Raw genomic sequence first — 144179 nt, forward strand, 5'->3', positions numbered from 1 at the left:
CAGCTTTTCTATCATAGTCCAATTTATTCAGACTCAAATGAGAGAGAATATTGTTAAAACACTAACTTAAAAGAGCATTCATTTCCAAATTCTTTGGGTGGCCAACAGTGGAGAAAGTAACTATGTTTACTAGATTTTATTCCACAATCTCACTGAACGAAAATTCCTAATAAACTTAGTTTTGACAATCTAACATCTTCTTGCAAGTATTAGTCCTGTACTTTTTTAAAAAATTAATTTCTGAGATCATGTCAGGAGTCAACCATTCATGCAATTATTCAGCTTTTAACTTCCTTCCATATTCTATGAAAGACAGGCAGATAAAAAACAATCAAATTTTCAGAAACAATCTTGTGAATGGCTGCTGAGTAAATGTTTTTAAGAAAGTGGAGTAATAAGGGTTACTTAAGGGATTCTAAGATATTGTATTATGCCTTTGCACATTGTGCTTTCAAAACTAGAATGTTTATGCTTACAAATCCTATAATTTTAGGAGTTATGCTCAAATTCTTGTACAAAGTGTTTTTGAGGAGGCTTTAAAACTTGATGGCAAATTTATGTAAGCTGACATTTGGAAAGTGAGAAATATTTTGTTTATGGATTCAATTTCTCTATAGAGGCAGACATTTAAGACAAGACTAATTTGCCAATAAGCCTTTTTAGAACGGTAGCAGATTAAGTTATTACTAATGCTACTGAGATCAAATATAGAATGAAACTGTATAGACTTGCCCTCCTAAAAAAAGTGGATGTAAACAAAATTAAACAAAAAAAAAATTGGTCTGACAAAAGAAAATGTACAAATACTATGATTATATTTCTAACAGAGTTCATTAGGTACAAATGAAAGAAATAAAAAAAATAACAATGAAACCTCACAGTGACAGTCTGCAAAGGTCCGAAAAAAGTGAAAGCAAAAATATTACCTGTTAGATTTTTAAAGAATAAGCATAGACAATTTTCACTAAGAATATTACTTAACGGTGTTCTTTCTATGAAACTATTTTTTCCCCTCGGAACTTGAAAATACAAATTTGTTTGTGGCTATAACAGAGTTGTAGAAATTAAAAAATATGTAGAAGTAAAAAAAACTAGCATAAAATGAGGATAATGAATAGTATATATGCACAAATCTTTAAACTGTTTGAGTAAAACACTGTGTGAAGATACACAAGAAAATGCCAGACAAGTATAGACATCCACATCTGATTCAAAAACAGCTGCCAGTTTTCATTTCTGAACGTTAAATATTCCCTTCATTTACAGTCTCGGTATTTACTATAAAACTTTCCCTTCAAAGAGTAAGGACAACAATATATAAACCATCAACTAGTGAAATCATGGGACTTCAAAGGTATGTCACATTCTCTACAGCTTATTTTAAAACTAATGGATTAATCCAGGGCATCTAAGGGTCACAAACAAGTGATTGCAACATGTATATATTGCAATTTTATTTTAATCGCACAAACGAAAAGTTAGCATGTAGGAAATTTAAATGACACAGTATGGTAAAAATAGCAGAGAACAAACTGAAAAATAAAATCTAAAAAGGAGGTACACCTAAAGCATGAAAATTCAACATTCATTAGTGTTTCATCTTCAGTTTTGATTGACACTTTATGAGGAAAAAACATTTTTTTAAACAACTTTTAAATCATGATGACTCTTCTGAAGAGATTTCAGCACCAGCACTAAGATTTGTACATTCAGTTTGTTTGCGATTGACTTGTTAGCCATTTACAGAGTGTAGAGTACAGAGTTGTCACAGATCAGATCACAGTGTTGAGAAAGCAGTACCTTCCTGGAATTAGAAAGGATCCCCTAAACTGTACTCAGCTTAAGACATCCAATTTACAAAAGCACAAAAACGGTAATATTCTGGTAAGGACGTTAGTTTTTAACAATAAAGGAAAATAACCTTAGCTTCTATTTATCACTTTAATTACTGAAATCTCTGGCAATGACATAATTGTCAGTTTGACAGCAAATGTTTACAGTAGACCTTAATTCAATCAATTTCTTTAAAGAACAAATTCAGCAATCTGGGATAACATAAAATATAGATGAAGACTAGCATGAAAAAACATTGGGGTGTTTTTTGTTCCTTTTATACAGAAATCATGTTAATTTTTGACCAAGGCACAAAACGTTTAGTGCATAAACCAGTTTCTTTCAAGATTCAGTATTTTAGTCTCTTGGACCACTTGTACCCCATATACTATTCCACCAGGCTATTGAACTTTTCAAACAAAATCAAACATGATTTCTGACCAGATTGGTGGGGATGTAAACAATCTTAATGATAAAATGTGTGCTTTAAAAAAAAAAAAAAGTACGTGAACAAAGATGAAAATGCCTCCTATTACTTTTTATAGAGAACAGCACTTTAAAAGCTTGCTTTTTGTCTTTAATGCCTTCACTATCACATGCAGAACAATGAATAGTCACTGGAAAGAAGAACTGTATACTATTATGATAAGTTCCATCATAGTCTAATCTGTAAAATGGAGTCTCTACAGAAGCGAGAAACATTTTAAAGGGGTTAGGGGAAAAGGGTGAATGTCCCTTATCAACCTTCCTTGAAGTGGTTAAGTGCTATGAATTTGCTTTGGTTAACCATAGGGGAATATGCTATTTAAAAGCTTTCTAGCCTATAAATTGAGACTGAAAGAACCTAAAAGGCAAATTAAAATGTGAGTATTTTTCCAAATTCTAGTAAAATTTCTGATCCCTACAGACTTGAAAACAAATATGGCACTAAAATTACATAGCATAAATCAAGATATGGCATGGGGAAATGGGCCGGAATGGGGGATGGGGCACATGGTAGAATTTGACTTACTAAAACTTCCCAAGAATTATATTGGTAACAATTCACAGGAATCTTTTCCCCATTTAATCTTACCAGCTTCAAATAAAAAAGTCAAGAGAGAGAGGGTGGGTTTTCTTTAAATTTACACACACACACACACACACACACACACACACACACACACACACACACACACACACACACACACAGTTTCTTCTTTCCACCATCAAAATCTCATTCCCTTCCCTAAAGAAAATGATGTGAAATTCTTTATTATCTTCTCTATTATCAGTGTTTTTGTGAACCTAATAATATTATCACAATTCTTTTCCTTGTTAAATTATCAAAGCAAATTTAAAAAGTAGCTTCAAATAGAGACAACCAGGAATATGTACCTGGACATTTGTATTCTATATTACTGCAGGGACATGGATGGAATGATTCCCAAATTCAGTGATCAAACTTTTTGAGTTTCACAGGGATAGATAGATGATGTGAAACCCAGACCCATGAAGTTACCTAAGATACAAGTAACTATAAAGAAAGATTAAGTACCCGGTTCTATTAACATGGTTACCGTCACAAAATATTCCTCATTATTATTCATGCACAAAATGTCTGAGAAAAAAATATACTGCAGAAAAATAATTAATTTTAAATGAAAAATAATTCCCCCCTTTCCTCCCACAAATAAAAATTCTTCCCCCTGGGGCTGGGCCTGGAGAGGCTTGTGATGTGCATTGATTTGTGTAATAAAAAAACAAAAAAAATTTTTGCGGTGGTTGCTACATGTCCACATGCATAAATCTAAAAAAAAAAAGCTTGGAAACCAACTGTAAATCTATAACATACTATTTTTAACATTTGACCACTGATTGTATCATGTTGATTTGGTAAAGCATTGGAACAATTTAGGAAGGCATCTACATTTTAAAATTTTGGACTGTACCCTTTTGTTTTTAATCTACAAAACTGCATGAAGGCTAACTAGAGAGGCTTCCTATCATTCTAGAATTCCCCAAACTGGACAAGTCATGTTTTAGGTCACGTTCTTACAAATAACCACTTTTCATGAACACATACATTTCCATTTGTTCCATGTTTTATGATCTGAACCTATACATGTAATGATTCATGGAATATCAAATATGATAGGAAGACAAAACCTGAGAAACATTTGCAGTACAACAAAATAACTTGCTAAATCCTTCATTAACACTGAAAACCTCTCTGAAAAGCCTTCTTGAACTTTCTCCTCTTTGTTTTAACAATGAATTCTGAAAAATGTGCAATTTTATCTTGACATGAGAATAATTCAATGCACTGTGATCTTGCCTGACAGGTATAGGATTTTCTGCATAATCATTACAGTAATTCTTAGACTCTTTTCCATCCTGTTGTAAAGGTCAGAAAAAAGCAGCAAACTGGGAGGGAAATAGCAGGTCATCGTAGATGTGTGACAGCTTTTATAAATACGTTGATTTTCCCTCGTTCCAAGTGTTTGTTTCCATTTTCTTCTAACAGCCCACAAAATGTAGTTACTTTATGTTTTCCGGTCGAAGTCTTATCTCCTTAGCTTTACTTTTTTTTTTTTTATGCAGTATTTGATTTGCTGAGTTCCTGTCTGATTGCTGATTAGAAAAGGGGGAAAAAGAATCCATTAGTGAATATCTCAAATAACATGATTATTTTCACAACTATTGACAATGATTGATTCATCAAGCCATCAAGAAGAGAAAATGAAAAGATGATGCTTTTTTCCTGAAAACTAAGTATCTAGGCAGAGAATATACATTTCATTTCAAACTAAAAATGCTACTATTAATTTAATTTTTGTGTAAAAATGCAGAGAAAAAATTCACATGAAGGCTTAATTTGAAAGGAATAAGAATGAAGAACAGCATCATCTTTGAGAAGCTCTTACTCATCTGATTTTCTACTATGTATGAGATCCTGTAAGCATGTATATTTCTAATTATATAAATCTCCCACACTTTCAAAGTAGAAGGTTCCACTCTTTGGGACAATAAGCCTCTGCCTCCAAGCTAAGCCTAAGTCTAGAGATGAATGAGGATCCAAGTTTTATTCAAAAGCAATTGTAGTTCTCAAGTATTATTTAAATAGTTATACATTTATTCATTTATTTTTTAAAAATTGTTTTCTAGGGGGCAGCTAGGTGGCACAGTGGATAGAGCACCAGCCCTGGATTCAGGAGAACCCGAGTTCAAATCCAGCCTCAGACACGTAACACTTACTAGGTGTGTGACCCTGGGCAAGTCACTAAAAGTTTTCTTTTAACTTAAGTAGCATACATAATTTAGAAACTTACCATCAATGAGCTCTTCTTTTAGTTTTGTTAATTCTTTTCTCATTTCATCTAAAATATCCTAAAATAAGGAGAGAAAAAAGAAAAAGAGGAAAATAAATCACAGCTACAACTACTTTGATAAATAATTAACATAAACAGAATCTTTCCTTATTGGAACGTAGCAAGACGTGGAAGAGATTACATTTTGGGGGGGGGGTGAGGCAACTGGGGTTAAGTGACTTGCCTAGGGTCACACAGCTAGTAAGTGTTAAGTGGCTGAGGCCGAATTTGAACTCAGGTCCTCCTGACTTCAGGGCCGGTGCCCTATCCACTGAGCCACCTAACTCCCCCAAGAGCTTACATTTTAAACTAAAAAAATTACTTCCTTGCCCCAAGAAAGGTATGAATCAGATGATTTCTGGAAAGAGTCCAGCTCTTCCTTTACATTAATTCATTGCATTAATTTAAAAAAGCAATGGGAAGGAGAAAATGGCCAAATAGAGAAATAAGGTGGAATAAGTGAACAGCTGGATCTTAAGAATATTATTTAGTTGGATTTCTCATTTATTATTTTTTATTTATTCTTTTTCCACAGCATGAAAGCTGGAAGGGGCCTTTATGAACATTCAGTTCAACCTTCCTTTTACAAGAAGGTGAGGCCCAGGGAGGTTATAGTTTTATGTAAACAGAAGACAACCAATAACAAAGGCAGTTTCTTCAGAACCAAGTAGAAAAGTCTGAACTACTGACTCCACGCCATCATTAACCAATAATTAAGAGATTACTATATTGGGTGTCACAAAAGTCAGAGTGCCATTTCTAGAGTTTGGAGAGGCCCTATATTTTGAAATTTAAAAAAATCTAAGATGTCAGACTTGAATTTATATATACTATGGAAAACAGGGAATGATTATTACCACAAAATGATCCTCTTTACAAAATGATTCACTACCAGGTTGTCTCAAATTATAACTTCCTTAGGATATTTAAATAACTAAATTTATTATAAGGTATGAAAATAGGAAAGTAAAGAAGTACATAGTTAAATTTTCTTTAAAATTCTAGATCCAAGGGGGCCCAGTGGATAAAGCACTGGTCCTGGATTCAGGAGGGCCTGAGTTCAAATCTGACTTCAAACACTTGACACTTACTAGCTGTGTGACCCTGGGCAAGTCTCTTAACCCTCATTGTCCCACAAAAAATAACTAAATTCTAGATCCAAAATAAATGAGCAAATAAAAATCGTCTCAGAATTAAGGTAATTTAAATTAAGTGGGAAAATAAAATTCAATCAGAAAAAAATCCTACATTTACAAAACTTTCACAAGCAAATATACTGTGAAAAAATTTAAATAACCTATACTAAACAATCTATACTTCTAAATCTGATAACTCTATAATGTTTGCTATTAAAACCACATTATGGCTGCATTTTAAAAAACCTGATTTCTCTGTTTAACTTAATATGGATGTTGATTCTTCCCGTGGAGATTCATAAATTGAATGAATTAAATTTTATTGTTGGCTTCACTAAATAGAAAACTTTTTGATAATTAAAAAAGCAAAAAAACATTTCACTTGTTCAAAATGGATACTTCAACTATTTAAACATTTATGCAATACCATTAAACAATAGTAAAAGAAGTGGTGACAACCCATTTTCTGTTCATCATATGAAAATGAATTTGCAAAAAAGAAAGTTATTTCATTGGTTAATCAAATACAACTTTTAACATATATATTGCCATGGAAGCTACTCTAGAAAAAAGTACAACTGACATTAGAAGTAGAAACAGATGCAAATTATGAATAACTTCCAGTAAATACATTATACCTGCTTCAACCTGTCATAGTCTAGCCCTTCTGACTGCACTCCATTGGCACTGGGTTGCGCAGATGGCGTAGATTTTGGTCTATAGAAAGGAAATTTTGGGAAAAAACAAAGGTGAACTTTGCTTAAATTTTAAATGGTTAAGAATTGAATTATTTAAAACCAAACACTAAATTTAAATTCACAGTTTAAGAAAAAAATAATATGGTTAAAAAAGCTAGTCACCAAAAAAAAAAAAAAAAGAAAATGGATTTTTAAAAGTTTTTCCATTTTTTTCCTCTCAGGAATATCTGTTATTTGCTAATGGCCTAGAAAATAATGACAAACAGAGTGGAGAAAGAAGAGTGGAGAGCAGGTCTTTCAGAATACAGTAAGGAAAAGAATGTACAGCATGCCAACAAGACAAACATCCCTAACAGAGCCATTTAAATCAATAGAGCAGCCCATTTGGCAGCTTTCTCACACAGACTCTTGTTTTCTTCTCTACCAGGTCTATGGCAAAGTGACAGAATGGACAGCAAGACTTTGACTTGAAGCCTAACATTTTTCTTCCAACAAGTAATTCACAAAATCTATGTCCCATAAAAAGGGAGCATCAAAAGAGTTTTCAAAATAAATGCTTATTAATTGATTCAAAAAAGTACTTTGACAATACTAGAAAGCTGGATTTTGAGAAGCAAAGACAGACACTTAGGTTCAGGTGGCATTATGGATAATTATCCAACTTCTTCCACACAAATTTTTGAGAAAACTCACCTGATAAAATAGTTTAATACTTCACAATATATACGATATCAATGATGTAGGTATTTGCTACATCGATGCTGATCACCATCCCTCACTACTTTTGTAGACAGGTTCCGATGTGACTCAGTGTTCATCACCTAGTAGGGATTGTTTCAGTGACGAGATTTTTTTTTTCTACTTGACTAGTCTGATCTCTGGATAACTGCCCACCCGTCACCTGACAATAGCACATACCTGAAGACTCTCCACTTTGGCAGACTCTACAGAACTTGTGATTCATTGGCACAGTCTGAAAAACTAGGGTCACTGCTATGCCACAGTGAAACACCAGATTAGGACTTAGCAGAGAACTAACAAAATAAACTTATGAAATCCTGCATTTCTGTTATAATAAACTGCACTTGTAAATTAAAATGTCATTTTTATAACAAAGAATATTGGTAAATACCTTTGTGCATGGTGAAAATATTACTTGAATTGCACATAACTCTGAGACATGGAAAAAAGCTTAGAAAACACTTCCTTTAGCTTTTGTTTTTTAAGGCTATCCAGTCTACAAGTATTCACTTAAAAAAAATATTGACTTTAAAATATTTTGGTTATTAAAGAAAGATAAGGCAATCATTTCTTAATATATTAACACCTTACTTTGTTTAAAATACAAAATCCATTGACAAATATATGGACACATATATAACTTCTGGTGATTAGGTACATTTTAAGCCAAACTATTCTAAAAACAAATTACTTTGTCTCTCTTTCCAAATGTGGCAAGAAGCTAAAACCTTCAATACAAAATTCAACTGTAGTTGATAACATCTATTTTAAAAGTTAAAATAGTAAGTATTTAAACGAAGAGTTCCACATATAAAAAACAAATTGAAATAAAAAAGATAAGCCATACAATTTCAATTTAACAAGGCATTAAAATGTTAAAAACTATACGAGCCATATGGTCTATTCAGTAAAGTAACTTTTATAGAATGTTATGCAGGAAAAGAAAGAAATCTCATTCTTTTATATGAGAAAACATGTTTTTGTTCTTTCTGATGAGAGGCTTTATCCTGCTATTTCCAATGTTTGTGCCACAGGCACATAGGCTCAGAGATCTAAAATCTGAGATCTGGAAGGATATCTAATCCAAACCCCTTATTTTATAGCTGAAGAAATGGAGGAAGGTCCAGCATAGTAATGTGACTTACCAAGGTCAAAGAGGTAAGAAGTGGCAGAGCTGGGATTTGAACCCAGGGGCTCCAACTCCAAATTCAGTACCCTGTTCATCATACCACTAAATATTTACTGGACTGTTGTTGGTATATAGAGTACTGTAATGTGCATGTATATATGGGCATTTGTTCACCTCTGCTATCCCTGTTATCTACAATTAGTACAAAATAACTAAGCACTGACTGTATTTTTTTTAAAAGTCTTATTTGTGTCTGTAGCATATCTCTGTCAACTAGGGTCAGGTCATTTCTCACCTAACTTCCAAAATTAATATCTGAATTAACGTCACCAAACAGACAACATCCTGGTGTAATGAGGAGTATAAAACAGGCCACAGATTTATCTATTGAACAACAGATCAATTATATTGTTACACAGTAAACTATGGTTGAAACATGCAGTTTTAAAAGACTTAACTCATGCTAACATGCAATCCACCACCAGCACCACCAGGATAATTAGCTAAAGGGGGGAACTTTTCATACTGAAGGAAAGAAATAATCACCACTTTTTGGAAAAAATGTTTGACCCAAAGTATCAATTTTTTTTAGAAATGAGCTAATGAAGAATGCAGTTAACATTTATTTACTTAAAAATGACTAAATGTTATGTCACCTTTTGAAGCTAGCAAATTAGATTTAATCAGAACTAAATTCAGAAATTATAAATTAAAGGATATTGCTTAATAAGAAAAAAACCATATTGGTCTTTATTACAAAAAAACTATTGGAAAATCATTTTAACAGTATCAAAAAATGTGTGAATTTGATTACAGAACATCGTAATTGCCACCTAATGCCACAAAACGTTTTCAAGTATCTGTTCTCAACAGCTTTGGTCAATATTTTAAACGACAGAAAAAAATGTCCCATAATGTGACTAGATTAGCAGTTCTCAGCTGCTAGGTTCTTACCTTCACTAGCACAGGGACAAAGGAAAAAATAATTATTAGGCTTCAGGGTTGTTCTCATTTGATGGGAAAGGAAGAGGTGTGCCAGGGTAGTTTCCCTATAAGCTACTACACCTAGGAGGAGTGCAATCTTTCAAAGTTCAATGATATTTGTGAGTCATTATAAGCATCATAATTCATGATCAAAAGGTAAAACCTAAGATAAATATTAATCTCTATTACTTTAAATGGGTCAAATGAAATTAGCCAATTCAGAATTTAGTGTATCATGTTAATTGCTAAATTAAGACACTGTATTTACCACTTGACATTCTCATCAAAAAGTAAATATAGGGGCAGCTAGGTGGCGCAGTGGATAGAGCACCAGCCCTGCATTCAGAAGGACCTGAGTTCAAATATGGACTTAGACACTTAACACTTAGTAGCTGTGTGACCCTGGGCAAGTCACTTAATCCCCAATTGCCTCACTTAAAAAAAGAAAGTAAATATATCAAATATTGGCCTGCATTCAAGTTCTGAAATGTATTCCTCATTAATGCAACAAAGTTTATTTAATCTTGATATCCCTTTTAGGATTTCCAGTTTTATTTCTCATGTAAATGATGTCCATTATAAAAAGAATAGCTTTAGATATGTATTATTAGTGACAATACTTCACGGAAGGCAGTTTTTTGGTTTTGTTTTGCAGGGCAATGGGGGTTAAGTGACTTGCCCGGGGTCACACAGCTAGTAAGTGTCAAGTGTCTGAGGCCAGATTTGAACTCAGGAATTCCTGAATCCAAGGCCGGTGCTTTATCCACTGCGCCACCTAGCTGCCCCCATGGAAGGCAGTTTTAAGGGATACCTCATCATTGCTAAAAGAAGGGCTAGGAATGGTGCAGTGGATAAAGCACTGGCCCTGGAGTCAGGAGTACCTAAGTTCAAATCCGGCCTCAGACACTTGACACTTACTAGCTGTGTGACCCCGGGCAAGTCACTTAACCCCCATTGCCCCGCCCCCGAAAAAACAAAAAAAAAAGAAAAGCTAAGAGGACTGAGTCATCTGAGTCATAAAGCTTTAGGTTTCCTAAGTTCCCATTGAGCTATTCTCAAACTAGGGTCTTGGCTGTAAATGGAAAGATAATGGACCAAAACATACACTTCTAAATAATTCTCCCAGAACTATAAGTAGTTTGAAGTATGAATACAGATGACCACTGGTACTCAAATTACTATCACAACACAGTAGGCATCAGCTTATTCACCAGCTAAGTGACAACAGGGGAAGAAATACCATTAAACGTTTTTAATTAAAATTTTAAGCTCTACCACTTAAAAATGAATTTTTTAAAAAGCTTAAAATAGTCACACTTCATAAATTTTTTTTTGTGGTGATTACCAATCCATGTAAAAAAAAGTTCAGCCCTATCCTGAATACATGTTATTAATGGGTCTCAAATCACAAAGTCACAGCAGGATGATACCTGTGTAATGAATCATAGGACCTGTTGTCAAAAACAATCTGATTTTTCCTTGGAGAATCCCGTCTATGAAGGGGAAAAACCATTTAAAAGGGTATACAATAGTATGTTTTGAAATTTTTTGTTATGGTACTGTTTTACAGGTCTTGCTTTTTGCAAGTTATAGCAAATAAAGTAAGGAGTAACAGAAGGCAATCACTTTAATACAGCCTTTCAACAAAAATCAGAACTTTAAAAAATTTTATAAACATTGAAAAAATTCTACTTACTTGTCAATTTTGATTATCTTTATGGCACACTGCCAATAAGAAAGCAGCCTAACACCACCATAGATCAACCAAAATAAAACTTGTTTATGGACATACCTTTCCAAATAAATATTAAGCTCTAAAGTACCAGTCAAAAATCTTTTAAATATGAATTCAATGAGGCAAAATGATCTTTAACAAAAGGTTACAGGTCCCATTTTCATCACATTTTGAACACACCACTAAATAAAACACTTGATAAAAATCAAGTGAATTACTATTCATCAAACAATCTATAAATTCTTTTAGGGACCTTAAACTCAAATCAACAAAGTAAAAGTCCTTTTATTCTAAAGCATTTTCCCCTTCAATTTTTAATGTTATTGACTGACATTCTGGCTTTAAGTATGTGAGAAGTAGAGGCTTAGGTAGCACTTCTCTCTCTTTCTCTCTCTCTCTCTCTCTCTCTCTCTCTCTCTCTCTCTCTCACACACACACACACACACACATTCACTTTTTCCCTGGACTTCAGAAAGATTAAATGCAATTATATAAGTAATAGCTGACACTCATATGGTTCTTTCAGGAGTATACAACACTTTACCTAATTATCTCATTTGATCTTCAGAAATTAAGTATAATCGAACAGCATCATGTATGCATGAACTACTTGGGTGAAGGAGTGGGAAGGGGAAGATGAATGGAATAGGGGAAGAGGGGAAAAGGAAAAGAAGTAGAGAGAGGGAGGTGGGAGAGGGAAGGGAGAGTGATGAGAGAGAGAGAGAGAGAAAACAGCAACAATAGTCCAGGGAATCAATTGACTCAATGACTACATGCTTCAAAGTGAATGTGAAATTCATGTCTGTTGAACCTTCAGTCAGTCTCAGTTTACTTGTTTGCTGCCACTGTACTCTGCTATGTGGGATATGACTCTAGAACCCTCTTTTCATCATGGAAAGTCCTTTCAGACTAGTGGTGCTACTGAGAAGAGAAGAAAGGAGAAGAAAGAGCTGGCCTTCCTAATGACTCTGGCCTGCTAGAAAGCCTCTGCTGTGCTCCTGAAGAAGAAATAATTATGAGGCAGTGTTAGCATCCTTGAATAGAATCAAATTTATGTATGAAGCCATTCCTCACAGCTAAGTCTTTTTAGCTGTTTTTTGTTTTCATCTATGAGTAGAAGTGCTGGTTCTAGCTTGTTGCCTGATCATTTAGCAAGAAAGACATATGTAATTATTTCCATAGTAATGACCTTGGATCCCCCTACTTTCTGAGACAGAGTGACTTCTTTAAAAAAAGATACTGGGGGCAGTTAGATGGTACAGTGGATAGAGCACCGGCCCTGGAGTCAGGAGGACCTGAGTTCAAATCCGGTCTCAGACACTTAACACTTATTAGGTGTGTGACCCTGGGCAAGTCACTTAACCCCAACTGCCTCACCAAAAAAAAAAAAAAAAAAAGAAGAAGAAGAAGAAGAAGATACTAACCTCTTTCCTGCTGTAGCTTTAAAGATATGGTTCTGTACTTTAGGCCCCTTTGACTACCTTTATACCCTGATGTTAGAACTTGATGCCACTTTAAACTACTGTGTAAGGTATGTTACAGGTTAAGGAGGAAACCTAGGCTAGCAGACTGGCCTAAAAGTGACTATCGGCTAGCCAGAGACAGAACATGAACTTGGCCTTCTCCTGACTCCCAGATATAGCACATTTTTCCACTATACCAGTTAAAAGAAAATTCTGATTTTTCTAAAGGAAAATTTAAGAAGAAAAAAAGAAGGTCCAAAATCTATTAATAGCCTGAAACACCTTTTAAATAAATCTAGTATTTACTAGGACACCTCTAAAGTCAGTAGCACAATTAAACAAAAGAAGTCACAAGTCTGGCACTGTGATTCCAGTGGCAGGGGACCTTTCTTAGCCTCAGCTCCCTAATCTGTAAAATGAGGCTAATAGTAACTGAACAACCTATCTCAGAGGTTCTGTGAGAAAGCATAAGCTGTTATTACGTTAGTGGCCAGGAAACAACCAGCATTTTTTACACATGAATGAACACACAATTGAACATATTTATACACATAAGAAAAGGAGACAGGAATAAATAATCCAATTCAACACAACACATATTTGTGAAATGCCTATTACTTGCATGTTACACATCTACATTTCATTTCTGTATGTCTCACAGGTTAACATATCTAATAAAAAAACTATATAAGAACACTTCTCTAAATGATGAATCTTTGAAGTACCTATCAAGACTTTAAAAGAAAAAGTCTAAATACTCTCAGAAATGTATGAAAATACATTTTTCTTTTGCTTAATGAACCTTATTAGGCCACTCACTGAGATCAGGGGGCATCTTTCAATGCCACACCCTAAATTTTACTGGAATCAAATTATGCTCAATACCAAGCAAAATAACTATTCTAATAATGTCCTTTGAGTATATTTATCAATCCTAGCAATGCACAAAGAATTAGCCTCACAGGGAAAAAACTCATGTATACACACAAAGCTCTGTGTTACCTATGAAAATCAGAAAGATGGGCTGCATGGAAACCTCCAGTCCCAGGCATAGAGAGAGAAGACTTCACCCATATGAGATGAATCCTCAGAAGGTAGTCCTTTAATGACTTAGGACAGCCCATTCTCTGGCATGCAATCAGGCAACTAAGATCTCAAAAGTATAAAACCAATAATCTCTAAACCAATAATAAGGACATAGTCTGACAACTGATAGCTTTTTGGCATTGTCTTTTAAAACATCACTTCATTTTTTCTGAAATCAAGATAATCCCACTGGACTCATACATTATCACAAAAAGCATGTAAATTACATGGAAGGTCACTTCAATAAGACACCTAGAAAACAAGGTGAACAGTTTTTAGCACTAGGTAGGAGTATTATAACACCTGATCTTTTAGTTACTATAATTAAGCACAAGCACCTTATAATAACTCAGAAAACATAAAAGTACTAAAAGATTGCGTATACAGCAATATGTGTTACGTGATATGAAACAAGATCTTGATAGTCTAAATGAGGATACCATCTGACAGTCATACAAATACAATGAGTATGCTAATTAATTATGATGCAGAGACTTAAAACAACAAAAAAATCTGGGCAAAAGCATTTTACTCATAATCCAAAAAAAAAATAAGGTTTATGGAACTTCAACAATTGTGTCAGATAATAATATCAACCTGCTTCTTGCAAATGAAACCACTCACAAAGCCAAATAAAAATATGGGTTTAGATTTAACACGTACCAGATTCATGAAGATTTCAGGATATCAATCAGTCTTGTACTTTCCTATCTGCTTTTAGATTACTAAATTTAGAAGTCAAGTGTGTCTAACCTGGAGTAAAATTAGGCGGGAAGCTTAAAAGTTTACTTATAGAAAGGCCACAGCAAAGTATTTTATGAAAGAACAATATCTTTCAAGAAATTCTGTTTTCTAACAGAGATAACAGAACTAGAATTCTTATACATTCAAGGGAATTTAATTTTTTTCAGGATGAAAGCTGCAACATGCTACTAGCTAGAATTCCACAGAAAAAGACTGTTAATGGGGACGGAAGGAATGATGAAAATAAGCATTGTGCAGCATATATTATGAAGTAACACACTAGCTTCTGATGATGGTATCAATTGATTGCTTTCCTCTCATTATCCACATCACTAAAATCTACTTAATATAAAAGGTTTTCATGTTTTAAACAAGTTTTTACAAAACTACTTTTAAAATTTCTCATTTTTAAACTGTTACTTATATGGACAATGGTACCTGGAGATAACAGGTGACTTGCTGCCATTCATTGTATTAGTTCTTTCCCAAGGTTTTCTTGTTGGTTCTTTAAAAAGGAGAGACACACACAACCAAAACATGAAACATTTCAGAACCATTTTAAAATACAAATGACTTACCACATTTATGCGAAAATTAAAACAATCATGTTTTAATTTGACAAGTTAAAAGGCAAAATTTCCATTCTGATTAAGACTTGTAATAACATTTTCCTATCTGTAAAATCAAGGAGTTTGAGATCCTTTCTAAAGGTCCCTCTAGTTTTAAATCCTATAGATATAAACTAGATATAAAAAATACTTGTTAAAATTGTAAAAGTCATTTTACAGGTTTTTTTAAACAGCATTTTTACAGGTAGTTAGAATTTTCTTGAATATTTTCCATTATACAGATGGTTCTAATTACTTTTATCAGAACACTATTTAAATAGAATACAATAGGGGGCAGCTGGGTGGCACAGTGGATAAAGCACTGGCCCTGGATTCAGGAGTATGTGAGCACAAATCCGGCCTCAGACACCTGACACTTGCTAGCTGTGTAACCCTGGGCAAGTCACTTAACCACCATTGCCAGCCAAAACAAAACAAAAACCAAATAAATAGAATACAATAAAAGGGGCTGTAATCCCACTAAAGATGGAGAATAGACAACACCTGCTGTAATATTATTCCCCTGCTGATATAGATATCAAAGTAATTATGCCTTACTTTACTCAAATGAAAAACTGATACTTCAATTTAAAATATTTTATACTACCAATGACTTAACCGACCCAAAACATACATTTGCCAAAGAGTAACACCAAAAAAATTAATCTAAATGATGTAAGGTGAGCAAAAAAAATCAGAGAGTAGGAGGGGTTCTTAATTTTTGAGTGAAGGATCCCTTCTCAAAATAAGCATAAAAATGTGTATATAAAATAAATTACAAAGGAATATTGAATACAGTTAATAAAAATGTCTTTGTCTAGTACAGTAGCTTGGTGTCAGCCCTAAAAATGAACAAACAAGGCTTCCTGAAAACTAGGGATTACAAATATCCATGAAAATGCCCTGCTGATTCTTAAACATGCAGTTAAGGGATTATAAACAGAAGATTGTCTACCTTAAAATCAATTCTAAGCTCTTCACTAAAGAAATGCAATTTCCAAGGAAAAATAATAACTAATCATTTTCACTATGGTATAAGGAGGAAGTTTCTAAAATAAGGAAAAGGGTAGGGGGAAATGACATATAGGGAAGCCAAGTACCAAATAGAGTATGAAGTACAACATAGAAATTAGAATAGAAAAAGGGCTTATAATAATATAGGGACAATAATATCCAAACAAGTATCCAGTAATGGAATCCATAGCATCATCTAGCAATATAAAAATACACAAAGTATAGGCAAAAAACAGTGTGAATTCAAAAAACTATTATAAGAAGGCAAATGTGATCTGACAGGTTATCACTGAGACTTGGTTCTGCAAGAGTAATGCCTTATTCCAATGAAAGGGAAAGGATAAAATGAGGATGGGGGTTGAGTGGCTTTAAAAGATACATTCAAAGGACAGAACTCTAAGCAGAGAGACAAGGTGGAAAGCACTTGGTAATAAAAGCAATATTATTATAAGGTTATATACTACAGACTAGACAGAAAGAGGAACTGGATGAGGTGTTTGGGAAATAGATCACAAAGCATGTGTTGAGAGGACTTCAATAATCTGGTAATCTTATTAGACACCTTTCTCTCACAAAAGAAGAGCAGCTAGGGGCAGCTAGATGGCGCAGTGGATAGAGCACCAGCCCTGGAGTCAGGAGGACCTGAGTTCAAATCCTACCTCAGACACTTAACACTTACTAGCTGTGTGACCCTGGGCAAGTCACTTAACCCCAAATGCCTCACTTAAAAAAAAAAAAAGAGCAGCTAACATTTGTATAATTTGCTTTAACAATAATTTTATCCTTCAAAAAAAGGCAGAGAAAGTGACCAAGGAGACTATGGTCGGATGGACTGGACCTGGCCAATATGGACCAATCAATTAATTATGCTTATTAAGTCCTTGGTTGGTTGGTTCTAAATACTGTGTTAAAAGCTGAAGAAACAAAGAAATGCAAAAACTGTCACTGCCCCCTAGAAGCTTGTATACTAATGGGGAAGACAACATGCAAATATATAAACTGATGCACTAAAGATAGAGTAGATGAAAGGTAAGACTCAAGTGGATGAAGGGATAGGGAAAATATTCCCATAGCAAGTGTTATTTGAACTGAGTCTTGAAAGAGCAATGCAGGTCTGAGTTATGATCAGGGCAAAGGTGAAGAGACAGGAAACAGTGTGTAAGGAAAAGCAACTAGGAGAGAATCATCGTATCAAGAGAGTAGACGGAATTAGAGTGTGAGAATACTAGGAGAATACTAGAAAAGGAGGAAAGGGTAAGGTTGTAAAGATCTTAAATGTTAACAAAAAAATTTGTATTTGATTCCAGAGGTAGTTAGGGAGGCAGTTTACTGAGCTGGGGTGGGGTGTGGTTTAGGTGTGAGTAAAGGGGAGAGCACAGTCAGATCAACACTTTGGCAGTGTGAAGGATAGACTGAAGTGGGGAGAGATGAGACAAGGAGACCAATCAAGAGGCTATTTATTGGAATAGTCCAGGTAAGAGGTTATGAGGACACAAACTGGAGTAATGGGAGAGAAGAAAATGTAAGTGAGGGTTGTTGTAGAGAAAGAAAACTTAGAACTAAACAGATTTAAGCAATATATTAAGAGATTATAATTGAATCCCTGGAAGTTAATTAGATCACCAAGAGAGAAAATATGAAGAGGAAAGCAAAACAAAATTAAAAACCCAGAACATCTAGGCCCAAGCCTTGGGAGACATCTTTATTCAGGAATTGTGACAAGGATGAAGATCAAGAAAAGGAGACTGACAAGCAGCAAGATGATCCAGGAAGAGAAGGTGATCAACAGTGTCAAATGCTATGAAGAGGTTTTGAAGGATAAGGATTAAGAAAAGTCTTAGGTTTAGCAATTAAGAGATAATTAGTCAGGGCAGCTAGCTGGCGCAGTGGATAGAGCACTGGCCCTGGATTCAGGAGGACCTGAGTTCAAATCCAGCCCCAGACACTTATCAATTACTAGCTGTGTGACCCTATGCAAGTCACTTAACCCCAATTGTCTGTCTGTCTGTCTGTCTCACACACACACACACACACACACACACACACACACACACACACACACACACACACACACACACACACAAGAAAACATACTGGGGCAGCTAGGTGGAGCAGTGGATAAAGCACTGGCCCCCAGATTAAGAAGTACCTGACTTCAAATTTGGCCTCAGACACTTGACACTTACTAGCTGTGTGACCCTGGGCAAGTCACTTAACCCCCATTGCCCCCCACACACAAAAAAGAGATAATTAGTCATATTGGAGAGAGCAGTTCAAGTTGGATATAAGCAAAGGAGTTTTTTCAAAAAAGTTAGCAAAAAAGGCAAGGAAAGACAGAACAATAGCTGCCAAGCATGTTAGAATTAAGTGTCAATTTTTTTTGAGGCTGGGAGAGCCACAGGCATGTTTGTTGACAGCAGGGAAAGAAAGAGCCACTATGATGGAAAGCAACTGAAGATCAGAAGAGAATGGACATGGTGGTGGACACAATCTGATAAAGCCAAGAAGGAATAAGACAAAGGATGTATGCAGATGACTTTTTTATTAGAGAATGGAGGGAAGGATGAATAATGGGCAATGATGTCAAAAGGATGTGAGATAAGGAATCAGTCTGTCAATAAGTATTTATTAAGTACCTCAAACAAAGCGTGGTGCTAAGTTTGGGGGATACAAAAAGAAACAACCTACCCTCAAGGAGCTCACAATCTAAAGCGGGAGAAAACAAATATGTACAAACAAAAAGAATAATAGAAAATAATTAAAAGAGGGAAGACAAGTGGAAAAAAAGGATAGCTTCCATTTTTCCCCCGTGGTGAAGTACGAAGTAAGGCCCTGAGTTGAGAAGGTGGGAGAGTAAGGAGTGCTATGAGAGGATTGAGAGATGAGAAGGGGTGGAACAGACACAATGCAAAGTGAGACAAAAAAACAACTAACTTAATCAGCACAATTTTGTGACTTCCATCTCCATTTAGTAGCATGTATATAGAAGTAAATGAAGTAGATGTTGAGAGTAATTCAGGGCTGACATTTAATAAAGTATGATTGGATTAGGGGGCTTGGTGGGGGGAGATTTGAAAGCAGGGAATAGTACAAAGTTGAACTTGTTCACTAAGGGCTTAAAATGGGAAGGGAGAAGAAAATAACCCGATAGGGTTAGGGGTTGTCCAGGCATAAGGCAAGATGGAATGGTAAAAGATTATTATGAGACAAAGGAATTTCAGAATTCATGAACACAGAAGTAGAACATTTGTAAGTGATGGCAAGATCAAGGTTATGATCATTTTTGTGTGTAGTTGATGTGGAAACGAAGAGGAACTAATGGAATTTCAGCAGAACTAGGAAGTAAGGTATTTGAGGGAAAACGAATATGTATGTTGAAGAACTCTAATATGAAGGCAAGAGTCAGAGTGGAGAGAAAGACAGGAACCTAGCAAATGTATTCAATGAGAAAAGGAAGAATGACTGGGGGCATGTTAGATATGGCTACCACGGTCTAGCTATTTAGACATTCTCAAATAAAAGGAAGTTGCTAAGAGTTGATGGGACAGTCTGGAAGCATCAACTGGGAGCAAGGAAAACTGATTTCCCCAATATGGCCAGTGAAGCTAGTGTAAGAGAGGTGAGAATGAGAGGAAATGAAGCTTGTGCTGGAAAGGGAAATAACACTGTCAGGAGGAGGGAAGGTCTCAGTGAGTCCCAGAAGCTGGGAAAAATGAGAAAGGCAAAGGTTTAAGATGAAGGAAAGGAAAGTTTGTGTTTTTTAACTATGGAGCAGGCATTCATTCCACAGGACATTGTGGAAGTGATGGACAGATATGGAATATGCTGGAGAAGTAGGGTTGAGGGGGTTAGAAATAAGGGAACCCATAAATGGAATGAGAATTGAGCTAAGGGTCTTGATGGAAGCAAGGTGGGGGTGGGTTAAAGACCTCTTTACCTCAAGTAATGAGTTAGAGGAATTAGGTGTTTAGAAATGTCAGGAACCTTAGTGGGTAAGTAATGTCTGTATCATAAAATGTGTGATAGAAGAAAGAAAAGCTGGACATAATCTGAAGTGTCTTAGATTTGTAAGAGAACATTTCATGGGGGGAATCAGTTAAAAAGAAAGCAAAAATAAAAGCAAAGAAGCTCAAGAATAAAATTCTGAAGAAACAACAATACATTATTATAACGAAGAGAAAATGGGGGAACTGCTAATATGGCTGTATAGGAAATTCATCAGGCAAATCAGATTTTTAAAAAATGATATTAATGGAAGGAAGGACAATTAATGAGGATAAAGACAAAAAGATAAGAGATTCTGCAAAGTATTATACCAGAAGTACTAAGAGCTAGAATGAAGTGAGATTGGCAATACATGGTAGGATAAACCTAAACTGAATAAATGAATGAATAAAATAATGGATAGATAAATTGCTTTTACTATGTATATGGGGGTTGGCAAGAGGAGAATCAAAGAAAGGACAAAAATAATGCTGAACAGGAGGCATGGTAATGAATGAGAATGGCAACCCTGGCTCAACAATTATATTGTTTCTGTTTTCTAAGGAAAATGTTCTGTGGACTAGGAAGAATAGATCACAAAATGGGTTAGCAGGGAATGGAAACTGAAGATAAGTGAGGAGACTGTATCTTCTTGTCCTCAATAAACTCAAGTCATTATAGATGTGATTAGAGAGTCACTGTTGACAATTTTCAAATGACCTTGAGAATAACCCAATTTTCTAAAAAGGGAAAAAGGTGGAGTTTTCTAAGTATAAGCCAGTTTACCCTGGCAAAATTCTAGAACGTAAGTGTTAAAGGGATGCTTTGTGAGCAATTAAAAAGGGAGGTAATTATTAAAAGCCAGCATAGGGGCAGCTAGGTGGCGCGGTGGATAGAGCACCGGCCCTGGAGTCAGGAGTACCTGAGTTCCAATCCAGCCTCAGACACTTAACATTTACTAGCTGTGTGACCCTGGGCAAGTCACTTAACCCCAATTGCCTCACTTAAAAAAAAAAAGTTAAAAAAAAAAAAAAGCCAGCATGACTTCATTAAATACAAGTAATGCCACAACCTCATTTCACAGCATCATATATTTAGAGATAAAAAGAAAAGAGATTATTTTAACATACACTCCCATGTATAATTCTGTTTTTAACTAATTTGTGACTTTAGTTCCATATCTTGTGCTTAAAAGAATGTTTATATATCCTTCATTTTATGGGAGTGGGAGGTAGACATGATTTGACCAAAGCCACAAAGGTAGCAAGTAGCAGTGGAAGAATTTGAATTCAGGTTCTCTGACTCTAAACCCCGTGCTCTCATCCTCACAAGAAAATTTCCCTTTTTTGGTAGGGTAAGATAACTGGGAAATTAAGAGACATAGTATACTATGGCCAGGAGTAGAGATCTAAAACCAAGATATCACTGTGAAGACATCTTTGCAAGGAACTTCTTGAGATTTTATGCGGGAAAGATTTAGATAGTATAAATGGATAAGTGTTTAAACTTAAAATAGGCAACTGTGAATTTGAGACCACTGAGCTAGGATATTTGGAGAATGTTTCATAGGAGGTGAAGAAGTGGAAAGAAGGAGTGCTGCACTGGAAGAATGTTAAAGGTCAGTCTTCGATCCAAACCTAAATATTCAGACTAATATTTACCTGCATAGTCAATTCTTTATTAACCACTTTTCTGATAACTAGGGGAGATGAAAAGGAAATGAAAACCCCTCCTAAGGTGAATTTTTAGTCTCAAGTTCAAACGTTTATATCTATATAGTTTCTATTTGCAGTCAAATGAAGATAGAAATGACAACTACCTTCCCCTTTTGAGGAGGTTTTTATTTGGAAATCTTTGTTACCTTGTCCCATCCCCAACCAGTCAACATGTTGGCTGTATACGGTTTCAAAGATTTAAATATCAAGATATTTAACAGGCACTTACCAGGTGTGCTTGTTGAAGAGGTCTTAGAAGCTGAAGGTTCTGTATCTTCCTGAATAAAATGGAAAGTGTATATCACTTATCAAATCGACTGAAAACAGCCTTTTAAAATCCTCTGATTACACTTTACTCTCTTCTCACTTGTCTCTCTTCATCTCATCTTTCTTTATTTCTGTTCAGTCTTATTATCTCTTAGTCCCATGTCTACATTCTTTCTTTTCTCTTCCTATGTGTTCTCATAACTTTTGTTTGGATCTAACTTTCTGAGTCTGATGGTGGCAAAGTCAAAAACAACGAGCAGAACTAAGGTAGTTTTAGCATTTATGTTCCCACAGTCACAAAATATTAGGGCTGAAAGCAATCTTTAATGTCATCTAAGTTCATCTCATCTCATTTTATAGATGAAACCAAAACAGAGGAAGGTTAAATTACTTTCTTTACCATTGCTAAACAGTGGCACAACTCAAGTTTTTTTTGAGGCTCTCAATCTTGTGTTTTTATGTCATACTGCCAATTAACACCAGACACCCAGCAATTCACTTCATTACAAATTTAACAAAAAATGAGAAATAATACCCATATATTAAACAGCATCAAAATCCATTTCTAATTGTCTCATACTTAAATTATCTTTAATATGATACCTTTAACTATAATATTTTCTTGAGTTCAGATATTAAGACAGGTTTACCAACTTACAGTTTTATCCTCTTTTGGTTCTGTTTCTATTGTTGATCCCTTTTCAGCAATTCGTCTTCTAGAATGAACCAAAACCAAACAAAATCATCCATCTCTTAATATAAAAAATATTCTCTCTCAAATAAAGGAGATTCTAGCTTGTAAAAAAATAGTAATTATAATCAATCTCATTTTCAAATTTTCTATTCTCGGCATTGGTATTAAATAATCAAGCTTATGGCTTACCTCCTGGCCAGCAGGGCACTCATTTCTTCCATTAAGCCACTACCACCTAAAGGAAGTGGCCCATTTCCACGACCTGTGTCTGTTTTAGCTGAAGTCGAGTTCACTCCAGTGGAACTTCCTCCGCTTGGACTAGAGGAGTCCTCAATCTTAACAGGGGAAAAAAAAATGTGTGGAAACACACACAAATTTCTACATGTTATATTTGTTCATAATCTAGTTTCAAAACATAACAAGTGAAAACATTTAACATCAGCATATCAGAATCAAGTATACTATGGACACTGTTTAGCAAGTAGAGTGAGGCATCAGTGACTTATTGACAATTGCTGGAATCATTCCTTTACACAACAAATTCAATGATTTGACATAATTGTTTATGAGTAACAGCCTCTGATAAAGAAAAAAAAAACTTGGAGATGCATTTACCCGTGAAACTTTCCTAAGTTTGGCTCCAGCAATTGCAGCTGCAAGTCCAGTTAAAGGGCGATTGTCTTCTGATACGTATGCCACAGAAAATCCAGAGGCAGGAAGTGGAGGGGCAGGAGGCGGTAGAGGAACAGGAAGGGGCACTTGATTAGGAAGGGGTGGTGGAGGTGGTGGAGGAGGTGGCCCAGAAGATGGAAGTGGAGGGGGTGGGGGTGGACCTGGGGGAGGTGGGAGTGCTGCTGAAGTCTGGGCTGGACCAGATGGAAGTGGTGGAGGGGGGAGGAGGTGCAGGTGGTCCCAGGACAACACCTAATAAACAGAAATATTACAAAAGAGGTTAAGTAAGAAGGTTAATAAGAAACATTATTTTAAAGTGTTTACAGAGTAATAAAAAATGAAATGACAAATTAAATTGTTATCATACATATATGTATGGGGCAGCTAGGTGGTGCAGTGGATAGAGCACCGGCCCTGGAGTCAAGAGTACCTGAGTTCAAATCCGGCCTCAGACACTTAACACTTACTGGCTGTGTGACCTTGGGCAAGTCACTTAACCCCAATTGCCTCACTAAAAACAAATATGTACAATGTTATAATTAGGGAAAGCCTTTATTAATGGTCAAAAATTTCTATTACATAAAGCAAAGTCTTAATAATACTAATACAAAAGAATAAGTTATGCAAAAAAATTCTATGAATGGGCATTATGAAAGACATGTCTCATGTCAAAAAGAAAAACTACCATTCAGTTGTGGACAGTACTTTCTTTTTTGTTTGTTTGTTTTTTTGGTGAGGCAATTGGGGTTAAGTGACTTGCCCAGGGACAAACAGCTAGTAAGTGTCAAGTGTCTGAGTCTGAATTTGAACTCATATAGCTTTAACCAGGTCATTTTGTGACTGTCGGTGTAACTTGAAAGAACCCTTCCCTTTAGTATGAAAACTGGCTAGAAAAATTCGTTTTGGATGTTTCTGCAGATAATTTGAGTTAAGAAAGTACTGCCGGGCTGGCTAGGTGGCGCAGTGGATAAAGCACTGGCCCTGGATTCAGGAGTACCTGAGTTCAAATCCGGCCTCAGACACTTGACCCTTACTTGCTGTGTGACCCTGGGCAAGTCACTTAACCCCCATTGCCCCCCCCCAAAAGCTATATGGCTTGTCATGTCATTACTTTGGAAGTATTCTTACAACAATGTCATCAAGAGGATTTAGGCTCAAACCTTGGGAGTGAATTCATGACTGAGACCAGTGGCCTTATGGGTAGCAAAGGACCCTTTATATGATTCTGACCAAACTCGCTACAGCTATTTATTTACTTCAATGTAGGTCAATGAGGATTTACAGGGGATGTAATAAGATGCATAGTGCTTTAATGGCCAATTGTTACAACATCACTGTTGCAGAAACAACAAAGACTGCTACTTGAAGTCTTGTTCTTAAAGACATAAACTTCCCCACCTTCCTTCCAGTCTAACTATATGCACATCTAGGGTGAAAATCATGGTGAACACCTAAAACACAATATGGAATGCCCTAGCAACTAATTTTTGACTACCCACAGTTACCATCTAGCCTCAGATACTTCCTCTTTCTTTTCACTGCTCCATAAGAAAACCAACTAAAAGCAGAGTAAACAAAACACAAAACTTTGGAACCAAATTAAATATTATGGTTGTCTTATGTAGTCACAATCTAAATGTCTGAAATGAGCAACAAGAATCATCTGAATCTGAAAATAAATCTGCTAATAGTTATTTAACACCAATATAAAAAACAACAAAGAAATTAGACAAAGGGATGAGTGTAAAGATTAACTTTTTAAAAAAGACTTCTGTCTGAAAGAATACAGTGGAAGTGACATTTTAAGTTTATGAAATCATGAAGTTTATTGAAAGGGCATGCAGACAAAATCCTAGAAGATTGTAATAATGCCCCTTCAGATCTAAAGAGATATATTTTAAGATAACTGAGAAGTTATGCTTTATACAATGAATGATAAATTTGTGGATTTCGTTGCCTCCAAGAAGTTATCAATTTGTGGGGTCAGTACATAACATATTATGGAAATTAGTTGCCTGGGATAGAGCCCTACATTTTTGAGGCTGACATAGAGAGCAAATATAACCTTATTCAAAAGCATGCTTTTGGTGACAGGAAAAATATTCTTGTCCATAAGATACAGGGTTGATTAGATGATATACATGCCACAAAAGATATAGTAATGTAACTACATTGCTTGTTTTTCATAGGCATTTTCAAATTCAGGCTATGAAGCCAAATTTTGAAAACTAAAATTTTACTGTAAGCATCTTCAGTGCAAACCTACTAAAAGAATTTAGTGTCAACAAACATTTTGAATTTACTTAATATACTTTACAGGGACAGAGATAGACAATGGATCTGTGATTTCACTGTTAGAGGGAAACTGCTAATGAGGAAACACCCTCTACACTTATTTCAGCACCATCCTTACAGCTTGTAGTCAGGGTGGGGAGAGGTGAAGTAACTTGTCCAAGGCCAAATAACCAGGATAAGTCAGAGGCAGAATGTGAACTCAGTTATCTTGGCTCTTAAGTTAGCTCCTGAACAACTATGTCATGCTACCTTTTCAATATACTTCATAACTAAAAATATTATAATCTATGAAAGCTTTATTTTTATACCTAATGGATATATTCCATATTTTTCTTATAAAAACTAAGAGGAGCAAGTGTTATAGTTTATAACTTTATACAGTACTTTAAAATATTTGTATATATGTACACATACATATATACACATATACATACACATACATACATGCATACATACATATACACGGGGACAGTGGCACTTCACTGGAATAACTAAAGTCTGGATTTACTCAGTCACAGAAGCCTACAAAAGCTTGCCTTCCTGTTCACATTACAGATTATTTTCTTATTTTTATAATATAAAACCTCCAATATGTATTTTAGCGTGCATAGACAAGTTGGGAATTAAGTGCTAAAATTAATTTTTAAAAGTTAACAAATGGCCTGCAGAATAACCTGATATTTCAACATTCAGGTATGAGTACCACATTCCCAACATAAAACACACATCTCCTAATTCACATCTTATATTTAAATAAAATTATTACGACTGCTACCATGTCATTGTAGTAGATTTCCATAGTGTGGCATAGTGGAAATAACATGGGGATGGGAATCAAAATATCTGTGTAGCAGACCTGCCACTTATTTGCTTGTGTCTTGGGGCAAGCCAAGCTTGCTCATCTGTAAACTGTTGGGCTAAGGTAGGATGGCAGTGACAGAAGTTGACTAGATAATCTAACATTCCTCCAAACGGTAACATTTTAAGAAAGCATTTTCCTCATCCTTCTAGGCAATTATTAAAGTTGTTGTTAATTAGCAGCAAAACCAGAAAGCCTTACCCTGCTGGGTCGGAGTTTCAATCGGCTGAGAGGCTGCCTGCAAGGCTGGCTCAGAAGCAGAGGAGTCTCCCAGCACAGAGTTTAGAGAAGTCTCAACAGAGGCAGGGGCAGCTGCAGAGGGAGAAGGGAGAACACTAGGCTTGGATGAGGGAGTTGAGGCAATAGGGGTGCTTGGAGGAGGAGAAGCTTGAGGTCCAGAGTGGGACAGTGACGGAAGGGAAGGCAGTGGAGGTGCTGGAGGTGGTGGTGGCGGAGGTGGAGCTGCTGGACCTGAGGTAGACGGTGAAGGTGCTGGATATGTTACAGAATCAGGAAGCCCATTGGGTGCAGTAGGTGACGGAGGCATTTGGGGCAACGGATTAGAAACACAAACAGGGAGAACAGGCCTTGGCCCGGTAGCTTTGCCTGGAGGGCTGCTAATCATAACTGGAGGCGACGGAGGGAGGGGTGCAAAGTTTGAAGCAGACCAGGCAAAAGGCTTCGTAGCTGGAGGCTGAGAAGGGGGTGCATTCACAGGAGAAGAAGGCCGAGAGTTTTTGTTCAGAGGACGAGGAGCTGTAGCATAATGGGGCAGAACAGGGTGGAAGGCTGAGCCTAAAGAGGCTGCAAACCGTGTCGCTGAGTGTCGTAGTGGTGGTGTAGGGGGTGTGGAAGTAGGTGGGACAGAGGTCACTACAGCATAATCAGGAGTGGCGTCTGACACTGGAGCTGAGATGACTTTAGCATATGATGGAGGAGGTGCTGAAGGAGGCTGGCAACTGGAATATTCAGGAAGTGGAGCACTATACAGGGAGTTGTCGAAAGATGGAGCTGGACAGAAGATGGAAAGCGGCAGCAAAAGACAGGATAAAAAAGGAGAGAGAGAAAGAGAAAAAGGGAGCTAATGAAGCAACAAAACCAGCATTCAAACAAAATGTATAAATGTAGACTCTAGTTAGTACCAGAGGATTAGGCATATGTGAAAATTATTATTAGAAAAGTTTGTCAATAGCTACTTTTACTTTTTAGCAACTCCAGTATTTGAATCTGCAAACAAATTTTGAAATGGAGAGTAGAACAAACCTTTTATTTTATGTCTCTCAATAAGGAAGTTAAATGGTAATATATATTAATTCACCTGGTCCTTCTATAAGACCTTTTTCTCTTTTTTAATGAGCTAAATTCTGAACTTAATTGTCATTATGAAGTCAAAAGGATAGAAAAATGATAGAAGTAAAAATACCAAACCAAATCCCCCCAAAAAACAAAAAAATCCCAGAGTAAATTAGCAAATTTGCACAACAAACTTCCTATTTGTTTATGCCTAACTCCTTAGTTTTCTAAGCTATTCATTGTTGATAGTAGCAAACCTGACAGCAGCAAGAAACAAAAATCTCAGAATACAATTTGTATAATTAATTCTGTGAAACCTTATTATATCTATAATCCAACTGTTCCAAAATGCAATACATTCTGAATTTAGAATGATTGCAACACATTACTACTCTCAATTAGTAAGTACTGAGCAGTGTGATGAATTCTAAGAATTTTTATTACATATGTATGGGAGCCCCCACAAGTCTTCAACAGTTTAAAAACTATACTAAGACTTTTGGGATACCCAGTATTTACCTATATCTATTTTAAACTTGAGTTAGCTGCCACAACCCTAGATAAATGACAAGCTTATTTTTACTAAAAACACAATCCTGGAAAATATTTAGGGAGTTATATGCATAATTATTAACATCATAAATATATTCATTACTCATAAATTAAGGCAACTTTCAGAGATACTATAGTACAATCTAGTAAATTACATTCTCCACCACACTTAACTCTGATATCATGGTGTCCAAAGAAATTTCACAGCAATTTCACAGGCTGGGAATTTATGACCAAGTTAACTAATCCAAAATATTCTTTTATAAAACAATAACATCTTATATCCAAATCAGGAATCTGAATGGGGACAACACTGGACTAAAATTTTCTACATGGCTTATGCCAGTCTCTTAACAATATAAAAAGAATATGGGAAAAAAAAATGATGCTCCAGCTAATAATTAATGTTTTACAAAGCAACCTCGTGCTATTTATTCCCAAATTAATTTGAAGTGAGAAGCCAAATACTCCAAAAAAAACTTAAGTCCCAAAGAACAGACTAGTGTATAAACTTCTTACCAGCATTTGATATTCTTCTCTCTCTTTCCCATTCCAACTGTTCCCTTTCTAACTGTTCTTGCCGCTCTCTTTCTTGTCTTTCCCGTTCAAGCCTCTCCCGATCTTGCCTTTCTCGTTCTAGGCGTTCTTGCCGCTCTCTTTCAAGCTGTTCTTGCTCCATTCTCTCCCTTTCAAGTCTTTCCCTTTCTAACCTCTCTCTCTCCAGCCTCTCTCGCTCGATTCTTTCACGCTCCAGCCTTTCCCGTTCCATCTCTTTCTGACGCTGCTGTTCTTGAAGTTGCCTGGAAAGTAAAAAGAAAAAAAGTGAAGACAGGAATCCACCAAATAAAGCTGATGATTCGTTATAAGGTATTGAAGCTAGACAACCTGATGACAGATTTGAGAGGGAGAATATGGAAGAAAAGACTTGAGGACTATAGTCAAATAAATGTACTTCATTAGAAATACAAGATTTTCCACCATTCTGACTAGGCAATTATTCTTTGAACTAATTCCAGACAGCCAGACAGAGGAGGGAGGAGGGAAGGAAAAGAATGGATGGAAGGATGAACGGAAACACTTCACAAATATTTTGTAAAGTGATCCTTACAATACCCTTTGAGGCAGGTGTTATTATTATCCACATTTTACAGCAGAGGAAAATGAGGCAGAAACAGGTTAAACAACCTGCCCAGGATCATACAGCTAGTATCTGAAAACACATTTGAATTCAGGTCTTAAAAATCTCTATCAAGATCATGATTTTGAAGAACTTCAGTTTACTTCATATCATGCATATGATGTATTATTCACAAAGATATCCCCCTCCAAAAAAAAAAACTGTACTGATTTCTTCCCCCACCCCCAGCCCTGTCCAAATCAGCAAGAAGATACCTATGAAGTAGATTTTTCAATCATTCATCCAGACTGGATTTTGCTTTATAGGATAAGGGTCAGGGGCTAGACCTGTGATTTTAAAAGTACCTCCCCCTTCCACATCTCCTTGGTGAAGAAGCTCCTTCTAATAATGAAAGTTAGCAACTTCTCTGAAATTTAGTCTTACAGGGTTGCTTAGAGCATTGAAGGACTAAGTTACTTGCCTGGTATTACACAGTCAATATGTATATATCATAAGTTAGACTTTCAATTTACCAGAAAAGTAAACTAGTATAAAACTCAACATCATGTTTTTTCACTTGACCAATTTTTGAAAAATCCCCTCATGATGGAATTAAAATGGAGAATAAGACATATATCTGGAAATGTGTTTTGCTATATTATACATATTGTGGGGCCTTTTACATTCTTATTGTTCAGTTAAAGATGTGAGTGGGAGAAAAATGTTTGAATGAATAAATAGATGATAAACAAATAAAGAGAAGGAAAGATGGAGAGATCTTTGCTGCTAAAGCTGTATTCATTTTTATCTTGTGTAGAGGATTTCTGAAAAGATTTTACTTAATATCATGAGAGAATATGAATGGTTCAAGACTGAGTTTTCACAAATTGAAAAGTAAACCCACAATATAGTAAAGTTTAAAAATTATTCTGGCTGTAATTGTTTGCAAAGTGAAAATACGGTAAATAATGCCATGTTATCAATACAATTATTAGTTAATTGTATATATCTATTAAAATAAAAATAAGTTATATTACTTCAGCAGAGTAGAGAAAAACAAAGATAACTGCTACTAGTCATCATTTTAGACTCAAAAGTAGGTTTTTGGATATACTTGATTTTGGCTCAGCACTTAGGCCTGAAATATGTTTCCTTAGATGATAAGCCAGTATTTGAGATTTTCCTGATATGTATCTTGCCACTTGACCCAGATGGCTCTGAAGTAGAATAAGGTTGGTGACCTTGGACAGTCCTCCCTCACTTAAATCCAATTCAGTGCAAGTCATGACATCACCCCAATGTCAAGATCCTCTTCTGGGTATGAAGGACAAACAACATCCAAACAGAAATTTACCACAAAGGGTATGGGGAGAATCAAATGTGCAAAAGGATATCCTTAATTCTCCCTTGATATGCAAGGGTACTAATGAAGCACTTTGGCTGCCACTGATCATCCTTTGCCCTAATCACATGAACAACCCATCTTTCTTCCTATCTGTTGACCTTCTCTCTGTTTATACTCTGCAATTCACCTCCCATCATTTACACCTGGAATACATACCCTTCACAATCACACAATCAATACAGTAATGGACCTGGAATTAGGAAAACTTAAGTTCAAACTAAACTTTGGACATACTTACTAGTTGTGTGAGCCTGAACAAGTAAGTTACTTAACCTTTCTTTTCATCAGTTCCCTGATTTGTAAAATGGCAATGATAACAATAGCATCCAATTCCCAGGGTTGTGGCAGATGAAATAAGGTATCTGTGAAGCACTTGATAGACCTTTATGATTTTTATTTTATAGAATTATACACTTCTTTCAACAAAGAACTCAAATCCTAATACTTTCTATGTGAAACCTTTCCTGATTCCCTCAAACTCTATGCCTTTTCGCACTAAATATATATTTCCTGTCTCCAATAAAATGTTAGTTTGAGAGAAGCTGCATAATTTTTGGTTTTCATATCCCCAGGAGAGTAACTGGATCATATTAGGCACTTTATAAATGCTTGTTGATTTATCACAATGTGAATTAGAATGAATACGGCATCTAGCAAGTAAAATTAATGAGTACATTTTAATCAGATGAAAATTTTAATGTGTATATTAATATGTATTTACATATGTATGTATTTACTATGTTTGTAAATTTGTACTTTTTAAGCTTTAAAATGTTAATTACTAGTATTAAACTTGTGACAGATTTTAACATCAAGTTACTTCTGAAATATATTTAATGTGATTGTATGTAATATAATCTATATCAGATTGCTTTCTGTCTTGAGCAGGGAGGAGGGAAAGGAGGAAGGGAGAAAAATTTGTAACTAAAAATCTTATGAAAACAAATGTTGAAAAATATCTTTACATGTAACTGGAAAATAATAAAATGATTAAAAAAGAAAAAAGTTCTGAAATACATTTCAATGCATTAATGCAAAATTAGCAGAATGTCTATGAAACACATATTAGTTATGTGAATTACATTTACAAACCCCTAACATACTAGTTTTGTTTTAAAAAACAAAACCGGGGCAGCTAGGCGGCGCAGTGGATAGAGCACCAGCCCTGGAGTCAGGAGTACCTGGGTTCAAATCCGGGATCAGACACTTAACACATACTAGCTGTGTGACCCTGGGCAAGTCACTTGACCCCAATTGCCTCACTAAAAAAATAAAAAATAAAAATTTAAGAAAATTTTAAAAAACAAAACAAACAAACAAACAAAAAAACCCCCAAAACCAAATTAACCCTCAAGCCTTTCCCATCTTGACAACAAACTCGGGTCTTTAATAAGTAAAAGAGAAAATCTGTTGGTAATACAATGAATGAGTTATTTAAAATGCCCCAGAAAATAACTATCTCTTAGTATATTCAATAAAACTTTATTTGTGTTTTAATTTATTTAATACAATTATATTTAATGATATTAAAGCCTGTGGATGTGATGAATCTGCCACAAAATGTGATTAAATTTAGCTTCAATAGATCAGAGAAAAAGGTGGTAATGGGGGAATGAGAACTGACAATACTCATTAGTGAAAGTATACAGAATTACATTATTTTTAGAGCTATAAAGGAGCTTAGATATCTAGTCCAATATCCTCATTTTATAGCATACATATAATCATTCTCCCATTAACCCAGATCTCTTTCTCCCTGTAGTCTGACATTGTTATTTAGATACTGTTCTGTTTATGTACCAGAGTGCTTAAACTCATTTTAAATCAGAAACAGAGAGAGAGAGAGAGAGAGAGAGAGAGAGAGAGAGAGGAAGAGGGAGAGATCAGAAACACTAGAATTTTTACTCCAAACCTAGGGTTTGTGTCCCATTAAAGGAGAAATGAGAGGGAAAAGGAAGGGGAAAAAATAAGCATTAGAGAGCACCTACTATGTACTATGGGCTATACAACCATTTTTGAGACAATGAAAAGTGTTAGTGTAGGTGACAGTAATGAGGACAAGACTAAGTAGAAGACAAATGGAGAACATGAAGGACTTCTTTGATAAGAGAAGGTATAATAAACATGAAGCTAATGATAATATACAACAAATCTCATTAACTCTAAAATTTCCAAGGTCAACTTTGACATTCTTGAAGAACTTTCAAAACTTTTTATGGAAAATGACTAATATAATATGGTTTTACATAATTGTACATGTATAACCTATACTGATTGCTTTTAACCTCCGGGAGGGGATATGGTAGGGGGGGAGGGAATGAGAGGGATAGAATTTGGAACTCAAAACTAAAATAAATAAATGGATGGATGGACGGATGGACAAACAAGTAAATGAATGAATGAACGAACATAAATGATTTTTTTTTTTTGAGAAAGGAGGGAGGAGAAAACAGGAAAGAGAAAAATCCACCAGGTGGAAAGTAAAGGGTATTGGTATCCAACTGGAACCAATTCTATCTCCATACAAATCACTTGGTTCAGGGACTAAGGACAATGAAAAATATATTTTCCAGTATGGGAAGAGACTGAGAAAGCTTTGAGGTACAGTCAACTCCTATGAACCCAATATCAAAGGGGAAGGAGTCAGAAAGTAAGTAATAGGGGGAAAGAAGGGTTAGAAATGGAAATTACCAAAGATTCAGAGAGAAAAAAAACTCAGTTAAAGAGCATAAGCAGATAAAGTAAGACAGAAATTTTATTAATATAAGGGAAGATGGCCTATAAACCATCTAAATGAGTCTAAATTAGCTGCTGCAGGGCAGCTAGGTGGCACAATGGATAAAGCACCAGCCCTGGCTTCAGGAAGACCTGAGTTCAGGTCCTGTCTCAGACACTTGATACTTGCTGGCTGTGTGGCCCTGGGCAGGTCACTTGACCCTCATTGCCCCACAAAAAATTAAATAATAATTAATAAATAATAACAAATTAGCTGGTATAATTTTAACTGGAGAATGACAAAAATACCATGGGAGGGGAGTGTGGGGGGAAGAAACCCCTAAACAATTAATGTTGTTTCTGTAAAGAATAAATGTTAAAAAAGAAGTGGCTTCAAAACTGCAGAGAAAAAAATACATGTAGTAAAGAATTAAATATTTTATACTTAAAAAAATACTGGGGGCGGCTAGGTGGCGCAGTGGATAAAGCACTGGCCTTGGATTCAGGAAGACCTGACTTCAAATCCAGCCTCAGACACTTGACACTAGCTGTGTGACCTTGGGCAAGTCACTTAACCCTCATTGCCCTACCAAAAAAAACAAAAACAAAACAAAAAATACTAAGCATTTTTTGTTATAGATGTGATGATTGTAAGAATAAGATGGACTCAAGGTCTGAGTATGTCAGTGTCCTTTTTGCTAATCTTTCACTAGTCTGTTAACATCTTTTAAAATGAGTATTCTCTACCAAGGACAGTTATTAGGCACTTGGTGGAGGTTATGTAAAGAAAAAGAAATTGAAAAGAATTCCATTGAAAAACTTACAATTTAGTAATAACATACATTTACTGTGACCCTGGGCAAGTCACTTAAATTCTCAGTTTTCTCTTCTGTAAAACGTGGAACAGCACTTAACCTCACAGGAATGTTATAAGGACCAAATAACATGTAAATCACTTTGCAAACCTTAAAAGTGCTAAGTATAGTTATTATAAACCCAAATCAAATGCTACCTCCCTTCTTCCCTGACTTCTCCCCAAACAGACACTACTTTACCCCTTTCAACACACACACACACACACACACACACACACACACACACACACACACACACACACACACGTCATTTAATAATGTCCTTAGTATAGAATGAATGGGTAGTGATATGAATGGCTGGCTTCAAACTATCATTTTACCGAAACTCTTTTCTCAAAGATTAAAAAACTTACAGCATCTGACACTAGAGAATACCTTATGTCTCCTATCTAACTCTTTTGTTTATTCTTCCCACCTGCTTCCCACTCAAAGTACTCTCCTCAGCCCTTCTCCCTTTCTTTATATTCATTCCTCAGAGCTCTTATCTACTTTACCTTTAACAATGATTTCTATAGAAATTACTTTCAAATTTTTACCTTTCTCACCAGTAATACTAACTAGCTATATAACAACAGGAAAGTCACAAGGTACCTGAGTCTCATTTTTTATCATAAAATGGGGATAATGCTTGTTCTATCCACAAAAACTTTGTGAGGAAAAGACTTTGCAAACCAGAATAAAAACTGCAGATGAGTCAAAGGAATCCTCATGGTGGGTGTTAAGTAGGCTGTAACACATTACCAATAATGATTTTGATTCAAGAAGCAGCATAAAAAAACAAGCAGTTCTCCAAGAAAGAAAATCCACATTATCTATATAAACATTCTTTAAAATGCTCCAAATGCCTAATATTTAAAGAAATTCAAGTTAAAGCCAACTCAGAGGTTCGATCCCAAAGCCATCACATTTACAAAGCTGACAAAAGAAGTGACAAATTTTGGAGGGGCTAAGAAAAAGGAGGTATATTTATCTATTAATGGTGGAGCTGTGAGTGTGACCCATCTATTTTGTTAAGCAATTTGGAACTATGACAAAAACATTACTAAACTGGGCATACCTTTTGACTGGGATGATGGTAGCACCATGGAGAGAAACAAAGAAGTTATGAAGAAGGGAGGCTAGGGGACAAAGGGTTCAGTTTTGGACATGTTAAGCTTGGCAAGTAGACATCTTAAGCTTGACAACTCCAACAGGCAAATGGCTGTTGGCCAGTATGGGAAGAAGACTGGGCCTGGATATATAGATCTGTGACTTATTTGTATAGAGCTGATGAAGTTAACAAGAGAGTGAGTATACAGGGAGAATGGAAGAAGGCCTAGAAAGTAAAACCCACTTTTTGTGAGTTTTTAATATGGATGATGAGATAGCTAAAGATACTGGTGTTCATATTCTCTAATGGTACAAGGAGTTTCAAACTCGTGGCAAAATCAGATTTTTAGAACATTTGCTAATTTAATTCATTTAGCTTCTCCAAAGAAATAAAATTTTGTCTAGAACAGTAACTACCTGCTTACTTCAAAGGGAAGCAGCAAAGATTAATATTTTTTATAACTCTTTTTGTAAAACTTTTAGTAAACTGAAACATTAGTTCATTGGTCCTACAGATAACTAACCTATTAGCAGAGGTTATCTCTATCTTCATCATTTCAGTCCTGTGGCAAAAGGGGCAGCTAAGGCGCACTGGGTGTGGAGTCAGGAACTCTTCCTGAGTTCAAATCCAGTCTCAGACATTTACTAGCTGTGTGAACCTGGGGCAAGTCCCTTAACCCTTTTTGTCTCCGTTTCCTCATCTGTAAAATGAGCTGGAGAAGGAAATGGCAAAACACACTAATATCTTTGCCAAGAAAACTTCAAGTGGGGTCACAAAAAGTCAGACACAAAAGGAAGAAAAATTAAGTACCAGTTTGTACAGGGTGGGCCAAAACTCATGATGTTTTAATAACTTTTTGAGAACTATTTTATTTTTTCCATTTATGAAATTTTATTTTTTGCATGCAATGTAAATTCATTTCCTATATGTACTGTATATGATTCTATGGTATTATCAATTTAAAAATAAAGGAGTTATTAAATATTGAAACCCTTTCATGACTTTTGGCCCACACTGTAGTTCCGCTCAAATAAACTTGAAGTTTATATTCTATTTTCCAGAGTACCTTTAAAAAAAAAAGAAAAGGAGGCTGGAATAAGTTATAATCTTCCATAAAAGTTTATACCTAGGGTTCCTGCCCTCCCACACTTTTTGGCTTTTTTTGTTTGTTTTTTTGGTGAGGCAACTGGGGTTAAGTGACTTGCCCGGGGTCACACAGCTAGTAAATGTCAAGTGTCTGAGGCTGGATTTGAACTCAGGTCCTCCTGAATCCAGGGCCAGTGCTTTATCCACTGCGCCACCTAGCTGCCCCTCTCCCACACTTTTTAATATCACTGTCAACTCAAGAATTGAAATCCTTTATGCTAAAAGTCTACCAGTCAGTCACCTAGAATTTATGAAGCACATCCTATGTGCCAAACACTATGCTAACAAAGATACAAAGAAAGACAAAAGATAATCCCTGCCCTCAAGGAGCTCACAATTTACTAGGCAGAGACATGTAAACAACAGATATGTACAAATGAGCTTTGTTTTGGATTAATTAGAAATAGCCAACAGAGAGAAAGCACTGGAATAAAAAGAGTGAGAAAGGATTCCTATAGAAGGTGAGATTTTATCTGGGTCTTAAAGGAAGCTAGGGAAACTAAGAGGCAGAGAAGAGGAGGGAGAGCAAGCCAAGTATGGGGGACTGTTAGTGAAAATGGACAAAGTCAGGAAATGGAGTGTCTTCTTTCAGGAACAGCAAGAAAGAAGGACAGTGCCAGTGGATCACAGAATACATGATTAAAGTAAGGTGTAAAAAGACTGGAAATGTAAGAAGGGACCAAGTAACGAAAGGCTTTGACCACTAACAGAATTTCATATTTGATCCTAAGGGCATTAGAAAGCCACTAGAGCTTACTAAATGGGGCCTTTGGGAGAGAAAGAGGGTGATGATATAGTCAGATGAGAAATTTAGCTACATCAATTTGACAGCAGCATAGAAGACAAAAAAGAACGGAGAGAGACCTGAGGCAAGGAGACAAGAAATTACACTATTACTATAGACTATTTCAATAGGCTTTAATTTGTATAAGTCTATGTAAGAAATGTTATAGAGGTAAAAATGACAGTAATTGACCAGTAATTGGATATGGAGGGTGAGAGTGAGGAGTCAAGGATAACCCACGGTTGCCCAAGTATTATTTATAAGAAACAAGTCTTTCAAGTGACTACTTGTGGTAAAGAAAGCATTTTGAAAAATTTCTAACACAATATAAATATGAATTCTATTTAAAAAAACAATGCCAACAACAAAAACTTTACAAAGAATCCTTGCTAGTGTTAGAGAAATATCCTTAAAAAGACAACTGCCTTATAAAAATCAAAGATGCCAAGATTTTAAAGAGATTAGTAATGAAAACAAAAATGTCACTTTAAGGCATAGAAATCAAACATATGGGGCTGAATCCTACAAAGTGCTTAAAGTAGGTACTAATGAATATTTAGTCTAGACCAATGATCTATATATATTATTGGTAAATAATATGTGAAAATAAAAACTACCTTTATTGCCTCTTAAATTAGGATTTGATGTATTTTCAAATATTAAAAAAGAAAGCAAGATATAAATTCTAAATCCTAAAGTAAATGGGGGATAAATATATCAGATCTTTAGCACTGAATACTTCCTCACCTGTAAGACTTCTTTTGGTCAAATTACTTAAGAATGCTAATTTTTTGTGTTAAGTGTCCTATCTCCTAGAAGTTAAACAAATTTGGCTAAAAACAAAAGCTGAAAAAGAATTGTGTATTCATTTGGAAAGCTATTATTGATGTTTTCTTTTAAATGCTCTGAAAATTAAAAGATGGCAGTTTATTCCATCAAATAAAAACAAATCTCTATTGTTCTTTTGTGGTATAATGCTAGTCTTCATACATTTAACATGAATACATATGAATCAATGTATAAAAATTATAAAAATGTTAAGTTTTAATACAGTAACATTTAGTGTTTCTCTATCAAGAGACAGTACTCACGAGAGAAGACGATCAATCCTTGGTCCATTGTGTCTTTGAAGGACAAGTGGAGGGCTATACACTTTCATTGTTCCAACTCTCCTTCTTAACTTTCTTCCTATGCTAAGTATTTCCCTTTTATAACTCTTGTACATAGTAGTGGTGATTTATAATCTATTTATAGATATTTACTAAGCTCTTTGCTCACACTGATATAATATCCCAGTTAATAAGAACTGACTCACATTTCTTAGGATACATCACAACTAGGAAAGGAAGCAAGATTAATAACATGAATAGAACACTAAAGAATGACATTAAATGTTATACTGAAAATACAAAACCAAAATCAGTCATTGTAAGAATTTATTACATGACTATCAATGTCAATAAATCATTACTTATCAATGTCAAAAAGATGCATTAAAAGGCATCAGACATTAAAAATTAGAGTAGTAAGACATCAATTGAAAATCAAAAAGGTTATAAAAATGAAAAATAAAACTAAACATCTGGTTCTTTGAAAAGACTAACAACCTGATTAAATAGAAGAGAAAAATCAAAAAACAAAATGGCAAGTGAACAAGGTGAAATCAATCTCTCTCTCTCTCTCTCTCTCTCACACACACACACACACACACACACACACACAGAGGAATACCTTCAAAAGTATAAACTAATAAGAAGAGAGCAAACAGAGATCACAATAAAAATCTAATCTCGGACTAAGAAACAGGACCAGGAACTTACCAAGCCTACCAAAGGTGGGGGAAAAATTAACTCCTAGTCCTAAATGACAGAATTGTATTAAAGTTCTAAAAAACAAATAGCATTAATGCCATACAAATTAGTTTGAAAAACTGAGAAAGAACATATGAACATTCTTTTTAGGAGATAAAATAGTACTAATAGCTAAAACAGGTAAGGATAAACCACAGGAGAACCAAAGACCAATATAAATTAATGTATTTCAACTTTAAAATGTTTAAATCTGGTCAATAGACTACAAAAATACATTCAAGTATCATTATGACTATAATGTATTTAGGCCAGGAAGACCAAAGACAGAAAAATAATTAGCATAATAAACCATATTAAACAAAATTTCTAAAACACCACAATTATGAATAGATGAAGAACCTTTGATAAAGTACAATCTTAAAGCCTACAAAATGTTAGTATCCCCATTACAGATAAGGCTTGCTGATAGTTTTAGATAAATATTCCTTATCATTTTAAGGTAAACTCTGTTTCTTCCTCTGCTCTTTAGAGTTTTTAATAGGAATGCCATCAAAGGCTTATTCAGCATCTACTGAGATAATCTTATGATTTCTGTTGGTTTTGTTATTGATATGGGGATTATACTTAAGAGTTTTTCAAATATTGGACCAGCCCTGCATTCGTGGTATAAATCCCACCTGGTCAGAGTGTATGATCCTTGTGATATATTGCTAGTGGGGGGGGGGGGGGAAGGAGGGGCCAAGGCCGCAATGAGAGTTAAGTGACTTGCCCAGGTCACACAACTACTAGGTATCAAGTATCTGGGATCAAATTTGAACTCAGGTCCTCCTGCATCCAGGGCCAGTGCTTTAACCACTGCGCCACCTAGCTGCCCTTTTACAATTTTGCATCAATATTCATTAGGGAGATTGGTCTATAACTTTCTTTCTCTGTTTTGGCTCTTCCAGGTATGGATATATCAGCACCATATTTGTCTCATAAAAGAAATCTGGTAGGACTCCACTTATTTTCCCAGTTTATGTACTATTGGGATTGTTCTTTAAATGAGTATAACCATTTTGGAAAGCAATTAAATTATGTAGCATTTTGAAACAAAGTGAATGCCAACTTATTGAGGAATGGCTAAACAACAAATAGCACATAAATGTGAAGCACTATTAATACGCTCTAAGAAATGAAGAATGGAAAGAGTTATACAATCTGATAAAGTAAACGAAGTAGATCAAGAAAGAATTGTGCATACTGTTAACAATGTAAATGGAAAAGTATTTCTAAATTTTATTTTGTTATTTTCCAGTTACATATTACATATAAGGATAGTTTTCAATATTTGTTTTCACTGGATTTTTAGTTCCAAATTTTTCTTTTCTTCCCCCTTCCCTTCCATCCCTCCTCCCCAAGATGGAAAGCAGTCTGATATAGGTTGTATATGTATAATCACATCAAACATATTTCTACATTAGTCATCTTGTGAAAAAAGAATCAGAACAAAAAGGAAAAACCTCAAACAAGAAGGAAAAAAACCCAAAAGTAGAAACAGTATGATTCAATCTGCATTCATAATTCACAGTTCTTTTTTCTGGATGTTGAGAACATTTTCTATCACGAGTTCTTTGAAACTATTCTGGATTGTTGCACTGCTGAGAAGAGCCAAGTCTATCCCCATTGTTCATCATACAATGTTGCTCCTCTCAGTCAGCATCAGTTCACGTAAGTCCTTCCAGGATTCTCTGAACTCCTCCTGCTCATCGTTTCTTACAGCACAATAGTATTCCATTACATTCACATACCACAATTTGTTTAGCCATTCCCCTATTGATGGACATTCCCTCGATTTCCAATTCTTTGCCTCCACAAAGAGAGCTGCTATAAATATTTTTGTACATGTGGGTCCTTTTCCCTTTTCTATGGTCTCTTTGGGATACAGACCTAGCAGTGGTACCACTGGGTCAAAGGATATGAACAGTCCCATAGCCCTTTGGGCATAGTTTCAAATTGCTCTCCAGAATGGTTGGATCGGTTCACAGCTCCACCAACAATGCTTCAGTGTTCCAATTTTTCCACAGCTTCTCCAACATTTATTATTTCCCTTTTTTGTCATATTAGCCAATCTAAGGTGGTACCCCAAAGTTGTTTTAATTTGCATTTCTCTGATCAATAGTGATTTAGGGCATTTTTTCATATGGCAATAGATAGCTTTGACTTCATCAGAAAACTGCTTGTTCATATCCTTTGACCATTTCTCAATTGGAGAATGATTTGAATTCTTATAAATTTGATTTAGTTCCCGATATATTTTAGAAAGGAGGCCTTTATCAGAAATGCTGGCTATAAAAATTGTTTCCCAGTTTTCTGCCTCCCTTCTAATTTTGCCTACATTGCTTCTGTTTGTACAAAAGCCTTTTAATTTAATGTAATTAAAGACCTTAATTTTCCTTTTCATAATATTCTCTATCTCTTGTTTGGACATAAATTGTTTTCCTCTCCATAGATCTGAGAGGTAAACTATTCAAAAACTATTCAATCCTCTCCTATTTTATCTATGGTATCACCCTTTATGTCTAATTTTTTAACCCATTTTGACCTTATTTTTGTATAAGGTGTAAGATGTTGGTCTATTCCTAGTTTCTGCCATACTATCTTAGTTTTCCCAGCAGTTTTTGTCAAATACTGAGTTCCTATCCCAGAAGCGGGAGTCTTTGGGTTTATCAAACAGTAGATTACTATAGTCATTTACTACTGTGTCTCCTGTGCCTAACCCATTCCATTGATCCACCACTCTATTTCTTAGCCAGTACCACATAGTTTTGATGACTGCCACTTTATAGTATAGCTTCAGATTTAGTATGGCTAGCTCACCTTCCTGTGCATTTTTTTTCATTAATTCCCTTGATATTCTTGCCTTTTTATTTTTCCAGATAAATTTTGTTATTATTTTTTCTAGCTCTATAAAGTAATTTTTGGTAGTCTGATTGGTATGGTACTGAATATATGAATTAACTTAGGTAGAATTGTCATTTTTATTAATATTAGCTTGGCCTATCCATGAGCAATTTATATTTTCCCAATTATTTAGATCTGATTTTATTTGTGTGAAAAGTGTTTTGTAATTATGTTCATAGAGTTCCTGGGTTTGTCTTGGCAGATAAACTCCCAAGTAATTTCTATTGTCTACTGTTACTTTAAATGAAATTTCTCTTTCTATCTCTTGCTGCTGAGCTTTGTTGGCCATGTATAGAAATGCTGGTGATTTTTATGGGTTTATTTTATATCCTGCAACTTTGCTAAAGTTGTTAATTGTTTCAAGCAGTTTTTTAGTTGATTCTTTACAATTCTCTAAGTATACCATCATATCATCTGCAAAGAGTGAAAGTTGTGTTTCCTCCTTATCTATTCTAATTCCTTTAATTCCTTTTTCTTCTCTTATTGCTATAGCTAACATTTCTAATACAATATTAAATAACAGAGGTGATAATGGACATCCCTGTTTCACCCCTGATCTTATTGGGAATGTCTCTAACTTATCCCCATTACATATAATGTTTCCTAATGGTTTTAGGTAGATACTGCTTATTATTTTAAGGAAAGCTCCACCTATTCCTATGCTCTCTAGTGTTTTTAATAGGAATGAGTGTTGTATTTTGTCAAATGCTTTCTCTACATCTATTGAGATAATCATATGATTTTGGTTAGTTTTGTTATTGATGTAGTTGATTATATTAATAGTTTTTCTAATGTTGAACCAGCCTTGCATGCCTGGTATAAATCCCACCTGGTCATAGTGTATTATCCTGGTGATCACTTGCTACAATCTTCTTGCTAATATTTTATTTAAGATTTTTGCTTCGATATTCATTAGGGAAATTGGTCTGTAACTTTCTCTCTCTGTTTTGGCATTAGGGGTTTTTTTTGTTTGGTTGGTTTTTTTTGCAGGGCAATGAGGGTTAAGTGACTTGCCCAGGGTCACACAGTTACTAAGTGTCAAGTGTCTGAGGCCAGATTTGAACTCAGGTACTCCTGAATCCAGGGCCAGTGCTTTACCACTGCGCCATCTAGCTGCCCCATTAGTTTATTTTTAAAGTTATACCAGTGAAACACAAGTTCTGGCAGGTCTTAACCAAATTTGGAAGGTTTTTAATACAGACCTGGTGATAATAAATAAAATAATTTAAGAGAGGTTGGTCAATGAGTGATAATTTTTGTTGAAGGCTGGAATCATCATTAATTAAGAGAGTATCCACAGGGATGAACTCATGAAATCCTGGAGTACTGAAAGATTCATACATACATACATACATACATATATAAAAACATTTTAATGTGTATATTCATAACATTTTATAAATGGTGGCACATGTAGCAAATTTGACATATTTATACCCCCCTATCTCAGATATCTAATACTTCCTCTCAATTCACATGGCTGCTACCTTAATTTAAGCCCTCATAACCTTTAGTCTAGATTATCACAACAGCCTCCTCACTGGTCTCTTTACCTCAAGTATCTCTCTATTTGAGTAGACCCTTAATCCAAGTGATTTTCCCTAAGCACAGATCTAACCATATAATTCCCTATTCATCCAACTCTACTATTTTCCTACAAGGCAATTAGGTGGCACAATGGATGGAGCATTGGACCTGAACTTGGGAGGCCCTGAGTACAAATTTGACCTTACTTAGTAGCTGTGTGACCCTGTGCAAGTCACTTAATCCCAATTGCCTTAAATGTTCAGAGCCATTTCCAGTTGTCCTGTTAATATATCTTGCTAATGGACTCAGATGACATCTGTCATGGTCCTCTTTGAGAACAAAGGACAAACAACAGTTTCCTATCACATAGGGATAGATTTCCTATCATACTCATCCTCATAGTCAATATTCATATAGTAGCAAGCCAAAAATGACTTTTACATTTTAAAATAAAATTTTGTTGTATTTAAAAATATAAAAATCATGCTTAGTTTCCAGAGCCTACAAAAAACATTGCAGTCTGATTTGGTCCTCAGGCCTCTGTTTGTCAAACATGGTATACTGCCTCTAAAGCAAACTCTTCTACTTAATTTTCAAAACCCTTTTCAACTTTTCTCCAACCTATCTTTCCAGGCCTTCTCTCTGTTTCTCACATACCAGCTCCCATTCATCATATCTGTAATTACTCTCTCTTCACCTCTACATCAAAGAATCCCAGTCTTCTTTCAAGTAACCACCTTGCTAGCTGTACCAAATCTGAAGCTATAGTAAAAAAAAAAGTGGCAGTCATCAAAACTATTTGGTACTGGCTAAGAAAGAGTGGTGGATCAATGGAATAGGTCAGGCACAGGAGACACAGTAGTAAATGAATATAGCAATCTACTCTTTGATAAACCCAAAGACTCCAGCTTCTAGGACAGGGAACTTAGTATGGCAGAAAGTAGGCATAGACCAGTATCTTACACCGTATACTAAAATAAGGTCAAAATGGGTATATAATTTAGACATAAAGAATAATACCATAGGTAAATTAGGAGAGGAAGGAATAGTTTCGACCTCATGACACAACTGCTCCAAAAAATAACCAAATAATGTCATAGGACAATTCCTGAAGCAGCAAAACCCACAGAAGTATGTGCTGAAATCATCTTCCAACCAAGGACGGCTTGGAAGGTCAGAAGGAGGGAGTTTCTGTGCTGAGACAGGAGTGGAACCCAACTCCATAGTCACCCTGACACAGATCCAGTCCCAAGAAGGCCTCGCCAGAGAAATACACCCCCAGAGCCTCTGAATCAGCTGAAGTGCCAGTGTCATCTGGAAATAAGCTCACAGTCCGGTGAGAGGGCTGAGCAAGGGGGAGGGAGGGAGGGAGGGAGGGAGGGAGGGAGGGAGGGAGGGAGGGAGGGAGGGAGGAGGGAGGGAGGGAGGAAGGAAGGAAGGAAGGAAGGAAGGAAGGAAGGAAGGAAGGAAGGAAGGAAGGAAGGAAGGAAGGAAGGAAGGAAGGAAGGAAGGAAGGAAGGAAGGAAGGAAGGAAGGAAGGAAGGAAGGAAGGAAGGAAGGAAGGAAGGAAGGAAGGAAGGAAGGAAAGAAAGAAAGAAAGAAAGAAAGAAAGAAAGAAAGAACAGAAAGAAAGAAAGAAAGAAAGAAGAAGAAAGAAAGAAAGAGCAGGCACATTTCAGAAAAGCCTAGAAAGACTTCAATGGAGTGATGCTGAGTGAAGTGAGCAGAACCAGGAGAACATTGTACACAGTAACAGCAACATTGTGTGATGATCAACTGTGATAGACTTAGCTCTTCTCAGCAAAGAACTCATGATGGAAAATATTCTCCACATCCAGAAAAAAAGAACTGTGGATTCTGAATGCAGATTGAACCATTAAAAAAAAAAAAGTAACCACCTTTTAATATGCAAGACTAAAGGGGGAAAAGCAAATAGGCATTTATTAAGTGCCTACAATAGACCAGCCATTATACTAATCCTATCAAAAATACCATTTAATTTGCATAAGGGCTTCCCTGATCCCTCAATAACTAATGTTCTCTCTTTTAAATTATCTTGTTTTTAGCCATTTTTTACTTATAGTTTTTTTTCTTAACATTGATTCTGAACATACTTCTATTCAGAGGGGATCCTGTTCAGTAATGTCTGACTCCTCTGTGATACTGTGGACCATAGCATGCCAATATTGTCCCATTGGGTTTTCTTGACAAAGATACTGGAGTTGTTTGCCATTTCCTTTTCCAGTGGCAAATGAGGTTGTGACTTGCCCACATTCACACAGCTAGTTTCGGGAGACCTAATCTGACCTCAAGTCTTCCTGACTCCAGCCCTGATACTCTATCCACTGATCTGGGTAGCTGCCAATTCAGAGGGGGTAGTGTGGCATAAAAGTTAGAGACCTTGGTTTGAGAGCCAAGCTTTAAGTGCTGCCATGATATATACTGAGTGTGTGACCTTGGACAAGGCATATAACCTCTGGGTGCACTAGGGAAATCTAAGAATATAAATTGCAGAGAAGGTGGAAACCAACAATGGTAGATGGAATTTCCTTTACAAGAGAGTTCTCTATACAAGAACAAAGTCTAACAGAACACTAATCCATTAGATTGCCTCACCCCCCCCCCCAAAAAAAAGTTTTAGTGAGGCAGTTGGGGTTAAGTGACTTGCCCAGGGTCACACAGCTAGTAAGTGTCAAGTGTCTGAGGCCAGATTTGAACTCAGATACTCCTGAATCCAGGGCCAGTGCTTTATCCACTGCACCATCTAGCCGCCCCCCACAAATAACATTTTTAATAAAAATAAGTTACAACCCGAAAGATGTTTAACATAACAATAATTATAGAGAAACTTGATTTCTATATTGGACTTTTTACTTAAAATAAAGGTTTGCAATATTTGGCTCAATACCAAACACAGTTTTAAATGTTTTCCCATCACATTTATTTCTGCATTTTTACTTAAAACAGGAATAAATTGTAAATATTCATTCATTCAAATGTGTGGTTGAAAATGGTAGAATATTACAAACTCATGCAAAGAGACTGAAATTTATTTTTAGCTACCTAACCAATCAACAAAAATGAATAGCATGTTATGATATAAAATATTTAATACTAGCTGATGACAGTACTGTATAAAATTATAAATGGACTTATGGAACAATTACATATATTGCTCAATTTTTATATATGTAAACCAATGTTTGTAAGGAAAGACTTCTTAGTTGTTAATTTCTGGCTTTCTTCTCTTACACCACTGATACACCAACTGGACTTTTGCAGAAACTCTACTGAATGCAACTGACCAGATACTAACAACTGGAAAATCATCCAGATAAAACAGTAACATAAAGCAGAACACAGGGTTAATATTCAGTGAGAGGCAATATAAGGTTTATTTCTCCAGAATGTTTGTGATGTACAGGATATGTGTCAAGATGACTTTTAATACATGTCATGAAGAAATCCATGGATCATGATTTTCAAATATCCTGACATTTGCAATACAAAAACAAAAATGTTCCTAATATCTTCATTATGTAATTCCCAGACCACAGAAAGAGAAGAGAATAACTACATTGGAGCAGTGTAAAGCACATAAATGTGCATGCATCTGACCATCTACTGGGAATCAGTTTGCACTTGAATGTTGATCCTTTGTGGTAGTTTGCAAATATATAGCCAGGCTGAGAAATTTCAGGAACGTATTTTGCTTAGTCAGAAGCAGAGTTTGATGAAATTGGTGCATGAACACTAAAAAAATCACTTTGTGCATGATCATGATAATTTTAGATAGCCACAGAAACAAACCTGGAATACTTCAAATATTCACCTTACTGTGAGAAGGAAATTTTATTTTTAACATAATTGGGCAATTATTTACTGCTTGAAGTATCATTAAAGAATTGCACCCAAATGGGAACCATTGACTCCAGACAAAGAAATCTATTCAATGCTAAAAGTCTCTGTTTATCACCTGAAACTATTAATACTGTCCTCAAATATTTTAATAACTGGTTGAGGGAGCAAGAATAACAAGCAAGAAGCAATTATAAAAAAAAAAATAAAAGTCAGTTCAAAATAAAGTATTAAAGTTGAATGACTTCTATTGAGTTAAGAAGAAAAGATGTTGCTAGAGAAGTTGGAAAAATAAAAACTCATGGAGAATGAGGGTGAGAATCAGTCTGAACTTCAAATAGGATGGATCCTTATGGATAGAAGGGCAGTGAGTAGAGAATTCTATAAAGGGGCAAAGGTTATAAAGTAGTAGTGTCAAACTCAATTATAAAAGGATTAATATGCCAGCTGCATACTGATTTTTAAAACTACAAATTAACATTATTCCAATAACGTTTTGATCTGGTTCAGGCATGGCCTGCCAGTTCATAAACCTGGTACTGCAATCTAACTGGGCTATTTGCTATATTCAAAGAAGTTCCTCAATGCCTAGAATGCTGAAGCTGTTTCCCCAAGGCAGAATTCCTTCCTCCCTCACCCAAAGCTTATTCTATCCAACTTTTACACAGTCTTTGGACTAATAGCTGGCCATTTATACAGTGCTTTAAGATTTACAAAGCATATTATGTTATAATTTTATTTGAGCCTTAGAGATAAGTACGATTGTTATCCCCACTTTATAGTTGAAGAAAATGAAATACAAAAAGGTTGAGTAACTTGACCAGTTAAGAGCTAGTAAATATATAAGGCCAAATTTGAACACAATCTCCCTGACTGAGCCCAGAGTTCTATTCACAGCACGACACACACCCCTCTACCCGGCTTTGATTCTGCACACTACCTCCTCCCTCCAAGTAATCACTTTCTCTTTCTTGCACTTTCATATTCTACTCTGCATTACAGTTAAGGCTGAAAAAGTCCCCTAGAGATTATTTACTCCTACTTCAATTTAGAGATGAGGATTCTGAGACCACCTATGGTTAAATGGCTTGGGTGAAGTTCACTGAGCTAATTATAATTAGTAGCAGAAGACTAGAATTTAGGTCTTTTGGCCAAGGTCACCCACAGCATCCTGGGCTATCACCAATCATCTTGACACCTTTGGCTTGCCAATGGACTCTGCTGGAGGGTAGAATGAGGCTGATGATTTTGCACAGGACTGCCCCACTCATATCCAATTCATGTCCAAAGCAAGGTATCAGTTTTGTGATGTCTACGATCCTTTTGAGAACAAAGGACAGATAACAACAACCCAACATTTTTAAAATGGAGATTCCTTTTCTTGCTAAATAAATGAACAAAATAAATCATATCACCAAAATAGAGGTATACACAGTTAAAAAAATATTATCCCTTAAAGTATCATTCCTTAATGGAGAAAACTGAAAATCGTCAATAATCCACACTGCAGAGAGGTTAAGTTTTTAGTCTTAAATCATATAGACATCAAGTGTCAGAGGTAGGGTTTGAACATAGAATACTACTCACAATGCCTCACTACCTCACAACTTGCAAAATGAAAATTTTAAAGACTATAAAAATCTTAGTATAATACCTAACATAAAAAGAACAAATTCTTTTGTAGTAGCAAAGAACTAGAAACAAAACAGCTGCCTACCAACTTAGGCATGCCTAAAAAGGTTATGGTAAATGAATAAAACAGAATGATATTATATTGCAAGAAATAGTGAAAATGATGAATCTGGAGAAGCAGTGAAAGACATGAACTGATTCATTGTGAAGTGAGCAGAAGGAAAAAGCAAAGACATGACTACAGCAATGTAAACAGAAAGAATAAAACAATTAAAACCAAATGCTGTGAGATTATAATGACCAACCAATATTGGCTGCAAGGAGAGAGAAGGTATCTCCCAATCTTGTTTGAAGAGGTACAGGACTATGGGTATAAAATACTGCATATAATGTCAGTTATTTTGATGAGTTAGTTAGTTTTGTTGAATTGTGTTTTTACCCTTCCTCTTTATTCTTTGTTATAGGGCTGCCTCTCTAGGAAGTAGTGAGGTAATGATATACTCAGAAATGTAGATGATATAAAAACAAAATACATCAACAGCTATTTTTTAAAAAACAACAATAATTTCTAAGCAAGTATCTGAGAGTGCTGAGTCTTTCCTTACTTCGTCATTAATATAGCTATAGAGTTTGCCTTTATATTTGGCTATATATTCAAATCCAAAATTCTTAGCATGATGCTGAAACTCTGCACAGTCTTGCACCAGGCTGCCTTTCCTGCCATACCTTCGGACTGATCTACAAATTATTATAAGGACTTAACCAATCACCTTCTAAAACGATGATCTTGCTCATACTAGTTTCCATACCTAAGATGCTCTTCTCCCTTGCTTGCTACCTAAAAGCTCCTCTAAACATAGGTCAAGCTCTATCTTTTCTTAATGAAATCTTTTCTGACCAGCTCAGCTTATTGTTATATTTCCTTTCTCTGAATTCTCATAACATTTACTATCTTTTAATACTAATTAATAGTAGTTAATTTTTCACATATATAAAACAGACAAATTCATTGATCATGCCATGTTTGTTTGTTTGTTTCGGGGCAATGAAGGTTAAGTGACTTGCCCAGGGTCACACAGCTTACTAGCTGTCAAATGTCTGAGGCTGGATTTAAACTCAGGTCCTCCTGAATCCAAGGCCAGTGCTTTATTCACTGTACCACTTAGCTGACCCTTATGGTTCTTTTTATAGCCCACCATAGTACCTTATAGATAATAGGGCTTAAAATATGTCATGATTACAGAAAAATTAATACCAAACTTTTTGGTAATAAAAACAATTTTTCAAAAAAAAACCTGACAAGACAAATTGTACCAACCACATTCAAAAAGTCAGCATTAGGATTTCTCTACATGGCAATTCTTCAATGGTAGTATGTAAGACAGTATATTACAAATTTCCCAATATGAATTTACCTTCTTTGAATTTCCAATTCCTCTTGTGATGGACCATTCTGCACTTGGGAAGGCAGTTGTGAATTCTGTCTAGGCAATGTAGGACCTATGAAAGGGAAAACCAATAATTTAAATGAGTATGACTTTTAGATTAAAGTTGATAAAATATATAAAATCAGGAAAATAATACAAAATCATCACAAATATTCACAAATGTATCTTCCTTTTGTAGCAAAACAAAACATAAGCTTCGCAACACACAGCAAATGAAAGAAGACTGCAACAAAATACTGTCATTATTTTCAGAAGACTTACTTGAAACAAATGGAAAAAATTTCAGGAACAAAGGAAAAATAAAAATTTATACATGAAGAGCATAAGATTAAAACAAGTACTCAATGAGAATCTGAAGAGGCACCTAAACTTGACATTCTTTAAGACAATGAAGAAACATTATCTTTGAAGTAATTATTCATGGTTGAGGAGGGTGGGGGGAGGGATGAGAAGGGTGTAAAGAGACTCAAAAGGAACAATTAGAATTGAAAACTCACCTAAATAGAACACTGGAAATGAAAAACAGGAGAGAAAGAGCATGAGAACCTTGTTACTATACTGGTTTATGATGTTACCGCAAATTTAAGGATGCATTATAAATTTGTTGGTCAATTGAAAAATTAATTTTGTTCAATGATTCAGCATTGGATACTAAATTTAACCATTATAATTAACCTGGTTATCTGCATTTTTAACATGGGTAATCCTCAAAGACTAGCACCTTCCAGGACTACCAATAAGCTTTTGGATAGGTCCACAGTTCTCACTATATATTCTATCTTTAATCAACCATTATGCCAGGAAATCATTGGGGCAATTTTTGCTGCAAACTAGAACTGCTCCCCAAGTAAGTGGCAATGATAATAGTAAGAGAAATCTAAAGTTTTTAAAGATGAAATCAATAAACATTGGAACTATTCCTACATACCATGTTTGGAGTTAAAACATTCAATCTTAAAACTGAGTCTAGTAAAAATAATTGGAGGGGCAGCTAGGTGTTGGAGTGGATAGAGCACTGGCCCTGGAGTCAGGAGGACCTGAGTTCAAATTCAGCCTCAGACACTTAACACTTACTAGCTGTGTGACCCTGGGCAAGTCACTTAACCCCAATTGCCTCATCCCCCCCCCAAATTGGGTTACCTTCTATCTTGAATATGAAAATATTTAAACTTGAATATGCCAAAACTTGTCAAAAGGTTAAGATATTCATTAATAAAAAATGTTAAGATATTTATCAATAAAGGCATTATTGAGGACTTCTGAAAAGCTACTAGATTACTAATATACAAAAAATAAATTTGAAATTTAAAAGGATTAAATGTCTAGGTAATACCCAAGGTTTGGATTTTATGCTTGGAAGGATCAAGTTCATTCAAATTCTGAGCTAACAGATCTATGTTTTCCCCCTCATACAATGTACTTTCAGTAATCATTTGCTATAAATAATCTGCATTTACTGTAAATTACAGAGTAATTATCTAACATAAATTTAGTGGTACATTTCTTTAAATTTCCAAAAGTTTTGAGCCTTCAACTAAAGGACATTTAAAATCTACTATTCTCTATTTTTTTTTTTTAAATTACTATTTTCAACTAAGTAGCACACTATGAATAGTTGAGCAACTTTGTAGGCTGGAGTGTATATCATTCAGACACAGTGGAAGTATCTTAAGATATACTGAACTACACATACACGTGTACACAAACATGCACACACTCATACGTGCACACACACACCTCTCCTAGGAAAACTACAAAAGTTATCTCACTTTGGGGGAAGAATGGGTACAACAGGTGGTTGTTTGACTTTCTTAGAAAAGCAGATTTAAGAAACAATGGGGGAAGGGGGGTGTCCTGCTTCTAAAGATGTTGCATATCCAGGTCACCCTTATCTAACTATTCCAAATAGGCAATTAGCTTTGGTAACTGACATCATCACTGTGATTAAGCTACTTCCAAGAGTGTCTAAAAACAATTTTTATCTACTGTAAATTAAATATAAAAATTCATACCGTTAGGAATTTTATACAGTGGTCATCTTTTATAGGTTAAATTGTTTGAGTAAGCATTTATTTACATCTGGTATATTTTAAATTTTAAATGCACAACCATCAGAAAGATTTTTTTTTTTAAGTAGCCAAGCTTTCTGATATATTGGCAGTGAGGTTCTTAAGAGCATATATAAGGAAGAAATTTTGCTCCAGTATTAATTCATGGCATGTACAAAATACAACAATAAAATGAATGCATATGAAATGTTTTTAAGTAATAGAAATTAAAATAGAAACAGTTAAAAGAAAAGAAAATTCAATTTTCAGGTAGAACATTGGGCTAGGGAATTAGGAGACCTGGGTCCTAGTCCTAACTCTCATTACTTAACTTATGATTCTGAGCTCAGGTTCCTCATCTGTGAAAAAAAAGAAATGTTCAGATGATCTCTAATTCTTTTTCCAGTTCCAAAATGCAATGATTTGATGGTTCCAGTAATAGCATTAATTCCTATTTCCATAGCACTCTAAAGTTTACACAGTGCTTTGTTTACTACATCCCTGTGAATTCAGCAGTGCCATAAGATGAGCCTTGTCCATGGGAGCACAGAAATCACACTGGAACCCATGTCTCCAGTCTAAGTTGAGTGTCTCACTATACCATATATCAAGGTACACGCTGAAAAACTAAAAAAGACTCAAAAAACTTTTTAAAAGTGAATACTAAACTCTGATTACAAATAAAAAATTCTTAAAGAGCATATTTTAAGGAAGCTAAAAACCATTTAAATAATCTGGGTAAACATTTTGGTAAACTAACTTAAGGTTGGTTGTGAACCAGTAAGGCCACTAAACCATGAATAATTTTTTTGGTCATTGTTTTTACAGACTACTTAAATGTGATAATGCAAAAACTTAATTATAGTCTATTAAAAATAGCTCGACTATAATAATCTGATAAACATAAAATTATGTACTTTTTCAATAAGAAATTTCTTATTACATTTGAAATAAACAGTTAAGAAAGACTGATATCATAATGCTAATGCTTTCTACCTAAAAACTTTAAAATATTACTGCTTTTTAGAAACCTAATTTCATAAGTTTAGGTTTTAGTGTTGAAAAATTCTAACCAGTCCTACGAATTTTAACAGCCTACAAAGTTTTCACATAACTCTTCCTATATTCACAAATATCTAATCTAATATCTAATATCTAATGAAAATTATCAATATCTCAAGTTTTTTAAAATAAAAATAGGTCTAGGGGGTAGTTAGGTGGTGCAGTGGATAAAGCACTGGCCCTGGATTCAGGAGGACCTGAGTTCAAATCCAGCCTCAGACACTTGACACTTATTAGCTGTGTGACACTGGGCAAGTCACTAAACCCTCATTGCCCAACAAAATAAAAAATAAAAAAGTCTATGACATCCTAATATACTTGAATTATTATTTTTGTCATGATTTGGGCTCTTAAACTAATAAATTCATAAGTACCAGGTCATTTGATATCAGAAAAAGTATTATCTGTAAAAAAAAAAAAAGAAAAGAAAAAGAAAAAAACTGAAAGATCTGTCACTTTACTTTTGTTTTCTTTCATCCATCCAACAGTTATTTAATTCTTTAATTCTTCAGTAATAGAACTATTTAAGTTATACAGAGTTCTTTTTTAAATGACCAAAAACTAAAATATGAATTTTAAAGACACTGTCTACAAAATGGTTGTGAACACTAAGGTCTGTCAATTGAGTACCACATAGTGAATGCAACCTGAAAAAAGAAAATATGAAATGTGGGAGTTTGTGACTTTATTTACCACACCATTCCAAAGAAACATGCTGCTCCTTCTATGTGTCCGCATCAAGAGTGTCCTAAACTTTTAAAGCTAACTTTTATGATTTATATATAGTTAATGTAAATTAATATATCATCAATTTACTGTGTTTGCTACTTTGTTATTAAAACAATCCATTTTAAGGCAAATGCAAAAAAACAAAACAGAGGTTGCAAAGGTTGGATTCAATCTTATAATTTTTACTCAAAACCTTTTTGTTGGGGGGAGGGGGTGGAAAAAGTTAAGTCTATCATACTTCAAGCATGACATTTTTTATTTTAAAAAGCAAAACAACCAAGTAAAAACCATAGGACAGAGTTTTAAGAAAAGTAAAGAAAAAGTGTATTTGAATTGAAGAAAATCAAAACAGACAAGAAAATTTATCTTTGGAAAAAATTAATAGAAGAAATAGCTTCTGATTCTACATAGAGTACAGCAGAACTTTGTGAATGATTTCACCTTTTATTAAAATCTAAGTTACTTTATTTTATATAAGAAACTTTGAAAAGACAGGAATCATTTTAAAGTTCTTTTAAAATGAAAAGACTGAAAAGCAAATAGCTCTCACGACTCTTTTCTAATCTGTTCTGGTAAGAGGCAGTCTTTTTTTTTTTTTCCATAAGTAGACTTCTATTTTTTAAAAAATCATTCAATGGCTTGTAGAGCTATAATGTAGATAATCTATCATAGTTATCTGAATGCTGTTCACTCTAAATCTTAGAATTCAGAAAAAAACCTACATTTAGTCTGTACTGTTTTTTAAGCTACAATGGTGGCTTGATGCCAAATTTTAAATACTAGGAGCATAAAGCATTTCGTATACAGTCTATTATAAAATAACATATTGTAATGTACTATTATAATATTCTGAAAGTATTAAATGAGCAGGATTGAAAAGGATGAACATACTTAAGAAAATATGATCAAAATGTGGTCACATAATTGTCTCTTTTTCTTTGAAGAGACTACCTATTGGTTTATTTGTTTGGGACTTTTTTTTTAAGTTAGTATTAGGGGCAGCTAGGTGGCGCAGTGGATAGAGCACCGGCCCTGGAGTCAGGAGTACCTGAGTTCAAATCCAGCCTCAGACACTTAACACTTACTAGCTGTGTGACCCTGGGCAAGTCACTTAACCCCAATTGCCTCACTGAAAAAAAAAATTTTTTAAATTAAAAATAAAATAAAGTTAGTATTAGGTTTCTGCTCAACTCAAAATAAAGCTGGGGACCTAAAATATGAGGTACCCACTGAGAATAGTTAAGGCTATGCATACTTAACCATCATTACTTTTCCTAAAATAGCATGGTCATTAAAGAATTCAAATATAGGAGAGAAAAGAGACTGTGGGGAAGTTAATTACATCTCAGAATATTTAAAATATTTAAAAATTTAAAAAGCAAAACAATGGCATCAAATCTCTTAACAGCAGGGAAACAATCTTTTGAACTCTGGCTTTGCCTATCAACATATTTTAAGGAGTTTAGCAATAACTATGATGTATCTAAAAACTTATCCTCTCATAATGAGATTTTTAAGTATAAGGGTAATTTTAAAGAAAAAAGTTCTTTATTAGTAGGATTTGACAAAGGGAATTAGTGAGGAAAAGAGATTAATGAAGGAGTGCTCTTTCTTCTTGCTATTTTATGAATTGTGTCTTGTTCTTTTATTTTTACCTTCTCACAGAATCCTGTTATGGACATGTTTAGCAGATGTTAAACTATTCTGGCTTATGATGGCTGAAGAAAATGCACAGTAGAAGGGGCATCCCAAATTCCTTACTATTCTTTATCAAAGCAACTGATTTTCCTGATTATTTCTTATTAAGTAGAGAATCTATTAATTGTACTAATATGGTATTCTTCCCACAATGCATTTTGGCCATATTAGGTCTCCTTCAGAAGGATGGCATTGTCAGTAATTTGAGTTCATTATAGAAAATCTCAAAATAGAAACGTTATGTCTTTTGTCAAGTTGCCAAAAATCATTTTCTTGTTGACATCACTTATCTATTCCCATTAATAATATTTTCATTCTCTACACAAATTACTTAACCATACAGTTAAGAGTATATTTTATTCACTTCAAAAGGCACAGTACTCCAAGTTTCTATGATTTCATTGCAGTAGGTACTCCTTCCACTTACGTATTTTGAAATTTTCTATAATTTGTCAGATTTTCTATGACTGAAAAAAGTGGCTGCCTAATATAGCCAAATACAGTGATAAACCTCTCTAAAATTAGCTGGGTTGGTCCTTAAATACATACAGGCACACAGTCCATCACTTGGGTTTGAAGCCATTCTAAACTTGATAGGCTCTGACAAGAAATTAGGGTAACTTCCATATCAGCATATGGTAATTAGATAGGACATTAGTGGAGAATTTCATACTATGCAAAAAATTAAGCTAATAAAATTTTCTTCAAAACAGACAACTGTCATTTCATCAGTGAGAGTACTTGCCTCACTAATGTTACAACTACTCTACAGCTCCTACAGCCAAAAAAGTTCATTACTCCTGGAAGCTAACTTACCTGGTCTGGCTATTGGACAAGAGACATAAAACTCATTACCAGGCTATCACTCAAACCTTTCTTTTCCTTTCTTCCCACTTCCCACTCAATTGGCAAACTCTTCAAAGAATCCAAGGTCATCTCTATTTCATAACTATTATACTTTTTACTCCCAATGGAAGCTCTAAACATTTATTTCAGGGCTTAATTCAGAGGAAACTCAAAAGAGTGGTTTTTATTTTAACCAACAACTGGTTTTGTTTCTTTTCCCCGTATTTCACTGTCAATGTTTTATAAAATTATTTTGATGAACTGGAGCTAAATTAGTTTCTCTGCAAATGGTCAAGTCCTTAATTTACAGAAGGGCTGACCAATTTGCAAGCACTATTTTCTGTTAATAGGTCAATATAAAAGAGAAATAGTAATGTATCAAAAATGCAAAGAAATTTGCAAAGGAAACAAGAATAGGGCATAAACATAGTGGTTTGTTAAAATAGAATATTCAGAAAAGGCTGCCTCAAAAGACAGCCAGGATGGCCTCTCTAGGGAAGAAAATGAGAAATATATGTACTACAGCACTAAAACTAAAAAGCATTAACTTTGTTCCAACTTGGTAAATAGTGATAATGGATAACCTCATTCAGTTATCGTATCTCAGTCATTGTATGAAAATCTGTTCAAAAGAATGCAAGTGACATGTGAATAGTACAACAATTAAATGTAACGGTCTATTTTAGTTTCTATTTTGGAAGAATACAACAAATATTTCCTTCCTTAATACAGACAAGAATACTCACAAATTTAAAATAATTTCCTTTTATCTTTAAACTCCATTTAGTAAATTAACAATATTAATATTTAAAGTGCTATGCTCTGATTGTCTTGGATACAAAGCAGCAAAAGTTGAAATATTCTGAAATAATAATAGTAATGAATACAACCTTAAGTGAATTTATACTGTTGGTATAAAATCTGTAATGCTTTTTTCTTATTAAATAACCAACTTTTTTCACATTATTCAGTAGTCTAAAAACTGTCAAATTAAAGCAGCTTGTTTTAGAGTTTAGAGTTTCAACACTATAGTACTTTAGAATAAAGGGAAATAAAAGGAAACCAAAATAAAAAAAGCCTAAGTAAAAACCAAAGATAGAATAACCAGTTTTTTGCTTGGATGGTTTTTTCCCATAATTTGACTTTTTAGGGCACCAAAATAAAATGGGCTCGTGTGTGTTCCCTAAAAGTCTAAGTTTATACCTAAGCCACAATTACTTGAGCTTTTTTTTTTTTTAAATAAGATGTACCCAGGACACCATCCTGTTATCTTGAAATGTAGCTTGTACTGCCTTCACAGCCATCCAGTAACTGGAGGTAATGCAATTTAGAGTAAAAAGTAGTAGAAGAGGAGACATTTTTAGGTCCCAATATACCTTGAGTTATAATCATTAAAATAATTTCTAATAAGAAAAGGCAGTTTTCTCCTAACCGTTAACTTTATAAAAAAATTTAAAAACATTATCTATGAGTACAAAGGAGTTGATCATGGTCAGGATTTCCCAAAGAGTGATTCTGTACCCCTCCTAATGAGCAGGCTCAAAAGCTATCAAAGTAATATACATTTGCAACAACATTGATCACAATATAAAAACAGTAGCTTATAATAAATTCTAATTACCCCAAATTAGACCATGGCCTAGGGTTAATAAGACTTATGAAAAGTGCAAGCAGTATGTACCACAGCTTGAAAAAAATAATGTAAATGTAATATTGCTTACCACAGAAAATACATCGCAAATTAGTGCTGTCCTGGGTAGCAGTAACCTTGCTCTGGGCTGCAACAGACACCTTGGTGTTAGAAGCTTCAAAGGACAAAGGGGCCATCTGTAAATGATTAGTCCAGGGACTTCATAGTAGACTAAAAGGTGGGTTTAGTGTGTATTTACACATACTTCTTGGTTATTCCTCTTTTTCCTATATGTTCTATTAAGAACTTGGTACTCAGTGTGATATATGAATGACCAAATATTTTCCCCTGCCTATGATCTCACCTACAGGAGGAAAAAAAGCTTATAATAAAACCTATAAGATGGAAAAATAACATTCACTTCACAAATAAGAGTATAACAAGCTTTTGGTTTCTAAGTTTAAATAGAAATATGAATCTAAGATAGTTCAGTTTATGATATGTGCCCTATAACTTGTGTCCTATTTTGTTTAAGATAATTTTTACTTAAAAATACTGGGGATGATTTCTATTTGTCAAAAAGATCCCATCAATGTGAAAGGAACCTATAGCAATTAAGAAGTTTTATATTATGATATAAAATCAACAATTCATTTGTATTGAAACAGAAAATGATAGTAACACATTGTCTCAGAGTGTACCATTCTGATGTTTCTTCCCTTCCCCTCAAAAGCATTTGTGAAAGTTAATCAACATATGTTTATATGTCAAATAGAAAAAGTGAAAAAATTAACTGGAACACTGAATATCCATGAAATAATCTTATGTACACCATGAAATACATTTAAATTATTACACAGAACTTTTAACAGACCAAGTCTCACTGATTATATCCCAAAGACTATGTGCAACACTCAAAATTAGGTATGGGGCAGAGGGGAGAATCTATCTATATGTACATATATCTTTATCTTCTACATCAAAATGATTTGTACAATTATCTAAAGTTCTGTTCTCTATTCTCATTTGTAGTAACCAAGAAACATTTAGTGAGTTAAAAATAAAGTGGTTTAAATATCGCCAAAAGAATAACTTTTAAAGCAATTACTACCAAAATCAACAGTTTTTTTTAAAGAAAAAAAGTGTGATAGAGTACAGCTTGTACTCCCTAAAAATGTTGCTTCCTAAAAACAACATGAAACCAACTTATATTTAGTAGAAGAGTACAAATCTAAAAGTGTTATAAACATAATATAATACAACAAATCTAGATCACTTTCAGAAGGCTTGAATGACAGAGAGCACTCAATTTTATACATGCCTTGCTTTTTAAAGCAGTAATATATGACATTCCTATATTTAAGGAGAGCCTATTAAACCAGTTTAACACTCAAAACAAATCATTCAAAAAAAATTTAAAATTTAAGAAAGAAAGCCAAGTGTGTCAATACGAGGCTCTCAAAATATGATTTAAATATATAGTGATAATATTTAAAATAGTGTTACAAATTATAATATGCATTATCTTACAAAAGGAAAAATCTGTTCAAACTAATTCTAAGATTACACTATCTGTAAAGAAACTTACAGAATAATTTTAATTAAAATTATAAATCTGAATTTATAGAACTACTACTTGACTTTTTTTTTTAAACTGCTCTTAATAGAATCTAGATTAAATTAAAATGGACTAAAGGCTGATGTTTTAGCCATTTTTTTAAAACAATCTGCATGTAAAAAAGCATAAGAAAAATAAACACTTACAAGAAAAACTTGAGAAATTATCCCGCTTCTGACAGCACAGAAACTGCCAAATCCTGTTACCAACCATACTGGCAAGGAGAGTTGCCAATTACCTCCTGAGAATTGTCAGAATGCAGGTAAGCCATGATTTCTCTTACGCAGTCTTACTGTTTTAAGACCAAAAAAAAAAATCTGGATCCATATTATAATTTAAACTGCCATACAATATTCCTGCAATGAATAGTTTCCTTTTCTGATAAGAATTTTCACTTCATAAGAACTTTCACTTTGCTGTCAAGCAAAATTTTGCTTACTACTCTGAAAAAGGTTGCTTGAATTTTTACTGCAGTTTGCATTTCCCGAAGATAATAAATTATTCATTCCATCATATGCATAAGGATAACAGCATTTCCTGCTTAACATCCTTGATGCTATTAACTCTTTCTTTGCTAGAAAAGATTAAAAATACAGAAGTACTAGGGGAAAGACACTAAAATATGACAAATTTCAATACAATTCATCTGATAGTATGTAACATCTAACCTGGGAGACAAGCTTCTAGTCATTTGATACCTTTTATGCCAAGCAATAATTCATTAAAAGAATGTCAAAGAAAAAATATTTGAAATTATTCCTTATAATACTAAGATTTGATGAATCTATGCAACAAAAACAAGCCAATAAATACTGAAATGCCATCAGAAGCAGATTAGAGTTCCTCTAGAAGGTGAGTACAAAATAATTATATCATATTTGTATGGCACTTTAATATTTTTGAATCTTTCTCATTTGTTATCTCATTTGATTCTCACAAGATGGCTGTCAGACAAGGAAATTATTTTACTCATTTTACAAATCAGGAAACGAAGTTTCAGAGTGGCTACAAGATTTGCCAAGTCACACAGGTTGAGACCAGACTAGAACCCTAGTTTTCTAATTGTTCTTTCAGAATATAAGGTGCTGGGGGCAGCTAGGTGGCACACTGGATAAACCACTGGCCCTGGATTCAGGAGTACCTGAGTTCAAATCTGGCCTCAGACACTTGACATTTACTAGCTCTGTGACCCTGGGCAAGTCACTTAACCCTCATTGCCTTGCACAAAAAAACCCAAAAAGAAGATAAGGTGCTGGTGTTAAAATGGTAATTTGGATCCCTACCCTCAATTTAGGGAGAAGCTTCAGCAATCTCTCCCTCACATTTTTGTGGTTAATATTCTTACTAGGGGGCAGCTAGATGGCGCAGTGGATAGAGCACCGGCCCTGGATTCAGGAGTATATGAATTCAAATCCGACCTCAGACACTTAACACTTACTAGCTGTGTGACCTTGGGCAAGTCCCTTAACCCCAATTACCTCACCAAAAAAAAAATTCTTGCTAGACCTTTTAAATCTTACTAGACAGAATAAGATCTGGTTCTACTATTCAAGGACATTTTACTTTTCCCTTAATGGCTTTTTCTTAGTCCTAATTCTTCCTAACCTATCTGTATCATCATCTCATACTGCAGACCATGTCCTCTCTACTTACACTCTTTCCTTCCTGGGTTTTTGTGACAAAGCTCTCTGGGTCTTCCTCCTACCTTCCAGGCTACTCCTACTCAATGCTCTGTTTGATCAACATCCATGTCTCACCCCCTACGCAAGGTGAATCCTGGGCTCTTTTCTCTTTTCACACGTTCTTTTTTTGACAGTATCATCAGCTTCCATGAGTTCAATTTATCATTTCTATGAAGGTAGACTCCCAAATCTATAAATCTAGCCCTCAGCTCTCTCAAGCCCCAGTTCCTGTTAGACATCTCCATCTGGATTTCCCACAGACACCTCAAACTCAATATGCTCATTTTAAGAAATGAATGTCCAAAACAGAATTCTATCTCTCCCCATAAGCCTACCATTCTTCCTAATTTCCCTATTCTGCTGAAGACATTACCATCTTTTTAATGACCCAGATTTACAATCTCAAAGTGAAACTCAATTCTTGACTTTCCTTCACATACCACATTTCTTCAGCTCTACCTCCACCCTTGCATTCCAACCCTTTTTCCTCACTGTATGTATCTCTCTAATTCAGCCTCCATCACTACTACAAGAACCCCCTAATCAACTAGAGGCTTCCCTCACCAACACATCCTTCATCCTTTAAGATATTTCTAAAACATGGGTCTAAATCTCCTCAAGAAGTTTCAGTGGCTCCCTCTTTCCTTCAGGATAAAATACAGGTGCCTGTGTTTGGGGGATTAAAGTCCTTCACAATCTCCCTCTCACACCTCTACAATTCTAGCCAAACTGGCTAACTTATAGTCAGTCCTTCATGTCTTTGATGTCCCACATTCCTGAAACATTCCCCACTCCCTCCTCTTGGAATTCCTAGCTCCCTTCAAGACTCAGCTAAATTGTCATCTTCTACACCAAGCTCTTCCTGACTCCTTCCCCACCCCTGAATAATTGGGTCTTCATGACATGTATGTTTTGCATTCACTTCTCTGTTCACATTTTATATACCATTCAGGAGAATGTAAACTCCATTGAGGCAGGGTCTGTTTTATTTTATCATTATACCCCAATGTCATACAACGTGCTTGGCATATAGTGGGCACTAAATGTTTATTGAACTGAATTAAATTCTTAAAGAAGCACACAGCAGGGGGCGGCTAGGTGGCGCAGTGGATAAAGCACCGGACCTGGATTCAGGAGTACCTGAGTTCAAATCCGGCTTCAGACACTTACTAGCTGTGTGACCCTGGGCAAGTCACTTAACCCCCATTGCCCCGCAAAAAAAAAAAAAAAAAAAAGGAAGAAGAAGCACACAGTAGGTCAATGTCACCATAACAATTAAGAAAACAGAAATTAAGAATTTCTGATGCAGTGTAAAAATTTCATTAAGATTCTAGATCTCAGAAACTGGTAGAAAAATACATATTTGTATATACCCATACACACAATACATTGTACAAATTTTACTAGAAAAGCACGCAATACTGTCAAAAGTTAATGTAGCATTATTATTATTATTAATGTAGCACAATATCATACAAAGGTTTTTCTCACCTATCTTCACAACCCAAACTCACTTCCTCTCCCAAATGCATACTGCTTTAAAATATTAACACTAGACAAGGAGCATAGGAAAATAGCTAGAAGCCTAGTTTTGCCACCTTAGGCAAATCCTGACTTAAAAGCGAATTTTAAGTAAGAAGGGATACCCCAGGAAAACTCGGATCCAGAAAACTACATGCTGCTGTTATGGAATCCCTTCTCCTCATTCCCATTTTCCTGTTGCAATTCATCATGTTGCCAAATTGGCCCACTACAGTTTCAACTCCCAACAATTTTATTTTATCCAACTCAGCAAACATTTACTCAGTGTCTACCATGTACAAAAATGAGATAAGTTGATAAAAGAGGCTAAGCGTGCACTGAAGAACTGAGCCTGGAGTCAGGATGACCTAGTTCAAATCCTGCCTCAGACACTGGGTATATGACCCTGGGTAAGACACCTAACCTTTGTCTGTCTCAGTTTCTTCATCTGCAAAATGGGGATAGCAGCACCTACCTTGCAAGGTTGCTGTGAGGATAAAATGAGCTATTTGTAAAGCACTTTGCAAACCTCAAAGTGTTATGTAAATGCTAGTTTTATAATAGTAACTATTATCATTAAGCACAAGATATACAATACTGAAATGGCCCAGTTTTCAAACATTAAAATCTAATAAGATTCCCCAATTGAGAAATGGTCAAAGGATATGAACAGGCAGTTTTCTGATGAAGAAACCAAAGCTATCTATTCCCATATGAAAAAATGCTCTAAATCTCTAATGATTAGAGAGATGCAAATTAAAACAACTCTGAGGTACCACCTGACACCTATCAGATTGGCTAAAATGACAAAAAAGGAAGATAATAAATGTTGGAGAGGCTGTGGGAAAATTGGAACACTAATGCATTGTTGGTGGAGCTGTGAGCTGATCCAACCATTCTGGAGAGCAATTTGGAATTATGCCCAAAGGGCGATAAAGCTGTGCATACCCTTTGACCCAGCAATCCCACTTTTAGGTCTTTTGCCCAAAGAAATCATGGAAGGGGGAAAGGGACCCACATGTACAAAAATATTTATAGCTGCTCTTTACGTGGTAGCAAGGAATTGGAAGTTGAGGGGGTGCCCATCAATTGGGGAATGACTGGACAAGTTGTGGTATATGAATACAATGGAATACTATTGTGCTGTAAGAAATGATGAGCAGGAAGAGTCAGAGAAACCTGGAGGGTCTTACGTGAGCTGATGATGAGTGAGATGAGCAGAACCAGAAGAACACTGTACACAGTATCATCAACATTGAGTGTTGACCTACTGTGATGGACTATATTCTTCTCACCAATGCAATGGTACAGAAGAGTTCCAGGGAACTCATGATAGAAGAGGATCTCCAAATCCAAGAAAAAAAAAGAAAGAAAGAACTGTGGAGTATAGATGCTGATTGAACCATATTATTTCTTTTGTTTTGGGTGCTGTTGTTTTTTTTTTTCTATTTTGAGGTTTGCATCACTGCTCTGATTCTTTCTCTTGTAACAGGATTAATGCAGAAATAGGATTAATGTTATTATGTGTATATATATGTGTGTGTATATATATATATCTATATGTATATGTATAGATATATATAGATATAACCTATATCAGATTACCTGCTGTCTAGGGGAGGGGGGAGAGAGGGGAGGGAGGGAGAAAATCTGAAATTGTAAAGCATGTATAAACAAAAGTTGAGAACTATCTTTACATGTAATGGAAAAAATAAAATATCTCAAAAAAAATAAACAATAAAAATTAAAAAAAAAATCTAATAAGAATAAGACACATACTTAAATCTGATATAAAGTAGAAAGTGACAAGCAAAACAAGAACAAAATAGCAATCTATAGATAAAGTTCTTTAAGAAATCTGGTGTGAGGTGTGGGAGAGAGATGACTTTCAAACGAGGGAAGTCAGAAGGTTTTGTGGAGGCAGTTTCATCTGAACTATACAATAAAGGACAAGAATTTTTATAGGCAGATGAGGAGATACTGTATTCTAGGTATGAAAAATACCTTACATGAATAGAAGGAGAGAGGCAAGAAAAAGCAAGAGGAGATGAACAATAGTTTCAGTCAGGCAATAAAGTATAGTGTGGCAGAGTAATAGGATCAGATAATGCTAGAAAGGTAAAATGGAGCTTGACTGTGAGTGCCTTAAATTCCACGCCGAGTTATCTCTTAGCCTAAAGACACTAAGGAACCATTGAAGCTATTCAATCAGGGGAATGATATAGTTAGAACTATACATTAGGAAATTAATTTCTGGCAGCTGTATGAAGGTCAAATTAGAGAAGTAAAAACTAGTAGCAGGGAATGAGGAGGCTAATACAAGTCCAAAGCAAAGATGATAAGGGCTTGAAATAGGGTGACTGAAGTGAAGGTGTCTTCCCTTCTACAGCCTCACAGCCTCCATTTAGCAGTATGGGAGAATGAGAGTAAAATTTTTATCCCCATTAGCAGAAAAGGGCTGTAAAAGGAACTAAGAGATTAGGGGGTAGGGAAAGGACTCATTCGGCTCCCATCATAGAATTCTAGTCTGTTTTCCCTCCCATTTCAAAGATTGCATCCAGAATACTGTTAGAAACAGGTGAAAGAGAAGCAGAGAAAAGAGAGAAATACCCCAATCTACTGCCAGTTCAGGACCTTAACTTCTGCTCCCCTTTTTTGCTAGTCTCCACCAAACCACTAAATTAGCAAAAGCAAAAATTAAGAAAGGAAAAGTGAAAGGAAATATACCTAGCCATCCTTTTACACCTCCCTAATTAACTCATTATCCCATTTTTCATCCCTTCTCAAATCTCCCATGGCTTCCCCTCCCCCAAATCAGCTGAGAACTGTATTTCCCTGAAAAAAAATTTAAGACAGTTCTGAGGACCTCTTTTTCTCTCCTCCATCTTCCCAATCTAACATGAAGAGATGAAATTCCTTCTTGCCAAAGCTAACCCCTATAATTGCACAAATGATCCCATTCAATATTGGCTTCTCTAGTAGATTTTCCCCTGTCCTCCCTACTTTCTCAAGTATCTTCAATCTCTCCTAGTGAACTGGCTATTTCCCTAACTGCTAACAAAAAGCCCGTATCTCCCACATCCTCACAAATTCCTCACTAGCTTTATTGTGCCATCTCTTCTCCCTTTTGTTGCTAACCTGTTTGAAAAGGCTATCTATAATCAATACTTCTACTTTCTTTCCTCTCATTCTTTTCTCAATTCTCTATAGCCAGGTTCTGACCAAAATCATTTAATAAAAACTGTTCTCCAAAGTTACCAAATCTAAAGGCCTTTTTGATCTTCTACAGCCCTTGAGACTATTGATCACCCTCTCCTCTCTGGGACTTCAAGTCTATTGGACATCTCAAACTGGATTCTGCATAAATATGTCCAATAGAAATCTTAAAGTCTACACGTTCAAAACACAATTCTTTAGCTTTCACTCTAACCTTCTCTTCCAAACTTTCCTATTACTGCAAAGGGTACTTACTGCCAATCTCATAGTCATGCAGGGTCACAATCCATGTGTCATTCTTGATTTCTCACTTACACATTCCCCATATCCAACCAGTTGCCAAGTCCTGTCATTTTGACCTTAGTAACATCTCTCATATACTCCTCCTTCAAATCCAGCCTCAGCCATTTACTAGTCAAGTCATTTACCCATTTGAGTCAATTTCCATGTGTAAAATTAGGATAATAATAGCATCTACTTTCCAGAGAGGATCAAATGAGATATTATAAAGTATTTACTTATCATGTAACAAACACTACATACATGTTAGCTATTATTATTCTACCTTGATATCCCACTGACACCTCACTCAACCTTCCACTCTTCCTGGCTTCTCTCTTCTGACTCCTAAAAATTCAACCTCTGAAAAGTCTCTTGAATCTATACCCCACAATGCCACTATCCTAACTTAAGTCTTCATTATCTATAGCTCCTCTTCCTTCATACTGTTCCATGTAACCTCCTTTATTTACCATCCTAATTTCATTGGTCTCTGGCTCAAACAAAATGTTTTGCCACTGCCTAGACTAAGACTTGCCTTTTAATATTTTAATGGACTCAATGGCATGACTATCAGAATGAAAGTTACACATGCCTTTCTTCTCAGCTGGTGGTATTCCCACTCCCTTGTGTTTCAATAAAGCCTACAAATAGTATTCTAAAAGACCTAGCATTAAGGCCCTTTTCAATAAAGCTCCAATGTAGTTTTCCAGATTTATTTCACATTATACTTCCTTTCATGTAATTTATATTTTAACTAAACTGCAGTGTCAAGCTCAAATAGAAACAGACTGTGCAAGCCTTTGGGGGAAGTGAATCATCAGTATCAACCTGAGCTCTCGGCCCCCAGGGACAACTGGTCAGAAAGAGATTACAAGAGACACTTTGCTGGTACTGGGTGCAAGACTCTGCCATATTGCCCAAACAGGGATCTGAATCACATCAGAGATAAGGAGGAACATTAGCACACTACAGTTTGCAGCCAAAAGAGAGAGGTTACCCTGGTCATCAACCCAGGGCAGAAAAGAATGTTCATGGTTACTCTGGCACAGGCCAGAAGAGTAGTGACCACATCTCTCCTTAGGTCATACCACCATGGAAGAAGTGAAAATTTACAAGTCCTCCAAATTAGCTCTGAAAACAACTGCATGAAAAACCTGTAGCCTGGGACTATGTCCCACCACACCCCCAACCCCAGGAGCAGAATCTAACTTTAACATAAAAATAAAAATCAAGAAATAGACTCAAGAAACGAGCAAGCAACAAAAAAAGAATCTGATCATAAAAAGTTACAATGTTGATAGGAAAGATCAAAACACAAACTCAGAAGAAGATAACATTGTCAAGAAAAAGCCATATTTGAAACTGAAAGAAAAATGTGAATCGGTGTCAGGCCCAAAAAGAACTCCTAGAAGGTCTCAAAAAGGATTTTAAAAATCAAATAAGAGAGATAAAATAAAAATTGGGAAAAGAAATGAGTGGGGGCAGCTAGGTGGCGCAATGTATAAAGCACCAGCCCTGGATTCAGGAGGACCTTAGTTCAAATCTAGCCTCAGACACTTGATACTTACTAGCTGTGTGACCCTGGCCAAGTCACTTAACCCTCATTGCCCCACCCAAAAAAGAAAAGAAAGAAAAAAAAAAGAAATGAGAGTGATGAAAGAGAACCACACACACACACACACACACACACACACACACACACAATCAACAGCTTGGTAAAAGCAACACCAAAAAATGGAAAAAGATAAAAAAATTGACAGAAGAAAACAATTCCTTAAAAAATAGAATTTGCCAAATGGAAAAGGAGGTACAAAAGATCACTAAAGAAAATAAATGCTTAAAAATTAGAAGTGGGGGGCAGCTAGGTGGCGCAGTAGATTGAGCACCAGCCCTGGAATCAGGAGGACTTGAGTTCAAATCCGGCCTCAGACACTTGACATTTACTAGCTGTGTGACCCTGGGCAAGTCACTTAACCCCAACTGCCTCACATACATACATACATAAATGAAATTAGAAGTGGGTTATGTGAAAGCTAATGACTGAGACATGAAGAAAAACCAAAATTAAAATAGAAAAAAAAAAGAAGAAAATATTATCTCATTGGAAAAACAACTGACCTGGAAAACAGATAAAGGAGAGAGAATTTAGAAATCATTGAACTACTTGAAAGCCTTTATCAAAAAAATAGCATAGACATCGCACTTCCAGAAATTATAAAGGCAAAAGGCTCTGATATCTTAGATCCAGAGGGCAAAACATAAATTGAAAGAGAATCTACCAATCACCTCATGAAAGAGATCCCAAAAATGAAAATCAGGAGGAATAATATTGTCAAATTCCAAAGCTCCCAGGCCAAGAAGAAAATACTGCAAGCAGCCAGAAAAAAAAAAACAACAATAACAACAATTCAAATATCATGGAGCCATAATCAAGCTATCATAAGACTTAGCAGCTTCTACATTAAAGAATCAGAGGGTTAGGAGTATATTTCAGAAGGCAAAGGAGCTAGTATTACAACCAAGAATCACCTACCCAGAGAAATTTCAGGGAGGGAGAAGAGATATGGGATAGCTAGTGGAGAGGGGAAAGATTATTTCCCAGACAGGATGAGATTATAATCAGCAGTAGAACTATTTATGGGGATTACATTATAACTCACTAAAGATAATGTCTTTTAAAGGTATGACTTTAAATTTTGATGGAATATCAAATTACACTGTGATTCAGTATGTCCTGTGACTCAGCTTTCTGATTAAAAGTCATTAAAATGGAGGCCTACTGGTCTAGTGTTGAAGAGGGTTTCACACTATTTTTAATTGATTTACATAAAACAAATTTTGGTGTGTGCAGCAATGTTTCTATTAATGAAAAAAAATTGTGTTCCCATGACAGGGTGTTCTTTGTCAGACGTTTCTTTGCCAAAGGTAAAATAGACTAGGATGACAAAAACATCTTTTTCAATTGCAGTATATTATAGCATGGGGCAGTTAGGTGGTAAGAGTGGATAAGAGTGGCAAACTTGGAGTCAGAAGCACTAACTAGCTGTGTAACCCTGAGCAAGTCACTTCACCCTGTTTGCTTCAGGATCCTCATCTGTAAACTGAGCTGAAGGAAATGGCCAATTGCTCCAGTGTCTTACTGCCCCCCCCCAAAAACCCAACACAAACAGGGTCACAAAGAGTTGGACACAACTGATCAGCACCCCACTACTGCCCAAATTAAAATACAAAAGTAGAATCAAACGTTAACCAGATTGATCAGACCTGTGTCTAAAATCAAAGCATGTAGCTCTTTGCTTGGGCAAAGGTTAAAAAGAAGAGATTGCATTATGGGATAAGAGTCCTTCTTCATGATGGCAGAAGAGGAAGTAGGGAGAATTAACTGAAGGAAAAGTGGATTACTGGCAGAACTCAGCAGGCACTAAATCCTGGAAACAGTCAGTGGCAAAAGAACACAAACTCTTTCACTGCAATGATTTTCCTGAAATAGATCTTTTCTCACTTCCGGCAAGTGCAGGTTTCTAGGAAGCAGAAAGAAAGTAGACAGAGGAAGGCTACTCATTATAAGATTTTATGAATAGATCTAGTATGATTTTACAGACCAGACAGACCAAATCTCTGATGTTTGTGGATTTCCATAATTTCTTTAATAAGTGGTAAAGTTTTTTTCAGTGCACGTTTAGAGATAAAATATTATGTGATACATTGACAAGCTCACACATAAATCATTCAATAAGTGCAATGACAGTATTTCCTGTGTCAAATAAAAGAAATGTGACCAGGATTTAGGTCAATTTAACACACTATTGAGGAGTTAGTGTATGCAAAACAAAACAATCTTTGTCAGAAAGGTTACTGGATTCCAAGACAGTGGGGTGGGGTTGATGGTGAAGGATGAACACAATACAAGAAAGGAAAACGAGATAAAGAAAACCTGGAAGAATTAAGTATTGTCAAGATTGACACTATTTACATTCAACAGGGCAGGGACAGAGGGTATACAGAGACATTTTTGTCACAAGCTACTTTACTTCACATAATTTATAAAAAGTATTTTATAATCCTCAAGATAAAAAGGGAAAAGGAACTGACTAAAGAAACTGATGTGTCTGAATACAGATTGAAGCATACTATTTTTACTTTTGTTGTGTTTTTTTCTTTTTTCTTGTATTTTTTCCTTTTGTTCCGATTCTTCTCTCACAACATGACTAATGTGAAAATAAGTTTAACATGATTGTAATGTATAACCTATATCAGATTGTTTGCTGGCTTTAGGAGAGGGGAAGGAATAGAGGGAGGGACAAAAATTTGGAACTCACGATCTTACAAAAATGAATGAAAACTATATACGTAATTGGAAAAAAAAATTTTAATACCATCAAAAAAAGAAAAAAGAAACTGATATGAATGTAAAGAGAACTCGCCAACAAATTCGAATTTAAATTAGAATTTAGAATTTAAAAGAATATATAAGGGGCAGCTAGATGGCACAGTGGTTAAAGCATTGGCCCTGGATTCAGGAGTACCCGAGTTCAAATCCAGCCTCAGACACTTGACACTTAATAGCTGTGTGACCCTGGGCAAGTCACTTAACCCCCATTGCCCCGCTTTAAAAAAAAAAAAAGAATATATAAGATGAAACAGCAAAGTATGGTATGGTTTTATAATGTTAGGAGTATCAAAGCTGAGACCAGTAAAGAGCAACAGGTAACAAAACAAGTATTCATTTTAGCTATTTGAGAAAAGGAGGAGAATCACAAAAGGTCTAGATCACTGCTTATGGTGGATGCCATTATAACCAACTAGAAAGAAGGTAGAGCTGTTAAATCTTCTTATATACTATTTTCTCTGCTGAGAAAAATAATCTCTGATGGAAAGACAGAACAAAAATGGCTAATGTAGATTTGTTACCCAAATTAAGGAGTTAGTCAAAGAAAACCTACCTCCCCTAAATGAATCCAAGTCATCTGGCCCAGATAACAATCCAGGGAATTAAAATAATCACTGGATGTGATTGCTGAGCCATTGTTAATAATCTTTGAATCATTACCTCAAAATTAGAGATGGGCATCTTATGCTGGTCTGATTTTCAAAAGGGGAAAAAGAATGAAGTCTAAAAACTACAGGGCGGTGAGCTTGAATTTGATTTATGGTAAAATTCTAAAACCTATTATTAAGGGAGGGTTAGGGATAATCTAGAAGAAGAAATGGTAAACACATGACTCTGTCAATCAAACAAAAAACATCTATTAAGTACCTACTACGTGTCAAGCACTGTGGGAGTTGCTGAATGGTTGCTACTGTTGAGAAGCAAACATTTGATGGAGGGAGACAATATGTACAAAATGAACACAAGGTATGGGGGGATAGGTAGCAGCACTAATAACTAAGACAGCGAGAAAGGCCAATTAACAGATCATGTTGGAATAATTTCATTTCCTTTTCTGACAGGGTTACTAGACTGGCAAATCAGAGGAGTGCTATAATTATTATTTACCTAAATCTTATCAAAGCATTTGACAAATCTCCTCAAGATATCTTTCTGAAAAAGATGAGAAAGGTGAGGCAGTACAATTAAGTAGATTCAGAATTGGTTTAAAAGCTAGGGACAAAAGGAGAGTTCAGAATGTGAGGAATCTACACTTGGCCTTTTGCTGTTTAACAGTTTATCAATGACTTAAGATAAAGGCATAGAAAAAAAAACCTTTAAAAGCTGGGGGGAGGAGGTAGAGAGAAATAGCTAACACACTGGACCAAGTCTAATAAAATGAAATTTAGCTGGGATAATGTAGTCTCATACTTAGTTAAAACATCAACTTCATAAGAACAAAATGGAAAATGTGGCTAGATAGCAGTTCATCTGAAAAAGACAGTTTTGCTCAACTGTAAAGATCAAGAAAGTTGACAGTGAGACAGGGTGGCCAAGAATGCTAATGTAAGCTTAGGCATCATTAAGAGTAGCATATCATCCAGGACTAAGAAGGGGATAGTCTATATTCCTATTCTGGTCAGACCACAACAAGAGTACTGTGTACTGTACAGGAAGGATACAGCTACCACCCTAGTTCAAAGGTTTATCGCCTCTCATCTGGTCTATTGAAATAGCCAAATCAAGTCAATTTAGAATTTTTATGCAAACATCATGTAAAAAACAAGATTATTTAAAGGATAAACTGGAGTTAACCTCAGAGGACCTACAGCATTATAGGAAAGGCTTCTTAAAAATGAGATTTTATCTGAAAAATGAAGATACTATGAGGTGAAGATTAAGGAGGCAGAGAATTCTAATAATTGGAAGATAACCAATGAAAATTCAAGTAGTCTAGAGATGAGGAGTATATCAAAGAATATCAAGGAGGTTTGGAGGGAAGTAAGGTGTAGGACTGTAAAGGGAGAAAAATAGTTTTTCAAAGCAATGTATATTTAATCCTGAGGGTAATAGGTAGCCACTGAATGAGGGTAGGGGTTAGATGAAGCAAAGGGGAAAATATGGTCAGACCTCTGTTTTAGTAAGACCAATTTGACAGAAAAGTGCAAGGTAGAGAGACTTAAAACAAGGAGACAAACCATCAGGCTACTAAAATAGTTCAGATATGATCAGATAAGGGCCTATACCAAGGTGGTGGCAGTATCAGAAGAGATAGGGGCATACACAAAAAATATTACAAAAGTAGAAACAAAGGTAGGATTTGTCAATTGACTGAATATGGAGGGGGGTGGGTCAAGGGATAGAGGATGGCACACAAGTTGTTATTCCAAGTGATTGGAAGAATGACAGTATAAGATATAAAAATGACAATTATAAAGAAGTTAGGAAAGAGGGAAGGTTTTTTTGGGGAAAATAAATTCCATTTTGAGTATGTTGAGTTTAAGGTCTCTTTGGGATATCCAGTTTAAGATGTCCAATAGGCATCTGGAGATGCAAGACTGGAGTCAAAAGGGGAGGGGGAGGGGTAGCTAGGTGGTGCAGTGGATAAAGCACTGGCCCTGGATTCAGGAGAACCTGAGTTCAAATCTAATCTCAGACACTTGACACTAGCTGTGTGATCCTGGGTAAGTCACTTAACTCTTATTGCCCCACAAAAACAAAAAAAACACAGAGAGAGAGAGAGAGAGTTAGTTAGTTACTTAGTTTAGGGCTGGACAAGTAGATTTGAGAATTATCACAATAGAGATAATAACTGAATGCATGGGAGCTAATGAGGTGTAAAAGGAGAAGAGTTTAACAGTTTAAAAGGAGAAGATAAGGGGGTCCATGACATAGATTTAAGGGAATACCACCACCACCTGCCCCACCCCAGGACACAGAGTGATACAGCACAAAAACCTAGAAAAGAGAATATAAATGAAAAGAGTGGCTGAGAGTGGCAAAGCCTACAAAAGAAGTCAAGAATGCAGACTGAGAAAAGGCCATTAGTTTTGTTAATTAACAAATCATAGGTAACTCTGAAAAGAGCAGTTTTGGTTGAAAGGAACTAACACAGATACACAACACAGAATACATTATCCAACATATACATATGAAGAGTCCTCAAAAATGCTGTGAACTTCAACATTTGAAAGATTGTTCCAAATCCCTAACAGTAAGAAAATGCAAAGCAAAACAATTCTGTGGTTTTGATTCATACTTGGGGCAAATTTGTAAAAATGACAAAAAAAAATAAGACCATGCATTGTTGCTGGAACTGTGGATTGATCCAAACATTTTGAAAAGTCGAAAACATTTCGTAATTATGCTAAGAAACTAAGTAGAAAGTCAACCCCTTTTGACCCAGAGCTCCTTCAGCTAGTTATATAGCCCCAAAGTCAAATAAATATTCACAGCAACATTTACCATAGTAGTATAGTAAAGAATTTGGGGGGAAGTAGATAACCAACCATCAGCTGTTTAAGTGCTAAATAAATGGTAGTACCTAAATATAATGGAATATTTATCAGTTGCCAAATCTTGTGTTTCTATTAGGACAGTATTTCTCATGGACATTCCCCTCTTCTTACACACACAACTACCACACTAGTTCAAATCCTAGTTACCTCACACCTGGGCAAATTAAAAGTATAAGAAATAGTTCCTTTAAGAAAAAAAGGGAAGAATTCGTTCCTTACCTACTTCTTTTATATACTTCCCCCAAATTACTGGGCTGCCTGAAACTATTTCTGACATGTAAGCAAATTTTCAGACATCCCACCAACTAAATAATAAATATAACAAATATAGGGCTCAACTTCCATAATAGGAATAATGACATTATAATGACAACTCACCCTTATATAGTACTGCATGATTTACAAAGAACTGTCCTTACAACAGTAGTGTAGGTATTATTTCTTGCTGACATATACATATGCTAACCACATAGTATAAGTAACTGGCTTAAAATAATGACTGTAAATGGCAGCGCTAGGAGATCATCTATTAAGTCACTAAGCACATGCAATATTTGTCATCATCTCTGCTCCCTTATCGGATTAATCTGGGAAACAACTTTAAGAAATACTGGTGTCCCCTATCAGATTGGCTAAAATGACAAAAAAGGAAAATAATAAATGTTGGAGAAACTGTGGGAAATTGGAACACTAATTCATTGTTGGTGGAGCTGTGAACTGATCCAACCATTCTGGAGAGCAATTTGGAATTATGCCCAAAGGGCGATAAAGTTGTACATACCCTTTGACCCAGCAATACCACTTTTAGGTCTTTTTCCCAAAGAAATCATGGAAAGGGAAAGGGACCCACATGTACAAAAATATTTATAGCTGCTCTTTACGTGGTAGCAATGAATTGGAAGTTGAGGGTGTGCCCATCAATTGGGGAATGGCTGGACAAGTTGTGGTATATGAATACAATGGAATACTATTGTGCTGTAAGAAATGATGAGCAGGAGGAGTTCAGAGAAACCTGGAGGGTCTTGCGTGAGCTGATGATGAGTGAGATGAGCAGAACCAGAAGAACATTGTACACAGTATCATCAACACTGAGTGTTGATCTACTGTGATGGACTATATATTCTTCTCACCAATGCAATGGTACAGAAGAGTTCCAGGAACTCATGACAGAAGAGGATCTCCAAATCCAAGAAAAAAAAAAAAAGAACTGTGGAGTATAGATGCTGAATGAACCATGCTATTTCTTTAAAAAAAAAAAAAAAGAAAAGAAATACTGGTGTCCACTATGAGTAAACTGTCAGTGAAAATAACCAACTGGAGGTGAACATTTGCTCTTATTAAGAGTCAGTTCCAAGGTTATGATTAGGTGAAATAAAAAACTTTAAGTGCCATTCTTACTAATGCACATTTCACAAAAATAGTAGATCTAACCTGGGGCCCATGAACATTTTCTTTTTTTTTTTTTTGGATAACTTTATTTCAACATAATTGGTTTCTTATGTAATCCTATGTATTTTATTAAGTCAAAAAGCATTCTTATATGTGATTTCACCAGAGATCACCAGAAAGGTGATCATTTCACACACAAAAAAGTTAAGATAACTTGCCTTTAAAGGAAAATAAGCATACTGTCATCTTATATAATTCTCAGTTTTTGATTTGTGTGACAGGTCTTCTATAATTTGGATTTTGCAGTTATGATTGGGCTTCTGATTCAGGGTCTGCATTTATTGACAACAAATTTTAATGAACTGACATCTGCTTTTGTGTATCCTTACAGTAAGCCCTGCTTTTTGTTCCATAACTATAAGCCTTTCATTTGGATCCTTCTTATAACTCTAAATTTTTTTTAAATTTTTTTTTTTTGGTGAGGCAATTGGGGTTAAGTGACTTGCCCAAGGTCACACAGCTAGTATGTGTCAAGTGTCTGAGGCTGGATTTGAACTCAGGTACTCCTGAATCCAGGGCCAGTGCTTTATCCACTGCACCATCTAGCTGCCCCTAACTCTAAATTTGAAATCAAGAATTGAATGCTATGTTCATTCAGGTTAATATGTGCTATTCAGCATCACAAATTGAGTCCATCAAGGATCTTGAAAGATAAAAGCCATCTTAATATCAAGCAACCAAAACATCAAAGACATAAGAGTTGGGGGCCACATGTCTTCTCTGGACTCTAACTAATAATTGTAAACTTGAGTAAGTCAACATAACTTGGTTTCTTCATGTAAATGGGGTTATGACATAGTACTGTGTTTTGAGAAATGAGATAACATATAGGAAAATGTTTCAAACAATAAAAAGTGCTTTACAAATTTGTTGTTCTATATGTATATTTTGTTTTACTCTTAGAAACAAATTCTCCCACCATAGGAAATTGTTAATTTGAAAGAGAAAATCCTCAAAATTACCATAGGCTGTTTCTAGAAGTTTTTTTCAGATTTCCTATCAGCCAAGAATTACTTGTTTCATATCTTCTTCCTTAAACCCCACACCCCATCAAAAAAAAAAAAGTATCTAAAACTACAAAGTCCTAAAATATGATTTATGCAAGATAGCTGATCATTCAGACTATACTTTTTAGGTAACAAAAAGCTGTTCTTCCAAAATTCACTGTAAAATCTATAGAGAATAACAAAAGGAATTGTATATTTTAAGTACATTAGGCATACAATGAAAAGAGCTGTGTACCTCCATCTCAATTTCCATATATGATTCCTATGGTTGCTAAAACAGTTTTGATAGGATAAATGGTCTTTAATTTATATGATAAAAATGCAGTAAAAACTAGATCAGAGCTTTCTTTAAAAAAAAAATGTCTAGAACGGGGAAAAAGATACAATGGGAACACATAGGTGATATAAATCCAAAAGATCAATAGCTATTAAAACAAATCTTAAGTAATTCTTTGGTTTGGGGGTACCAAAGTAGTAGAAAATTAAAAGAATTTTGAATGTTACCTATGATTTTCTCAAAAAATATTTTGCCCCCCAAATTTTACCATGAGCACTGTATTTTTATAAATTCTCTTTAGTACCTTTAAAATAATGCTATATAATTTTTTCACATTTAAAATCAAGACCAACTTCCATTATATTTATCAAATAGAATACTGAAGTATCTTATATAAAAGATAACACTAATGTAGGGTTTATGCCTTTAAGTAACCCCTACCATATTTAGCACCTTCTGTGCATTCCAGAATAGTACATGGATTTATATGACAAAAACTAAACAGAAGAAATATATTCCTGGCTACCTATCTTCCAAAAACAAAAAAGACTTTAAAAAAAAACAACCTCTAAAATGCCACTCTTTCCAATCAATTTTCTTTTAAGAGCAGTAAAACATTGTTTTATGAGTCTTAAAATTTCTTTTTGTATTTGTCTCTTTTTCTCTTGGGGATAGTGGTGTGGAGGTTCTAGCATGTGTTCATATTGTGTCTAGATAAATATCAGCATAAGTTCACTTTATACCTCAGTAATGTTATAATTAGCCCAAAGATGGAGAGCTATTGCTCAATTTAATAAAGCAAAAGAGTTGAGATAATGCTAAGTTTAACAAAGACACATAAACATACAACATTTTCACTTACATTATGGAAAAAAATTACTAATAGTAAAAATTAGTATCTAATGTACTAACCTCCTGTATGTTAACTCTTTGTGCTATTTTCTGAGTGGATTTTTTTTGTTTGGTGGGTTAGAGAAAAGGTCAGAAATTGGAAAGCACATTAAATTTTTCAAATCAGTTTTGGGCAGGCTGTCACTGAATGGGTAATTAGCAAGGAAATTGGCAAATGTCTTAAAGCAAGTAACAGTAGACATTTCTAACAGTGGAGTAAGCAAGAAGTAAACTCTGGGCACAGCTTTAAAAAAAAAAATACACACACACACACATATTCCCCCCCTTGGGAATGTGGGTGGGAGGGGGAAGACAATGTAACTCCCTTGCCCACGCTAGAAACACAAACCTCCACCTATTCTTCCTCCCACCCCATTTTCACTGTGCAAGTTGTCATACACCTCTTAAATTCTGGTCCAAATTTTCCCAGGAATAATTTTGACCTATAGTCTAGTTTTCTACATAACCTATTCCTACCATAACTTACATTTGAGGACGATTATATGTGAAATTAAGTTTTATAATTTATCTATAAATATATTCTCCATCCTCAATTTAAATATCCAGAATTATAGCTGCTACATTCCTAATTCTAAGAACTGAAATTTTCTAGAATAAGATGGTATCAAGACCTTGTTCTTGAGGAATATGTCTATGGCATCAGGAAGTACGGTATGGTGATTATTCCCATCTATAATGATCTCCATTGTTCTCATGACTGTTCAATCATCACACTCACCTGCAAAGCAGCTTTAAGAAATTTTGGTAAATGTTGAGTAAATTGTCAGTGAAAATAGCAAACTGGACATGTTCTTATATTAAGAAACAGTCCTAAGTTTATGATTATGTTCTATTCTTACTAATGCACCTTTTACAAAAGCAAGGTCAACAAAAATTTTTTTGTTTAATGTTTTGGTAACTATTTCGCTATAACTGGCTTCCTTTATAACCCTAATATTTTATGTAGTCAGAAACACCTTGAGGAGGCCATAGAGAGGACTTCCAAAAACGGCTCAATCATAAACCAGACTACCAAATTCATTACCAGACTACCAAAAAGGCTCAATTCATAAAAAAGGTTTTTCATTTGCCCTAAAGGAAAGTAAGCATAACAAAGATTTCTGACAATGATTACATTTAAAATCAGAATCTTTGTTAATCAGATCTAATCAGGATAGAAAGAATAAAGTGGCAAAGCAGAGCAGAGCAGAGCAGTCAGCCAATTTACAATCAGGAAAACTTGAGTTTCAAATCCTGCCTTTGACACTTATAAAGGTGCTGTGTGATCATGGGGCAACTCTCAGTCCTCCTCTGGCAAACTGTCTTAGATTATAAATCACAGAGAAGTTGATCTATATAGTGGAAAGAGTTTACACACTGATGAAATCATAAATCCAAATCAAATAAAATTTTTAAAAATAAGAAATAGGTACAATTTTGTTGCCTTAAAGTGGAAGCTGAAATGAAGAATACTTTTAAAAAGCTAAGGGGAGAGGCAGCTAGGTGGTGCAGTGGATAGAGCACAGGCCCTGGATTCAGGAGTACCGGAGTTCAAATCCGGGCTCAGACACTCAACACTTACTAGCTGTGTGACCCTGGGCATGTCACTTAACCCTCATTGCCTCACCCCCCCAAAAAAAAGGGAAGGGGAAATTTTTCTATCTGTTGATGTAAGTATAGAACAAAAATTTCATAGTTAACTAGCACTTCAGGGAAGGTGTATCCAATTCCGAAGGAGTAGTAATGAATTTTTTCCCCCCTCAGTTGTACAGCACCATAAATAAAGGAATCAGTTTCAAAGGTACTAAGAGAGAACCTTTTTTAAACTTAAAGGCAGCTATCCTTTGTTACTGAATTGTGCCTTATTTACAGTTATTCAACTGTATTTTTATGTGTATTTGTTTAGATATTGAAAAAAATGCTATTACTCAAAAAAATTTCTCCTTCCAGTCCTGGCAGAGTCAAGGGGGAGGGGGTTGGGGTGGGGAGTGGGAGGCACAGTGTTAATATATATATATATTAAACTTAAGCCTCTAAAAGCTCACTAATTTATCCACAAATTTTATAAACCATGTTAATAGAGAGGTTAATAGAGAGATTTACTGTACAGTGGAAAGTACACCAGACTTAAGAATAAGAAAAGAAGGGCTAGATTCAATTTCCCAACTCTGACATTTACTTGCTGTGACCATGGGCAATTCACTTAACATCTCATCCCCTATCTCTAAAATACGGCTGATAATAACATTGTCATACCTACCTCAAATGATAACTGTGAGGAAGCATTATGTAAATCTCAAAGTGCCACATAAACGAGCCTTTGCATAAACACACACACACACACACACACAATATCATATTCTCTTTCCTATAGTGATAACATAATGCCAACAAAGAAGAAAATATCTATGACCACAAAAGGCTATTACATATGACAAGACAATACTTCCTTAGCTGAGGAAATACTGAAGAATGCGGGATGGGAGCAGGGAATTATTTAGATTTTTAACATACTCTAAAAATATAAAAGTTCAAGGATACTTCTCTTTGCTTCTTACTTTAGTTACTGACATCTCATGTCGATCATACAATTCATTTTTCTCAAAATGAAGTGAATGAAAATCAAAGATGTCTACTGTACTTAGTTCTTCATTAGTCAAAAGACATGTATAAATATTTATGGCCAAGAGTTTAATAAAAGTTATTTTATAAACATTTTTTTCAAGCATGATCACATTTAGGCTTCTTATACTACAGAAAATTAATCAAAAAAGACTACCCTTTCAACATAAGTTCATTAAGGAATTTTTGGAGATATATGACTAAATGGAGTCCCATGATACAATTTAATTTAATTACCTGTGACTTATACTAGTTACAAACTTTTAAGTCAGACGGAACATAATGGAGGACCCACACAGCAGTGCAAAGACACACAGAATGAATCTCTTAAAATTAAGATTTCATGGTATTCATGACTATTAAAATTAAGATCCAGTAATGATTATTTCATTCTCTAGCCTATCTCTGACAAATTTGTAACATTAAGTTTATAGCCTAATTTTAAAAATGCAACAGATATAGGAGTAATAAATAGAAATAGGTTATTTTTTTGGGGGAGGGAATCTCCTTTATAATTAACTTCCTTTTAAAAAATGGATGCAGATCATTGTATGAACCAGATGATTTCACTCCCACTGTCTTTGCAAGGAATATGTCATATGTGTGACACTTTAGGTTTCCTCCTATATGAAAGTAGGGATTAGATTTATTCTGTGGTTTCATAAATTTTATTCCACAAAGGATCTCAAAGTCCTTTGAAGAAGTGTAAGTAAAGAAACCTGCTTAATTTTTTGTTTATTCTTTGGGCCCCAGATCCCACACCAATATTGTAATAAGAGATTGAAGTCCAGAAACATTCAAACATGCTCAAAATGACTTAAACTATAGCAACAAATGATCCATGTGTTATGTGTCTATTAATAAACACAAGTTCATATTTTTCTAGAATACATCAATTAGCAGATCAAAACTATAAAAACATGTAATCAAAACAATTTTATCAAAAAAATTTCACTACCAAAATTGAAGCTGTTTTAAAAATCATAATTCACTGTTCTAGGGACAATTTAATGTAAAGTTTACCTTCTATACTGAGCCTAGCTACAAGCATGAAAAACCACTTAGAAACTTTACCTGCTTCCTGTGAATTTAACACTTCTAAGGCATGCATCATGGCACTTGCAAAGACGTTGGCATCCTCTTTACTGCCAAAGTTGAGACCATACACCTGTCTAGCATCTCGCCATTGGTGGAAGGTCTGTGTAGCTTGATTGTACTTCAATCCTTTAGGAATGGCACAATTTATCACGACCTAAAAAACAATTGGTACAGTCAATTCAATGTAATTTAACAGGGTTTATTTAAATGCCTACCATGGAAAAGACACCATTAGAAATAAAGGGGATACAAAGACAGAGACTGAACAGACCCAACCTTCAATGAGTTTACATTCTGAAGGGAGAGGATGTGAAAAATTATACAGAGATTATGTAAATATGAATAAGGCAAAGATAAAAATTTAGGGGGAGGAGCAGGAAGCACTGTCACCTGGGAGGAATCAATCAAGATCTCAGGTAGGAGGCAGCACCTGAGCTAAGCCTTGAATGTGGGTAGGGATTGCAGGAAGTAAGGGTAAGTTGAGAATGCATTTCAGGACAAAATGAGCAAAAGCACGGATGTGGGATACAATATGGTGTGCAGAGAAGGAAGGAGAGAGATACATACTTATCAACAGTTTATACTATGTGCCAGACACTGTACTACGTGCTAGAGAAACAAAAGGTAAAAAGAAAAAATGAGTTCCTGCCCTTAAGGAGCTTACATCCTAATGGAGTAGGATCAATGAATTCTTCCTACTATTTGTAAGTAAGTATTACTTACTTCCTTGATTTACTATTCAAGTTTGATCAGTCACTCCATTTCAATGCAAACATTTATTAAATACTTACTATAAATAAAGGGTTTATTGGGAACTGGAAATACAAAGATTAAAATGAATCTTATATTGGTGATATGGCAGATACACAGGAAAGCACAACAGAGGGTAGACTATATTAGGGAAAAAGAGATACTGATTATTCTGGGAAATCTAAGAATCAAGCAACAGATTCTCAAAAGGTATAATATATAATTTTGATTAAAATTTCAAAGCTTTTATACAAATAAAGTCAATTTTAAAGTATTTAAAAAGAAACAGTCTAGTTGGGAAATTATTTGCAACAATCATTAACAATAGAAGCCTGATATCCAAAATATGTAAGGTACTAAAACAAATAACATCAAGAGACATTTTCTAATCAACAAGTAGTCAAAAGTTACAAACAAAATTTCAAAAGAAGGGACCTGAGAGAAAAAACTGTATTTAGACTCTTCTCAGAGCCCTAAAGGCAGTGAGTCTGATTTCCGGCCCTACAGCTTTGTTGCCCAAACCTTCCAGTAGGGGGCCACCCACCACACAAGGCTGTGAGGAGCCTGAGGCTCCTGCCTTAGGCCCAAGCAGGGACAGAAGAGGGGCCTGGGTTTTGTGGGAGTCTGGCTAGGCTAGGAGTTCCCCTTGAGGCACCCAAAGTGATCCCCACGGGCTTAGAGCTCAAGCCCTGACTTGAGTTGTTTTGTTTTGAAAGGTTATGTTTACACAAGCAGTTATTGAATGGGGCCATTCTTATTCCAGCATAGGGTTGGGACTAAGGCAGCAATCTGATTGGTGGATAAATGGAGCAATCTGATTGGTCAACCCCCCCCCTGTCAGTTTTTCCCCGCCCCCCCCCAAGATTAATGTAAGTTAACACAGCATTGTTCTAAGGAGGAGCTGACGCTCTTGCCCAGAATAGGTTATGGCCTGGTATTGTGGTTTGCAAAATCTGATTGGTCGACTGGTACCACCTGACTTAGTTTCTAGCACTGTGATTGGTCCACTTGGTACAATCTGATTGGTTGTTTTTGTTATGCTATATGGTGATATGGGGAAGGTATATAAATAAGGAATTGTAAAATACTATAATGTGATTGGTCAGAGGGGACCCCTTGAGGGGTATAAATAGAGGTGAAGGACTTCAGTGCACTCTCCTGCACATTCAGAAGAGTGCTCATCTTCATGAAGATGAATAAAGAAGCCTTCACCCAACTGCTGCCTGCTTGGATTCTTTGAGTTTCAACCTGCTAGCAACACTAGAGCTGCTAACTCCAGAGCTGTGCAAGACTATTTAAGTGGTTAGCCTTTCTAACAGGACCTGATATCCAAGATGTATAGGGAACTGATTTATAAATGATTTATGAATTTATAAAAACAAGAGACATTCCCCAACAGAAAATGGTCAAAGGTAGTTCTCAGAGGAAGAAATCTAAGCTATCAACAACCATATAAAAAATGCCTCAAATCCCTATTGACAATGGTAATAATAAATTAAAACTGTTTAAACCTCATACCCTTCAGATGGAAAAGATGGTAAAAGGAAAATGGTGATTGTTAGAGGAAAGGCACACTAAGTGCAGTTGAATGGTACAGTATTCCAACCACTCAGCTGTGACACACTATTAGGCCTATATCCAAAGACATCAGAAGACATCAAAAAAAGAGGAAAAACATTCATAGCTGCTAACTATCATAATAGCAAAATACTAGAAACAAAGTGAATATCCATCAACCAGAGAATGGCAGAACTTATACAATGGAATATTATTATGCAATAAGAAATAAGAGAAAGAATGGATGAAGAGAAAGCTGTGAAGACATGTGAGGACTAATACAAAGTTAAAGTGAACAGAACCAGAAGAAAAATACATTCAATGACCACAACATTGTAAAGAAAAACAACTCTGAAAGACTTAAGAACACTTATCAATGTATGAACAATCATGACTTCCATATCTTGGTAGTCAAGCTGCAGAATTAGACTTAAATGTAAGTGGGTTCTCTTCACTAGCTACTTCTCAAACTAAAGGTTAGGGCAAGAAACGCACAAAAAGTATAAAGATAGCCCTTACCCCTGAAGAGCTCACAATCTACTAGCAGAAACAGCATGCAGATAACTATGAACAAATCAGGTATATTATATGTAGGATAAATAAGACATCAGCAGCAGAAGGAAGGTACCAGAAATGAGACACCAGCAAAGCCTTCCTATAGAAGGTAGAAAGTTAGCTAGGAACTGAAGAAGGCAAAAGGCAGAGACAAGGAGGAAAAAGCATTCTATGCATGGGGGGACAGCCAGTGAAAATGTCCTGAAGTTTAAAAAGAAAAAGAAAAAAAAGAAAATGTCCCAAAGTTGAGGGAGTTTTCCAGGCATGACCATGATTTTCAGTGTGCTGAAGGAGGTATGGGGAGGGAAAAAAAAAATCACAAAATTAAAATAGCCTTTCAAATTATGGGTTCATGGGGACAGCTAGGTGGTGCAGTGGATAAAGCACCGGCCCTGGATTCAGGAGTACCTGAGTTCAAATCCAGCCTCAGACACTGACACTTACTAGCTGTGTGATCCTGGGAAAGTCACTTAACCCTCATTGCCCCGCAAAAAAAAAAAAAAAAAGTGTTCATTCACACCTTCATGGTTTCTGCATAGAAACTTTTTATATTTAAGTCCCTTCAAGAATCTGACTATATAAATTCTTAGATACCAAATGATATACCTATGGACCTTTCTAGTTCTAACACCTATAGAATGTGAAACTTAATCTCTCCCTGATAGGCATACATTTAAGAACATAGTGGTACTTCTACACATCAATCTCAGAACTTTATTAAAAACTATTTTCCTGTTAATGTTGCATAGATCTGTCATCCATTACTTTACCAAAAACACTTCTGAAAGGTTAAGATTTTTATACTATAATTAAGTCTTAGTGGTTTTTATGTCAGTCATTACAAACTTCTCCATACTGAACCCTCCCTCATAAGTAAAATATCCAATACAGAGATCATATCTGTATTGGTAAATATTACCCAATTATACTATTGGGGGGGGAAGCTTGATTATGAATTCACTTGGACCTTACTAATCAGTTATCTAAGTTCCTTTTAGTGATCTGTTCATTATATTGTTATAATCACTTTGAATGCATTATTCTCTTGAATTCTGCTTATTTTAGTCTCCAATAGTATTGAAAATCTTCTATGAAATTCTGGGGAAATTTTCTCTGACTGCTTATTGTTGTCATTTTGTTATTACATAATAGTGTTCCAATACATTCCTATGCCATAATTATTTTTTAGCTATTCCCAGTCAATGGAGACACACGTTATTTCTTAAAATATCTGAGGACTGTCATTCTATAACCCTACATCTCTCTTTTTTCCATCTAAAAAATCAACCAATCCCTTCAATAAATCTCATAGCAAGTAATGGAGCTATATGAGCTTATATATAAGCTTCTCATCTATGCCTTTATCGAAGACACTAAAGAAAATGTTAAAAGAACAAAACCAGGGGCAGCTAGGTGGCACAGTGGATGGAGCACCGGCCCTAGATTCAGGAGGACCTGAGTTCAATGCGGCCTCAGACACTTAACACTTACTAGCTGGTGTGACCTGGACAGTCACTTAACCACAATTGCCTCACTTTAAAAAAAAAAAAATAACAAAACCAGGACAACTGGGGGAGGGGGGCCCTCTACATTTAAATTAACCTATTAATGATTACTCTTTAGGTGCAACCAACCATTCAACCAGTACTGAATCCAGATTCTAATAATGGCAAGTCCATATCTAAAACTACATTCTCCAGTAATAGAATAAGGGCCTTAAAAAAAAAAAAGGATGAAATTTCTCCATCTTTCCAGGCTAGCAATACAGAGGCTAAAACCCACAGGCCTTGTTGTATGGGATGCAGGAATTTTGACCTTTGTTTCCATGTAGGCAGGTTTATCCCTCTTTAGAAGGTTTCCAAATCCCATGAACTCACCAAATTAGCAAAAAATATCATGCAGACTTAATGCAGATACACAATCTGCTTAATCTACTTCAGATAAGAACTTTCAAGCTCAAGAGATCTTCCTCAGAAGCAGGGATTATAGGCTTGTACCATGCTGCCCACCATAAAAGCTTTATGGAAATGCTTGACCAAAATCTAGGTAAATTATATTCCTTTATCTACCAGTTTAATTACGTTATTAAAAAAGGAACTGAGGTTAGTATAGCATGACTTGTTCATGACAAAAGGGCCTCTTTATACTTGCTGTTTATTTTAAAATCAAACCTTTTTAGAATTTTCTCAAAAATGCTAGGTGAAGATTGCTCTACTCTTAACTCTTCTGAAAATGAGTAGAGATAGCCCTTCCATTTTCTCTAATATTTTTAAAAACAGGGACAGTGACTGCTCAGCAAACATCCACGAGATGCTGGATGTTTTTTCATCTGGACTGATGAATTGATTAATCTCTGATTAGCCTTTTACTTATTTATTCATAGAATGGAAAATAGAAGCAAAGTAACAACCGAAAAGAATTTCCTTTTTTCTATTCTCAAGTACCATAATTCTGTCTCCTGCCCCTTTCTTTGATACTTCCTTTTTCCCACCACAGTTTCAAATAAACATTCTTACAGAACTGTGCCATGCATTTGTGTTTATTTTGTTACTTTGCCCTTCTTTCACATACTTTTTCAAAATTTTTCCTTTTCTTAATAGAAACAATTTCCATGGAATCTTCAGAATGTTGATCTTCAAAGCTTCCTATTCCTCCTGGGCTAATTTCCCCTAGAGAATTTTAGGCCATAGGATCCTCCTACTTATTCTATCTCCAGACCTCTGAAATATGCTCTCCTCACAATTTTGAATTATGCCCAAAGAGCTATAAAACTATGCATATCCTTTGATCCAGCAATACCACTGCTAGGTTTATATCCCAAAGACATCCTGTCAAAAAAGAGAAGATCTATTTTCACAAAAATATTTCCAGTAGCACTTTTTGTCGTGGCTAAGACCTAGAAATGAGAGGAATGCCTGTCAATTGAGGAATGGCTAAACAAGCTGTGGTATAAGATGGTGATGGAATATTATTGTGCTATAAGAAATGACAAGTAGGATGATTTCCGAAAAACCTATAGACTTACATGAACTGATGTATAGTAAAGTGAGCAGAACCAGAAGAACGCTGTACACAGAGACAGCAACAATGTTCAATGAAGAACTGTGAATGACAACTATTCTCAGCAATACAATCCAATACAATCCCAAAGGCGTAATGATGAAGCATACTATCTATCTCTAAAGAAAGAACTGATATTGATTGTACACAGACTGAAGCATGCTATTTTTCACTTTCTTTCATTCTTTCTTTTATTCAAGTTTTCTTATACAAAATGACTAATATTGTAATGATTTACATAATTGTATATGTATAACCTATATCTGATTGCTTACGGCCTCAGGGAGGGGAAGGAGAGGGAGAGATGGAGGGATAGAATGTGGAACTCAAAACTTCAAATAAAAATGTTTGTTATCATCATCATTATTATGTTAAGAAATTAAATTTAAAAAAATTTTGCTCTTCTCAATCTAGGGTGCATATCAGACTATAGCCAACTATCATCTCCTTTATTATGAAAATTAGGATCTATAATCACTTTCTCACTTCAAGGAAGGAGTATCATCTATTAGTAACTGGATGTTCCTCTCTGGTGTCCTCTAACTCATAAAAAAACCCAAATTATTATTAAGGCAGTCCATGAAATTATTAGCTGCTGTAGTTCTGGCAGAGAGAGTTTCATAAATGTTTTTCCAGTAAAGTTTGTGATCTGTTTCTCAAATTATGTAAAATGAAGATTTAAGAGGTATGGGATATTTGCAGTAGTGATGCCAAAAGAAGAAAAAAAGACATTTGATATTTTTTAAATGTACAGAAAAGGAGGAGAGGCACAGAGACAAGCAGGATGGCTTTGAAACTAACTGATAACTTTGTCACATGTTTCTGGAAAAAAAGCAAGCTGTGTAAATAGAATGGAGAGTAATAGTTTCATGCGTAGTCCCCTGTGTTCTACAGTTTTTTAGTAATTAAGTTCAGAATTTTTTAAAGGAGTAATTTTTTTTCAAAGTGCAAATTTATTCAAGGTCATTCAGCTGATGAGTAGCTTGATTAAGTCTAGAAAAATGGCAGTAATAGTTAATTTGTAAATGGTAATATTTGTTAATTTTTTACTTAAAGCACAGATCATATTTACAGTACTAAGTACAGCTCTACAGACAAAATTAATTTAGGACTATGGTTCTCAAAGTGTGATATAAGAACTCCTTGGGTTCCAGAGGCTCTTTCAGCATATCCACAAGGTCAAAACTATTTCATAATAATGCTAACGTTTTAATTTTGAGTATGATAAATATCAACAGATTTAACCCACAAAAACAAAAACTCTCTGGAAGGTCAATAATTTTTAAGATTGTAAGGGATCATGGGAATACTGATTTAGAGTTCGGGTTACTACTTCAATTAGAATCCTTACTTGTACTCAATGATAAGTAATTTCAACAATAAGAGATGAAGGCTTTTTTTTTTTTTAAGGTCCTTACCTGATGGTCCTGAATCTTCCTTCCCACAACTCGAAAAGTGTTATTACCCGTATGGTGATATATATGAACTCTGCTGAACCCAGTTGAGCCACCAGCTGGACCCATTTCTTATTGGCATCATCATAAACCATCACTGCAGCTCTTGCTTGGCAGATACTCTGTTCACTGTAAGAACAAAATTCAGATATTTAAGATTTATAAACCAGTTTGATATGAAGTTATAAAAAAAGAGTATACAGGGTAAGAACATGAACAAGGAAGGAATCCAGATTTTATCAAGGTCACTGATGAAAGCTGAGAAATGATTCTTCTACTAAAATTTAAATATCTAATTCATTTACAAAGACTTTTAAACATTATTTCTATATGTATTTAACTACACATGAAATCTAATGTTATTTTTATAAATCTATTTGTTCTACTGCATTTTCTTCCTTTCATAATTAATGGCATATGAAGCACTTAAGAGTTGGCAAACCTGGAAAAAGCTATCACGATAACAAGAGACAGAAAAAGCTAGTCATGTGAAACAGATGGCAGGAAAGGGAACGAATACCTACTATGTGCCAGATATAATATGCTAAGAACTTTTTGCAAATATTATCTCAATTGATCCCCACAACAACTCAGGGAGGTAGGTGCTATTTATTATCCCACACACATATACTTTAATGTTAAGGGAACTGAGGCAGATAGAGGTTAAGTGACTTAACCAGGGGTCACACAGTAAGTGAAGACTGGAAATGAATTCAGGTCTTCATCTTTACTTCCGCTCCTTGACCAGACTATGTACTTTTCTAGTTACTCATAATTCACATATAATTTGCATCCTTTCTTCTGCATATTACCTCCTCAATGATGTGTTTACATCCTACTTACATGTAAGCATGCACTTTTCACTGACTTTTAGCCATGCAGCATGAGCAAAACACTGTTGTTTTTTAAAAGGTCTATGTTTCAGAGAATAGTTTAGGGTAGTAAGAAGCACTAAACAATTTTCCAAAGGAAATCAAACCAGCTCTTTATCATACTTAATTTTTTTATCTGACAAATATTTTTAAAGCATTTACTATGTAGAAGAATGCACTGTCCTAGGCCCTGAAAATAACAAAGACAAAAAAGAAATCAGTACCTGCCATGAAGAAGCCTATTATTGTACCTGTGGTAAAGCAACATACATCTGAATACCAATCACCAATTAACATCATAATTATAACAGCTAGCAGTTTATGGTTGGCAAAGCACTTTTACATGTTAATTCCTTTGATCAGAAAGAAATTAATTATTCAATGGTTGTGAGTGATTATAAACAGCCCCCACAACACATAAACACCAAAGCATACATATGCACAGTAACAGAAAAGAGTAGAGACACCAAAAACAGACTAAAGTAAAATAAGCAGAAGATATATACAGATTCAAATCTGACAACACCTAAAAGTGTTACAATGAGAGACCAGCCAAAATGGTGGAGCAGAAGGAAACAGTACAACCAACTTTCATAAACCCTCCATAAATATATAGAAAATGAACAATTCCTCAGTCCTGGTCAAGAAATCCATGGGGAAAAAAAAAATCACAATGGGTCATTCTTCCAGCCTAGCTCAGCAAAAGAAAGAGTTGCAAGGTCTACTCAGAATCAAACAGACTCTTTCGATGGAAGGGACAAACCAAGATCTGCCCAAAGCTATACATCAGAGCAAAAAGGCACAGAGAGTCCTGATCTTGTGCAGAGAGCAAGACCTGGTAGCCATTGGCATCATTAAAAAGCAGGAGTCCAGATCAAAGAGAAACCTGCAGAGCTTCCTAGGCAGTCCAGTAAGCCATCTACTGAAGGTACAGCCAGGGTCATATCCACAGATGCTTATTTAGTAGTCTCAGACCCAGGTCTGAAACTTGCAAAGCTAAAACCAGGAGATCAGTGCTCAGACCTCTTGTGTCAAACAAAATACTAAAAGCTTCTGTGTTCCTAATGTGAGCTATCTCTGAGATCCTGGAATAATACATTACTCAGTTTCTGATAAAGCAGCAGCAGCTCCCCCCCCCCACAAAAGACACAAAATATGGCCACACATGGCCTAGCTATTCCCTCCCAAAATGCACAGAGACTGGCCCTAACACAAAGTCCATGATCAAGAAATAAACCTGGAAGAATGAGCAAACAAACAAAAAATAATACAATCTTAAAACAGCACATTATCAAAGATAATAAAGAGGCAAACCCAGAAGAGAATAATTCCAAAACATCTACAAGAAAAGCTTCAAAGAAAAGCACAGTTCAGGCACAAGTTAAATTTGAATTCCCAGAAAAGATAAAAGTTAGATTTTAATAAAAGCTAAGAAATGAATGCATAAATAAAATGAGAATGCCGGGGGGGGGGGGATCAGAATAGAAATGAGAGCTATAGGAGAAAAAAATTGGAAGAAAATTAAAGGCTTATCAAAAAAAGAAACAAAACCTTACACTGAGCTTATAAAAAATTAGAATGGATCAAATAGAAACCAATGATTCCATGACACAACAAGAAATATCATAGAAAAGTCAAAAGATTCAAGATCCAAGAGAAAAGTATGAGAATCTCATAGCAAAAACAACAGAAAACAGATCAAGGAGAGAGAATTTAAGAATGACAAGCCTACCTGAAAGATATGACCAATGAAGAACCTAGGACCTCAAAAAAATCATAAAACTGCCAGAGCTCTTAGAACCAGAGGGCAAAGTGAGAACAGAAAGCCTCTAACAATAATTTCCTGAAAGAAATTTTAAAATGAAAACCCTCAGGAACATCATAGCCAAAATCAGAAGCTTCCAGGTCAAAGGATAAATACTGAAAGCAGCTAGGTGGCACAGTGGATAGAGCACTGGTCCTGAAATCAGGAGGACCTGAATTCAAATCCAGCTGCTTCATACCTGGGCAAGTTGCTTAATTTCTGTCTGCCTCAGTTTCCTCATCTTAAGGTGCTACCTTTAAATGCTAATTATTATTATTATTATTATTATTAACCATTAAGGGTAGATCACAAAGGGTGGTTTAAAAGGCTTCCTGTAAGCCAGGAGGGGGAGATGATCCATGACCAGAAACAATTTACAAAGCATGCAACTGCAAAAGAGTTCCTAGTGGCTTTTCCAGAGAAATCATTGCTGATTAATGATATCAGCACAAATTTACACTGCATCTGTGCTTTTTAACATATGAAGAAACAGTATCAGAGTTGTTAAATCATTTGTTCACATAGCTATTGAGGGTCAGGACAAAGTCTTGTACTAAATGCTACCAATTCTGGTCATGCTTTTAAAAAGTCTAGTTTTTAAACTACTTGACAAATGCAACCCTAGGAAATGCCAGTGCCATGCCTCTACCTTTTCCCCAAGATAAGGAAAATACAGACAAGGGTGATTCTTTTTTTGTGCTAGTCCTCAAGGTTTCTATAAATACATTCTCTGATGACTAGAAAATTCTCACATTAACTTGCTGTTTCCTGAGCTCAACCAAACGGTTGGAATTTTTTTTTTACTGAATTAGTTCTATAACCATCTTATACCTAGAGTGAAAATACAGAACACTGAAAAAACAAAGAAAGGAGAATTGGCATCTGCTAAAACTTTTAAAAATATTCCTGCCTGGAACCATACTGACCTAGCCTTGGGGACCATTTTATTAATAAGAATAAAGAGTACTACTGAGAAAGATCCTATTTATTGAAAATTTAAAAAAAACTATTCATGTAGACATCATAAATTTCAATTTTCCTAATCATTTTAAATATGAAATTACTTGTACATGAAAAGTTAAAAATTGAATCCTTTAAGAGGGAAATGCAAAAAATCAAAGTTAAATGCAGGTAAGAAATAAGGCAATAGTTTGCAGAGTAACAAATAACAGCAAGAGAAAAGTTTTAATTTTTAGGATGGTGGGACTTGAATATATTAGAGGATGACAGAAGAAATGAGGTCGCAGAGGAAATGGGAGGACATTGAATGAATGGCAAAGGTGGAAAGGTTAGCTTTTAACAAGGGAAAAAGCTGAGGCTGAATGAGGACAGAGAAGATCAAAGGAATGGAAATGAAGCAGGATATGAATCTTAAATTAAGAGCTGAAAGAATTCAAAGATCATAACTTTCCAAATCAGTCAATAAACATTTTTAAATGCCTACTGTGTGCCAGGTGCTGTGCTAAGCACTGTGGATACCAAAAGAGGCGAAAGACAATTCTTGCCCTCAAGGGTTTCACAAGTGAATGGAGGAGACAATAAGCAAATATGTACAAACAAGCTGCAATACACAATAAAGAAATAATTAACAGGGAAGGCACTATAATTAAGAGGGGCTGGGAAAGACTTCCTATAAATGGGATTTTAGTTAGGACATAAAAGAAGTCAGGGAAGGCATTAGGCAGAGATGAAAAGGGAGAGCACTTTAGACATGGAGGAAAGCCAAAGAAAAATTCCAGAGCCAAGAGGTGGAAGGAACAGAACAGTGACAACATTCTGATGAAGAACAAGGTAAGAAGATTGGGGGGGGGGGGCGGCATAGGTTATAAAGGCCTTTGAATCCTAGAGGATTTTGTATTTGATCTTAGAGACAACAGAGAGCCATTGGAGTGTTGTTTTGGTTTTGTTTGGGAGAAGGGGTGACTTTGGTGCTTTTAGGAAAATCATTTTGGGGGCTAAATGGAGGATGGATTGGAGTGAGGAGAGATTTGAGGCAGGCAGAACCAGCAGCAAGCTGCTGCAATAGTATAGGCAGAAGGTGATAAGGGCCTGTACCACAGGGGTGGTAACGTTGGAGGAGAGAATGGGATGTATTCCAGAGGTGCTGCACAGGTGAAGTTGGCAGGCCTTAGCAACAGATTGGATGTGGAGGCTGAGAGCTGGTGAGGAGTTGAGGATGACACTTAGGTTGCAAGCCTGAGAGAATGAAAGGATGGTGTTTCTCTAGACAGAGAAACTGGGTGGGAGAAGATGACAATTTGGAGGTTCTGTTTTGGACATGGTGAGTTATCTAGTAGATACCAAGTACCAAATATCTAATACAGTTAGAGAAGCCAGACTGGAGATCAGCAGAAAGGCTAGGGCAGGATAGGTAGATCTGAGAATCATTAGTATAAAGATGGTAATTAAATCCATGGGAGCTGATGGTATCACCAAATGAGGTAGTAGAGAAGGAGAAGGGCCAGGACAGAATGCTATGGGACACCAACAGTAGTTGAGGATCAAGGAAAGGAGAATAAGAAGTGGTCAGATAAGAAGGAGAAAAACCACAAGATAGTCTTTTGTCAAGTGTCTGAAGACAGATTTGAACTCATGTCCTCCTGAATCCAGGGCCAGTGCTTTATCTACTGTGCCACTTAGCTGCCCCCATGTTACCTTTAGTGAAGGGGGAATAAAAAGCAAGTAGAGTCTCATGTTATTAACTAGAACAAAAGCCACATTAAAAACGTGGGTACCGGCACAATCTCTAATTATAGGATCATAGGATCAAAGCTGAAAAGAATTTTAGGAATTATCTGTTTCAGCCTTTTTAGTTGATAGATGAGGCCCGGGGAGATTAAAGGCCTTGACTGAGGTCACTTTTGTACCAAGTGGTAGAGGAATAATTCAAATTCAGGTCCTTTGACTCCTTCCAAAGTTCAAAACATGTTATGCTGTACCACACTGCTTCTTACCCCTTTTTGAGGAGAAATGTTCTCCCTTGATTTCCTGGGTGGTTTCTCTATGCCGTTTGGTCAAATGAAGGTAAAAACAGAATGAAAGCTTCCTACATCTAGTCCTTCCTCAGATATAATTCTCCCCTTAATTTTCTCTCTACCTAAAGACATCAAAAGGAAAAACCACACAAAAGCAAGGAGAAGCATGGCATATTAAGGTTACAAAATAAGCTAAGATAAAAGTACAATCAATGTTAAGAAAACAATGGGTATCTACTAGATATCTTAAACAACCACTATACCTCTCAGTATAAGATGAAGTCTGATTATTAAGGACTTTGAATGTCAGGACTTTAGATTTGGTAAACAGTACAGAGGATGGACTGAAGTGGTAAGACTTTTGAGGGAGGGAAACCAATAATCTAGGCAAAAACAGAAGGCATCAGATGGAAGAGATACTGAACAAGCAAACAAAAATATCTAACAATTGACTGGATATGTGGGGTAAAAGAGAGTGAATAACCAAGGATAACACCAAGGTCACCAGCCCAGAAGTCCAGAAAGGTGGTGACTTTAACAAAAAAAGGGGAGTTTGCAAGAGGTATATAGGCCTAACTGAAAATTAATGTTTAAAACATTCTGTTTAAAACAGAAATTTGTTAAGATGTCCCTGGAATAAAAAGTCTGGAATGTCCAATAGACAACTGCTGATGACTGAAGATCAAGAAGGTGTGGAGAGATAAGAGTAGGGATTCTAATACGAAGCCTCGAAACAAACCATCAACTAAGGGGCATGTAATTTGGATGCTGCACCAGCATGATGAACCTGCAAAAGAAACTCAGGATAGATAAAGTAGGGAGGAGAAACTAGTTCCCAGACGAAAGATGAGGATAACCAACTGCTAAATAAAGCACATAAGTTAAAAGCAATAAGAACTGGGGAAAGGTCAGCAAATTTGACAATCAAAAAGTTAGTGGTAACTTTTTAGTGGGGAAAGCAACTGCACTTCAGTCAGACTGCAAGAGGACTGAGGGGTAAATGAGAAGAGACAAAGTAGAAGTAACAAGTCCAGTAAGCTTATTCAAGTTGGTTTGAGTTCTGAGTTTGGTTGAGAAAAAGAAGAGATTTAGAATGATAGCATGAGGGGATGGTATAGACTAGTTAAGGTTTTTCAAAGATAGTGAGATTTGGGTATATTTGAAGGCAGGCAAGAAGAAACCACTAGGTGGAATCGAGGGAACATGTATAGGGGTTGACCTAGGCTAGAAGATAAGCCACTTCATTGTCAGAGACTGGTACAAAGAGTGGAGGGACGATATCAATAGAAGATGGAGCTCATAATAGTCTATTTTCTAAGTAAAGCAGCATAGGTCCTAAACTAAAAAACTGACTTGAGGATAGGGGGAAAAAAAAGGTTTTTTGTAGGGAGTGGGACTGGAATTCAATTAAGGAAAATAAAACCACTGCAGTTAGGATCCAGGTGAAGTTGGATAATATGAAATAATGTACCTAGTCAGGACAGTTGTGTAACATCCACCAGTTCCAGAGAGAAGCAAGTAAGAATTGGAGGAAGCAGAAGAGAATAATCTGGACTAAGGTTTCAGGAGGGTTGAGTAGCAATACAACAAGAAGTAAGGGTTTCTAGAGAAGAAGAAAAGTGAAATCAAAGCAGGCATAATGAATGGTCTAAGAAAGTACTTAGAGATGGAGGTACTGGAGGTCTCAGGGAGGACTAATAATGGGTTGAGGAGTGATAAACAAGGAGAGATGGAATAAGGTGATGTGTAGGTAAGTTATGGTCACATATAAAACAAAAATTTATTATTAGGGAAATGGAACACATGAGTAATGGGGTGGCCCAAAGTGCATCCATCCCTGCACGAGGCTGAGGTGGAATAATGACGAACTGGTACACTATTAAGGTTAAGAGATGTTGGAAGTACAAGAGAGAGAGCTGGAAGGAAAAAGAAGAATCAACTAAGGGCCATACAACAGCCATCATAATCTGGGCTGGATAAAAGTTCTGGGTGCTGAGAACCTCAAAGAACAGAGGCTTTTGATTGTTGGGGATGTTTGGGAATGTGAGTGAAGGCAAAGGCAGTCATGGTAGGGAAGGCCAGGCGTGTCCCTGGAAGAACTAATAGACAAAAGGAACATGAAAGAGGTTAAGAATGAAGACAAGTATGCTGATTATGGATTGTGAATTTCAGAGAGCACAATAGGGGAGGGAGGCAGAACTAGAATGGAACAGGTAGAGTAGCTGAAGATGAAAGAGAAGGAGGTAGGGGGGTTGAGGATAGTTTTCTCCTATGTTATTATAGGGGTAGTAGTGGGTAAATAAACTAAAGCTCTGAGACATATACCAATATATAATTATAAGTAGAATTTTTCAAGAATTACAGAATTACCAAAGGGAGAAAAAATACCACAATCTTACACAACTACACATGTAACTAAATGGTAAGAAATTCATCCAAGAGATAAATATCTTTCAGTGGACTGGGGAATCATCTGATCGTCCAATTTACTGGCAAAATCTGTCAATTTTAACTTTGTACCACCTCTCAAATGTGTCCCATTCTCTCATCTGTCCCTCATGGAGGTCCTCATCATTTCAAGCCTGGACCACTGGAATAGCCTACAGGTGTGTTTGCTTGCCACAAGTTTCTCACTTCAGTCCATCTTTTACGTAGCTGTCAACACAATATTCCTAAACAAAGCACAGGTCCAACCATGTCATCTCCCTATTCTACAATAAACTCTAGTGGCACCCTAATGTGACCATGATCAAATACCAAAGTCTCCATCCCTCCAACCTTTACAATTTACAATTTTCTTACACCTTATGCCTCCTAATTTCCATGTATTGTTCTTCAATCCAGTGACACTAACCTTCTTGCTTTCCTCAAAAGATACTCCAGGGCACTTTCACTGGCTGTCTCCTTCCTCATCTTTACCTATTGCCTGAAAGTTGGATGAAAGTGTACACCAAAGGTTGGATGAAGAGCCCTGAAATAGGCTGGCAAGCCCTCATGCCAGAGGTGCTAGTCCTCTCTGAACACCTCATAAATCCCAAGTTCCAAGAAGCAACAGCATGTACAGTGGCCACACCCTAGTAAATATTCTTCGCCAATGGGCTAAACCAGGTGGAAGATAACCGACACACCTCAAACCTGTAAGTCAGAGGGGTGTCTACCCCAAGCATGTGAAGACTTCCCTTGGCAGATTGGGTGGATGAGAAAAATTTGTTCCACCAGGTGCTGTGGAGCTCTTGAGTGCTTGGTCAGGCATGGAAAACACTAAGGCCCTCCACTGCATCAGGGGCCTTTGCCAATCAGCTTGACTTTTGTCCTGCCACTGGATTTCAACGACTCAGTGAGATTGAGGCTGACAACTGTGCTCAATTCTGCCTCACTTAAATATAATTCACATGTAAGTCAAGACACTATGATGTGATTGCTTCTCTTCACAAAATGAGGACCTCAATACTTAGCATAGAGGCTGACATAGTAGAGTTTACAGTAGCTTATTATCAAAAGCTTCACTGTTTCTTTCATAATTATTTGTCACTGTCTTAGACCCCAACCCTCATTGGATTAAAAACTTTTATTAGAAGTTGTCTACCCAACAGCTACATCACCTTGTGCAAATTATATACTTAATAAATGTGAGTTGAATTTTATAATCCAAGAAGCACACAATGTTTGTGTTGCTTTTCTCAATGGCTTTGTGACAGCCGTTTTTACTAGTTTTGTGGGGCGGAGATCAGGAGAGCCCCTATCAAGAAAATGCATTTCATTGATGCTCAGTCTTGGACCATCAAATCTATTTTCACAGAAACCAGTTGTTATAAACTCTTTTCCCAGTATTTTTGACTCCTGCTAATCTTTCAAGACCCTATTATATATAATTCTATTTCCTCTCAAAATAGCTCTAAACAATGATCTCCTAATATCCTGACTTACTACTTTTTTCTATACCAAACAACTCAGCATTTAAATATTCATTTTCCTATCTCCCCAACCTTGTAAATGCTCTCTTCCCAGGTCTGGATCTCATAGTTATCTATCTATCCCTTGCTCTCTTTTCAGTTTCAGAGAGTTAAAGCTATTGATTGACTGATTGCTGAGGGTGAAGGAGAAGACATTCTTTGAAGGAAAGTTATTTCTGAGTCTGGCTATTAAGACTGGCATAATGTTTCTGTAATCATAAGCAAATTAGAAAGCACATACAAGAAAACAAGGATGCTCAGTTTGCAGAGGAAGATGACTCATATTTTGAAATTCAAAATTCAAAGGGAAGCTACTTTGGGATTTTGGGAATGGAGAGTAAACTTCACTTCAATACTCTACCCTCCTAGTTTTCATAGCTTGCTTTGTCTCAGCTAAAATTTCAACCGTTGCCAGTCCTCCTAAATCTTTAGTGTCTTTGCCTTTCCCCTGAAAGTTATCTCCAGTTTTCCCTGTATATATTCTGTTTGTACAATGATGTGTTATTTTTATTTTGCCTTTATTTCTTCAGCACTTTACACAGGGCCTGGGCACACAGCAGGCAATTAATAAAGGCCTGTTGAATGACAACTATTTGTTCATAGCCTTTGACCACTTATCCAGTGGGAACTTTGTGTGTGTGGATACAAATGAATTTAAAACCCTTTCTGAGAAATTTGATATAAATTAGCAAGAAATGAGTTTTTTGCGTTTCTTGGCATCTCCAGCCCTTTGTTCATACATGTTTAATAAATTATTTCTGAGGATATGACAAGGATTTTTTTCTCATATGACCACATCCCTTTCTTATTCTAAATGCACTAATTTTGGTTTTGCAGAAACTTTTCAGTTTCATGTAATCAACATTATCTATTTTATATTCTGTAATTACCTCTGTACCTTGTTTGGTTAATAATATATGGGGGAGGGGGGCGCAGCTAGATGGTGCAGTGGATAAAGCACCGGCCCTGGATTCAGGAGGACCTGAGTCCAAATCCAGCCTCAGACACTTGACACTTACTAGCTGTGTGACCTTGGGCAAGTCACTTAATTCTCATTGCCCCACCAAAAAAAAAAAAAAGAGAGAATATATCTCCTACCCATAGCTGTAACAGGTATGATCTGCTCCTAATTTTTAAAATAGTATTATCTTTGTGTTATTTCCCTTCATCCCTACCTCTTTTCATTACTTCCCTGTATAGTGTAAGAAAAAATCCATTTTACTTTTCAAAATGAATTATCTAACAGTTTATAAAGAGTTCTGTTAAGTATCCTCTTGATAATCTGATTCATGTAACACACAAACTCTAAATTAACTTAAGTAGTATTGTCATTATTATATTGGTATGGCGGGCAGCTAGGTGGCTCAGTGGATAAAGCACCAGCCCTGGATTCAGGAGGACCTGAGTTCAAATCCAGCCTCAGATACTTAACACTTACTAGCTGTGTGACCCATGGCAAGTCACTTAACCCCAACTACCCCACAAAAAATGGAAAAAAAAATTCTATTGGTATGGCCCAGACATAAGCACTGAATATTCCTCTAGCTATTTAACTTGTTCTTTATTTCTTGAAGGAGCACTTATTCAATTTATGTCTTTCATGTGATTTGATGGCTCAGATATTTTGTACATTTTTAGTTATTTGGAAAGTGATTTTCCCTTTCAATCACTGTCTTTTGGATTTTGTTATTGTCATATAGATGCCACTGATTTTTGAGAGTTTAAAGCTACTATGTTAGATAATCTTAGGGAATCAGCAAAGACACTAAGTATTTTCTAAGCAATCAGAAACAGTTTTAACCCCTCTTTGCCTATCTTTCTATAATGCCTTTTAATTTTCTCTAATTTATTTTTACCTTATAGCTACTGCCAATATTTATTGGGAAAGGTTCTACAGTATCCTTATTGTAGATGACAGTAAGATACTTTTATGTAAAAAAATACATGCCTAAAAACTATGCCTACAAGTTTGCAGGACTTTTTTTCCCCTCATCTGTAAAATGTGCATCATAATAATACCTATTTCACAAGGATTGCTATTAGAATAAAAATGAGATATCTGTAAAGCTCTTTGCTAACCATATGCACAACATACTGTTATTATTGGCTATTGTTTTGATTTGAGCAGCAGCACCTCAACAATCTAGAAAGTCTGCATAAATTTTTTGGCCCTCCCTTTATATGAAAGAAGTATGAATTATCATGGTGCTAAAACATAAAAATGTTATTATACAATACATGTTTTATGCATTTGAGTTTCTAACTTTTTCTGATATCTGTTGGTCTTCACATATCATCTGCACTCTCATATCATCTGCACTCTCCCAAAATTCCTGTTTAATTTCTTATGCTGACCCATGATACATCATCATTGCGATGGGGAAGTCACAACATGGAAGGGATAACTCTTAATTATAATTAATAATTATGTCAATTCTTTCTAATGTTGACCAAGCCTGAATGATTTCTTAGATGAATCTCTGTAGTCTGACAGGATTTTTATTTTAAATTTCTGAATAATATTTGGTCAATGGTTCTCTTAGTTCTCTATTCTTTCTTGGTTTGGGTACTAGAACTCTCTAGGTAAAGTATCTCTAGCAACGTTTATTTTTTAAAATTTAATAGAATTTGGTCCTATCAATCCATCAAGACTGGAAGTTTTTTCTTTAGTAGCTCATTTAGAGCTACCTCTACTTCTTCCTCTGAGACTGAATTATTGAATATCTATCTCCATGTGGTGTTGTTAGTCTGAATAATTATTGTTATAAAACATTCTTCTTTGTCTTTTCTATTCTCAGGTTTATTAGTACAGAGCAAGTAATTTTTTATTTGTTCTAATTTCATTTGCTAATTTGATGATTTTGTTTTTCTGCCCTTTTTAAAAATTAGATTGGCTAAAAAAATATTAATTTTATTAATCTTTTCAAAGAAGTAGCTTTTAGAGATCAATTTAGAACCCAAGAACTAACATGTTTTGAATTAGAATATAGATGTACAAATTGCTTTCTAAAGAGAATACATATGTATAAAGTGTATGTAATATGTAGTACATATGTAAAACATAAATGTTTAAAAAGTGGATTTTAGTTTTACCATTTCTAATAGTTGTTTTTGGTTTATCTATTCCTCCTCTAATTTTTAATTTATGTTGTGCTTACTAGCTTTCTAATTTTAAAAAATGCCTATTAAATTCCTTACTTTTTCTATTTTGTCATTGTAGGTTTGTAGATATGATTTTCCACTCTAGGACAGCTTTAAATTTTGCCATAAATTTTGGTATATTTTTAATCATTATGAATTCCTTTCACATAATTCTTAATTGTTTCTATGATTTATTCTTTGACACATTCATTATTTAGGGTTTTGTTGTTAAGTCTCCTTTTAGGTCTGGGGTCCCCCCTCCCCCGGAATGATTAGTATTTTTATTATGTTACAGTATGTAAAGAATGTATTTAAAGTGTCTTTTTACATGTTTGTAAAATCTCTGTGCACTGATACATATTCAAGGTACTACAAAGATCATTTATCATTCCTCTTTATGAAAATACTTTTCAGGACTACAAGTAATAAAGTGATATCAATTTCTTTAGAACACAAATGATGGATTCACAATTGGCAACATTATGTCAAAATAAGGCTATTTTAGACATCATATGACTGAAAAAGAGAGATATGAAGATCAATCTCATAGATAAATTCAGTCAGAACAGAGCTTTCATGTGGTAATGGAATTCCATGTGGTGAAGAAAACACATAGATGCTTTGGTAATCCGATTCAGAGGATGTTAATTGGGTCTTTTAACTCTAGTTTCTCCAGCAATTTGTTCATTCTTCATTTTCCCTTTTGTTTAGTTTTGTTAATTGACTTAGTAAGCAAGAAACATTGCAATCTTCTGCCACTATCATCTTATCTTCTTGTAGTTCAATTAATTTCTTCTTTATGCTAAAGTATTTGCAGCTTAAGTTTAATACTCAGTTTTTTTTGAAAATGGATCCTGTCAGCAATCTGATGTCCTAGTTTATCCCTTTTTATGTTGTGAATGTTTTTTTTTGCTCTAATAACATAATTCTAACTACTTTTTAAAAAATTTTTCCCAGAAATAGTTTTTTAAATTTCTTTAGATGTGTTTCTTGTAAGAAATAGATTATGGGGCTTTATTATTTTATCCAATGTAAACGCTTCCATTTGGGGGGGGGGGAGACTGTTTAATCCATTCACAATTGAAGTTATAAAGTTTAGTTTGTTTTCCTCCATGTCTCTAATAGTGAGTTTTTCCATATATATTTTCCCCTTCTTTCTCTATTAACACAGTTCCTTTTTCATTCTTACTTTAACTTATTTTAAATTCTTCCCTTTTTCTTCAGTTAGTCAAGAAAAATTCCCCTTCTCCCTTTCAACTTATTTTGTTCATCAGGTTTTAAAATTTCATTTTCTGCAAACTTTTTTATATTACTTTCAACTACAAAGAATACTATATTTACTAAGTAGAGCTAAGTTAACAGCTACTTTAGCAGAATTCCTAAAGGAAACTGTTTTCATGAACAAAAAAGGATGATTATTTTTTCTTTTTCAATTTTCTTTCTTTTCTTTCTTTTTGGTGAAGCAATTGGGGTTAACTGACTTGCCTAGGGTCATATAGTTAGTAAGTGTCAAGTGTCTGAGGCCACATTTGAACTCAGGTCCTCCTGAATCCAGGGCTGGTGCTTCATCCACTGCACCATCTAGCTGCCCAAAAAGATGATTTTTAAAGGCAAATGAGCACACCAATTTTAAGTAGTTATAAGATCTAAACCATTTGGGGGGAGGGGGAGGTGTTACTAGAAAACAAAGGAAGGAAGGAAACCATTCTGTATTCAAATGCCTTCAGTTCTTTCTCTGGAGGCAGATAGCATTTTTCATCATGAGTCCTTGAGGATTGTCTTGGATCATTGTATTGCAGAAAACAGCTGTCATTCACATGTTCTCCTGATTCTGTTCACTTCAGTCTGTATTAGTTCATGTAAGTCTTTGAGATTTCTCTGAAATCATACCACTCATCATTTCTTACAGCACAGTAACATTCCATCACAATCATATACCATGACTTGTTCAACCATTCCCCAATTGATGGGCATTGCTGCTATAAATATTTTTTATATTCTGATTCTATTTCTTTGTTTCCTCTTATTGCTATTACTAGGATTTCCAATATAATATTGGTGACAGTGGGTAGCCTTGTTTCACACCTGATCCTACAAAATAGGTTCTTTTCCCCTTTGGGGATAATCTCTTTGGGATACATACCTAGTAATAGTATTGTTGGATCAAATGGTGTACACATTGTCTATAACTTTCAATCAACTGTCACTATAAAAGTTGGTCTGTTACAAGGTATTATTTGGCAAAGCCTTCTTTTTCCTTGGTCATTCCTTCTTCAAGGATGACCTTCAAAGAATGTATGGGAACATTATTCTAAAGATACATTGATGAGAGGGGCAACTAGGTGGCACAGTGGATAGAGCACCGGCCCTGGAGTCAGGAGTACCTGAGTTCAAATCCGGCCTCAGACACTTACCACTTACTAGCTGTGTGACCCTGGGCAAGTCACTTAACCCCAATTGCCCTACAAAAACAAAACAAAACAAAAAAAAGATACATTGATGAGAGAAAAGTAGGTAGGTCTAAGGGGCAATATCGTTATTTGTTCTCACTTGCTCTTTTTTTTAGTAATAAAGTACATGATTTTTTAAGGATTGGTATCATACCCTCCTCTTTCAAATATCTTGAGAATAAAACCCTAAACACCATTAAAACTGCATATGGTCGGGGCAGCTAGGTGGCGCAGTGGATAGAGCACCAGCCCTGGAGTCAGGAGGACCTGAGTTCAAATGCGGCCTCAGACACTTAATACTTACTAGCTGTGTGACCCTAGTCAAGTCACTTAACCCCAATTGCCTCACCAAAAAGAAAAAAAAATTTTTTTTAAATTGCATATTGTTCTTACTAAGAGAGCCCTATGCTCTTCCCATCTTTATTTCCATCACAGCCATTTCTATTCCATATAGTATTTCAGGACCTAGGAATCCACTGTGCTGAAAGGGAAAAAAGAAAAAAGAAAAGCATTGCTTATAGCATGATGGATGGGATAATCCTATGTAATCTGCCCTGGTCAGACCATATCTGTAAGTAGAGTGTTCAAATCAGAACACTTCATTTACAGAGAGATACTAAGTACAGAAAAAAGGGTGGTAAGAGGACAAAAGCAAGTACAGTGGATTCACAGTACTAGACCTAGAATCGAGAAATTTGGGTTCAAATTCTTCTCTGTAATACTAGCTATGAGAAATCACATGAGTCTTGATTTTACTCAACAAGAAAAGGAGAATGATAATATCTGAAGAACAAACCTTACAGGGTTGCTACAAAAATAAGATATTATAACAGTCTATACTTTGCAAACTTCAAAATGCTGTTTTATAAATTGTTACTATTATTGTTATTATTATTGTTGTTGTTGTTATTATTATTATTATTAATCATGGCTCCAAAGACACCTAGATTAGACCTGTGGAGGAAATAATTGCTGTTTGAAGGCATTTAAAATTTTATCATGTGAGTCTTTTAGCTTGAACCAAAGGGCAGAACTAGAGTATTGAGTGTAAGTAAGGTACAAAGGTTTGGGAGTTAGGGGGCTCCTGATTCAATGAAGATCTTCATGAAGAGGCAGTATAAGCAACTTATCAGAGATTCCTGTTCAGGAATAAATTAAAACTACTAGATGACCATTATGGCCACTGTAGGGTCTGAGGGAGGTGATGAAAATATTCTCACTATAAGTCAGCTCCCACCCAGAGTTGAAGGGAGGCACTCCTGTGTTGGTGCTGCAAATAGAGGAAAAGATGACTATTCCTAAGTAATAATTCTTTCTAGAGTTCTTTCGAGGAAGACAGGTAAAGAGGAAAATCTAGGACGGTGGAGTAGAAAAACTTGAAAGTAGCAGGGACACAAGGGAAGTTCACCCAATTATGTATCTAGAGTCTACTAGAGTAGTCTAGAGACTACTAGAATGAACCTTCTTTTTTTAAGCGTGGTCTTTCTCTTCTGGTTTGAGAGGAGATCTCATATCATTCCCAGCTAAAGAGCTCATTCGTTCTTGCATATTTTATTGTAATTCCCATTAATATGACTTCTCTAATTTTTTTTGATGGTTTGCTTAGATAAATGGATTTACAGTTTACTCACTATTCACTATGTGGAATCATCTTTTGTATAACCAATTTGTTTACTGGGAAGGATCTAAGATTGCAAGTGTAAGATAAATGCTACCAGGCAAGCAGCTCTTTCCTTTTGAATCTATAAAACTCTAGACCAGTAATATATGAGAACAGAGAGATGTAATTTTAACCTAATACTTCTAGAGATTTAAGGCAGAAATCAGCAAATTTAGTAAGTGGAACAGAATCCAGAACTATCCAGTCTATCCTCAAACCATGTCCACACATTTAGTCTTCCCACATGGACTTAGATATCTTACATAGGCATGTCATAAATATCTTAGATCATCATTATACCTATTAAGAAACAGACCTGGGGCAGCTAGGTGGCGCAGTGGATAGAGCAACGGCCCTGGAATCGGGAGGACCTGAGTTAAAATCCAGCCTCAGACAATTGACACCTACTAGCTATGTGACCCTGGGCAAGTCACTTAACCCCAATTGCCTCCTCCCCCCCCCCAAAAGAAACAGATTTAAATCTTATTTCCTCCTCCCATAATTATTTATTGTTTGTTTATCCTTGTTTTTTGTGGGACAGGTAGGGTGGGGTGGCTTATGTCTGGGGCAGGATATGGGCCCAGGACTGGTGCTTTGTCCACTGTGTCACTTAGCTGACCCATGATGACATCTCCACAGCTAGCCTATTTTAAAGCTATGTTTATGATGTTACAGTGAGCTAAGCATGGTTTCAGGAAGATTTTAATTTAAATCCAGCCTCAGGGGTTTACTAGCTATGTGACCCTGGGCAAATCACTTGTGCTGTTTGCCTAAGTTTCCTTATCTATAACTATGAGAATGATAGCACCTACCTCTCTAGATTGTTGTGAGGATAAAATGAAATAGCATTTATGTAAAAATAGCGTTTATCATGTAGTATACACAATAAATGTTTCTTTCCTTCCTATAATCACTGCTATTTTTCAGCATATATTTACTTTTTTTCCCTTTCAAAAATATCTCATTTTACAGAAGCAGCCTCCTCTATGCATCCCAATAAAGAGGTAAAGCAAACACATTTAGTTAGTTCTTCTGCATTAAACTTCAGCACTACTGACACCAGATAATGCTTTTTTTCCCCAATCCTTTAGACTAGAAAGATACCAATACTAACTACAAACATGAATTAAGATTTGAAATTCAAACATTTGTTAGGCATTTAATGTGCCAGAAATTATTCTAGGCATATATCTGACACGCAAGATGGAAAATTTGAAATATTAAAACACACAACTACATATTTATAACATTTATACTCCTTTTGAACTAAATAACAGAATATACTATTAAAGCACTTAAAAGATTATAAAAGTTTGGGAAAAGTATAAGCTACTACATGTTTCTTATCAAACAACTAATTGAAAAGTAGTAATTACATCTAAATAATCAAGCAAATCAGAAATAAAATTCACCATTCATCTAACATTTTTGTAGATTAATGAAACTGTTGATTACTAAGCAACAATTCTCATCCAAACAATGCCATACAATTTACAAGCTTTATTTCTCATATAATAGGCACAGAGAAAATAATTTTTTAATCAACAGAAAAAACTGAAGCAATAATTGTTAAATAACAACTCTCTATATTCTGCAGTAAACCCAAAATTTACAAACAGTCGAAATAGCTATTGTAGTTGCCTTATTCAAAAGCAATGACTTAACATTGCATCATGGTTTATACTAAAGTAATTATACTGCCACCATTTGGTATTCTATATAATAGTTTTTAAGGTATTCTTAGATAATTGACAATTACATATAAATCATTTTGAGGGCATATTAAGAATAACTAAATTCATACGTAAGCTTAAGATCAATTTAAAAGACATCTGAACTCTAGAGACTGGCTCTACTCAGAATCAGACACACAGACTCTTCCAATGGAAGGAATGATCCAAGGTCTGACCAAAGGTACACATCAAGGCAAAAAGAGATACCAGGTCTGGCAGAAAAGGGTCAGATCTTGTGCAGAGAATATGAGCAGGTAGCAATTGGCCACTCCATCACTAAACCACTCATGGGTCACAATCCCAGTAGGGACTGAAGGAATTAAACAAGGGGTGACATATCCAGGAAAAAGGAGCAGTGACCAACCATAGATTGTGTGCTAAGTAAGGAGTAAGTACAAAAGCAAGCAACAGCTGTGTGGTTCTGACCCTGAAAGTGGAGCAGGTTCTCAACAGCATTATAAATAACCAAGGCAAGAATCTTGGATCAAAGAGGAACCAGCAGTTTGGTCATTGTGCAGAGACTGGAAATGTTTGTTTGTTTTAATGTTATAATGATCTGTTTTCCTCCCAATTACATGTAAACAAAAATTTTTAACATTCATTGTTAAAATTTTGAGTTCCAAATTCTCTTTTTCTCTTGAGAAGGCAAGCAATTTGATATAGATTATACATGTATAGTCATACAAAATATTTCCATATTAGCATTAGCCATGTTACAAGAGAAAACAGACAAAGAAAAACAAAAATAATAAAGTTTTAAAAGTATGTTTCAATTTGCATTCATATACCACTGGTTCTTTCTCTAGATCTTTGTATTACTGAGATAGCTAAGTCATTCACAATTGATCATAGTACAATATTGCTGTGTACGATGTTCTAGTTCTGCTTATTCCACTTTGCATCACTTTAAGTAAGTTTTCCTAGGTTTTTCTGAAAATATCCTGTTTGTCTTTTGTTACAATGGAAAACTATTGTTCTATAAGTCTATTTAAAAAGGGGAAAGGAAAGAGAAAAGGAAAGGAAAACACTGGTGGGAAAATTTTAAAAGGATGTAAAAAATTAATCTCATGTAATCAGGGTGCATAATGGAAAGAAAAGTCAGCTAGGTGGCATAGTGGATAGAGCGCCAGAACTAGAGTCAGGAAAACCTGAGTTCAAATCTGACCTCAGATACTTACTAGGTATGTGCCTGTGGGCAAGTCGCTTAACCCTGTTTCCTCATTTGTAAAATGAGCTGGAGAAGGAAATGGCAAATCACTCCAGTATCTTGACAAGAAAACACCAAATCATGAAGAGTCAGACACTACTGAAATAACTCTTACAACAGCAACAACGATGTAAAGACAATAAAAAACAGAGAAAAAGTGAGGGAAACAGGTGACACTTGAATCTCACTGTCATCTGAAGTGGTCAAAGGAGAGAACACAGGTGTATGTATAAATATACTTTACCCAAATAGAAGAGGGTACATTAAGGGAAGGATTAGGCCTAATGAAAAACTCTTAACAAAAGGGAAAAACAAAACCAAAATGCTTAAAAACCTGTGACTGGGCTTCTGGTTGAGAGAAAGAAAAGAGACAGGAGCAAAAATACCTGTCTAAAATATCTAATGAATGGTCGCCAATAAATTAGAAGCTTTAGCAAGAGTATTTAATTATTTATTAAAGAGCATTAGGACCTAATGATCAGAAAGGAAGGTAAAAATCTAACTATTTCTAAGAGACCCCATCATCCAACCTGCCATGGTGAGGTCAGGAACCAAAAGGGACCAACCAACTCTTCCTTCTTCCTCCCAGAAGCCTCCTGTGAAACTGGGAACATCCTATCCACAGGCACACACAGCTCCAAGCTAATTGGCTGATAGCTTTGACAGACAGTACCCACGAGCAAATGTCACTTCCTGACCCCAAGGAAAAGTCGCATGGCTTGCCCTCAGATGCCTTTTTCCTCATGGAGGAGCTTTCCTACAGTAACTCTCCAGCAGGTGGCGTCACTCCAATCATTAGCCCATGAGTCCTGAGGGCTGATGATATATACTACCTACCCTCCTGACAAAGAAGTAATATACTCAGGGCAGATAATTTATTTTTAATTAGCAAAATTTGCCTTCTCTTCCTTCCTTTCTACTCTCTGATTTGAGAAGAAAAACAAAATCCCTGTAGGAAAAAAAAAAACACATAATCAAGCAAAATAAATTTTCACATATTTTTGGATATGGCCAATGAAGGAATTTGTTTTGACTATACATGTGTTGCGAGAGGTTTTTTTTTTTCCTTTCAATAGGAGGAACCATAATTTCCATTAGTTGAAAAAGTAAAGTTTAGAAAAAGGAGGCCAAGTTGAATGCAGTTAAGATTAGAAGGGAAACAGTAACTGGGGGAAAAAATCTTTGCAGCATATATCTGATAAAGGTCTCATCTCTAAGATATATAAGGAAGTAATTCTTCATTATTGTTATTACTGCTAAGTTGTCACAGGATATGAATAGGCAGTTTTCAAAGGAAGAAAATGAATCTACCAATAGCCACGTAGAGAAAAAATGCTCTACATAGCACTAATAACTAGAGAAATGAAAATTTAAGGAAACCTCAAGTTACACCTCACACCTCTCAGATCAGCAAAGTTGACGAAAAAAAAAAATGTCAAGAGGGATTATTGGAAATAATGCACATCGTAAGGTATTGTTGGTAGAACTGTGAATTATCCCAGTCATTCTGGAAAGCAATTTGGGACTATGCACAAAATGCTATTAAACTGTGTTTAAACCTTAGTCATCACTACTAGTCACTTTGATACTGCTACTAAGCCTAAATCCCCAAAAAGAACAAAGAAAAAGTTAAAAGTTAACTATGTGTGCAAAAATCTTTAAAGCTTCTCTTTATGTTAGCAAAGAAATATAAACTTAAAGGAGAAATGTCCCTTATGGCAATGGGGAATGACTGAACAAATTGTGTTATATGAATATAATGGAATATACACTTTGAAGAAAGGATATCTTCAGAGTAACCAGAGAGGACTTGTATGAACTAAACTAGAGTGAAGTAAAAATAATCAGAACATTTTTTACAAAAACAAAAACACTGTAAAGACAAATAACTCTGAAAGACTTCAAGAACTCTGATCTATGCAATGACCCAACATAAAACCAAACATAAACCAATGATGAAAAATGCTATCCATTCCTTGCAAAGTAGTTATGATACAGTTACACCTCCATGATCAATGTGGGATTTTGATTTGTTGCCCATACATAATGACATGGGCTTAGTTTTGTTGTTTTTTTAAATGAAGGAGAAACAAAATGTTAAATGAAAAAATAAGTTAAGGATTTTTTTTAAATAACAGTAAAAGATACTTAATATTAAACCCCCAAAATAAAATAAGATAGGTATGAGTAAGTCATTAATCAATCTGAAAGGATTTGGTTCACTGGCTAAAACACCATGCAATAAACATGACTGACTGAAAAAACAACACATCTCTGGGCCTATGTATAACACAGCAAGACCTTTCAGAATTTTCTATTCTAACAGCAGACTTATGGTTAAATCCAAATATGAAGAATTCCTAAGAAGAGGAGAATGAGTTTCCTTCCTCTTCAGTAACAACCTCAGCCACCTCATCCTCAAGATGTGATTGGACAACTTGGTCTAGTACCAACATCCTCAGAATTATAGTGAGGGTTCAAGGACACAGGAAAGAGAAACAATACATCCAAGAAAAAGCAGCTTCAGGACCTCAATAAGGGTATTCACAAGTGGAACCCAGCAGAGAGCTACACATAAAAGGCTATCATTAGAACTGTACAAATGAGGGGGGAAAGATTTCCGTAAAAAAGAGGTCTGAGTTTAAAACTTTGATCACATATTTTTACATCTGATCCCACTATCACAAGCGATCTTGTGTGCAAATGGGCAAGGCATGTCCCCCGGGTCAGGAGGTTGTTTTTTTTTTCCTGTAACAATTGTCCTACCTATACCTACTTAGTTAACACCCTTTCTAAAAGCTGATTAGGTCTGGCTGATCATCACTGGGAAGCACATGAGGAAGAGCCTTTCTTAACTACATTTATTTTTTCAATGTTACTTTACAGAATTACAAAATGTTATTCACTAAGTGAATATTATGTGTGGAATATTTACATTCGTATTGTATCCACATATAAAATCTGAAGTGTACTTAAGATAAAGAATAATAAAATATACAAGAATCAGACATAATACTGTTGGTAAGAACTATAAATTCAATCTGAAATGTGGAGTGGGAAGAGGAGCAGTAGAACTAATACTAAGCTTCAAAATACATGTACATAACAAAGTTAAAAGATCTACAGTTTCAGGGGCAGCTAGGTAGTGCAGTGAATCAAGCACTAGCTCTGGATTCAGGAGGACCCGAGTTCAAAGCCAGCCTCAGACACTTGACACTAACTAGCTGTGTGACCCTGGGGCAAGTCACTTAACCCTCACTGCCCCACAAAAACAAACAAACAAAAAAGATCTACAGTTTCCATATTTCTACTAGTGCCTCTAAAATTTAATCCAGCTATTCAATCAAAGCTAACAGAGCACAATCAAATTATCAGAACCAACTGGCCTCAACCCAACAATGTGTGATTATAATGAGAAAGAGCACTGCACCTATTACACTATATTTCACTTCACCTATAGCAGGTTTCAGTTTCCTCATCTGGAAAATAAGTAGTTTGGTCTAAATTTTGGAGTCCCTTCCAAGGCTAGAAACAATTACCAAAGTTCATTTAAATTCTGTACATACATCCGTCAAACGAATAGGCAAGGCAATAGGAAAGGGACTCTTCCAAGCTCCATTTAAACTAATCCTGGGTTGTACGAACTCCAAAGAACCCAAAACTAAAGCCAAATTTACTGAAAACCAGCAGCTAGGGTTCAGAATATATCCTAATCAATATAGCAGGCTAGTGCGCCACAGCTCCAGAAAACGCATTTTCAGTTTCAGCATCTGACTCACTCAGAAAATAGCTTCCCAGCATTATAAAGGCACCAGCTTGCAGCAAGCAACTAGAACAGACTAGGACAAAGAGCTCCATCTAGAACTGAGTTAAGGAATAATCCTGGACTAGCAACTGATTCAGGTTCTTCTCATGTACCACCTGTTTGACAGATCAGCTGACATAAATGCATCCAACCAAAAAAAAATTGTTTTTTTTTTAAGCAGGGCAATGGGGGTTAAATGACTTGCCCAGGGTCACACAGTTAGTAAGTGTCAAGTGTCTGAGGCCGGATTTGAACTCAGGTACTCCTGAATCCAGGGCCAGTGCTCTATCCACTGTGCCACCTAGCTGTCCCCCAAAGAAAATTCTTAACTAATAAAATTGCACTAATTTGAATAGTTGTAATTCCAGCACAGAATATCAATGACTCTAGATGAAATGGCATTATTTAACCAACTGGGAGAATAATTGAATAGTTTCCCATAGCCTAGGGAAATTTTACATGAGAATATCAAAATAATAAGCAAATACATGGCTATAAATTCTGTAAATCAAATGTTCTGTAGCTACACAGATCTAAAGAGACTAAATTAGAACACTTCTCCTTTGCTTAAACAGATCCTGAATCAATTGCACTGTTTTAAAAATCCAGATATTTCCACTAAAATGTAGTTCCCTACAATCTTGAGGTTTAAAAGAATTAATGATCAAGTTCTGAGAAAAGAGCTCTGTTTGATCACCTAGTACTGTCATAGATCTTTTTAAAGAAACCTTCTTTAAGTGCTAACTAGAAAAGATTTGAATGAATAGAGCTGTAGGGAGTAGTAAAACATTTACTTCAAATGCTGAAGGAATAAAATTTCAGGAACTAGTTGAAAGAATTCAGCTATATACCAACTTACACCTAATTTCCAAACAGTGTTCAGCAGCTGTTAAGTTTACCATCAAAATCTCCATCTTCACTCATATGTGCCTCTGGAAAAAAAAAATGGCAACTTTCCAAAGTCATCAGCTTTAAGAACTATCTCATCCAAGAGAAGGAAAATAGTATCTTAAAATTAAGATTAAAAATACGGTCATACTTTCTCCCTATTTTTCTCTCTAAACACTTCTTCAATGTCTCCTTTTATTAGTTCCCCCTTTTTGCTAAGTGAAAAGCAACACATTGTAATGGGAAGAGTCACTGAGGGGCAGCTAGGTGGCGCAGTGGATAGAGCACTGGCCCTGGAGTCAGGAGGATCTGAGTTCAAATCCGGCCTCAGACACTTGATACTTACTAGCTGTGTGACCCTGGGCAAGTCACTTAACCCCAAATGCCTCACACACACACAAAAAAGTCACTGAGATTGTGAGTCTGAGGATCTGATTTCAAATATTCTCAAACAAGCTGAGATTTCTTACAATACTATGGTATATCAAATTCTACAGTGATGGTACATAATATGCAGCAAAAAATATGCCCAGCTTTGATATACACTTAACTCAAAGCAGAGATTTTTAACCTCTATGTTACGGATCCCAACAGTGGAATCTAATTTAACCTATGGACCTCCTCTGAGAGTGTTTTTGAATATGTAAAATAAAATACATAGAATTACAAAATAGTTTTTTAAATACATTTTTGGAAACCAGATTAGGAATCCCTAACAGACTCTTTTAAAAATATCTTAACATTTTTATACATTTTTTCAAACAAATCATCTTTCTTTGGAATACATAGGTATTTGGTAATATCACTCACCAGTATAAAAACCAATAGGTTTTTGTTTTGTTTTGTTTTGGGGTTTTTTGAGGAGCAATGATGGTTAAGTGACTTTCACAGGGTCACAAAGCTAGTAAGTGTCAAGTGTCTGAGGTCAAATTTGAACTCAGGTCCTCCTGACTTCAGGGCTGGTGCTTTATCCACTTCACCACCTAGCTGCCCCAAAACCAATAGGTTTTTTAAAATTTTTACAACTTCCTTAATTACCATGATCTTCTTCAACTTCTTTATTTTTATTTTGCTGTTTAATAAATTTTTATCAGAAATTAGCCTTTTTCCTTGAAATGTGAAATTCTGCTAATGAGATTGTCCTGGAAGGTTACTTGAAGTAACCGCATTTTTTTTTTCTCAACATAAGGGTATATTGCGTGTGTCCTTCACACATGAAAAGAAAGGCTAATAAACCATAAAACTATTGCCAATTACCAATAACAGAAAACTTAAAATATACCTTTTAAAATACAATTTAAGATGGATAATTCAAAGCACTTAGAATATTAAAGAATATGAGAAAAGGGTACCAAGCAGACCAATTTACTATATACCCAGTGCCAAGTGACAATGCTTGTTTGCATAGCAACAAGGGATCTGCTTCCTGAAAACAGTACACAATGCCTTTTCTTGATTTGCCAAGCAATAATTAACCCCATCAGGTTTGCAAAACACATCAATATCTACAAGTGCACAGACCCGACATCAGAAATCTTTCAAATCCTAAACCTATAAACAGCCTGTTTGTATTTTCCAAGTCTCTGAAATACTTCACAGCCTTAGAACTCACTCACACAAACACATTTTACAGACTGCATCATTCATTATACCTTTTTTAATCATAATATGCTACATTTTGAGGGGAAAAATCATAACCTGCAAGTAACTACCAAGACAAGGACTCGACATGTGATTGAACTAATATAACAAACTCCCCGGTGGAGAAAGTCCCTCCATCAGTGAAAGTCAGGACCTCTTCTAACACTTACATTCTAACAAAGTTGCCTAGAACACTGGGAGTTTAAATGATGTGACCTCACCTGGTTATTCGAGGCTGACTATCAACTGATCCATGATTCTTTTCACAAATACATGTGTGTATATATTTGTATATGCATGTAAGCATGCATATACATATATATGCATATACATACACACATGCACATGTATCCCTATACTTTGAGATATAACTGACAACTGTAGGTTTAAAAAAACCCCACCTCTGTTCAAATCTATCTACATTAATAAAAATGTATTTTTGTAAGACGAGGACTTAACATTGTTTATAAAAAGGATAGCATTAAAAATTTTCTGAATAAAAGAGGCCAAAGCATTGCATTATTCATCAAAGTGCTCACTGTATTGATTATTTTTTTGGATTATAAAGTCTCTGTCATTAAAAGTATTTACATTTCTTGGTATATACAGTAACACTTTGAATAAGTAACAAGTACATCAATACTTCAAAGAGAAAAGTTAACCACCCCTTCTCTTTAATGTGACCAAGTGACAATATAGTGAATAATGTCAAAAATGTTTGAATGTGTATTTATAAGCACAAGGAAAAATGTAAAATGGGTAGTTCTCTTATTTACATTTACAATGTCTCAAAATAATTAATCTATTACTGAGGCAGTACAAGCCCATCTCCCTGGAACATCTTAACTGTGTTATACTTTGGAAAGGAATAAAGTGCCAAAATCTGGAGGCTGAGATAGCTCCCTTGAAACACGTGGCAGGAGTAAAAAAGTGAGGACCAAAGGAACATAAGGAAAAAGACTGAAATTACCAAAGATTTTAGGAGGAAAAAAACTCATTTAAAACTCTCAAACAAGCAGCACAGATGATAATAACAAAAAGAAAAATGGCTTCCAGGATTTTTAAATGGATACAAACACTTCTAAGTAAATATTTCAAGGCAAAGAAATCTGTACTAACAACTGATGAAAGCATAGAACCAACTACAATATGATGTTCCTGAATAGATCAAGAAAGAAAAAAGAATAATGAAAGCAGAATTTATAGTCTCCACAAGTGGCAGAATAGAGAAACCTGAATACATGGCAAAAAGTCAATCACAGAAACAAAAATGAGAATAACTGATAGAGAACATAAGCATTTCTAAGTGAACTGGAAGAAAAGATGCAAAAGTAATAAAATTAAAAGTAAATATTATGTCCATGCAAGCAAAACATAATCTCAACATAGGATGTAGAGACATCTTAAGGACTATATAGGATTTGCAGAAACCTGTTCTACCTTTAATGTTCATTCAATTCATATCTACCACCCAATTACAATCTTGATGGCCGATGTCTAATAAACCTGCAGGTGATTTCTCTTCCTTCCTCAATGAGTTTGGTACCTGGTTCACAATTTTTTTCTCCTCCCCAACTCTTGCCCTCATACAAGGATACTTCAACAGACTCTCCCACAAACATTCTAACCACTCAGTTCCTCAACCTACATACTTCCCATGACCTCCACCCTACCTGAATCTTCCACAAAAATGGTCATATCCTTGATCTTGTCATCACCCACAAATACACTACTTCCATGCTCAAGAATTCCAAAATCCCTCTTTGAGTTTCTTTAGAAAGGATACTCTTTTGCCTCTTTTTGTATCCCTAGTGCTAAACACAATGCCTGCTACCTAATAGGTGCTTAACAGAACAACACATGTACACACCATGATTAATAATTTTTTTAAATGCCCAGAACTTCTGAACACAGAAAACACAGGAAAGAATCCAGATCACCTCCAAGAAAACACTATAATGCAAACTCCAAGTAATAGTGGTTGAATTTAACATCTCTAATAGCAAATAATAAATTCTCCAAGTAACCAGGAAAGGGCCTTCAAATATATAGAAAAATGAAATTCAAACAACACAAGTCTATTTTGTATGAGTCAAAAACCAAAGAAGGTACAGAATGTATTATAAAGATCAAAGAAGCTTAAAATGTAACCTAAGGTGATATAATCTGTAAACATGAGGCTACTCAGCAGTGCAAAATGATGAACAATTCAGTAAGAGTCATTTGAAGCATTCCTACCACACATTATTTGTTTTTGCACAACTCAGACAAGAGAAAAACAAAGTAAACAAAAACAGTGACTAAGGAAGGAACAAGTAAAGAAATCAATTACCACAGGAAAAAAGAAAAATAAAAGACACATATAGAGTTAAAAACAACCAGAATATCAACAGAGGGACCAGTAAGAGATTCCCTGTAAAATATACAATTTGACATGGGTGAAAGCAGAGATTAAATAGAAGTGATGGTGGAAGAATAAATAATAGGCCTGAAACATCATCGACTAAATCTCAAAACACCCTGCCTATGAGTGAATTAGTGTTTTTATGTGTCTACAGAATGAGAGGAGATGGATCAAAAAAGAGAAGGAAGATGTGGATAGAAGACAGAGGGGAATGTTCAGTGCGCCTTAATTAATCCAATGATTAACAATGAAAGGGAAATAATTCCTGTAGTCTCTCAGTAAGAGGAGGTAGAGGAGAATGGGTAAAGTGGGCAAAGGGAAGGATTGAAAGGGAAAAGAAGAGACAATCTCAATTCAGTAGGGGTGTCCCACTATAGAGCACTCCCATAGAAGAGATTATGAAATGGGAGATGGGGATGTAAAAACAGGTATAATCTTCAGGGATTATTGATACCCAAAGACATCACTACCTCTGAAAGCATGGTGCCTCCAGGATAAAGGGAATTTGCACTCCTGGGGGCAAATGATAACCAGAAGGTTGGGACACCGATGGACCCAGAGAGATTTCATGACAAATAGGAAAGAAATGATCATAGGAAAACCAGGGGGTAGAAAAAAGACCACACCATCATGGGGAAAGGAAATTTTCTATTGTAAGAAATGATACTTCTAAATGAGGCACAACAGAAAAGGGAGATTGTGTTATTGCTACAAGACAATAACATAAAGACTTTAAGAAAAAATTCAAAATAGGTTATCTTAGCTTTAATTCCACAATGAATAGAGACACTAAAGAAGTAATAAATAGGCACAAGAACCATGAATCAAAGAATAAAAGTTTAGCAAATAAGGGAAATCAATCTTATTTTTTCTTTTTTAAGAAAAAGTTAAAGAATAAGGGGAGCAAAAGTTAAAAGGGGAGAGAAGGAGGTTGTTTTTGGTTTTGTTTTTTAAATTAATAAAGTATTTTATTTTTTTTCCGTTACATGTAAAGATAGTTCTCAACCTTTGTTTATAGAAGCTTTAGAATTTCAGATTTTTCTCCCTCCCTCCCCCCTCCCCTAGAAAGCAGATAATCTGATATAGGTTTTATATATATATACACACACACACACACACACACATAATAACATTAATCCTATTTCTGCACTAGTCATGTTATAAGAGAAAAAAATCAGCAATGATGGAAAACCTCAAAATAGAAAAAAAACAACAGCATCAAAAACAAAAGAAATAGTATGGTTCATTTAGCATCTATACTCCGCAGTTCGTTTTTTTTTTTTTCCCTGGATTTGGAGATCCTCTTCCATCATGAGTTCCCTGGAACTCTTCTGTGCCACTGCACTGGTGAGAAGAATATAGTCCATCACAGTAGATCAACACTCAATGTTGATGTTACTGTGTACAATGTTCTTCTAGTTCTGCTCATCTCACTCATCATCAGCCCACGCAAGACCCTCCAGGTTTCTCTGAACTCCTCCTGCTCATCATTTCTTATAGCACAATAGTATTCCATTGTATTCATATACCACAACTTGTCCAGCCATTCCCCAATTGATGGGCACTTCCTCAACTTCCAATTCTTTGCCACCACATAAAGAGCAGCTATAAATATTTTTGTACATGTGGGTCCCTTTCCCCCTGAGGAAGGTTGTTTTTAACATATAACTATGAAAGAAAAAAAGGGAGCAATTTAGATAAGGAGATAAAAGGAAGAAAAAATAATAAATTAAAGAAAAATACAAAACAAGGTGGAAAAGTAACAAATGAGGGAAGGATTGTGGATGAGGTGAAGTAAGTCAGTGGGAATAGGGTAATTTTAAAGTAGACTATTCAAGAATAACTGAAGAAACCTAAAAAATCCACTTTCAAAGGAAAAAACAACATTAGAGACAAATAAGGAAAACATACACCAAATTTTCAACCTCTCCAAAGAAGACTGAACTCAATATCATTTTCACATCAATGAATGGTGGTACCTCTAATATTCCTAATTTATTTTCCTGCTTCCTACCACTGGTGCCAATACATTTGTCAACCCACCTAGAATCCTCAAAATGCCCTGATGCCCCAGTGTCAAGAAGTATAAGGAGCGGTCTTTTTATAAAATCCTAGTTAACTTGTATAGTAATTCTCTTCCCATTCATTAACCTCTGGAAAGGAACAAGGGGGCAGAAACTTACCTAAATTAATCATTTTTAAAGGCACAGCTTTAAGTTTTTCCTTGTGAGAAGGAAATGAATAACAGGTTCTACTACATCCATGAGACTATGGTTGGCTAAAGTAAAACAGCACCTGTATCTTGGACATATTTTCAAATGGAAAAGTTAGTGATCCTATAAACTTTCCAGCAACTAAAAATTTTCTATGAAGCCTAGTTTTCTCTTTCATTGTTCTCACGGCCAACAGTCTTCTAATTGGTTTCCCAGGCTCAATTCCCTCACCATTCCAATCAATCCTCCCCATTCAGTGGTCAAATGGATATTCCTAAAACACAAGTATGACCTTATCGCCCCTTGCTCAAAAAATTCCAGTGATTCCCTACTACTTTCAAGATTAAAGATAAAGGGCTCTGTCATTTAAGTCCCTTCACAACATGGCCCCTTCCTGCCTTACTACTCATTGTCCAATCAGTGGGCATCTACTGTTTCTAGTTCTTTGCTACCACAAAAAATGCTGCTATAATATTCTGATGTATAAGATTTTCTTCTTATTAATGGCCTTGTTGGGGAATATGACTAACGGTGGAATCAAGGAGTATTGACATTTTACTCATTTTCCTACTGTGGTAAAAAGTTTTAACAGTCGATTAGCGATAATGGAGAGAAGCCAGTTTTTTTAAGGACCACCCTTTCGGGGAGGAGACCAACAGCATGAGCTACACACACCAGTCCGCCTGCTACGCACGCCAGACTGCCTGCTGAGCACTCGACTTCCAGGGTGCCAGCTTAAAAGGCAAGGAGAGAACGGAAGTGGGATCTCTTTCCTGCTCTGCTGGTCCCCTGGCTGCGCTGCACAGACAGACACTGACTGGAGTTCGACTCGGCCCCGCTCGCAGTTAGCAGCACACGCTTGACTCGGTCCCTCTCTCTCTCTCTCTCTCCCCAAAGGTGGCCTTGGGCTTTTAGTGAGTTTTATACGGAAATATAGACTAAGCTTAGACTTAAGACTATTTGTTTTGTATTTCTACTTTCCTATCCCTCTAATCAACATCACCTGGTAACTACCACACAATAAAAGCTCTAACTAGAAAACCAGAAGCTTCTTCCATTTACTAGTCTGGGAGATAAATTAAGGGAAAGGTTAAAGAGGGGAGATTTATGATCTAATATCCAATTTTAAACCTCACACCTACCATAATTCCAAATTCCTTTCTGGAATTGGTCTGTTTTTTCACATCTCTCCAACATTGACTTTTCTCATCTATACCTTCTTCATTTCCCTACACCCATCAAACCAACAACAGCCTATACTTCTCCTGATGATCAAACACCACCCTTCATCTTCCATCTTTGTGCTATTTTACTGGCTGTCCCTCAGGTCTAGAATGTTTTCTCTCCTCGCTTTTGCTTTTTAATGTTCTTGGTTTCCTTCAAAACTCAGTTCCAAACACACTCTGCAAGAGGTCTTCCACCCTGAGAATTCATCTTATACCTTATATGTCTTTTATGTACCTAGTTATTTGCATGTTGTTCCTCCCACTAAAATATGAGTTCCTTGAAGTCAGGGATCTTTTTTGGTCTTTATTTCCTCAGGTACATACTAAACACTCAAATGCTTGTTGACTAATATAAAGAAACTAAACCAAAGAGACTAATTTACTGTCTAAAAGAAATGAAAAATCTGTTGTAAGAAATAAGTATGATTTAGCATACTATAATCCTATAAAAAATATTTAAAGTTTTTTGTTTTGTTTTTAGATATACTCCCTTGGAGTATACGCCATGATTGATCTAGAGGAAGCTAGGTGACACAGTGATAAAGTGCTGGGCCTGGAGCCAGAAGACTAGAATCAAACCTTATCTCATACAAGCTCTAGTACTCTGGACAAGATACTTAATGCCCATCTGACTCAGTTGCCTCAATAATAAAATGGGAATAATAGCACCTACTTCTCAGGGTTGTTGTGAAGATCAAATGAGATAGTATTTGCAAAATGCTTAAAACAATGGCCAGTACACAGTAAGTACTTCATAAACATCTGGTTCTTCCTTCCTTCCTTCCTAAGCTGTGAAACAACTTGCTTCAAAGAGTACAGAAAAACATTTAAACAAAATAACATGTTTGTGGCAGTAGATGTAGACAAAAATCTAAGTGGCCATTTTTTTTAATGTTAAAAAGACAAATTTGAACCTTCATTCTTTCTTCAAAATGTGACATATGCTGGAAATATCAGTGGCAGGAGCCACAAAAAATAAGTTTTAGGATCCCTTTAATTAAAAACCAGTTGGTAACTACTGCTCCTCTATTTCAAAGCTTCTTAAACTGTAGCTCATGACCCCATATGTGGTTATGTAACTGAATGTGGGCATCATGAAAAATTTGGCACTAAATATTTGATTTGTATACCTATTTTATATAGATATACACCCAGAGATGCACTAAAGTTTTAGAGGAGAAAAGGGGTCACTAAGTGGAAAAAGTTTAAGAATCCCTGCCCTATTTTACCAGTAGTATATAAGAATGTTTTAGAGTGGGTAAAGAAGCTTAAAGATAACCAGAAGTTGCTGTAGCCTAAATGATGCAAAGACTTAAGAAACTTGAAAGCAGAGGGACAAATTTGGGGGAAAAGTAACTGATCTTGGGAACAGTTATTTTCTCAGCCTGAGAATGAGAGGTAAAAAGATAGTGAGGCAACAAAGTTTACCCTAAGTTTAAGGCTTAGGGAACAAATAATAGAGAAGTCCTAAGTATTTTCCAAACTAGACAGCTTCAGGATATACAAGAATACTTAATAACACAATACTCTCAGGACTTTCAGACACACAGTCCAAGCAAACCTTGAAAAACCTTGCAAGCTACTGGCACAATCTCTGAGAAACTAGAGTCCCATCCACACTATAACAGTTTGTTTAGTACTTCTTTTAATTTGCAGAATGCTTTATAGTCCTAAAAGTTTTCTCCTACAATTATCTAACTGGACCCTTCACACTATGAGGTAAACCTAAGTGAGATAATCATCCCATTTTACAGATGAAGAAACGTGCGCTGCTACTAAGTTATGTGGCACAGCCAAAATCACTATTTCATGATTTCTAGGCTAGTGTTCTTTCCACTGCAAACCATTATCTAAAAATAATTTTAAGACTAATCTTAGCTTGTGAAAGACTTCCAGTGCCAAGGTGGCAGAGTGAGGAAGGAACCCTCTGCAGCCCTCCCACATTTCCCATCCAAACGGAGAGAAAACCACCTCAGAACTATTACAGGAGCAGGGAAGCAGCTTACTAGTCTGGGAAGAAAGGTCTGTCTTACCTGGGTGGGAGGGGAGCAAGATTCAAGAGCAGCAGCAGCAGCATAGTAGCTGGCCTCACAGCAGGGGGCCTGCAGCAAACCTCTAAGACTGGGGAAAACCAACAGCCACCTATGCAAGTGAGCACTCTGGGCAGCACAGCAAGGCCCCACCCCAGGGACCCCACCCCCAGCACAAACAACCAGGGAGGCCTTGACCTCCCTGCTGAGTAGTAGTGAGGCCTTGACCTGAGGTTGGCCAACAGTGACATCCTGCCCCTGGGGCTTACCAGCAGAGAGACCGTTTCCATAACAACCCAGCAGCAGGGGGCCCCAACTCTAAGGCAGATCTGTAACAAAATTACTCCTCCAGGGCCTGCTAACAGAGAGGTATACTTTTAATTTAGCAACCCAGCAGCAGAGTACCACCCCTGGGGCTGACCAGCAACAAGATCCCTTCTTCAGGGCCAGCCACCAGAAAGACTTACCATAGCAACCCAACAGAGGACAACAGGGAGGATTCTCCCCCTCCACTCCCTCCAACCCCCCAGTACAAGACAGATGGGAAGCTTACCCTACAGAGGAAGCAAGTAGGTAAACCTGAATTCCAATGAAAGCCAGCAACAAGACCCAGAGCCCCAGCACGAAAACTTGGTACAGCGCAGGACCAGAGTCCAACTCTCAAATAAAAACACCAAGTCACCAAAAAAACCCAACCCCAAAACAAAAGCTTAAGTATAAAAAGTTACTATGGTGATAGGGAGGGATCAAAGTATAAACTTTAGAGGACAATAGTGTGTGACATTGAAAATAATTACTGGGGCAGCTAGGTTGGCACAGTGGATAGAGCACTGGCCCTGGATTCAGAAGGAACTGATTTCAAATCCAGCCTCAGACACCTGGCAGTTACTAGCTGTGTAACCCTGGGCAAGTCACTTAACTCCAATTGCAAGAAAGAAAGCAAGAAAGCAAGAAAGCAAGAAAGCAAGAAAGCAAGAAAGCAAGAAAGAAAGCAAGAAAGCAAGAAAGAAAGAAAGCAAGAAAGCAAGAAAGCAAGAAAGAAAGAAAGAAAGAAAGCAAGAAAGCAAGCAAGAAAGCAAGAAAGCAAGAAAGCAAGCAAGAAAGCAAGAAAGCAAGAAAGCAAGAAAGCAAGAAAGCAAGCAAGAAAGCAAGAAAGCAAGAAAGCAAGAAAGAAAGCAAGAAAGCAAGCAAGAAAGCAAGCAAGAAAGCAAGAAAGCAAGAAAGCAAGAAAGAAAGCAAGAAAGCAAGAAAGAAAGCAAGAAAGCAAGAAAGCAAGAAAGAAAGCAAGAAAGAAAGCAAGCAAGCAAGCAAGCAAGCAAGAAAGAAAGAAAGCAAGAAAGAAAGAAAGCAAGAAAGCAAGAAAGAAAGCAAGAAAGCAAGAAAGAAAGCAAGCAAGCAAGCAAGAAAGAAAGAAAGCAAGAAAGAAAGAAAGAAAGCAAGAAAGAAAGAAAGCAAGAAAGCAAGAAAGCAAGAAAGCAAGAAAGCAAGAAAGCAAGAAAGAAAGAAAGAAAGAAAGAAAGAAAGAAAGAAAGAAAGAAAGAAAGAAAGAAAGAAAGAAAGAAAATAATTACTAAACACACAACTTTTGGGTAAGCATATAAATTTATCAATATTATACCCGTAAAGAATTGACCACATCTCTCCCTAACTTCTCATGGTCCCAAGCCATGTGATAATGGAAGGAGAGAGTGCTTTAGCATGCTAGTTAGCATTAGCAGGAGTAAAGCCCCCAAGAGACCCATGTGGTCTCCCAAAGAGACAGCAAGTGGTTAAGGGGGGAGGGTGGTAGGGAGAGGGAGGGGGGCAGGCAGAGACCATGTGGTCCCATAGAGCCAAGAGAGACAACATGGCTACCTGTCCAGGTTTTTTATCCCTTTTGGTAAGAGGCAGGTTATCAATTAAATCTAATTCAGTCATTATACATCAAACAAATCTAATTGGTTAATATTATTCAAATCTATTGCTAACATGACTTGAAGGTAATCTATGTTATAATGAACTCTAGGAAAAGGAATGTAAAACCCTTCACTCAAGCTACTCAGGGCATCTAGATGTAGTTTAATGCCATCGGTCCTTCAAGCAATCTAGACAAAATATTCCCATTCTTTATGTTCCCTTGGATTTCTCCCAGATGAGACTTTGGGGGAGGGGGAACTGATCCCTGGGTCTCCCAAGAAATTTAATATTAATAATTATTTTCTCACAAGTACCAAAATGGCTACAAGGTATAGCTTCAAAGATAAATGCAATTTGATCTCAGGCCCAAAAAGAATTCCTAAAAGAGCTTAAAAAGCAAATTAGAGAAGTAGAAGAAAAAATTGAAAAAGAAATGAGAGTAATAAGAGAATCATGAACCTCCCTAAAAAACAGAATTAGGCAAATGAAAAAGGAAGTACAAATGGTCACTGAAGAAAATAATTCCTTAAAAATTAGAACTGGGGGCAGCTAGGTAGCACAGTGGATAAAGCACTGGCCTTGGATTCAGGAGGACCTGAGTTAAAATCCAGCCTCAGACACTTGACACTTACTAGCTGTGTGACCCTGGGCAAGTCACTTAACCCTCATTGCCCCACCAAAAAAACAAAAGAAATTAGAACTGGACAAGTGGAAACTGATGACTCTGGGACATCAAGAAACAATAAAGCACAATTTTTTAAAAAGCAAATGATTAGAAGAAAATGTTAAATTGCTTGTTGGAAAAAACAACTGACCTAGAAAATAGATCCAGGAGAGACAACATAAGAATTGTTGGACTATCTGATAGCCAGAATTAAAAAAAAAAAAAAATCTTAACAATATCTTTCAAGAAATTATAAAAGAAAACTGCCCTGATATGTCAAAACCAGAAGGCAAAATAGAAAAAGAAAAGAGTCCACCAATCACTGCATGAAAGAGATCCCAAAATGAAAACTCCCAGGAACATCATAGCCAAATTCCAAAAGTCACATCAAGGAGAAAGTATTGCAAATAGCCAAAAAGAAACTATTCAAACTGGATTACACAGGATTTGGCAGCTTCCACATTAAAGAACCAGAGGGCTTGGAATACAATATACCAGAAGGCAAAGGAGTTAGGGTTACAATCAAGAATCACCTACCCAGCAAAAATGAATATAATCTTTTTTAAGGGGAAAAAAATAAACATTTAAAGAAAGAGGAGTTTTGAGCATTTCTGATTAGACTAGAGAGTAATAAAAAATTTAACGTCCAAATACAAGATTCAAGGGAAACAAAAATTTGGTAAAAAAGAAACAAGAAAGAAAAAACGGGGCAGCTAGATGGCGCAGTGGTTAAAGCACCGGCCCTGGATTCAGGAGTACTCGAGTTCAAATCCAGCCTCCCTGGGCAAGTCACTTAACCCCCATTGCCTGCAAAAAAAAAAAAAAAAAAGAAAGAAAAAACATAAGAAATAAGGTTAAACTGTTTATATTTCTATATGGCAAGATAATATCTAACTTTTAATAACTTTTTAATTTATAAGAGCAATTAGAAGACGCATATGTAGACAAAGGGTGTAGAGAGATAATAAGGAGACAATGATGAGATGATACCTTAAATAACTAAATAACCAAGCAAACAAAGGAGCAAATAATTAAATAAATGCATGAATAGATAAACAGAGAGGTGAGAGAGGGACTGCACTGGAAGGAGAAAAGGGGTAAATTATCCCACATAAAACAGGTACAAAAAAGATTATAATGGAAAGGAAGAAGGGGAAGGGGGGTGGCAGGCAAAGAATAAAACTTACTCTCATCAAAACTGGCTCAAAGACAGAATAACATACACACTCAGTTGGATATAGAAATCTATCTTACCCTATAAAGAAGTAAAAAAGGGATAGGGATAACAGAAGGGGGAGGGGGAACTGATAAAAGGGAAGGTATATTGGGGAAGGTAGTTGATAGGAATGGTGTGTCCTGCCTCAGTTGGCAGGATACATTATTCAAGTCCTGGGGGCTTCTCCCACCCATCTCCACCCTTCCTTCCTTTTTCCAGAAGAATTAACAGTTAACCAGTAGAGCAGCTTCTCAGAGATAAGAACAAACTAGTAATTCAAACCCTAAAGGCTTATTCACACTCCCCAAAATTTTCCTTCTTTCCCCTGCGGAGTCAACAGAGGTTTTCTAAAGTTAGAGAACAAAGAATTGTAAAATCTCAGGGTCTGGTTGTCCCATGGCGTGGGGGCAGCAGTGGCACCACATCTTGGGAGGGTGGGTCTACATGTTTAGAAGTGTCGAGAAGAATGTGAACCCAGATCAGGGAGAAACTTGCGTTAGATCTAGGATAAAAAGGAGAACTTCACTGGGACAAGTCACAGCACTCCTTTTGGAGTGTCTGCCCCTTCTTGCAAAATCGAGAATAAAACCAAATTCTCCAAGTAAACCAAGTATCAAAAAGGCCTGGAAAGATGTATAGTGAAGTGAGCAGAACCAGGAGAATGTTGTGCAGTGATAGCAATACGGTTTGATGAAGAACTGTGAATGACTTAATTATTCTCAACAATACAATGATCCAAGATGATCCATGAATGATGCAATCCACCTCCAAAGAAAGAACTGATAATGACTGAGCACAGACTGAAGCATGCCATTTTTACTTTCTTTCCATCTTTTTTTTTTAATTCTAGTCTTCTTATACAAAATTACTAATATGGTTATATTTTTAAAAATTGCACATATATAACCTATTATCTTGATTGCTCCACACTTCAGGGAGGGATAGAATTTGGAATTAAAAAACAAATAAATTTTTTTAAAAAAGCATTGTGAAAGAAAAGACAATGGTAGGAGAAGTGCCCATGAAATTTCTGGTGAAAATAACAAAGGAAATTTGTTTTGCATGACTTCATATCTGTAATGGGTTTTCTATTTCTATTACCTGCTCAATTGGTAGAAGAGAGTCTTGGGAGAAAGAATTTGGAACTTAAAATAAAACAATTGAATTTTTAAAAAAGAAAAAAATTTAAGATTACTCTTAGCTAACATATTAATAATGATGAAGGCCATAAGTATGCACCTTCTAACCATTTATTTATATTTACCTGGAACAACAAAAAAATAGGTTATACCTTAAATAAGTCAAAAAAGTCAAGCTATTCAATATGTAATTTTATTTTTAAAAAGTAGTTTCTAAAAAAAAAAAGAAAGAAAAGGAGGGGGTGGCAGCTAGGTGGTACAGTGGAAAGAGCACTGGCCCTGGACTAAGGGGGACCTGAGTTCAAATCTGACCTCAGACCCTTGACACTTACTAGCTGTGTGACCCTGGGCAAGTCACTTAACCCCAACTGCCTCATCAAAAACAAACAAAAACAAAGCAATCCTGAAAGAAATAAAAGGAACCTAAATAGCTGGAGAAATACTGGATGCTCTTGGCTTGGTTGAGCCAATGTAATAAAAATGACAATACCACCAGAAAAGGGAGGGAAGGAGGGAGGGGGGAAGGGAGGAGGGGAGGAGGGGAGGAAGAGAGGAAGAGAGGAAGAGAGGAAGAGAGGAAGAGAGGAAGGGAGGAAGGGAGGAAGGGAGGAAGGGAGGAAGGGAGGAAGGAAGGGAGGGAGGGAGGGAGGGAGGGAGGGAGGGAGGAAGGAAGGAAGGAAGGAAGGAAGGAAGGAAGGAAGGAAGGAAGGAAGGAAGGAAGGAAGGAAGGAAGGAAGGAAGGAAGGAAGGAAGGAAGGAAAGGGCATCTAGGTGGTTCAGTGGATAAAGTACCAGCCTTGGATTCAGGAGGACCTGAGTTCAAATCTGGCCTCAGACACTTGACACTTACTAGCTGTGTGACCCTGTGCAAGTCATTTAACCCTCATTGCCCCACTCGCCCACCCCCAAAAAAGGAAGAAAAAAAGAAGGGTACCCTAGCCAGTCTTGCTTTATTCCTCTTCTGGGAGCATGACATTTTCCTCCACCATGTCCTCCCACTTGAGTACTTCCTCATCTCTACCCACCTACCCCACTCCCAGCTTCTTTTTGTCTTTCCCCTATAGAATGTAAGCTCCTTGAGGGCAGACTTACTTTCTACTAGTATTTGTATTCCTTACTTATTGAAATATACCACAAGATTTTTACTCAAAACTATAAAAATTTGCTTCTGACAATTTAACAACTACTGTACAAAATACTAATGGACTTGTGTAAAATTAGAACAGTATTATTTTTATTCACTAGTGAGAGTAGCCACTGAAACAAAGTAAATGGCCAACAATTCAAAAATGGAAGTTCACAGAAGCACCAAAAGGCGTATATAAATTTATGCAAAATACTGGGTGTTCAGTTAGCAGAATCACTGAATCAAAGCAGAGGTGATTACAAAAGGTAAAATAAATAACATATGAAACTGAAAACCTTTTGCATGTTTAAAAAACAATCCACGTTACTTCCTTTCTTATTCTAGTTGTATTTGTTTCGGGAAAATATTTCTATCCATAATCTCTACTAAAGGTCTATCATCTAAGATATATACAGAACTAACACAAACACGTATATAAGACCAAAAGCAATTAATTCCCTAGTGGCCAAAGAATATGAACAAAAAAGTTCACCAAAAAATTGCAAACTATTAAACTATTAATATGAAGGAAAGCTCAACATCACTAATTAGAGAAATGCAAATCAAAACAACTTTAAGTTTCATCTCAAACCCAACAAATGACAAAAAATGTGAATGGTCAATGGAGGGATATAGAAAAACATACTAATATACTTGGCGATCTGTGAATTGGCCTAATTATTCTGAAAAGCAATTTGGAATTATGGTAAGAAAATGACTAAAATATTCATAACCTTTGACCCAGATATTCCACTGCTAAGGGAAATCATTAATAAGAATTATAAATCTTTATAAAGATCAAAATATTATTGCAGCACTTTTTGTTATAGCTAAGAACTGGAGACAAAGCTGCCCATGGACTGAGTAATAAGTGAAAAGGTTTAGGTATAAGAATGCAACAGAAAAATTATTTAGATGAATACAAGGAGACTTGGGAAGACTTATGTGAACAGATTCAAAGTGAAGTAGTAAGCTAAACCAAGAAATCAATATAAATAACAACATATATACCAAGTGTAATTATGACCAAACTTTGTCTTGATGAAAATATGAGAATATATGCTTTGTAACGACTGGAATGACACCACCTGCTGGAGACTTACTGTAGAAAAGCTCTGCCATGAGGTGAAGGTCTCTGAGGGCAAGACCATGCGTCTTTTCTTTGGCATTAGGAAGTAACATTTGCTTGTGGGAGGAAGAAGGGGGAGCTTGGAGCTTGGCGCTCTGGCTCACTGGCTCACTCTTTTTTGCTGTGGACTCTGGTGGGGAGCGGAGCTAGGAATGCTCTCTCCCTTTAATAGATAAATGAATCTAGGCCTTTTCTCTCTCTTTACCAAATTCTTATTCTCCTTAATAAATGCTTAAAAGTCTAACTCTTGCTAAAGCTTATAATTTATTGGCGACCACTCATTAGATATTTTAGATAGCATAGCTAGAATTTTAGCTGTAACAACTCCATTGCTATCCTGGGGCAAAGGAACACAATAATAAATAAGGAACACTGCATATCTTCTCAGATTGATTGCTGTATTAGTTTTTGAGTAATTATTTTTTTTAATTTTTATTTTATATTCTTTGTTATAAGGGATGGCTCTCTGTATTGGGGTGTCAGGGATATAATAAATGAAGGTGGTGTAAAAATAGAAGTTTAAAAATTTTAACTTAAAAGAATAAAGCCGCTGAGAAGTAAAAAAGAAAATCCATCAACTCTATTCATGAACTGACTATGCAAATTTGTAACAATTTGTATCTCTTAATGCTCCAGAAACTAGAAAGACCATAAAGAATTTAGCTACCGGGTGGAGGAAAGGCAGTGAATTCTCAAACTTGCTACACGATCGCTCCAAAAAAACATCCAAATAATACCATAGGACAATGCCTGGAGCAGCAAAACCCACAGAAGTATGTGCTGAAATCATCTTCTAACCAAGAACAGCTTCAAAGGTCAGAAGGAGGGAGCTGCTGTGCTGAGACAGGAGTGGGGCCCAACCCCACAGTCACGCTGACATGGATCCAGTCCCAGGAAGACCTCACCAGAGAAGAAAACCCCCCAGAGCCTCTGAATCAACTTAAGTGCCAGTGTCATCTGGAAATAAGCTCACAGTCTGGTGAGAGGGCTGAGCAAGGGGGAGACTACAGGGGTCTATGCTGGTGCTGAGGCAGAACTTGGGTTTTTCACCCCTGCTGGGAACCAGGAGGCAGGCTTGAGTAGCAGTGGCCCAGGTGGGGGAGGGGCACAGGCTCACTGGAGCCGACAACCACAACACACAAAGATGGTTGATTAGCAAGTTGGTCTGGGGTCATCTACCGAAGAGGGAACAGGCCAGGCTAGTGAAGAACCTGATCCTCCTTAAATCATACCACCTGGGACTTCTGAAGCTTGGGATACTGCAGCCTGGAAATAGTGCCCCACTTTAAGGAGCTAAAAGTCAAGTGAAAGAAAGGCAAGATGAGCAGACAGAAAAGGTGAGCAGACAGAGAAAGGTGAGGACCAAAGAAAGTTTCTTTAGTGACAAGGAAGATTGAGATGCACCCTCAGATGAAGATGTGAACATCAAGGCCCCTATATCTAAAGCTTCCAAGAAAAATACGAATTGGTCTCAGGCCATAGAGGTGCTCAGAAAGGACTCTGAAGATAAAATTAAGAGAGGTAGAGGAAAAAATGGAAAGAGAAATGAGTATGATGCAGGGAAGACATGAGAAAAAAGTCAACAACTTGAAAAGTCAAGTTGGCCAAATAGAAAAGGAGGTACAAAAGCTCTCTAATGAAAATAATTGCCTAAGAATTAGGATTGAGAAAATGGAAGCTAGTGACTTTATGAGAAACCAAGACACAATAAAGCAAATCCAAATGAATAAAAAAATAGAGGGCAATGTGAAATATCTTCTGGGAAAAACCACTGACCTGGAAAATAGGTCCAGGAGAGAAAATTTAAAAATTATTGATCTACCTGAAAGCTATGATCAAGGAAAGAGTTTAGACATCACCTTCCAAGATATTCTTAGGGAAAATTGCCCTGATATTGTAGAAGCATAAGATAAAATAGAAATTGAAAGAATCCACCAATCACCTCCAGAAAGAGATCCCAAAAGGAAAACTCCTGGGAATATTATAGCCAAATTCCAGAGCTCTCAGGTCAAGGAGAAAATATTGCAAGCTGCCAAAAAGAAAGAATTCAAGTACTATGGAGCCCCAGTCAGGATAGCACAAGATCTAGCAGCATCTACATTAAAGGACCGGAGGGCATGGAATATGATATTCCAGAGGGCAAAGGAATTAGGATTACAACTAAGAATCACCTACCCAGCAAAACTGAGCATAGTCTTTCAGAGTGAAAAATGGGACTTTAATGAGAAAGAGGACTTTCAGGTGTTCATGATGAAAAGACCTGAACTGAATGGCAAATTTGACTTTCAAATACAAGATCCTAGAGAACCATAAAACTGGAGTTGGGGGACATACCTGGGGTCATACAGTGGGTGACTGTCTTGTGTCTGAGGCCGAGTTTTGGCTGGGATCCCCCTGGGTCCAGGGTGGATGTTTTGTCCACTGTGTCACCTAGCTGCCCTATGATGACATCTTTAGTGTGAAAGTGAGGGGTGAGGGGAAGGCACTGGGGGAGGGGGAAGGACAGAGGTGAAATCCTACTTGAAAGAAACAGGAAAAGGCTTATGGATTGGGGGAAGAGATGGGAGAGGAGCAGGGCAGTAAATGAATTTTACACTCATCAGAAAAGGCTCAAAGACCTAAAACTCATCAGAGTTGCCTTAAAGAGGGATTAACAGACACACCCAACTGGGTGGAGTAATCTATTTAATCTGGGCAGTAAATGAGCCTAACACTCATCAGAATTGGCTCAAAGACCTTAAACTCATGAGCATTGGCTCAGGAGAGAATAACATACACGCTCAATTGGGTAGAGTAATCTCTCTAACAGACAGAAGCAAATCCCTTTTGAAGAGGGATAGGATGAAAGAAGATGGATAATAGAATAAATATCATGGGGAAGGGAAGAGGATGGAAGGGAAACAGTTAACAATAGTAATCATGAAAAAGAGAAAAGGGGGGGAAGTGTATAAAAATTATTTATAACAAGTCTTTGTGGTAGCTAAGAATTGAGAATCAAGGGAATGTCCATCAATTGAGGAATGATGGAATAAGCTATGGTATATGATTGTCATTTTCTATAGAACAAGACCATTCCACCACAAACAGGATGATCCCAGAAAAACCTGGAAAGACTCATGAACTGATATATAGTGAAGTGAGCAGAGCTGGGAGGACATTGTGTATAGTGACAGCAGTATTGTTCAATGAACAATTGTGAATGACAACTACTCAGCAATGCAATCATCCAAGACAACCCCAAGGGACTAATGATGAAGCTTACTATTCACCCCCATAGAAAGAAATGATAAAAAGAACACTTGTGGATTGTACATATATAACCTGGTTGCTGTCTTGTGGAGGGGGGAGGAAAGGGAGGGAGGGAGGGAGAAAAATTTGGAACTCTAAATCTTATGAAAATGAATGTTGGAAACTATCCATACATGTAACTGGAAAAAAATAAAATAAAACAAAATAAAAAGAATTTAGCTACTCCAATACTATTGAACAATAATTTATTAAAGTCCCTACTATGTACATAACACTGCATTAGTTCTTACTGGAAATACAGTCTAGTAAAAAAAAATACAGCTATAATATGACAAAAACATAAAAGAAGTGCAAAATGCTATCAGAAGTTGAAATGTGATAGGAAAGACTCCTTAGAATCTAGCATTTGAGTTGGACTTTAAAGGATGGTGGGTAGGAATTCAACAACACAAATCAAAGGTGTCTCTATAGGTAGGGTAAAAACATGAGCAAAACAGAGGGAGAAATTGATGGAAACTATTTCTATGGGAAGAACACCTGCTGAATTTATTTTATTAAATTTAATTTCCTTAAAGGAAATGTTTTAACAAAATCGATAATATACTTCAACTGAATAGTAATGTAAGCTCATTGAGAGGGGGGCGGGGAGGGGGTGTCACACAAACTTATTTTGTTTTGCCCACCTCAACTTCCATAGGACACAACTTGTGGGAGACACTGGATTAAATTATCCCTAGGCTGATGGTTTCCCAGATCAGCCCTAACCTCTCTCTTTCCTTTATTTCATATCTTCAGCTGTGTATTTATTGAACATCTCAAACTGGATGTCATACAAATATATTAAACACAAAATGTGCAAACCTGAATTCATTATTTTTTCCCAAAAATCCTCACAACCTCCTAATTTCTCTACCATGATCATCCCAGTCAACCTAGGCACACAACTCCTCATTCTCTATCACCTCCATATCCAATCTGTGGCAAGTTCTGTCAATTCTACTTTTGCAATATCTCCCCTATATACCCTTCTTCTCTGACACTGAAACCACCCTCATGTAGTCTTTCATTGCCTCATATCTAGACTAGTGCAATAGCCTTCTGGCTGGCCTCCTTACTTCAAGTCTCTCCTCACTCCAGTCTATCTTCTACTCAGCTATCAAAATGATCTTCCTAAAGTGCAGGTATAAGCATGTCACCCTCTTATTCAAGAAATTTCAATGGCTTTACCTGGCCCTTTCCAGTCTTTTTACACTTTATTCCTTCTCACAAAGTACTCTTTTTATCTTACTTTCTTTTTTTAATTTTGAGTTCCAAATTCTCTCCCTCCCTCTAGTCCCTTCCTGCATCAATTAAGAAGGCAAGCAATAATATCAATTACATATGTAATACCATGCAAAACATATTTCTTATTACCCAGGTTGCAAAAAAAAAAAAAAAGGCCAAGGGGGAAAATTATTCAGACAGTTCTCACTTTCTGACTCCCCTACCAATGGGCAACAGGACCTCTCCCCATGCAGAAGGAGCTTGGAGCCAGTCATGCTCTTTGGAGGAGGAAGTGGAATTCCGATTAGGGAAAACTATCTATACTTCAATTGACACTCAGAATTCATCACTTCTCTCTCAGCGGGTTAACAGCATTTTCCATCTGGAGTTAGCTACTGCTGTTCCCATGTTCAATATTCTCCTCGTTTTGCTCACTTCATTCTGTATCAGTACTTCCCAGGTTTTTCTAAAATGATCCACCTCATAATTCTTTACAGCCCAATAGCCTTCCATCTCTATTGTATCACCATACAACTTGTTTAGCCATTCCAACTGATGGGCTTCCCTTCAATTACCAATCATTTGCCCCCATAAAAAGCTGCTATAAATACTTTTGTACATTGCAGTCCTTTTCCTTTTTCTTTGATTCTTGCTGTGTACTTTTTTTTCCCTTTTTTTTTGGGGGGGGGGCAGGCAATGAGGGTTAAGTGACTCGCCCAAGGTCAAACAACTAGTAAGTGTCAAATGTCCGAGGCCGGATTTGAATTCAGTTCCTCCTGAATTCAGGGCCAGTGCTTTATCCACTCTGCCACCTAGCTGCCCCCCTCTTGCTGTGTACTCTTAAACCCAATGACAGTGGCCTCCTTGCCTTTCCTCTAACAGGACACTCCCAACTCAGTGAATTTTCACTGACTCACCCTCATGCCTGGAATTATCTCCATCCTCATTTTCACAAGTTTCAGCTGAAGTCCCACCTTCTGCAAGAAGTCTTCCTGAGTTATCCTTAATGTTTGTGTCTTCCCCCTGAGATAATCTCCAATCTATCCTGTATATATCTTGACCATATGTTGTCTATCCCATCAGACTGAACACTTTGAGAGCAGGAATCTTTTTGTTTTGTTTCTTTGCTTTTCTTTGTATTCTCAGTGCTCAGCACAGCACCTGGAGCCAGCAGATTGAATAAATGTTTGTTAAACAGTTGACTTGAATCCTAGGTGTCAAGAACAGAAACTAAACCGGGCAGCAGAGTACAGAAAAGTGAGCCACAGCACTGGAATCTGAGCCCCTAGCTTCAATGCCCCCTCTGCCCCCTCAGACCACTCATTTCACCTCTCTGCATCTCTACTTCCTCTACTGTAAAAGGAGGGAAGTGGAGAAGACCTCTAAGGTCTCTTCAAAGCTCTAGATCTGTGATCCCAGTATCTCCTGATTGCCAGACTAGAAATCTGGCCTGGGAATACAAAAGTCTATGGTTTGACTCTAATAGGCAATGCACATTTTATGTCCAGGTTTTACAGAATTTGATTTGAAAGGTACCCAAAAAACCCATGTAGTCTAAGCTATACCTGATTAAGAATTCTTCTATAATATGCCCAAGTAGTCAACTAGACTTTCCATGAAGATTTCTAGGTTAGATTATATAAGGTTATATATCCCAAGGAAGTCAATGAAAAATGTCACATACAACCACCACCACCCAAAAAAGGGGCTACACTTTTTTCAATAACCAAAAAAACAAAACTAACAAAAAAAAAAACAACCTAGAAACAAAGTCAATACCCATCAATTGGGGAAAGGTTGAACAAACTGGCATATGAATATAATTGATAATGCAATATAATGCACCACAAAATAAAAATATGAGAGGGGGAAGCTAGGTGGTGCATGGATAAAGCACCAGTCCTGGATTCAGGAGGACTTGAGTTCAAATCTGGCCTCAGACACTTGACACTTACTAGCTGTGTGACCCTGGGCAAGTCACTTAATCCTCATTGCCCAGCCAAAAAAAAAAAAAAAGAGGAATTCAAAAAAGAAGAAAACTTCTATGAATTGATGAATAATGAAGTAAAATAAGCACACTTAGGGGTGGCTAGGTGCCACAGTGGATAGAGCACCGGCCCTGGAGTCAGGAGTACCTGAGTTCAAATCTGGCCACAGACACTTAACACTTACTAGCTGTGTGACCTTGGGCAAGTCACTTAACCCCAATTGCCTCACTAAAAAAAAAAGTACACTTAGAAAAACAAGATATACAATAGCTATAATAATAGAAAAAAGAACACTTAAAAGAATAAAGAAGTTGAGTAAACATCTCCATTCCTTAGATTAGTCCAGGTGGTGAGTTCCTACCCAAGACAACCATTTCATCAAAGGTCTAGACTATCAATGCTCACTTATCTCCTACCTCCACTCCTAACTCTACAGACTAGATCCCAGAGCGTCCCTTCCCCCACCCCCACCCCGTTCCCCCTTCTGAGTTCACTTTTATGTATTGCCTTCCAAATTTGAATGTAAGCTCTTGGAAGGTAGGTAGGATTGCCTTTTATGCATGTATTTGTATTCCTAAAGTTTAGGCATGTACCTGTCACATAGTAAACATTTATTTTATGCTTTATTTTATCAAATAGTAATGACCAATTTATTTCCCAAAGAACAAGGTGAAGGACATATGGGTATAGGATGTTGCATACCCTGTCAAGACATCATTGTGTTGACTGGTTTCTCTTAACCCTTTTTTTTCCTTTTTCTTTTTTTTGGGGGGGAAGGAGTAAGGTGAAGGGGAGAGAACAGGAGATGGAGTGACATGAATAGCTAGGTTTCACAGTGGGGAGAGCACTGGGCCTGGAGTCAGAAGGACCTGGGTTCAAATGTTGGCTCCAACACTTAATAGCTTCATGACCCTGGGCAAAACACTTAACCCTGTTTGTCTCAGCTTCCTCATCTATAAAACGAATTGGACAAGAAAATGGCCAACTGCTCTAGTATCCAAGAAAAACCCAAATGGGGTCACAAATAGTTGGAAATTACTGAACAAAAATCTGAAATTCATTAAATAAAAACAAAAGGCATAACCAAAACTTTTTAAATGACTTCCAGTGAAGAGAAGTCTACTACCTTCTAAGAAAGTCCATTCCACTTGAGGACAGTTCTAATAATTATGAAGTTTTTTTTTATATCAAGTCTGACTCTGCCTCTGCAACTTCCAATTACTCCTGGTTCCTTGATCAATGTGATCTTGGGGCATGTTACTTAACCTCCCTAAGTATCAGCTTCCTCATCTGCAAAAAGAGGTGGCTGACGGGGCAGCTGGGAGGCTCAGTGGAAAAAGTACTGACCCTGGATTCAGGAGGACCTGAGTTCAAATCTGGTCTCAGACATTTGACACTTACTAGCTGTGTGACCCTGGGCAAGTCACTTAACCCCAACTGCCTCACAAAAAAAAAAGGGGTGGGGTTAAAAAAAAAAAGAGGTGGTTGAACAAGATAGCACTCTGAGAACCCTTCTCCAGCTCTAAGATCTATGATCCTACATCCTCCCACACTCTTCTCTTTTCCAAGGAAAACATTCCTAGATCCTTCAACCAATCCTCACATAGAATGATCTTGGAGTCCAATATTACCCTGGAAATCTTGCTAAGACTTCCAGGATAACAATTCTCTACTTTGTCAATATTCTTTCTAAAATATAAAACTAAATACAATATTCTAGATGTGGGCATAACAGGTTAAAGTGCTTTGTTCTTTGATACTCCTCTTTCCCCCAATTTAACTTAAAAAAAAAAAAGACAGGGGCGGCTAGGTGGCGAGGTGGATAGAGCACCGGCCCTGGATTCAGGAAGAGCTGACTTCAAATTTGGCCTCAGACACTTGACACTTACTAGCTGTGTGACCCTGGGCAAGTCACTTAACCCCCATTGCCCCGCAAAAACAAAAAACAAAAAACAAATTAAAAAAAAAGATGTTTTCCTTACCATTCTTCAATAACTCCATCTTATTCTGGACTTTAGGATTCTTAACATTCTTTATAGGATGCTTTTGTGTTCATTAGTCATCACCTGTCTTTACAGGCACCTTTTTAGTTCTTTTTAATATCTAAGCTTCTTGGGCACATACACACTCATTTCTTAAGCAGCTCAACTCCTCTTTTCTACCTCTTTGAAAGTTTATCTTTCTGCCTTCAACTTCCTAGGTAAAAACATGGGTCATGGTATTCTACCTATTCTTTCTCTAAAAATTTTGAAATCTCTCCTAAATCAAGGATACAGGTCATATTGTGACATTATTTTCCTCTCATTATAAATTCTAGGACCCCACCATTCCTCCTACAGGAAATAGTTCCTCCTCAGTCAAAATCCAATCTGAAATATTAGTTCTCATTGGTGGTTCCTCCACCTTTAAAAAAAATTTAATTAAAAAAAAAAGACAATTATCATTAAGAGATGCCAAAAACTGCTACTCTAAGGATGTTCTCAGAAAAACTGGAAAGAATTACATGAACTGATACAGAATGAAGTGAGCAAAACCAGACAAACATTGTGCACAGTAACAGCAATATTGTATGAAGGACAACTGTGAACGACTCAGTTATTCTCAGCAATACAATGATCCAAGACCATCCCAAAGGACTCATGATAAATAATGCTATCTGCCTCCAGAGAAAGAACTGATTGTGTCTGAATAGAAACTGAAGCAAACTATTTTTCACTTTTTTTGTTTGAGTTTTTGTCCACAAAATGACTAATGTGGAAATGTTTTATATTAGCACATGTATAATCTATATCAGATTGCAGAGATGTAATTTGGAACCCAAAACTTTTTTTAAAAAAGTTTAAAATTGTTTGTACATGTAATTGGAGGGAAAAAATATTTAAAAAACAAAAACCTGCTACTCTACTTTTGGTAGAGAGAGCTCCAACAGGTGTCCAGATAATTGAAATCCCTCAATATGGTAATATGTTTACTAAGCTCCTCATTTATTTCCTTCTGTTCAAGCACGTAGTACACTCCCCCAAAATGACACTACTCTTTGTATTGATCTTCATTCAAATGTGCTCCATCATATTTTCTTCCATCTCACTTCTGAATTTTCTCACAAGTTTACTTTTACAATACTATTTCAAACTTGGATTATAGCTCACCAAGATTCCCTGAGATCTAAAATCAAAAACTGCCTCCTCATTTTATGTCTTCTAGGAAACATGTTTTGTGCATTTGTGTCTAGACATCTGAGGCCAAAGGTGTTTTAATGGATAGAGTGCTGGAGTCAGGAATAACTGAGTTCAAATCTGACTTCAGACCTTACTAGCTGTGTGACCTTAAGCAATTCACTTAACCTCTGTTTGCTTCAGTTTCTTCAAGTATAAAATTGGTATAATAATAGCCCTCACATCTCAGGTTTCTTGTGAGGATTAAATGGTATGTCTGTAAAGTGCTACATTAACACAGTGCCTGGTACATTGCAGGTACCATATAAATGTTAGCTGTCATTTCATATGATGGTTATTATTGCTATTTTACTACAGTCTCCTCTCTCCAATGGCACGGTACTGACTGCATCAGGCCCCAAGATTTTGCAGACTCCTGTGAGAAATCAGTAATCATTCAAAAGGCTTGGCCTGTCCATCCAGAACAGTTAGGGTCAATAAACATTTAGTGTCTACTATGTGTCAGGTATTACATTAAGCACTGGGGATTCAAAGAAAGGCACAAGATAATTCCAACCTTCAAAGATACAATCTAATGGCAAAAAGTTAACACACAGAAAGAAGCTGAAAGTGGTTGGGGGGTGTGGGGACAGGAGGTGGTGGTGCCTTGATATCTCTCTTTCTCTCTCTCCCTCACACACAAACACACACACACACACACACTCGATGTGTCATGATGGGTATGTTTTGATGGATATCACTGGAGGCAATGACTAAGTCAATAAGATTACAGAAGCATTTGAGTATTTGCAAATATACTTATACATGATATATACATGTTGGCTCATTCAATGAAATGTAAGTTCATTGAGAGATGGGACTTTTGTTTATTTTGTTGAAGTTTTTTTCACCTCCATCACCTATAGCAAAATTTCTTAAACTGCAGGTCAAGACCCCATGGGGGGGGGGGGTCACAAAAAATTTGGAAGTAAATGTTTGATTTGTATTCCTATTTTATATAACTACCCAGGGCCATAAAAATTTCTTAAGCAAAAAAGGTCGCAAGTCGAAAAAGTTTAAGAAACCATAGTGAGAGCCTTGCCTGAACTTTTAAGACCCGCCCAGAGTCAATCAAGTTGGACCTTGGACTGTGAATACAGATTAAAACCACACCTACCAGGGGCAGCTAGATACCAGTGGATAGAGCACCAGCCCTGGAGTCAGGAGTACCTGAGTTCAAATCTGGCCTCAGACACTTAACACTTACTAGCTGTGTGACCCTTGGCAAGTCAACCCCAATTGCCTCACTAAAAAACAAAAACAAACAAACAAAAAAACCCACACCTACCTGAAAGCCTTTCCCCTCAGAGGGTCTGTCTTCTGAGACTCTGACCTCAGCACGTACTGCTCATGGACCACCCTCAAGTCCAGTAAACCAACAGATTTTAATGATGCTAACCAATTAGCTTGGAGCAGTGTGTAAGGGCTGCCTCTCCTCCGGGCTGCAGGAAAGTTATGTTCTCTCAGCTTTGGGACTCAGAAGGAGCAGCCACGCAGCCTTACTCTCTCTCTCTCTCTCTCTCTCCCCCTTCTGAACTTTCTGAGCCACATGCCTTCTCTTTACTAATATTTAATATACTTTAATAAATGCTTAATGCCCAAAACTGATGCTAAAGCCTCTAATTTATAAGTAGCAATATATTAGAAACCCCAACTAAATTCCCTAAAACTTTGGACAGAGATAGGCACCCCCATATAATTCCAAACTGCACAGTAGTAAATGCTTAAAAAATGAATACTGGCTGAATATTTAAGCGAAAGTCTAAAAATTAAAAATTTTCTTCTCAGGCATCATTTTCTTAACCAGCTGTTCACTTTCCATATCTGTACCTCTCTTCTGAAGACCTTGCCTTCAAGAGGTATCTATCTACCCCTTCAGGTCCTCATTTTCTTGCAGAGGCCATCAGTGCTTTCTAGTTTCCTTCTATACATTCTATATATTCCTCCTATAGATATTTGTCACCATGTGAATTATCAGAGGTAGATAGTAGTCAACAGGTCTGATGAGTGTTTGAAGGCTTTCTCTTACATTATGTCTGCTTTAAGAATGGCAAAGGTTTCTTTGCTTCCATTTTTCTTTCCTGGAGCCTGACAATAATCCTTAAAGTTAAGTACTGTAAATATTATCATTCTCATTTTACAGATATAGAAACTGGAACCCTGAGAGGTTAAGTGATTTGCTAAGTCACTATATATGATCATGGGATCATATATAGCTAGTGAGGGGTAGAATTAGAACCCAGGTTTTTCTAACTCTAAGTGCTTTGCAATACCATACTGCCTAAGCGGCAGCACCAAACACATACTCCAAGAAGACAGCAGACCTTTCATTCAGTAGCATGCTCCAGAAAAGTATCTTTTGGTGTCAAGTTTGTTTTTACTAATACTGTAATTTTCAACGATTGGACATTCACTAAAAAGGTTGTCCATTTATACCTCTAACCTATATACATGGTTTGGGATGTGGGGGAAATAGGTAAAATGAAAGAAATAAGAACAAAACATATTAAGATTGCTTTAAGTTATACTTGATCTTTCTTAATAATAAAAGAAGAATTATTAGCTTTCACTTTGACAAAATTTCTGGCAAAGAACAGTAAGTGCAATTGCTTAATCGATGCAATTTTTCATTACCTACAAATTGATTAAACCACTGTTTACTGAAGCCTACTATATTCTTAACACTATCCTATAAAGGACAAGAGAAGTCCCAAGTCCTAGGTGGAATACAAAACAATTTAAAATATAATTCCTTCTCCAGTCGAGATGGAAAAGTAAAGACTCTCAAAGAGCAAGATACTTACACAATTTAGAAAAGAGAAGTTTGACGGGTTTAAAAGGCAACTTACACTGGTCCTTCAAGTATGAATAAGTTAGACCAAGTCACAATGAGTGTTATGCAAAGTAAATAAATTTTATTCACCTAGACTGTACCTGCAAACTTTTTAAACTATAGGGTACAACACAGCATTTGCCATGGAATGTTTTTGTTGTTTGTTACCACTGCCCATCATATTTAGAAACTTAACAAAATCCATCTGGACTGTATTTCTCTTTTTGTTTTTGTTTGCTTTTTCATGAGGCAATGAGGGTTAAGTGACTTGCCCAGGGTCACACAGCTAGTAAGTGTCAAGTGTCTAAGGCCATATT

The 144179-nt window shown here is 36.1% G+C and overlaps 1 protein-coding gene across 1 annotated transcript; it reads right to left on the minus strand.

Moving 5' to 3' along the window:
- Positions 1-1209: 1209 nt before the first annotated feature.
- On the minus strand, positions 1210-98706 carry ENAH (ENAH actin regulator). Its single transcript, XM_044003179.1, is given in 18 exon segments — positions 1210-4446; positions 5145-5202; positions 6958-7036; positions 11302-11364; positions 15338-15404; positions 22450-22498; positions 23146-23203; positions 23371-23516; positions 23797-24075; positions 24077-24105; positions 27209-28018; positions 29372-29652; positions 51171-51255; positions 59308-59364; positions 82743-82920; positions 90107-90207; positions 90210-90271; positions 98648-98706. Coding segments are annotated over 18 exon segments (2499 nt in total). The 3' UTR covers positions 1210-4408.
- Positions 98707-144179: the final 45473 nt, after the last annotated feature.

Source organism: Dromiciops gliroides, chromosome 4 (assembly GCF_019393635.1).
Source record: "Dromiciops gliroides isolate mDroGli1 chromosome 4, mDroGli1.pri, whole genome shotgun sequence".
NCBI lineage: Eukaryota > Metazoa > Chordata > Mammalia > Microbiotheria > Microbiotheriidae > Dromiciops > Dromiciops gliroides.